Below are 144,179 nucleotides of genomic sequence, written 5' to 3'. Positions count from 1 at the left end.
CTGCCCTGTCCAATGGAGACCATCCCTAAAATGTCCTGGCAACATGTGAAAGTTTTAGTAGTAAATAGGGAACTGAAAACAAGGGATCAGAATGCAATTGTAAATACAGTGCTAAAATACATTCCCTACTCTATTTCTCCTCCCCTGTTTTTATTATTAGGTATAATACCTTTGCATGAAGAGGGTCTTAAGAGCTCTTCTGCCCTGATGATTATTAGAATGGATTCTCTTTCTACCATTACTGACAAATGATAGCCTTTCAGAAAACTCCTTTTCAAGTTGTTCCTCTTGTCCTACAATTTACCTTACTTCTGTCCCTCAAACTTAAATAAAACCCTTCTCAGTCTTACACATATTCTCCTCCATAGGGCCAAGCCTCAACATGTCTTCCTCTTAATTTTCCATCCCGCCACTCCATCAAATTCCATTTCACCTATACAGACAGGTGGCATGTCCATAATAGTTACACATCTGTCCACATTTTATTTTAACTTCTGGTTCCTACAGCACTGGGCCAGCCCATTGTTTTCATCTTTTCCATCCATTCTCACAGAGATGGGTAGCTCAGTCATCATTCAACTTCTCCAAAAGCATAGTCACTTACATCCTAATGTAGCTTAATTTTTCACCCTGGAAAAAGATGTACTGTTCCAGTACAAAAGGGGGGGGGGGAGGGATAGCTCAGTGGTTTGAGCATTGGCCTGCTAAACCCAGGGTTGTGAGTTCAATCCTTGAGGGGGCCACTTAGGGGTCTGGGGCAAAATCAGTACTTGGTCCTGCTAGTGAAGGCAGGGGGCTGGACTCAATGACCTTTCAAGGTCCTTTCCAGCTCTAGGAGATGGGATATCTCCTTAAATTAAATTTAATTCCATCTCCTTAACATTTTCATAAGCTACATTAGTCACATTGGGCCACATTTTGCCAGCCTTAGTACCTTACTCCTTGTATGGTACCATTGACTTCAATAAGGGCAGGACAAACTCCATGTTTTGCCTTATGAGTTTTAAGGAAATTGAACCAAGGGTAAATCTGGAATATAGGAATTTGTCTATTGAATGAGACCCATGGTCCATCAATCCTGTATCCTATCTCCACCAGTACTAGCTACTTTAGAGGAAGGTGCAAAACACCCTCCCATTAGAATAATCTGCCCATTGGGAAAATTACTTCTTAACCCCCATTAATTGGAGGTTGGTTCATGCCCTGAAGCATGAGTGTTTATATTTGTGTTGCATGGCTAGAAAGGGTTAAACATCCTGCAAAATAAATAACCTTCAAAAGACCTGGGGAGATCATGTTTGTGGTTTTGTGTGTTTACATATGTATGAATAAGGTGAACAATGTAATCAACAGTCCCTGTCTATACTGTATTCTGATAAGTCAGTGATCAAAAGAACATCTTAGCATTTAAATTAATTGTAAACACAGAATAGCTCTGTATGCCTCTCTCTTTTAAATGTATAGCAAATAACTGGTACATGGTGGAGGGACAAGCAAATTGCCTTATGTTAATTCTATAGCACCCGTGATGGACCTCCTTCAAAGTCATCCTAATTACCTTTTGTTCCCAGAGGAATACCCAACTTGTCAAAGAGGACATGCAATTGTATAAATGTTCATTGGGTCCTGATTCTGTCATCTCAGATCGGCTTAGGCTACATCAGGGGAAGTTTGTGTCACAAGACTGAGGGCCCAGTTATGCTGGTACGCCCTGAATATGAGATTTGGACATTGGAGTATAACCTATGAACTGTTTCTTAAAAGACCGCTTTGCAACTATAAAGCTCACCATCTCTGCTATGAATCTGAACCTCAGTTAATTGAACTCATGTCTGTATCTATATTGATCTTTTAACAAGTCTCTCTCTCGTTTTTTTTAATAGATTTTAGTTTAGTTCATAAAAATTGGCTGTTGCGTGTATTTGGGAAAGATCTGGAATATTCAATAACCTGGGAGGTAGTGTGTCCAATCCTTTGGGATTGGTAGAACCTTTGCTTTTATATGATGAGATAAGATTTTCGGAAATCATCATATTTGACTTAGGTACCTGGATGGAGGCCTGAGGCTGGATCACTTTAAGGGAACTGTGATGTTTGGACTTCTGAGTAACCAGTAAGGTAATAAAGAAGCTGTTTTATGCTTTCTTGGTAAATCTAAGTATTGGAATATCCACCAGCTTTTTGTGATTTGTCTGCCCCGTTCTTTGCAGTTCACTCTAATTGAGTGACCACAGCTGGCTTCCCACTAGGACCCTGGTCACAATATCCCTTCCGAAACTCTTGATTTTTCTTTTCTGTTGTTTCTGGGTTATTTTAATCTTTGCTAGTGTCACTCTGCAAGTTCTTGTTATGTATATAAATGCCCAATCCATTGTTGAATCCTCTTTGTTGCAAAGGTATCGCGTCACAGGTGAGTTCCACAGGCTAATTATGCAAAAAAGTTGTGGACCTTCTTCCTTTCTCTCCTCGCTGAGTGCGTAAGAAGGCAAAGGAACTACTTATATTAGTAAGTGCCCACCAATGTAAGTAAGATTTACGCACTCAGTCTTTCTATATACAAATAGAATATGTTGTTGCTGGAGTAGTCCCTTATTATGGTCTAAACTAATTTTCATATAGAATAATTTGTACTAGGACTTAGAATGTGTTTTTGAAAGTATGATCTTTATTTTCTTTGAATATATAATATTTCATACCGGCCAGAAACAGTAAAGAATTTTTTCCCCTTTAAGTTTATCTATTCTTGTCTGAGCACTATCCCAGGTTAGTTTTTCATAGACTAGTATTAACACTGACCATTTATTGATATTTCTCTGTAATTATCTTGTAACCCTCTCTCACTTTTGATATAATCACTCTTTATCGATTTCCCTGAATTATTTATTTTTGAAGCTCCGTTATAAACTTCCCAACAATTCGTTACTAATAATCTGAACAGACTTTTATCAAGCAAAACCCTAAATGTCTATTGCCAAGAGGCCTTTTCCTGACCCTCAAGAGCTGACATTTTTTGACAATTCATCTGAAGTCAATTGCTTTCTATTGACTTTTTCCAGTTTCTGCCGAAATGACGACGCTCTTTAGATCGGAAAATTAATCTGACTTGTTCTAGTCTCGCTCTACCCTACATAAATCTTGATTTAAAAATCCTGCATTTCTCAACAACATCCCTCCTAAAAATTTTCCATTGAAATCCTATATTTTCTGCAGGGCTTAAATTCTCAGATTATTTCCCAGAGTCCCCACACCCACCTCCATCCCGCTTGGGGCTTCAGCCCACAGGCGCTGGCATCCTCTGGGCCCCAGGAGAGCTCAACACCCCGACTGCTCTCCCTCTCACCCTACATCTTCTCCCAAGCCCCCGCTCCACCTCCATCCTGCCTCTTCCTGCCCAGTTCCACCTCCCACTTCAGCGCCCCCTGCACACCACAGAATAGCTGATTGTGGGAGGTGCTGGCAGGGACGGGGAGTAGCTGATCGATGAGGCTGCCAGCAGATGGGAGGCACTGGGCGGGAGTGGGGAGCTGGCTGCCGATGGGTGCTAAGCACCCACTAATTTTTGGAGCACCCATGGAGTCAGCACCTATGCTTCAGTCCCATGGTGGTGAGTGGGGGGCGTTTCAGACCTGTGGCAGGCGATAGGGCTCTGCTCCAGTGGGCTCTGGCTCAGTTTAAGCCCTGATTTTTCCTTTAATTCCTTTATATCTTTTGGGCTCCTTGCCACTGTCTTTTTTTTTTAAAGGCATTTACAAATGTCATTCTTTTTGAGTTCTGATCTGGTTTCTAGTTTTATTTTTTTCAGTGTTTCTAACTTTTAGACCTGAGTCCTCTGTTATATCCATCACCAACTTCGGAATCATGACATATTCACTTAGGAACTGATCCTGTAAGGTACTGAAATTCCCTTCTATGGTGCTGATCCTGACACCCATCAACTCCCACTGAGGTCAATGAAAAAGGAAAGTGTTCACCACCTCATAAGTGCCTTTAGTTCTCTTGGTTTAATTCCTTGGTTTTCTGTAGGCCTGACACTATTCTTAGGTCCTTATTTAGCAAAGTACTTAAGCACGTGCTTGAAATTAGCACATGCCTAAATCCATCCCTGTGCAGCAAAGTCAATGGGACAGAAGCACGTGTTGATGTGCATTGCTTAACTGGGACCTTGTCTTTGTTCCTCTTGAGTCATGTCTAGGCTTTGTTTCATTGGTTTCTGTTTTTTCCTCCACGTTTTTTCATACTTCACAAAAACTTGACCCAATGTCCCTATCTAATAAGCCATTTCAGGTTTTAGCCTACCCTTGCCAAGCCTATTTTGGTATGAAGGAAACAGAGGGAACAAACTAAAACCAGTTTTTTCATTTTCACTCATTCAGATATGATTAGATACTCAAACCTTGAGTTATTTTTTTTTCAAGTCTTCAGTTTTCTTCTCATTTCAGTCCCGTAACCTTTCTTGACTCTCTTCTGTTTCACATCCCTTCATTCCCAGCCTACTCTTAAGACTGCCTTCCCACGCACAGACACCATTAGGCCTTAGGACATCAAAACAGCTATGCTTTCCCCCTAATAACTCTGTCATAGCTACACACACATTCAACAGACACAGCTGGATTCTCTCCTGAGCCAGCGCTCCACTCAGTGGAGGAAGCTGGTCACAGCTCCATGATTCTGGCCCCAGCCTCAGTGTGACTGGTATGTCTTCACAGTCTTCATTTCCAGCTTACTTAGACATATCAGCACTATCTCTGATCGTGCAAGTGCACTAAAATAGAAGTGAAGCCATGGCGGGGCCAGCGCCGTATTATTGCCTAGGCCGACAAGGCCTAAGCCTAGGGCGGCAAATTTTCAGGGGTGGAAGCTCCCCTCCGCGCCCCGCCCCCCTGCTCCAGCTCACCTCCGCCTCCTCTGCAAGCATGCCGTGGCATCCTGTTTCTCTCCCCTCCCAGCGCTTGCGCCGCGAAACAGCTGTTTTGTGGGGCAGGGAGGGAGGGGGGATGAAGGGGAACGCTACGCGCTGGAGGAAGAAGCGGGACTGGGGTTGGGGATTTGGGGAAGGGATCCAATAGGGGAAGGGAGGGATGGAGTTGGGGCGGGGACTTTGGGGAGGGGGTTGGAATGGGGGCAGGGAAAGGGCCGAGTTGGGGCGGGGCCAGAGCAGCAATTATTTCCCGGCCTAGGGGGCAGCAAAATTATTAATCTGCCACTGGGCGGGGCAAGCAGTGGTGCAAGCCATTGGATGGGCTAGTCACCTGAATACGATCCCATCCAATACCCTATTTATGCAGTCGGGCAGCTAGACTCTCCTGCTGCTCGTGCTGCCGCAGTTACACTTCTATTTTTAGCACTCTAGCCCAAGCAGCTAGCGCAGGTATGTCTGCTTGATCTGGAAATTACATCTCCAGCTCCAGGGTAGACATACAGCACCTCACCACTCTCGGGGTAAGTGGCAGCTGCAGTGTAGTGTCCTTAATGGACCCTATCCCAGTGGAGGATTGGCTCAGCAGAGCTCCACTAAACTAGGTGTCCTTCTTGGCCCAAACATTGTGGCAAGGAAGGAAACGTACTGTAGGCCCCGGATGCAGCATACGTACACAAAGTAGGGCAATTCTCTGCTGGGTATTTGCATCCAGATTACAGCCCTTTTATGCAGCCTGAAAACAAGCTGTATCTGGGACGAGAAACGGAGCCAGAATGCCTGTTCCCCACTCAAGGGGTCACAAATACGTGTAGTCTCTTTTAGGCAGTTCTCTCATCTTTAAGTATCTTCTTCTCACACCACAGAAACCTTCATTTCCACTAGGGTTTCTCCCCCTGTTTAATCTGTGAATTAAAATAATCTGCCAAAGTAGAAAAACAGTGACATAGAAAACTCCTGCCAACCAAGCCAAACCTATTAACACCTTCAAGAGCCTACATATGAAGCAAGGAGGGAGGAGAAAATCCTTTGTAAGAATCACAACACACCTTGAGGGATGGAAGTTCACTGTTGCCATGTTCCCAATGGGGAAACTGAGGCAAAGAGCAGTGAAGTGTCCTGCACAGGATTACACAGGCAGAGCCAGGAATAGATTGTAGACCGGGGTCGGCAATGTTCGGCATGTGGCTCGCCAAGGTAAGTACCCTGGCGGGCTGGGCCAGTTTATTTACCTGCTGACGCGGCAGGTTCGGCCGATCGCGGCCCCCCCCCCGGGAACATCCCCCGCCCACGACGCTTCTCGCCGCCCACATTCGCCCGGGACGGCGAACTGCGGTGAGTGGGGGGGGGCTGTGATCAGCCGAACCTGCCGCGTCAGCAGGTAAATAAACTAGAAATATGAAATATAACACTTTTTACTTATTAATTAACCCAGAGTATGTATTAATACTTGGGGGAGCAAACAGCTGTGCATATCTCTCTATCAGTGTTATACAGGGCAAACAATTTATGAGTTTATCCTGTATATGCTTTATACAGGGTAAAACGGATTTATTTGGGGTTTAGGCCTCATTGGGAGTTGGGCATCTGAGTGTTAAAGACAGGAACACTTCTGGAAGTTGCTTTCAGTTAAGTCTGCAGCTTTGGGGAAGGTGGTTCAGACCCTGGGTCTGTGTTGGAGCAGATGGGTGTGTCTGGCTCAGCAAGACAGGGTCTGGCTCAAGCTGGCAGGGAAAATGGGCAGAACTAGTTGGCAGTTCCCAAGGGGTTTCTGTGATCCAACCCATCACACATTCTTTCCTAAAAGTGTGGTGCATGCAGTGCAACCCCACTATTTCCCAAGACCTGATGTCATCATTGAGTAGGGTGACCAGGTGTCCGGTTTGTGAATGGAACACCTGGTCGAAAAGGGACTCGGGTCAGCACCCCCAGCCGGGCTGTTAAAAGTCCGGTTAGCAGTGCTGCGGCACTAAGGTAGTCCCTACCTGTCCTGGCACTGCACTGCACCCTGGAAGCGGCCAGCAGGTCCAGCTCCTAGGCAGGGGGGCCTTGGGACTCTGCGTAGTGCTTGCAGGCGAGAGCAGCATGTGGAGCATGGGAGGCCTCCCACTGGCCTAGGCGCCGGACCTGCTGTCAGCTTCTGGGGTGCAGCCCAGACTCAGGACAGGCAGAAAGCCTGCTTTACCACGCCGCTGACTGGGAGCCATCTGAGGTATGCCCACACCCCAACCATGAGCCTCAACCCCCTGCCTGAGCCCAAAGCCCTCCAACCCAACCCCCCAGCTCCACCGCAGAGCCAGCACCCCCAGAGGAAGCCCTCATCCCCCCGCACCCCAACCCTCTGCCTCAACCCAGAGCCTCCTCCCATACCTTGAACTCCTCTGCCCTACCCCCCCCCCCAGCCCAGAGCCTGTGCCCCCTCCCACATTCCGAATCCCTTGGCCCCACCCTGCAGCCTGGAGCCCCCTCCTGCACCCCAAACCCCTCATTCCCAGCCCCACCTCAGAGCCCTCACCCCCTCCTGCACCAAACCCCAGCCCAGTGAGGGTGGGGAGAGCGAACCACTGAGGGAGGGGGAATGTAGTGAGCAGCAGGTGGTGCCTTGGGGAAGGGGCGGGGCTAGGGTGTTCGGTTTTGTGCGATTAGAAAGTTGGCAGCTCTATCATTGAGCGCACACAGTAACTCGCAGGTGTGGGGAGAAGAAAAAGTATTAAGGGAATCCATCAACCAGAGGGAGAAGGCTGACCCATACAGCTTCCTACAGTGCTGAAGAAGAGCTCGGTGCAGCTCAAAACCTTGTCTCTTTCACCAACAGAAGTTGGTCCAATAAAAGACATTACTTGTCTTGTTCCAATAGCCTGACCCCAGCATGACTATAACACTGTAAGCAATACAGCTTAATTCTTAACAGGCGTCTTTGCAGTCTTAAGGTAAAGTAGAGTGGGATACCTAGATAGGCAGACGCCTCCAGTCTAAGCCAGGCTAAAGCTCTACACTCATTCTTCCATGGAGGCCTAAACAGACGTCCAGTAGTAATAGGGGAGAGAGCAAGGTGACAGCCCTCTGCTGTTGGGATGGGACTAGAGCCAGGAAGTGAGAGTATTCCATAAGAAAGAGGTGTCTTTATACCCACTTAGCAAATATTCTTACCAATGAATAATCCCACTATCCACCCCTCTCTTCTTGGCCAGATGGGAGGTAGGCTTCCTTCTTGGCTGGGTTGGTCCCAATCTCTTACAACCCTGGAGGAAGCAGGTCAGGGCCAGCTCTAGGTTTTTTGCCGCCCCAAGCAAAAAACTAAAAAACCCCAAATAAAACAAAAAAAATTCCGAGCATGCAAGTCCCGCCCCTAGAATTGTGCCACCCCCTCAAGCACGTGTTTGGTTTGCTGGTGCCTAGAGATGGTCCCGAAGCAGGTATTGACTCAGGAATTTATTAGCATATACAGAACCCTAGTGTTATTGCAAAGAGCAGGCAACAGGAACATGGCACAAATCCCAGATGCCTAAAAGGAACTCTACATCCATCAGCCGCACAGCTGCTCAACTGCCTTCCCTGCCTCTCCCCGGTCACCTGGATTAAAGCCCTGCCTTTCTTTTGGGCTGTGGTTAATTCTTAGGTGTGATAGCGTTGACACGCACCACATTCCGGGTAGGTCACAGAGCCTGTCCCTCAGCCCCATGCTCTTAGTCAGCCCGGGAGCTGTCTTGCAGCCCACTAATCTATTATCAAATCACAGCCCCATCCTTCACGCAGCAGAGGTCAGCTGGCAGGAGGAAGAGTGATTTCTTGCCAGCTCTCTAGCCAACCGGGAGTCATGGAGGTGCGGCAAGGCCAGCTTGCCCTCCTTGCCTGTCCCATAGCCAGTCCGGGTTTCAAGGCTGGCTTTTACAGTCCTGCTGCTGATCTGTGGAAATTTTCCCAAAGACACCAATGAAACAAAATTGAAAACCCATTATTTGAACTGCAACGAAAACCAGAAATGGGATCTCTGAAATACCTAAATCCAATTGACATCTGAATTGTTTTTCAAAGAACAACACAGCTGAACGGAGACATTGGATTTATGGCTTATTACAACAAACTATGCCCCACTAAACCCTGCCCTGCCCCGCCCCCCCCCCCCCGCAAACTATTTTTCCACTTCTCCTTTCTGTCTGTGATTGGAGAAGTGTTAACTGGCTGCTTCACCTTGCATGGTCCCTTGAAATATAAGTTAACTACTTGGGCTTAACAAGCTGATCCGCCTTGTAGTTAGCTACGTTGCCCGTTACTTTGGGGTCTGCTCATTTATTAGGGTTACTCATCTGGGGGTGGAGGGAGGCTTGATACTTCTATCAATGTACTGCTTGTGTCACTTGTGTTCTTATACAGAGCGCTACTTCTCCCTGATGCAAGTTCCCTCCCAGTGGAGCTATCCTGCAGGACCTAGGTTCCCCAGGGCTGGGTTCTTCCAGTCCCAGAATCAGACTAACACACACACACATTAACAGAGCGCATCCGAGAGGACCGGGTTAATCGGCACTCCAAGCTGACCCCCACATATGTCCCTGGACTCAGTAGGCTGGGCTGAGCAGCATTTCCAAGCTGCCACCCTCATATGTCCCTGGTTCAGCACGTCTCTATCCCCACTTTCATTTTACAATTGTTCTGGGAGTAACCCACTTGATGAGCAAAACCCACAAGATTTTTGGGCACTGCAGGGATCTTTTAGCTTAGGTACGAACAGCATTGCTTCAGAGCAAATGAGGAAACAAAAACAAAAAACACCCACGAAGGAGACAGAGATGCAACCAGCTTAATTTTGAAAGTTGTTTATTGCCAGGTAACCATAAGAGAACCAAACAAACCAGTTATAATATTAAATCTAACTTGCATTTGATTCTAAAAGTCAGGTTTACAAAACTATAACTGATCACACAAGTCAGGGGCAGAAGGCTATACCTAGCGAGAGAGCGGGAGCTGGGTTCTCACCACTCCGTGAAGCTTGAAGCGATCAGGGGTCCTAGGCGGTGGTGGTAGCTGAGGGTCCAGAGTGCTGGAGTCAGGCAACACCCCCAGTACAGTCAGTCAGTCAGGAGAAGATGAAGGCCCAATGCAGACTTTGGACCCAGGCATCAGAACACTTACTTGAGCCTGGATAGGGGTTTTTGTAGAGAAACAACAATGGTTCAAGGGAGAACATGAGATTTGTTTATGGAGAATACCAAAGTAGTTTTATTCAGGCTAGACATGGGAGCTGATCATTCCTGGCTTTGGGCAGTGTTCCTTGGAGGGAGCTCACAATGCAATTAGGGAGCGTCACTATTTTGGATACCAACAAAGGATTTATTACTAGAATTGGTCTGATAACTACTGAGCTGGGTGTGTCCAGGCATGGGTTCATTAACATCTGGAGCAGAGATTTTCCCCCATCATGCAGTGCTTTTCTGGTCCCAGAGTTCTGTGTGGTTTTTGCCTTCGAATCTCTGGTCTCCATTCTGTATGCTAATGGAGATGCCGCCTTGTCCCATCTTCGATGCAACAGAGGCAAGGAGTTTCCTTAATCCTTTCCTCCTTATCCCAGGGGTTTAGGTGTGTCGCCCATGGCCTTTTCATTGCTTTCTGTAAATCTTTCATCTGATGCAGATTTGGTTCAAGCAGAGGCTGGGGTGGGGGAGGGGTTATTTTGTGAGTCAGACAGGCTGGGTACTGTGCCCTGTTGCCCCAAGAACACAGAGCTGCTAGGTAACAGCTGTGACACTCCAAGTACAATTCCCAACTCTGAATGAGAGCTGTGTGTAAAGTTGGGCCAATAAAAGCTAGTAACTCACCCACCTCATCTCATACGTACCTAGGGTTACCATACGTCTGGCTTTTCCCAGACATGTCTGGCTTTTTGGGCCTCAAATCCCCGTCCGGGCAGAAATCCCAAAAAGCCAGACATGTCCGGGAAAATAGGGAGGGAGGGTCCGGCGGTGCTCGGCCGGGCGGGAGACGCCGGGGCCAGAGCCTCTTGGCCTGGGCCGGCCGGCCACCAGAGGGAGCCACTCGGCCATGGGGGCTGGACTGGGCCGCACCTCACCCCCGCCCCAGCTTACCTGCTGCCTCCCTGTTTCAGGCTTCCCGCGAATATTTGATTCACGGGAAGCAGGGGAGGGGGCAGAGTTGGGGCAGGGATTTTGGGGAAGGGGCGGGGTTGGGGCAGGGCTGGGGCGGGGAAGGGGTGGAGTTGGGGCGGGACCGGGGCCCCGTGGAGTGTCCTCCTTTTTTAAAACTAAAATATGGTAACCCTAACATACACAGTCACTCGCAGCATTCAGGGCTAGTTCTGTGCTACCTCACAGGGCCTCTGCTTTCATGCGGCTACATTAGCTTTCCCAGCTCATTTTATTTTCACTGATAAAAATCTGATTCTTGCCCATAAAGAGGATTTACTCTGGCTTCCCAAACATACTGCTGTAAATAACCCTGCAAAGCTGTACTTTACCGAGAGACATGTTGCCTTCTTCTCATAATTGGACCCATTCTTTGTAGTTCTAATGGTTTGACTAACTGAATTCCACTGGCATGCAGCTTTTCACCATGATTAATATAGTAACAGCATTTAGGGTGATCAGAAAAATCGGGACCGGGGGGGGGGGGGGATAATAGGAGCCTCTCTAAGAAAAAGCCCCAAAAATCAGGACGGTCCCTATAAAATCGGGCCATCTGGTCACCCTAACAGCGTTTAAGGGCCATTTGAACTCCAGCAGTTTCCTTCCGTTCACACCTGCATAAATAAATAAAAGCTTGCTGCGGTCTCAAAAATCTTTGGATCCCACAAACGCTCATGTTCAAGTGCACTTGGAAAAGACATTTCAAGATGCGCATATAAAGAGCTGTTTTCTGAAGGCTGCCAATAACCTTGGACAAAAGGCTAGCTAGTGCAGAAAGGTGACTAACAGAAGCGGGGGGAGGGGGCACTCAGCCAGCACCGTGTGGGGCTTGGGCGAGTGGCTCGGCCAGCTCCGCATGGGAGAGTGAAGGGGGAATATCCTCACTCTATACAGACTCCATCTTCTGGCCTGGCCAGGGCCTCAGGGAAAAGAGGAGAGGAGCAGGGCCAAGAGGCCGAGGGTGGGGGAGGAGAGGAAGAGCAGTGGGTGGAGCCAGAATTCCCACTCCTTATTGGGACCCCCAAATTGGCCAGGATCCCTGAGCCTCTGCGCCCATGCAGTAATCCGCCACTGCTTGCATGGCTTTGTGGCGCACTGGTCACAGCCAGTGGAGTGGCTGGAGTTGCTGCCTGCTGTTTCCTGTTCTCTACAACCATGCAGATCCTGAGACAGCCAACCGAAGGGCCATCAGGAGACCCAAAGAGCAACTAAAGTCAGGAGGTCTTTCCTTTGTAACAGGCTAGTTTTCTGTTGTGCCTTTAATAGCGTCTCTTTGAGACACTAACAGCTTTCCTGAACTCCTTTTTCCCTTAGATATTTTTTTTTTGTCATATGGGACCTTACTTTCTCTGAGATTGTTCAAGTCTGCTTTTTTTGAAGGCTGTTGGGCTTAGTCTGCTGCGTTCACGCCTTTGAATCATGACCACTAACATTTCATGGTCACTTCCACCCAAATTGCCTTCAGTCTTCAGCTTTGCAACCAATTCTCCCTGTTAGTCAGAATCAAGTCTAAAATGGCTGGGGCCCCAGCTTACTTCCCTCACCTTGTGAAACAAGAAGTTGTCCCCATCACTTTTCAAGAACTTATTGGACATTTTGTGTTCTGCTATAGTAGCTGGGTCATCCAAGTGCCCCATCTTGTGTTTTGGCTATTTCTGTTATTTGTTCTAGAAAGACCTCATCTTCCTCCTCCCCATTTGGTGTTCTATAGTGGAAGTCTACCATGACATCGCCCATGGTTTTTTCCACCCCTTTTATCTTCACCCAGAAACTTTCATTTACCTCTCTCACTGCTTTTTTGGATTGCAGAATAACCATATTGATGTATAATGCAACACCTCCTTCCTTTTTTCCCTGGTTGTCCTTTCTGTACCCCTCCATACCAATATTTTTGTCACAAATTTCAGCCTACCACATCTCTGTCATGTCATAGTTTAGCTTATGTATTAACATTGCCGGTTCTTCCTGTTTATTCCTCATACTCCTTGCATTTGTGTATAGATATCTAAGCTGTTGACAAGCTGCCCCCACTGTTTTCCTCTTGTTGCTGCAATAACCCTACTGTAATTTTTCATCACCAACCCAACATTTATCCTCTGTTAATGTCACCTTGTTTTATGTACACCCACTTGTGGGCTGGTGTCACCTGCCCCTTTTGAACCTCGTTTAAAGCCCTTCTCACTAGAGTGATGAGTTGGTGTCCAAAGATGCTCTTCCCCTTCTTGGTCAAGTGGACTCCATATCTTTCCAGAAGTCCTTCTCAGAACAGCATCACATGGTTGAGGAAGCCAAAGCCTGCATGTCGTCACCATTGCAGGGGAGGGGGAGGTTGTCAGGTCACCTGTTTTCCTGCTTTTTGATGGTGCTGCTAGAATTATTAGAGGGAATTTTGGATTTTTGCAGTGTTGCCTGCAATATTTGAAATCTGGTTGTGGGATGTCATAGAGCTGGGGAAATACAATGCTTAATGGCTTTGCTAATTCCCACTAGTAACTGGGATTTTGTTGCAAATCACAGAATTTGGCAAATTAGTGATTAAATAAATAAGCAGTAACTTAACTTTATCTTTTTTATCACCAAATGTTCTTGAGAGGAGTCCTTTCATTCCAGTTCCTTATTAGTCAATTACTCGATTCTTGAAGATAGCAATGTAATTTTCTAGCTCATAGTGTAGGGTTGATTTTTTTTGTTTGTTTGTTTTTTGTTGGGGAGGAGGTCAGAAGTACCACTGACAACATGATGCCATTTTCATCATGAAAATAGCAACGTTACCCTCTTGCAAATCTGTGAGTGGCGTATAAGGAAATATCAACAATATAAGGAAAACGTTAGTAGGCTGCAAATTTGGCAGTATTGCTATGGGTCACGTTACATAGACTAATGGTATCTGACTGGCCTAACAGATACAATGCTTAATGGCTTTGTATTTCCCCAGCATAACCCAAGTAATGAAACACCTAATCTTAGATGACTTTGTGCTACTCCAACTAGAAAATATCAAAGATGTTGCTGCATGGATTTGAGAGGGAAACTCACAGGAGAACATGTTTAGCTTGGGGAAGCACCCACGGTGCAACAAAGGGCATAGACAACACACTGCAGCAGAGAAGCAGGTGAAAATGAGATTGAGCTGGAAGTGATGGTGCATTCTGCATTCATCATTTCAAAGTGCCCTTGTGAAACAGTTATATACTTGTTAGGTGTTATTTTGCTAATAATTGAAAGTGGTAGTCAAGCAAACAGGTATCCAGGAGCTAGCCATAAAGTGACTGCTGCAGGCACTGCTTCTAAATGGATGCAAAAATAGTGTTAGAACTGACATGGTCATCTCGCACTAGGCAAACAGGAAACCTTGCAACCCCGCCCCGGCAACCAGTGTGGCAAATTCTAGGACATGCTCGGGAGTGACAGATCTGCCAGATCTCATATTTACTCAAGTGCGAATACATTTGGGGTTAGTTCTGGGCTCATCCCTCTGTGTTAAAAGATTTTAAACCAAGCTGTAAGGACATGAAAAGTAGCAAGCAATGAGATGCTCTCACCATCAGCAAGCAAAAGTGAATGCTTCCTGCCATAAACCACTAATAAGTCTTTCCAAAGGTCACTCATACTTTCCTACGTACCTATCTCCTCAAAATAGTCAGCAAATATGGTAAGATACCCCGGGAACGTCCCAACTTCTCTAATTAGTGACACATTTTATATTTATCTTTCATATTGAAAAATACTTGCCACCTGATGCAGGGAGCATTCCCCCCATCTGTTTGTCAGTTTTAACCACTGGCACCAACACTCTTTCCTTCCCTTGGGCCCTGCTGAGAGCACTCTGCACATCCAGTGATATGAGAGTGGGGAGGAGGTGGTGAGCTGGGCGAAATGATCAAGAAGGAAATGTAATCCAGCCCTAACCCACTAGCAGGGATCCCCTTTAAGGAGAGTTTCCAGGGCAACTGCCAGTTGTGGGAAACCTGTCAATGGAGCCATGCTGCCATGGTGACAAGGCTTGTCCACCACCAAAACCCAAGAAGGATGCCTGGGGCTCAGGGGAACTGTGAGAGTTATGCGTGGGTCCCAAGGCCTGCATCATGGGGAGTAAACCCTGCCTTCAGAGAAGCATCTAGGGTGAAATCTCAGTGAGGAAACTTCCTGGAGATCTCCTCTTCCTTAGCCATGGCTTTTCCTACAGCAGGGAGCAAATGGGCCTGGAATAAAAAGGAGACATCCAAAAGTAAGAGAGAGACAAATTATTTTCCCTACTTTGAAGTTTATTTGTATTTTGCACTGCATGGCGCTTGTGAAATGAACAGAACAGGCAATCATCAAGTGATTCATTCCTTGTTGCCCATTCCCAGCTTCTGGCAAACGCGACATCTAGACCCGGAAACTACATCATGTTAATGAACTTGTGCTCTGACATGTTTTAACTTGCCTGCTTTTAAACACTAGTATAGACCGGATTCAACAACTTAAAATTGTTAGCTGATTGTGGGGATTCTAGGACTGATCGCAACTAGCTATCACATTTTAAAGGCATCAAATCCTGTCTCCCATAGTATAAAATTGGTAAGGTAACCAATTCTTAACGTGACATATTTTCCTAATCTGGATATGATCCTGTTCTGAAAATCTTCCACTGTAAACAGACAACAGCAACAACTGATGGAGAAAGGAAGTATTATTATCCCCATTTTAAGGGAAATGCCCAAAGTCACGCAGGAAGTCTGGAGCAAAGCTGGGAACTGTGCGCTGATCTCAGGAATCCAAGGCTTAGTTTTGTGGTTAAAACATCTTTCCTCACTCCAAGTCCCTGTATTTCAATGGATCAGTTAAAACACCCTTTATCATCTCTGACTTTTTTTTTGTTTTTATCATTCTGACACCAGTTTCAAAAGAACAAGTGTAAATTTAAACAGTTTTGTTTAGAAAAAGAAATTAAGAGATTAACCATCAACCTAATAAGAAAGATTAGACAGATTTACAGCGAAGGAAGAAAGAAACGAATTACCGATATTCAAAAAGATATGTAATGAACTCTATGTGTGAGATAAATGGAATGCAACATGTAATTTTTTCCACAGAACTACCAATGCATTTACTCTGTTTAAATATATATTAGTGAAAATTGCACTTTTCCCCCCCTCTAACTTAAGTATTATAACTACTTGAATTGAAATCGAACCCTTGGCTAATATGAATTAGTACTAGATTTTAATACTGCATACTAATAAGAAGCTTGTAAATATTTCAAACAGCTTTGGAAAGTTGTTCTCCTGTAGATTATATTACTAACACACAAAAATCTATCATTTCAAAGGGAATCTTCTGACCATTATCTGCTGCAGGAGTTGGAGACCCAGCTTTGCTAAGATAGACAACAGAGCAAAAATCAAACCATAGCCAGACAGAACTATCACTGATTCCTTAAGGTATTTCTTTAAGGGATTACCTTCTTGAGACTTTTTTTTAAAAAAGATAAAATATTAACTAGATATAATAATGGATAAAACATGGAAGGCTTTTATCGTTGAACCTTGGAGACCTCGCTGAGATTGCATGTGCAAGCAGCATGGTTTTATTAGTATAGTCCCAAAACAATCCTACTGTTCAGCCAAAAAGGAGAGGAAAAGACTGCAGACAGAATAGAACAGGAGCAGAACTTGTGCTCAGGGAAAGGGTCACAACTCTTGGAGAGAGGTACCATCAGGTCAGATGGTATTTGTATTACACTGGCCACAGGAAGCCTCAAGTGAGCCTGGAGCCCCGTTGTTCTAGGTGCTGTACAACCACACAGTAAGTCCCTGCCCCAAAGAGCTAACAGGCAGAGAGCTCAACACGACCGACAAATGGTAGTAGGGGAAAGAGATAAAATGACTTGCCCAAGGTCGTACAGTTTTGAAGACAGGTTCGGAACCCAAGTCTCCTGACTCTGATTCACTAACCACTTTCTATGTTTTATGTAAACAGAGAACTGAACCAGGACTGTGGATCCAAACCCACCCCCACCCATTGAGATTTGGGGAAATTTGAACTCTGATCCAGGTTGAAACTCCGTGACTTTAGCCAGGATGGGCAGGGATGGTGCCCCAGCCTCTGTTTGCGAGAAGCTGGGAATGGGCGACAGGGGATGAATCACTTGATGATTACCTGTTTTGTTCATTCCCTCTGGAGCACCTGGCATTGGCCATTGTCAGAAGACAGGATACTGGGCTAGATGGACCTTTGATCTGACTCAGTATGGCCGCTCCTTTGTTCTTATGACTTGGGCCCATCTCAAGAAAAAATAAACAACGGTTACAACCATCTGACTATTAAAGCCAGTCAAAAAATAGAATTCCATTGCTGTATAATGCTTTTGAAGAAACTACAATATTCTGTTTTGTTCCCAAATTTTCCATAAAGTTTTTAATGGAAAAAGTTTGAAATGAAGCAAACAAACATTTGTTTCAAACTGACATTTTTTCCAAGACTTTTTTTAAAGGATATGGGGGGGTTTAGTTGAAGTCCCATCCCCTCCTTGTTCCACTCCTCTGATACAGAGTGGTAAATGTAAAAAAGTGAGAGAAAGCAATTTTTTCAATTTTCTCCGGTTTTCCAGCAGGAGGGGTGAAAAGAGAGAACTTGGGGCAAAAGATGGAAAAGCCATTTTCTGTCATATACACTCTTCCCACTCTCCAAAAAACAAACTTTCCTGTAAAACCCTTTTTGAACCAGTTCTATTATTTACAAAATAGAGGCGAGGAAGCCTTGTGCCCCAAGGAGTTTACAAAACAAAGTGCCTGCTAAAACGCAAGAAATTGGACCTTGCATGTGAACGGTGTTTTTCTGAATGGGTGCCCAGATTTTCCACACTTCTAAACAAAAACCATTGCCCACATGTTGGGATGTGGGATAGCAGGTTCAACCAAATGTCTGCCATCTTTGGGTTCATGTAACAGAAATGCCAGCATTTCATATTGTTTGTATTTAGAGATAGCACATGCAGGGCCGGCTCCAGGCACCAGCGAAGAAAGCAGGTGCTTGGGGCGGCCAATGGAAGGGGGCGGCACGTTCAGGTCTTCGGCAGCGGGTCTCTCAGTCCCTCTCGGAGCAAAGGACTCTCCACCGAATTGCCGCCGAAGAATGAAGCGGTGCGGCTGCCGCCGAAGTGCTGCTGATTGCGGCTTTATCTCTTCTTCCCCCACCCCCCACTTCGCCGCTTGGGGCAGCAAGAAAGCTGGAGCTGGTCCTGAGCACATATCTGAGGGATGGTAAGCTGACCATCAGAGGTTGCAGTGCAGCCAACATAGGGAAGCTACTTAGGGCCCCAACAGGTTTATTGGTTTCTACGCTGTTCTGTTATTGCTTTTATTATCAGGCTAAGCAGAACATAATACTTGAATAACACTCTTTATTTGTCATGCGGTTTTATTTCCTCTGAGATTAGTGCTATGTTTGAGTTTCCCTAAACCCACCTAAAGAGATTAGATTGTTTAAGATGGCAAGGGTATTGTCTGGTTGCTATAGGAAATGCCTGCTCATGCAAGATCAGTTACAGTGGGGATGCCAGTGTTTGAACTGATATGGGGAATGCAGGGGATTTCTTGCTTCTGGTGGCATTCTTCCCCTCTGTGACCATGCAGAGGCTGATTTTCATCCCTGGATCAAAGCTAATTCCAAAGAGCAAATGGTTTTGCGTTCGGATTGCACCATATTGCAGCCAGAGAGCAGAGATGTCCCAATAAAAAAATTCCACAGGAAGGATTACCATGGGCTCTACACAAGGACTATATTCATTCCATCCCCTCACAAATACAACAAATGTAACCCCACTCTCCAACTGCCCCCTATTCTCCTTACAGATGCCTCTTCCCTCCACTTCTACAAATCACTCAAATAAAACACTGGGCAATACCATAATAAGTAATGACATAATATTTTATAAACTTTTCATCTTTACAAACATTACATCCTGGTTAGTTGCTCTATCATATTGATAAAAGCAAGTTACCTTTCTTAGTGTTCTCCAATTAAAGGTTTTTGCCTAGCACAATGTCTTTCACTCAGACTAGATGCAGCTAGACAATAATAAAGATTTGTACACATTTTCCATGAGGCTAACTCATAGAATATCAGGGTTGGAAGGGACCTCAGGAGGTCATCTAGTCCAATCCCCTGCTCAAAGCAGGACCAATCCCCAACTAAATCATCCCAGCCAGGGCTTTGTCAAGCCTGACCTTAAAAACCTCTAAGGAAGGAGATTCCACCACCTCCCTAGGTAACCCATTCCAGTGCTTCACCACCCTCCTAGTGAAAAAGTTTTTCTTAATATCCAACCTAAACCTCCCCCACTGCAACTTGAAACCATTACACCTTGTTCTGTCTGAGACCTGTCTTGTTCTGAGACCTGATAGAAAGTGGCCCAGACCAAAAGTCCAAGTGCAGCACGTTTCTTTCTCTGTGCCCTACCATCTTTAAAATGCCCCTTTGTACTATACCCTGCTAGCTCAAGCACAATATACTCCATGCCATATAAACTTTGAAGTACTCCTTCAGAAGCAAGGCTCTGTGTTAGTCATAGAAATTATGAGAGCTCTAACCAAGGTGATCACAAACGTGGCAGGGTCAGTTTCAGTGGAATGGTAAGTAAATGTCTTGTTTGTTATACCTATGTATTCCCCAGTTAAGAATCACTACAGTGTAGAATGGATAGCTAGGCTGTCAGCCCACAACGCTATATTGTCGCTAATGCTACACTGAGAAGCTGATTTATTAGTACATAACTTCAAAGGGGAACTTTTTTTTAAATGTTAGATAAAATTGTAAAGAAAAACAATGACATGTGCTGATGCTACACAGAAGAATCCAGGACCTGGTGAAGTAGCCATTTCAGGAATACTGAAGCATGCCCCATAGAAGGTGTCTTTTGTTTTTGGTAGGTTACACAACTACAAAGTTTCCTACAAGAAAGGTCCCTGTTGTGTTTCCCAACTTGTCGCCAGAGGCTAGAGTGACTTTAACCAATCAGGGTGAAGTTCAACCTGGTGAGGAGGAGGAGGGCCTTTACAACAACATTTAAGCACTGAAGTGGAGATGTGCATAAACCTAGATCCATTGCACTCTTTGGAAAATTCTGCCAAGCTGATGCAGAGGGTGGCAATTGAATACGGGAAGGGCAAGGGATAGGCCAGAGAGATATACAATTAGGCAAATCTAATAGCCCCAAAACCTCCAAGACGCCAGCTCAGAATACACCCCAGCAGAACTGGGATTGTCTGGCACAACTTGTGCATATCCTTCAGCCCAGGCTACCATCCCCTTTCACTCCCACCCACAGTGGAGTAATTCCACTGTATGCAAGTCTAGCTAGGAATTATCCATCAAAGTCCTACCCAGGCAGTAGCCGACTCATGTAGCAGTTCCTCCTTATGATCCTAGGATTTAATGATCAGTCTCTATCAACCAATATAGATTTTTTTTTAAATGGCACTTTCAGAGACACTAGTAAAGCTGAGGGTTATATATAGGGCCTATTCATTATTTATTCTTGGATGGTTTGAGGTGAGGGTCTGGCTGTGCTTTTTATAAACTCACACAGGCAGCTCATGCTCCGCCTTTGTAACAGTGCAGATTCTGTACATGACTGACAGAAAAAAACACCAAACATACAGAGATGTGTTCTGGCATTTAGATGAAGTTAGTGGCCACACACAAAACTGCCACCAGAATTCGAACACAGCAGGAGGAACAGCTAACGGGAAAGGTGTAAAGGAAATTGTCAGGATAAAGGAAAGCCTCAGAACAATTCGGATGGTGGCATCCTTGCTTGTGAACCATTAGAGTGTGGGCTTGAAGTCTGGCCACATAAGTATTCAGGAATCCGCCTCGTGCGGATAAAAGCCGGGTGCTGAACTGAGAGGGGCTATCTTTCAAAGCTGTCTTCATTCTATCCATTCTGATGCAAGTTAAAAGAATTATAACTGCACTTGATATTTTATTCAAAACTCCATTTAGCTCACCGTATTTCCTTCCCCAGCGTTGCTGATTGTGCGCCGCTGCCTCCTACTGCCTGATTCAAGCACTGTTGCTATTGCAGTAGCGCTTTGTAGAGCTATGCTAATCCATACTTTGCTAATCTGCAAACAGAAAACTGGTCACTCCCTCCCCATGTCCCAGACAAGATTGAAAGGTAGAATGCAGCTTTATAATACCAAGGAACACATTCTGCCACCCTTACTCATGTTATATATTCCAACAGAAGTAAATGGGACCACTCCAGGAGTAAAGTACTAATCCATATCAGTAAGGGTGATGGGATCTGGCCCCAAATATTTTATTGCTTTTACAAGATATACTATAACACACTTATGAATATAATGGATTACAAAGTACTGTCATGTAAAAGTTCAGCTAAAGTACACGTGTGGGCGGCATTATACTTGTTTTTTTATTCTGGCGATTTGCTTACCCATTATGCCAATTATTTTGTAAATTCTACCTTAGGCTTCTTGAGGCTCCAACTTTGGCAGGACTGGTTGCAGGAGCGGAAGGCAGGGGCGCAGGGGCTAGAGGAGAATATGCATTTGCTGACGATACACATACCACAACGTAGATAGGACTTTGGAGGACCTCTGTGAAACGGTGATACTAGCACTACAGGATAACTACATTAAAGACTGCGAGGCACTCCACTACTGGGGACCAGATATAGAGATGAAGTGGGTTAAATCTAAGCCTATATTATTATTATTGTCCTACTTTTCACTCTCTCGTGGCTTCCTCCTCTTTGATTAAGGCTGGCACGACTGTCTTCACAGTATCTGCCCACTCAGTATTTCACTTATTGTTTGTCAGGCACTTGGGGATACTGTGAATCTGAAAGACACAGTATAGCCCCGGATTCTACTCTGTTATTTTCATCTTGCAGATATAATGCCGACCCTGGTTAATTTCAATAAACCTCACAGTACCACGAGTCATTATTTCCTGTTGAAAAATTGGCTTCTAGCTCCAATAACATGCACTATACATGCAATCCCATGGTGGGATTGAAATTAACTCACCTCACCACTGTACCGCAGTAGTTTGTCTTGTGGAAATAATATACCAGGCTATTCACTTACATAGATGCACACAGAGGAATAATCATTAATGTTTACTGATGTAGAATGTACACACTACATTAGTCACAATCCTATAAATAAACATGCTTTTTATGCACACTACATTAATCTTGATCTGATAAACAAACAGCTAAAGCACAGTGATAGCTTTCTAAGATACCCCCTGCAGAGAGAGTTAGCATGCCAGAGGTTGCAAACAACAGTACCAAGCATCAGCTACTCAAGATAAAGCCATTTCTTCAACCATTATTTTATGAGGGGTGGTTTATTGAAGGGAAATGAGGATGGTTTTGTTTGCGGAGAATGGGTAAGTTTACATACTATGATATTGACATTTATTGTTGCATGTTTGATGGTTTGTACTGGTGCCTAAAAAATTCACTGTCCCAGGAGCAGCGTCTGAATGACTGTCGCACACCAAGACTTTTTTACAAGATGAAGAATAAATAGTATCATCTTGCATTCACATAGTAGTACATTTATTTTTATTTCATCCTGAAGGATCCCAAAGTGCTTTTCAAACAATTGCTTTGCGAGCCACTGAAATGTAGAGATCTCTGGAGTGAAGTGTGGCAGCTGATTAACAGTGTACAAACTGCACAACAGTTTGGGATCAGAAGTATATCGTATCTTAATAAAACCACAAGGAAATGTAGTGTGCGGCACATGATTACCCAAAGTGGAATTTAAAGAAAGCATGAGAGGTTATTAATGCCTACATGGAAACTGTGGAAAATACCTCCCAAGATCCAGCTAGTCCAAGGGAACAGAAAGATGTATTGGACACACTTATGGATGGCAGCTTGGCCCCAGCTGTAAGAAAAATCAAGCTTGTCCACAAAGAATTCTCCAACTCTCCAAGGAAGACAGATGATTCTTGTGGGGAATTTAATACTCAGAAAAATCAAATGAATGTTCTGCAAGAGACAGGCAGACACCGGACAATCTTCTGCCTTCCCAGAACCAAGACACAAGACATCACTCTAAGATTCGATAGGCTTTTGAACTTGACAGGAAAGCATCCATTGGTGATGGTTCATATCGGCACTAATAACATGGTATCGCAGGACATCTATCTGATAGTAGATGACTTCAGAGAACTCAGAAGCATGCTGAAGAAGAATGTCCAAGTGATCTTCTTGGAGATTCTGCCTGTCCCATAAGTGAAGACAGACAGAAGGCACAAGATTCTGGCTAGGTAAAAGGTCTGTGGTGGAGGGTTTTGGTTTTGTAAAACATTGCTCCACCTTCTATAGGAAGAAGGGGCTGGATAATTTGGATGGCCTCCAGGTCAGTAGGCTGGCTAGAGTAGTCAGGAGGGCATTAAACTAATAACAAAAAGGGGAGGGTAAAAAGAGGAAAAATGTGAGCACTCAGTTAGTACAAAATCAAGATGAGACCAAATTTTATCAAGGAACAAAAAAGGACATGAAGTGAACAAATTATTTAATTGCCTATACACCAATGTTAAGAACCTGGGCAACAAACAAGAGGAATTAGACTTGCTCATTTATAAGCATACATTTTATCTAGTTGGTGTTACTGAAACCTTATGGGATGGTTCCTATAACTGGAATGTTAAAATCAATGATTTATATCTATTTTGGAAGGACTGAGTGGGGAACGGGAGTGGCACTCTATGTCAAAAATGTCATTACCTGGTTCTGAGTCACTGATAACATAAAACAAAAATATCTTGAATGCTTCTGGATCAATGTTCTAGAAGATAAAACACAACATGGGGTGTTAGTTGCTGTCTGCTACAGACCATGAACTCACACCGGGGAACAGGATGGCCAGCTCCTTACACACCTATCCATAATGTGTAGGAAAAAAAGTTGTATGATCATGGGGAACTTCAATTTGAGTGACGTTTACTGGAGATCTCACACTGCCAGTACTAAAATATCCTTGAAATTTCTAAATATTATAGAGGACAATGGCATAGCTCAAAAAGTGCTGCATCCAACAGAGTGGAACTTGATTTTAGACCTCATCTTGAGGGATAAAGAGGAACTGATCACAGAACTAAAAATTAATAGTAACTTAGGTACAAGTGATCATGATTTGATTACATTTTAAATCAGCAGGCCTGTATAACTTGAATCCAAGAGTTTTAAAAGAGCTGGCTGAGGAGCTCGCTGGACCATTAATGGTGATTTTCAATATGAGTCTTGGAACACCAGAAAAGTTCCAGAAGACTGGAAGAAAGCTAACGCTGTGCCAATATTTTAAAAAAGTAAATACACCTCTACCCAATATAATGCGGTCCGATATAACGCGGTAAAGCAGCGCTCCGGGGGACGGGGCTGCTTTACCTCGTTATATCCGAATTCGTGTTACCACAAGCGGTTCCTCTGTGCTCACCCATTACTTGCTGCAGCCCTCCCGCCCCAGCTCACCTCCGCTCCGCCTCCTCCCACGAGCGCGCCGCAGCTCCGCTTCTCCTCCCTCCTAGGCTTGCCGCGCCAAACAGCTGATTGGCGTGGCAAGCCTGGAAGGGAGGGAGGGAGAAGTGGAGCGGCGGCGGCGTGCTCAGGGAGGAGGCGGAGGCGAGCTGGGGCGGGGAGCAGTTCCTCTCCCTACCAGATCCTCACCTATAACACGGTGAGATTTTTTGGCTCCTGAGAACCGTGTTATATGACTGGGATAATTATAGGCCTGTCAGTCTGACAACAATCCGGGGCAAAAAATGGAGTGGCTGATAAGGGACTCTATTAATAAAGAATTAAATGATGTTAATATAATTAATGTCAATCAACGGTTTATGGAAAATAGATCCTATCAAACTAACTCGATATCTTTTTGATGAGATTACAAGTTTGATTGAAAGGTAAGTGTTGATAACAGACTTCTGCAAGGCATTTAACTAGTACCTCATGACATTTTGATTAAAACTGGAAAGGTATAAAATTAACATGGTACACTTTAAATGGATTAAAATCTGGCTAATTGATAGGTCTCAAAATGTAACTGTAAATGGAGAATCATCATCAAATGAGTGTATTTCTAGTGATGTCCCTTAGGAATCGGTTCTTGGCCTTACACTATTTAACTTTTTTATTAATGACCTGGAGGAAAACAAAATCATCACTGATAAAGTTTGCAGATGACAAAAATTGGGGGAGTGGTAAATAATGAAGAGGACATGTCATTGATACAAAACGATATGGATTGCTTAGTCAACTGGGCTCAAGAAATGTGTTTTAATAAGGCTAAACGTAAATGGTGTACCTCTGGGAACAAAGAACATAGGACATACCTACACAAAGTCGGTGTCTATTCCAGGAAACAGTGAGCCTGAAAAAGATTTGGGGGTCTTAGTTGATAATCAGCTGAACAGAAGCTCATAGTGTGACACTGTGGCCAAAAGGGCTAATGGGATCTATGGATTCATAAACAGGGAAATCTCAAGTAAGAGTAAAGAGGTTATTTTACCTCTGTATTTGGCACTGGTGTGACTGCTGATGAAATATTGTGTCCAGTTCCAGTGTCCACAATTCAAGAAGGAATGTTGATAAATTGGAGAAGGTAAGAGAAGAGTGATAAAAGGATTAGAAAAACATGCCTTACAGTGATAGACTCAAGGAGCTCCCAGGAGCTCACAGATCATGGTGGATTCTTCATCACTGACAAATGTTGGGTGTTTGTCTAAAAGAAATGCTCTAGCAATTATTTTGGGGGAGTTCTGTGGCCCATGTTATACAAGAAATTAGACTAGATGATCACAATGATTTCTTCTGGCCTTGGAATCAATGAATTTATGAATACATGCAATTTGTGAAGGGTGAACATGTCCTTGATCAATTCACAGAGCACTGAACAGTTACGGAGAAATAGTGCAGTGATGACCCCAAAAAAATCTTTTCATTTTTTTTACATTAGAACTAAACTGAAATACTAGGAAAGAAGTAAATTACAAGCCTGTTAACCAAAAATAGGATAGCCTGGATCTCAGTCCCTGTGAGAGGGGTGGATGCAGGAAGAATCTCTGGAAGACACAAAAAAAAGAACAAAAAAGTGATTAAATTTTACTAGAATTGCCAAGCAAGTTGAAACTAGATAATTTTAGCTTTTGGCATTATTTGTCCAGAGACAAATCTATCAGATTGTCTTTTGTTCTCGCTAATGTTCTTTTTATAAGCAGAAAATATAAAGACAAATTTTATGCGCGCATAAATGCACATGCATATTTGTGCATATCCAAACTGAGGTATGCAAACTCCCCATTCATATACATGTCAGAGTCCACACACACACACACACACACACACACAACGCAGATGCACAAACCTCAAGTGGTGCCTGTGTAGGAGGTTATTTATGCACATAAGCTGGACCTCCTGGGTGTGGTGCTCTGTCCCCCTCTAGTGGCATCGAGACCATTTAGAAATTAATGAGTGTGCTACAACCTTAGCTAAGAGCCAGGGGGCTTAGCTCATGCAGTAGAGGCTCATACAGTTAGCTCCAGAGGTCGCAGGTTTAATCCCGCCCACTGACACCTGGGCTCTGTCAGCATTATTTGTATACTTACACAAAAACTGGCCAGTAGTGGGAGTATTTCATTGTAGTGCAGTAAATACTGCAAGTTTTCTCCTGCTCCCATATAAGTCAATGAGACTTTTGCCATTGATTTCAATAGGAACAGGACTGGGGTCAGGGTGTACATTTTTAATACAAATGGCCTCACTTGCAATATCTCATTAAGGCCCCCGATACTACAAAATACTGCATGCACTGAACTCCACCCAGGCGGACAGTCGTATTCCTAAATATGACTAACGACCTTAGCACTAACATCACCTTATAAATACCAATATCCATTTATGTCTGGGTCTGTACACAGGGCTGTCTATGACTAATGTGTTCAGAAGATCATAGGTCCCAGAAAGTTAAGCACAATTAATGGTAATGTGAGGCACCAGCCATCTGAATTAGACTTCCCACCGAGAGTGGACAGTTTAAATAAAACAGGGTAACCATGCCCAGCATTTAAAGACTTTAAAATATGAGACAACACGGCAACTGGCTACTGTAACTGCTGCTATCAGCAAAGGCTTGCATGGTTCTTGTATGCACAGTGAAGATAGGACCCATGGTACTGGCCAGGTGGCTGGTGGGTTCATAGCTCCAGTTGCCTGTGGACAGCAAGCACACGTGTGTGTCTGTGAATGTCTGCATGTGCGCACACAGGCATAATCGTGTTTCTTTACGTTTCCCATCTTACTCTTCAAAACTTAATTCAAATAATTTCAGTGCCTCTTTTTGTGCCATCTTGTCTTACTAATTGGCACTTAAACAACTTGGAATAAAGCAAGCCATTAATATTACTGATCCATTTTCCTCTTTCTTTACCTATCCTTCTTGGGAGGGTGTAATTAAGGCAAAATTAATTGTTCAAAAAAGGCAACATACTGTAACTTGAATCTGTAGTTCCCCTTTGAAAACCTTCCACTAGGTTTAGGATGGTTTGAGTGTGCGCTCTTTACATTTTTCATTAATCAACAGGACTTCTTGATTATAGGCTGGAACTGGTGGCAGTGAGCTACATTTAACATCAAGAGGCGTCTGTGTCCATTTTTAAAGAGACGCAGTTCATTAGAAATGGGCCCAGATGAATAAGCCAGTGGGCAAGGTATGTAGGCTTTTTATTTTACTTTATGTTAACGGTGGTGAAATGGAACAAGTGCACCTCGGGGATACATTTTCATAACCAGACAAGCAGACGGGTGAAGAAATTTGACTTGCTATAAAAAGCGCATAACTGCTGAACAATCTTAAAGTCTCAGTAGAAAGAGTTGTCTGCACTGCAGACTGTATTCCCCCTTCAAAGATTTCACATTATACATGGCAGTTTCTTTCTCCAGCATTTCATATCTTACAGGTGACAGGCCTGCTTTAAAACACAGCTGCTGGCAGGAGGCCAGGACAGCCTATTTCCCGACCATATTTCACTTAAAGACTCTCTGGTGCACAAAAGAGGATGGTTGGGGGTAACATGAATCATCAGTTCAATCTTTTGATTGGTACATGGAAAGAATAGGCCACCTTACTTCTATAAAGTATATTTAATCACTAAAGATGCTGTAGTTTAACTCCCCAAAACACACACACACGAAGTGCCTGTAAGTAGAAGGAAACAGCCCTTTTATACCAACTCCTGTTACATATATGGGCTGCCGACATTACAGCCACAACACATTCAAGAGATCCAGTGAAGACCTACTAGTGCCTTGCCCCGGTTACCACAACATTTAATTAGCAGCATAGATAAGACTTGACTATGTCCCTGAACCAGGTAACAGCCTTTACCACATCCAGGTACATCCAAGTTTTAGCCTGGTTATGGAACATAGCTAAGGTCCTGTCTGCACTACATACCGCAACTGTTCTGCCACTGGGCCAGGCAACAAGGAAATTTCTTAAACTAGTTAATATCAAGGGAGATGAAAGAAATTAAGCTTAATAAATTATAATTTATATAATTTATCTTTCTAGCTGGATTAGCTGATGAGTTCGGCTGAAGGAGAAGATCAATATTTTGAAACTTGGGTACCTAGAGTCAGGCACCTGACTACATATTTAGAACCCTAAACACGTGGCATGATTTTGACTTCAGTGAATTTTGGATGCTTGACACCTCTGAAAACAGGCCAATCTACCCATCTTGTGCTGTGTGGAAGCGGACATTAGCTTTCACTGCAATTGCACCAAAAGTTATCCTGAGTTAGTGAGACCTTTCTGCTTAGATACGAGAGTCACAGTTCATGGCAACTGCACCTGTAAACCCCCTCAGTGGTCCACTAAGGGTACCCACTATAGGCTCCAAGCTCTTTGGCTGTCACCTCTCTCCCCCTCCTGACCACGGCTACCAAGTTCATACCTATGTCAGATTCAAAACCAGCACAACCATAACTAGTTTAGTCTTTCCTTTATACAGCCTGGGCCTTTGACCTTGGTGTCATTTAATAGGGAATCAGCAGACCAGGGGCCACTCCTCAGGCTGGGGTTTTTGCATAACTGTGGGTAGGGAATATGCATTCAAGTGTCCCTAGAATTCCCCAGGGAACCTGCTTAATACTTGCTGTTCCAGGAGTCCATTCTTTTCTGGCACATTGTTCAATATAGTCCTTTGAACCATCACATCTGTCCAGATAGGGTTGGCAGGCATCTGGTTTTTGACCGGAACGCTTGGTTGAAAAGGTACCCTGGTGGCTCCAGTCAGCACCGTTAAAAGTCCAGTCATTGGTGCAGAGGGGCTAAGGCAGGCTCCTTGCCCGCCCTGGCTCTGCATAGCTCCTGGAAGCATGTGGCATATCCAGCTCCTAGGTTCAGGGGTGGCCATGGAGGCTTGAGTGCCAGCTCTGCAGATCACATTGGCCGGGAGCCACAGCCAATGGGAGCTGTGGAGGTGGCACCTGCAGAGGGGGGCAGCGTGTGGAGCCATCTGGCCATGCCTCCGCCTAGGAGCTGGAGAGGGAACATGCCGGCCACTTTTGGGAGCCGCCTGAGGTAAATGCTCCCCAGACCCTGCACCCCTCCTAAACCCCAACCCTCTGCCCCAATCCTGAGCCCCCTGCCACACCCAAACTCCCTGCCAGAGCCTGCACCCTGCACGTCAAACCCCTCAGCCCCAGCCCAGAGCCCCCTCCTGCACCCCAAATCCCTCAGCCGCACCCCAAATCCTGCACCCCCAGAACCCTCACCTCCCTGCATCCCAAACCTCTGCCCCATCCCTGAGTCCCCTCCCGCATCCTGAACCCCTCATTTCTAGCTCCATCCCAGAGCCTGCACCCCCAGCCAGAGCCCACACCCCTTCCCACACCCCAACTCCTTGCCCCAGCCCAGTGAAAATGAGCAAGAGTCGGGGAGAACAAGCGACAGAGGGAGGCGGGATGGAGTGAGCGGGGGTGGGGCCTCAGGGAAGGGGTGGGGCAGGGCAAAGGTGTTTGGTTTTCTGTAGTCAGAAAGTTGCCAACCCTATGCCCAAAGAGGTTACATACTATTCCGGCCTACGATAACAAATAAACCATTCATTCAATACAATGGACCCCAAAGATACTTCAATTTAATAAGGTCTCCCAGGGATAGGCAGGAAATTGCTATATCTGTCACAGTGAGCACCCAGTGGGGAAGTACTTTGAGAATTTCCAGTTTAGCAACTGTAGAATATCCCACATCACTGGCAAATGCCTCTCTCTTCTCCAACATAGGTTTTCTCCTGCACTTGGGATGCAAGACCATTGTTCCACCTTAGCCAGACAGAGAAATTCATATCCACTATTTTATCCATATTTTCTTGGGATTGAGCTTTCATATTTATTTCCCTTTGCTGGACCCTCTGGAAGCCTAGAGGAGAAGAAAAGTGAAGATCAAATTTTGATTCTTCAGTTAAATTGAGTTGCATAGCAGACATTTTGATAAGAATAAAGTAATGGCTCAATATAATTGAAAACAAAAGATACCCGCTAAGAAGAAACAGTGGCGATAATAAGTTGTGCAAAATCCACATCAGAAACAATATAATCTGACAAGCCTCTTCCAAAAACACTTCAGAAGCAGCATTCTCGCCTTTAGACGCCTACTGAATGTAACTGGTTAAAATCTACACACTTCATCTTTGCTAAACAAGCAGCTCAACGTTCTGCTCCTGTCAGGACTCCGCTTCTCAGATAGGAAGTGACAAGGCACAAGTCACAGTTATGATATGGGAACATACAGAATGCTCCGTCACTACTAATTAGGGATCGTTCAGATACAGAGAACTGCCTACTTCCCTTAGGTCAACGAGGGTCTGCATTGTTCTCTCGGTAACGTCAGGGGGAAAACATGTTCTGCCACTTTAAAATCTGACATCAGTGATCATTGGAATCCATAAATCTGAGTTTTCCAGGCCTGTGGGACTGCTCCAAGCTTAATTAGGTTTTGGTTCACAAAATGAATCAGCATCTGTTGCCTGTTCTGTGCACACTACAAACCCAAGGGGACCACCCCAGCCTCACTACATGTTCTGCTTTTACAAAACACAAAAACTTTATCAAGCCTACAGTGGCCCTGTTGGCTCAGAGGCCTCTGAGACTTGAGCTGCGTGGGGGGGACCAGCAGCAAATGCAAATACAGGAGGAAAAGCAGTTCACTGTGCTGAGGTAAGGGATAACTTCAGTGACCTGGCAGGAGGCCGAATAGCATTGGAGAGTTCATACAGCCACCTAGAATTTTTTTGGATCAAATTTTCAAACACAGTTTAGTGGATTAAGATCCCATGTACCATTTTCAAAAGTGACTCACTTTCAGATTTTTAAAAGTTAAAATAATTTTTAAAATATCAAGCAGTTATGATCATGCAATACAAGATTCTAATTTGAAGTAAAGAAACTCAACTGAGAAGAAGTAGTGGCACTTTCGGGATCTCTTGTCAGAGAGAAGTTAGGCACCTAAATCAATTAAATCACTGGGAACGAGGAGCCTAAATATCTTTGAGGATCTGAGTCTTAGTCTTGGTGCCTAATTCGCTTTTGAAAATGGGACTTAAGGGCTTTTGAAAATATTGCCCTTTGTCTATTAGTTTTATTTCATTTGACCTGTCTTAGGTTCATTTTAACACAGAATAAGGGAGAAATCCCAATAATAATCACTGAAAAATTGCTGAACGTTAAAAAAACTAACATTGAAGTCGAGACAAAAATATTTCCAAGCATCTATTAGCTCCTTGTTTAAATGACGTTCCAAAGGCAAGAGTAGTAAGAACCTTCATGACTAGTATCAAAAAGTCTTCCTGTTAGATCATGAAGTTTCTCTTCTTCATCATCAATTAACAGCCAAAAAATATAACCACAATTTCACATAATCAATATTGTCTTCTGCAAAATCAGGTGCTAGTGCAGTATTAATAGAGCGCAAGGTCTTTGTTCTTGCAGTATGGCCCCATGTGTGTAGTTTTACGTCCAATGAGCCTGGGTTAGTTTCCAGCATGATCTGAGTCTGAAGCAGGCACTCTGATCTCCGGAATAAAAAACAGCAAATTTTATTCCAGCCCAGGAAAGGTGCTTCAAGGTATGATAAGTCTCATGGCAAATACTGTGATAAAACTGCCTGTGTTAATCTTACATCTATCATCTTGTCCATGTTATGCTTCTCTAGTATAGCACTTCACACCACAGAACCTCTGACTATTGACCTCTAAAATGCAATTACTTCTCTGGTTGGTTGCTTTACTGCAGAAGATGATCACACAATTCAAGATTCTAATTTCAAGAACTATCTTCCTTTTAGAGATGGGCCAAACCAGAATCTTCCATCCAAATCCCTTTGAATTTCAGCAGCTTGGCCTCAGATCCCAATTTGCTTCCTCTGGCTAGTTTCAGATGAGATCCAAAAATGGTGTGGTGCCTACTTCTAGTTTAGTTATCTGACAGAGGGCATCTTATAATCATAGAATAGCAGGGTTGGAAGGGACCCCAGGAGGTCATCTAGTCCAACCCCCTGCTCAAAGCAAGACCAATCCCCAGACAGATTTTTGCCCCAGATCCCTAAATGGCTCCCTCAAGAACTGAACTCTCAATCCTGGGTTTAGCAGGCCAATGCTCAAACCACTAAGCTATCCTCCCCCTCATGCACCACAGACTCAGAACACAATGCCTAGCTTTGATTCACCATTAAATACAGATCCAAACACTGGCTCCTCATCTCACGTATCTCTGTTTCTTTTATGGAGCACTGCAGCGCTGTGTGCATATTTTTTCAGTTCAACAGCAACACTATCAACCTTGTTGTCCAGGCACACTTCTCGGCTGCTGTGCAGTCACATGTTCCTCCATAGGCCTTCTGTTAAGAGCCTATTCATTGCCATAGGCTTGGCTGATCAATCCTGCCTATACAATGCTTTCCACGCCCAAAGCAGAGTCACTACAAAGGGATCATTTCATGAGTTTGCTGGGTTCTAGAAAGTGCTCTCTGTAACTCCTGAGTACCACGTTCAGTCAGTTTTAATTTAAACAAAAGAGAGAGAGAGAGCGAGGAATAGTTTTAGCAAAATTTCTAGTAAAAAAACTGAACACTAAAAGAGGTTAGGACCAAAATCTATACACCATGAGCAAGCCTGATGACATTTTAGGAAGTTAATTCACAGAGAATGTTTCTAGATACATGGTGTTGTCATGTGGCAATATAGGTTCTGCACACAGGGCAAAATTATGCTCTGATTTACCCCCAGATGTGTATAAACTGTACTGTCAAATGGAGTACTGTACACCTGGAAAGATGTTCCAGGTAAGGACATACCGGCTGCTTCCTAACCTGACTAAGCAGGAGAGTTGTGTAGCTCTGTTCTGGAATTGGGTATGGAGCACAGATGTTTGGGCTCAAATCCCTAACCTTCACTAATTCCACTCATAAAAAAATAAAACATGAAGACATAAGAACGGACATATTGGATCAGACCAATGGTCGATCTAGGCCAGTATCCTGTCTTCCAACAGCTGCCAATGCCAGATGCTTCAAAGGGAATGAACAGAACAGGGGATCCATCAAGTGATCCATCCTCTGTCTTGCAGTCCCCAGCATCTAGCAGTCAGAGATTTAGGGACACCCTGACCATCTTAGCTAATAACCACTGATGGACCTATCCTCCATGAATAAATCTAATTCTTTTTTGAACCCAGTTATACTTTTGGCCTTCACAACATCCCCTGGCAAGGAGTTCCACAGGTTGACCGTGCATTGGTGAAGAAGTATGTTTGTTTTAAACCGGATGCCTTTTAATTTCAGTGGGTGACCCCTAGTTCTTGTGTTATGTAAAGGGATAAATAAAGCTTCCTTATTCAGTTTCTCCACACCATTCATAATTTTATAGACCTCTATCATATTCCCCCTTCATCTCTTTTGCAAGCTGAACCGTCCCAGTCTTTTTAATCTCTCCTCAAATGGAAGCTGTTCCATCCCCTTAATCATTTTTGTTGCCCTTCTATGTACCTTTTCCATTTCTAATGTATCTTTTATGATATGGGGTGACGAAAACTGCATGCAGTATTCAAGGTGTGGGCGTACCATGGATTTATATAGTGGCACTATGATATTTATGGTCTTATTAGCTATCCCGTTCCTAAGGTTGTTAGCTTTTTTTTTTTTTTGACTACCACTGCAGAATGAGCGGATGTTTTCAGAGAACTATCCACAATGACTCTAAGATCCCTTTCTTGAGTGGTAAAAGGTAATTTAGACCCCATCATTTTGTATGTATAATTGGGATTATGTTTTTCAATATGCCTCACTTTGCATTTATCTACATTGAATTTCTTCTGCCATTTTGTTGCCCTTTTCTGCATCTTTTCCATTTCAGAACAGATTTTTCTAAGATCACAAATTTTCTATATCCAAGAGAAACAATTGGATATGGGAAAAAAAAGTTGAGATATAAGTTGGCACAATCCGTCACTGTTGAAGAAAGCACGATGTTGCTTCCTTTCAATTCCAGCACTACTGTCCAAGATTTCAGCCGAGTTTCAATTGCTCACATTTTACGTTGCGCATTTGAAAAGATGACAGTACACAGTCCTGTGTTTTGATATTTCAGCAGTTAAAGCATGAATGTCCTTGGCTACTCAGAAGGCAGCCATTGTTTTCAAAATGGGAAGGAGTAATCTTGATTAAAAACAAGAAAGGATGGTGTTGAGGATAGTGGCACACTAATTGGAAGACGCTTTTGTTTTATGAAAAGAAGTTGCCATTAAAATAAAACAATCCTTTGTACTAAAACAAAATTATGCTGAAACATGCGGCATTCGCTACCAAAGTTCCAGGGCAGTACTTCTGCAAAAAATAAAGGAAAAACTGCCAGATTCCATGTTTAAAATAGATACAATACTGCCATGAATGCAAAGCAGTGGGAAATATTGCTATCCTATGGCAGGCTCTGGTGTCCTGCAGGTATTCTGTCAAAGGCTTTGATGTCTAAAAATCTTGGGTTTGCAATTATATCAACTTCTTTTTGATATTCACTATCTCCTTTCTTAAAAGGTAGAAGGAACAAATATGTACAATAAAAAGATTAAGGCTTGAAAAGAAAAAGGGCTTGAACTTGAAAGAGTAAAAGTGGTTAAGTGCACACAGAAGGGGTCAACTATCAGGACCTGGGAGGTTTGGAGAGATTACATAATGATTCGCTGTGTACAAATGATGAGAAAAGTTTAAGTGGAGAATGAAAGGTTAAGACAAATAATAGGATTGTTTTCGGTACATTTCAAACAAAAGAGTGGTAATAAGAGTTGTCGAGTCTCTCTGAGATCAAAGGAGAAACTCACTGACAGAAGAGGTATTGGTTAAAACTGTGACAGAGATGGCAATTTCCTGCAATATCTTCGGGAGCTCTTAGGGTATGAAGTTTGCCTATCATTACGGGCCAGGGATTGTATATAATTCCATGGGGGGAGGGTAATCACAGCCCTCCAGGAACTAAAAACAGTGGAGAGGGATTAGGCAAATTCACTCAGGTTGTAACACCTTCAGAGAGGTTCAACACCCTGGACAGTTCCTGGGGAGGCTCACCTATACTATTTCAAACTTGATTCTCCAGAGGCCGACCGACAACAAAAGGACTTTGGGATAAATAGTTTAAATTCAGGCTGTTGTGGGGCAAGTATACCCTGTCACCCCTTGGGGGAGAAGAGGGGAGTGTTATAGCCCCATGGCTGACTCCAAATAACCACCCTTTCCCTCATGGCAGTGTTATCTAACGGCCAGAGTCAATAAGACCACCCTTCAATGCAGGGCAGTATGGCTCAGTGGCCAGAATCAGTAGGGCTGCCCTTAGCTTGAGGGCAGTATGGCCTAGTGATCAATTACGTTGCCTTATATGCGGCCTAGCGGCCAGTTCAATAGGGTTGCCCTTATAAATGGGGGTCTAGTGGCCAAAGTCAGTGGGGTTGCCCCTATGTGTAGGGCAGTGTGGCTTAACAGCCTAAGGAGGGTGGGCTGGCAGGCCCGGGCCCTCCCTACTCCACCACGTTGCAGCCCAGGGCCCTATCAGTGGTGAGCGTACCCACCACCAAGTCAGTTCCTAGTTCCACAGATGAATCAATGTCTGGTTCCCCTGGGCTACTTCCTACCCTGTCTTCCCACGCTGTAGTCTGCAGGTCCTCTGGGTCTCCAGGGTAGTTGGCAGGTGAAGCTCCTGATGGCTCATCCTCCTCCCTGGTTTCCACAGCCAGCTGGGTACTTGCCTGGGTCTTGGCATGGTTGGCCTCCATGGTCTGGGGCTCCAACAGCTCCCAGCCAGGAGCTTGCAACACATATGTCCTCTCTCCTCCACAGTCAGAGCAGACTGCGCTGGGCAGCCTGGGCTACTCCCTTTAATACTGAGGTTACAGTCAGAGTATGCCCAACGGGGTGAGGGGTGTGGCTTCCTCAGCCCACAGTATGAGGTTAACCCTTTCCTGTCCAGCGTGTGGGGCAGGTATACCCCATCACACTGACTCAGGGCCATCTTTCTGATCCAGAAAATGGACAGAACCTTCAGGCCAAGTGAGGGGCACCAGTCTTTAGGGAAGGGTTGGAAGGCAGCCATGCCCCATTGTTCTCCAGAGACCTTGTGGAGATTGGGGTGAGAGGAGATGACATCTGGTAAGCTTATTAGCATGCATGTAGATTCTTTTATTGTTTTGGTTGTGTTTTTTGTGTAATACTTTCACCTTAGAGTAAATGTGCTTGTTTAGAAAGCGCTGTGTGTTAACTTAAAACAGTGGGCGATTACCCTGATCATAGCCTTCGAAGAGAAACCAAAGCAGACACGCTAGCCTGCTTAGGCAGTCTGGCTTGCTGGGATATCACAGTGTTGACAGGGAACTGGGCAGCCTGAAAATACCTCAGTCAGGTGGGAGAGAGAGATACATGTCTCTGTTCCAGAGAGATGATAGCTAGGGGAGCTGGATGCCTGAAGCAGGTGCCCTTGCTGGACCATGAAGGAGGAATACAGTTGCAGTTGCAACAAAAACAATTGAAGGAAATGCTCTTGTTCACAAGAGAAGGGACAGATGCCAGAAACAAACATCTTCCCAATAGGAAATGCTAAAGGCTCAAACCCAAAAGAGACCATGAAGGAAATAGAACATCCGCAGTTTGACAAAACTCCAACAGCAGACATCACCCAACCCAGAATTTTGCCGAAAAGGGAAAGTACATGGAAAAACTATCCAATGTTTCTAGAGGAATGGGGAAGAATGGTGTTAATACCCAGCCAGCAGCCATGCCCAATTGTTCTGTGTTCCTCCCAGATCTGCTAAACTAAGGCAGAGCTTGGATAACTTATTCTTAGATAGAGGGAGACTTCTAAGGAAAATCTACTGTAAGTACTGCTGGAAACAGATAGGAAAACCTTTATCTGAGAGATTCAAACCTCCTTTGAAGAAAAAGATGCCACATAATCACAACGGTCTTTGTGTGTTTTCCTGAGCTACACCCGTTAGTGCTAACGATTAGCAAGTAGAAATAGAAGTCTAGAAATAGAAGAAGAACTATCATAAAGGCCAAATTGATACAGGAAGCCATTCCTGACTCTGGGCATGAGCACATCTCCAGGTGTTCTCTTGCAGCCAGTAGGGAGTGGAGGGGGGAGGGGAAAACCGGAAAAGGAGGGAGTAAAGAAGAGCATAAGAGATAGAAAGGAGAGCTATGGAGAGAGAGACTTCACAGAACTAAACTTCCAGTTGTAACAGGTGAGGGGGCAGCTGCTATAAGAAAAAATGCTTCTGACTTCTAGGCATTGATTTCCCCCACTTCTTTGCCCATCTTCTTCCTCTTTTGCCTTCTTGTTTTCTTGACCCGTCTCCTTTCTCTGTCCATTTTCCTCTCCTTTCTCAGTCTCTCTGCCACTTTTCACCCCATCCTGACCCTGAGGTGGCGATAGTGGGAAGAGAAATTAACCCATTGCAAAGATTTTTGAAACAAAAGCTGCGATCTCATCCATCACATTAACATTCACAACTTATACAAATGCTGAAACTGAAAATACGGTGGTTGTTGAATTTTCTTACTTCAAAATGAAGTAAAATTATACCCCAGAATCAGTCTAATTAATTTTTTACAGTATCTGGCATAGTCGGTAAAAAGCATTGTTGGAATGGCTTGGGATATGGCCTTTCAATATTTGCATATCAGACCTTTTGTCCAGATCTGATCTCAGGTATGTGAAAATAAAACTGAAGACCTGTAGTTCTGACTTCAGTGATAAAAATAATGGGGTAAGAACCTAGAAAGCGACTGTTTAATTAGCCATGGTCATCATGTGGCTAAAGGACATCAGCCTCGTCTAGTGAACCTGATGGAATTTTTTGAAGGACTTTACAAAAAGATGCTTTGTCCCACAGTCAGTAAACAAAGTTGTGCTGGAGCAACTTGAATCAGAAACAAACTATGTAATAATAATAATAATAATAATACACAATAATTCTTACCTCTTCAAGGTCCTGATTCTACCCTCCCTTGCACCTTGTGTTGTCACTGACATCAACGCAAAGGGGGTTCAAAAACAGAGAGCCGCTAGTGTGAGTGAGTGGAGAATTCTGAATCGATAGCACTTTACACACAGTTGCATAATTTAATGTCTATACCAGGTGCAGGGCATTGGAGAATCGGGCTCCCCTTATGTAGTGCCTTTCATCCAAGGATCTCAGTGGGCTTTTGCAACTGTCAATTAAGCTTTCCAACAGAAGTTTTAATATACTCATTTTACAACTGGGAGAACTGAGACACTTGAAAGGGAAAGTGACTTGCTCAAGGCCACATTAGTGACAGACAGATTGTGTTGGGCCCTCCTGTAGGGGCACTGGAGAAAAAGCACAAAGTGGCTTACCACTGTGGTACAGAAGCACGGAGACTATGCCCCCCCCCCACAAGTCCGACAAGGGGCAGAGCATGGCATGGAGGAGACAAGACCATCACCCCAGTTCCCTCTACACTGGCCTGCAGAGGGGAACAGGTACACTTTTCAGAACAGGCTGCACCAATCCAAATTGTGGTCCAGTCTGCACCATGCCCCTGCAATGCAGGCTGCTCAGGAAATGTGCCGAGTCTGGCAAAATTCCTCCTCAATCATTCTGGGTCCATGCAGCTTCACACCACGCCCTCCTTGGGCAAAGGCCTATAAAGCACAGCTCCACAGAGAGCTAGTGACAGAACCAAGGTGTCCTACCCAACTTGCCCCCTACTTTAACCATTAAACCTTCCGCTGAGATCCAACCCCGAGTAACTCTAGTGCTTGCAATGCTCCAGATTTCCACCGGTGCATCCAAGGACAGAATTTGGGCCAGCTCTCCCTTGACATTCATATTGCTAGATGTTACTTGTGACAGCTGCAGTTTGGGCTGGAGGATAATGACTTGGAGAAAGTCACAAAGATCTCTATTAGGGCTGGTTTTATTCACGTTTTGTGTCAGTGGTCTGGAAAAAGAACAATGTAGCAAGGTGATAAAGAACAGATAATGACACAAACTGCAGAGGCAAATCATTGTCAACTTAAAAGGCAATGGCAACCGAATTTCAGAATGACTTGGACAGGGCAGGAGCGGGCCGATAAATGATTTATGGAGCTCACTGGGAAGAAATGGACGGCAATGAATTAGTGCTTTGACGGCTGTCATGGGACAGTTTAGCAAGAGTCTGGGGTTCAAAAGGGCAGAAGTCATGAGAGGCAATTTTCAAAAATAAAGTCAGGGTCACTGCTTTGTAGAGAAATAAAATTAGGGTTTACTCCACTCTTAGTGCAAACCAGTGACCACAAGGTGAAATTCACCCCCGCACAGAATCCACACAAAGCCCTATGCACCATTTAAGCCTTTAATGTGGGTTAATGCTGGTAGGCATAGTATAAATACACAGATTAGATGAAAGTACAGAAAGCCCTGAACCTCTGAACTGGAGAGATTCTCACCCCATAGTGAAGAGTTATGAACGTAATAGTTTCTGTGCTACAGCAGACCATTAGACCATCTAGTCTGATACTTCAGAGGAAGGCAGTGCCCTCCTGTAATTCACCTGCTCCGTTAGCAATGCAAGCAGGCTTAGAAGTTTAACAGAGTCTGTCTGGACAAAGTCACTGAGGAGGCAGGGTATGAATGTTATGAAGAGTGGGCATGTTTTGAAGAAGCCAGACTGAGCCCTGATCTAGATCTTTACATTTAAGAACAAAAAGTCTTTCCCTCCTTCCCCCCTCCCCATCTCTCTAATAGTATTGACTGCTGCAGTGGCTCATTAAGTCAAACAACGGGTTTTTTTTGTTTTTTGTTTTTTGTTTTTAAAGGGGCTAGATAATTTCCTGACTAATAATACCAGGTCCAATCCTGGAAGCCCTCGGTGCCTGAAACTCCCATTGACTTGAGTGGGAGTTCTTTGTGTGAAGAGCATGCAAGATCAGGCTCTACAGTTATGGTTATAACACCACTTAATGCTCTGGGGCATAAATTGATAGCTACAAAGGGGGGGCATGAAAGAACTTGCACGTTATTGGACAATTGGCTGGAGGGTCAGGATTGCTTTCCTCTGGGGGCAATATGCATTTACTATCGCTGAAGTCCAGATACTGTGCTTGATGGGAAGATTCACCGTCCCATGCTCCCAACCATTTATGCTATGCATAGAATGCCATTGATTTTTTTTTTTAAATCATGGATTCCATGACTCCCATGAAAACAGTGGGAGGAGTCCAGTAGCAGTGAGGTTAGGGACAACTGGCATGTAAAAGAATAGTCCTTTGGTGGCCATACATTAAAAAACACAGAACAAAAGAGGAACGTGTGGGTAATGCTTGATAAGGCTCTACATTCCTTGGCATGGTGTATAATCCTGTGATGCTAGGAGTTAAATTCTCCCAGCGTGACATTTTTGATAACTGGCAGCAGTCAAACTCACTTATGCCTAGGAGTTATGTGAAGCAAATCAGCAAACAAAACCTGAGGACATCAATTATTAACAGAAGCCAACATTTTAGCCCTACATATGGAAACAGACACATTTTGGAATATTGTACAACGCTTTAACCACCTAATAAAATATCATAGAAATAAGGTAACTGTGATGGGGCAACTGCCCCTCACTGGCAGAAAAGGGGTTAAAAGCAGCCTACGGAGGCTGCACAGGAGGCAGCCAATCAGAAAAGGGCTGAAGGGTGCAGCCAATCAAGGCCAAGCAGGCCCATATAAAAAGGGAACTGCAGGTCAGAGGAAGGCAATTCTTGCTGGGAGCCCAGGGAGGAAGGAGTGTGTCTTTGGATGGCTAGGAGAACTGCAAGCACCCTGGACAGGGCAGTGTTGCGAGCAGGAACCAGGCGAGCGAAACAGAGCTCCTGGCTGGTTTCTGGGGTTTGCAGGCTGAGGCCCTTAGGCAAGGCCAAAGATGATGCTGGGGCCACAAGGAAGTGGCCAGACAATTTGCTGGAGTAACCACTAAGGGAAGTGGCTGAACAGCAGACTGCAGGTCTCCCAGAAGGGTGAACACAGTGTGTGGCATGGCTGTGGCCCTTGGAGAGATGTGGGTCCTAGAGCAGGAATGATGGTGGAGAGGCGCCAGAGGGGTGAGCGCATTCTGTTGCAGTATTATACAGGATTTCAAGAATCTTCTTTATCCAAAAAGTTACAGGAGACATGTCTGTCTGCAGTCTCTGGGAAGAGGAGACGAAGAGGCATCTAGCATTCTGAAATTACTAGAAGATGCTACAAAAGAAACTGAATTCATGTCAGATCTAAGCAAGATAGGTACATTACTTAGATTAAATGAGTTACTAAAGGAATTGGGTGGGTTTTATTTTAAAGGAATTATTCTAGACAATATCAGGCCAAAAGGGAGTTTTACCTGATTAAGCGCAGAAAAAAAATATGTAAGGACTACAAGATTTTACTCATTGGGGATAAAATACCCAGGACTTCAATAACACCAATTAGAATAAAGATCTGTAGAAACAAATTAGAGAAGAATTAGAAGTATATGATATGCAAACGTTAGCTCATAGGAAAAGCAGTGGACCCATATAGACCCTTTCCTAGCCCTCTTGCAACCTAAAACTGTCCTTATCCCAAGTAGACAAAAAACTGACAATTAACATACAGGCAAAATTGTGTTCACTCAACTAGTATTGCAATCAGCAGCCATCCTCTACTAATTTGATAAGTGGTAATTTTATGCATTAAAAATAAGCTCATTGAGAATATCATTTTATAAGAGAAACGAGTGGCTAATGCCCATTTTGTACTCATTGGTTATTTTAAAAACAGTTTTTGTTTCACATTGATCCTCCTTTCCAACCTGGGGTTTTATTGGAATCCTTCCAGTTGATGCTGCTACTGCATACTGATGCCATCCTGTGGTGGAAAAGTTGAGGCATAAAGCAAATCAGTCTTTATAAAGAAATTAATCCTTTGACTGTGGCTTGACTAACCCTGAGTCAAGGAAGTCGGGCAGGATCATACTCCAAATTCATGTCTTTCTTTCATCCTCTCCTCAGCCTTCAGGGTTGTATTCCCACCAAATATTAAGTAGTTCTTCACAACCTTTGGAATTAGTAGAAGTGCAGTCTTTTGGAGACTGAAGCATGTGAAGATTTATTTCTTAATAGCTGATGAACCAAATACACCCAAATTATTTCCTTGAATGCCTCAGCAAGAATTCCAGGAACAGATGGACTTCTTCAATTACAAAGTCATCGTCTCCATTTTCAACACCATCTTCCCTGCTACAGACCTTGACTTTCCTCCCTCACTGAGCCTCACACCTACACACTAATTGCTTATCAGCATCCTTCAACTTCTTCCTTCAGCCCTCTCCCACTCCCTCATTACTTTTGCTCTTTTCCCAGGATCTCATCAACTTCAAGGGGAAACATGGCTTCTCTCCTCCACTGCCACCTCTCCTCCCTTCACTCTTTCCTCTTTTACACCAGTCACTGACCCTGAGATCTCTCTCCTGCTTCCAGCCACTCCACCTGTACCATCACTTCACAGCTGCTGACCTCATTCACTTCCTTCATGTTCAGCCTCTCCCCCTCTCCCCCCGCCCCCGGCCTCTTTGGCTGCTTCCCCACAGCATACAAATAAGTGCTAGTATCCCCATCCTCAAAAAAATGACCCAGTTTCTCCAGCTACTGTCTCATCCTCCTCCTTCCCTTCCCAACTCTATGCCCACTGAACAGACTTATCTACAGTTGCAGTCTTGGCTTCTAATTTATCCAGGATTCACTCCAGTCTAGCTTCTGTCCTTGCCCCACTAATGAAACCACTCTCGCCAAACGCTTCAGTGACTTCTTCCTGGCCCAAATTCAGGCCTGTGCTCCATCCTCAATGACCTTTCTATGGCCCATCTGTACCGTTGTCTTTCCTGATTCTCCTCCTAGGTTTTTGATCTCTCCTTTGCTGTCTCCTTTGACATTTTCTCCTGATGGCCTCTTCCCTTTCCTGTTGAAATCCCACAGGGATCTTTTTTTTGCCCCCCCTCCTCGCATAACCACATGCTCAATTAATCCAATTACATCTACCCTGATGACTCATGGATCTGCTTCTTCACACCTCACTCGTCTTCTTCAGTCTAGCCCCACATTTCAGACTGTCTCCACATGTCACTCTGGGTAGCTTGCCATCAATATGGCAGAGGAGATGCATGCATGTGGTTTTGGGGCCCCTGAAAGACTGGACCCTTACTATGTATGGCAATAGATACTGAATATTTCATCACAAAAGGCTGGACTTTGGCTTTTATGCTACTTTCATGAGTAGGAGTCATTGCAAAGCTGCATCAACCCCAAAGCAGCACTGGAGAGCCTGCTCTTTAGAGAGATACTACCTCTGCAGGAGCTGTCATCGGATCCATGATGCACCAACCCTGCACTGTTGGCCATTGTGGGCTTGGGAGAATGACCCTGTCCCTACCGCCTTTTTGTCATTATCTTGTTCTTCATGGGGGAGTTGAAGCAAGCTGTCCCCCACACAAGCGGCATGGATAGTGGACAATTGTCTCCGAGAACTCCCTGCCAGGAGATGTAACGGAGTATCAAGTCCGTCAAAAATATCACCCCCAAAGGTAAAGACAGAGTTAGATTATGGTGGCACTTCAGAGATTGAGATGGTTGGTACATGTAGTCCACTCTATGGCGCTTTTTCACTCCTATAGTCCTTCCCATCAGAACTATCCTCCCAATCCCTGCATATCACTGTTTAGAGCACTCCGGAAACCAAAAGCACTACCAACATCAACTGCTAACAACCACACCCAGAAATGACACTAGAAGAATGGGGACAGGAACCCAGATGCCGCTGGGAAGTTTCCTCACTATCTTCATATTTATGCTTAAAGGGACCTTCCAGGAAACCATCTGTGAACGTAAGAGTGTTATGTTTCTAGTGACGCTTTGCCTCTTCAAGAAGTCTTGGAATTATCTCTAGTGTAGCCTGAAATTTATGTTTAGTCCCTCGTAACAGGCCAAGTTAGCTATTTATCTGCCCTCTAATAACAGCAATGTAGTGCCAGGCACACAAGAGAAAGAAACCCCTGTGAATACATAAGCAAGCAATTCCACCTAATGATCTGACAGGTGATGGGACTTCAGTTTCAAGTCTTGCCTATTAATGAACTGCACCCAGGAGCAGTAGAGAGTGCAAAGAACAAAATGATGCTATCGCTGATTCACTGTCAGCGGAAACCTCCCTAGCTTGACTAAAATTTGCACATAGCTAATAACCATCAGCAGCATGGCATCTCCTATTTGGGCTCCTACCCAGCTCTTGCGACTGTTGCCTTGTTCACAGGGGAGGATGTGACAGAAATAAATGGCAAACGCCTCTGCTGTGGCGCACCTCTGAACTGCTGGCTGCTTCAACTTGCAAAAATGCCAGGCTTTGTGGAGAACAAACCCCAGGAATAGGATCTACCTGCTCTGAAAGAAAGAACGAACCCCATCGGATAATATTTTATTCATTGAGACTTAAATTGTGGTGTTTTAATAAAAGCTCTGGGAGGTGTTTTACAGCACGTAACGGTAAAAATATCATTGTGCAAATCTCAGTCTTACAGTTGTAGCCTCTAGAAATACTTCATAAGCCTCCAGGCATAGCACTCATCTCACTCACTTACACCTTCATTATCATATGACTCATTAATCTTCCCCTCTTCCTTGTTAAGACAGTGCTTGGCTAGCAGCAATATTTAGTAATATCAGAATGTTGGCAATCTCTGGCATGCTCTGTTTAAGAATTCGTATAATAATGTTCCACCAAAATTATCTAGAAATCAAAATAGAATTTTAACATTTTTTAAAACCATTGATGCATGATGGTAATTTTATGTGTTTCATTAAAATGTAATTCCTGTGTACTCTGAGCATTATAAATTGGAGTCATTAGTAAATCATTCAAAGACAAGAAGCAGGTTATTATACAAAAATGATACATTCTGAATTCATAATAAATGTTAAGAAGAATCTACAATAATATCACTCACCTGAGAACTTGCACTTGACAGATTTGCATTTAGGCAGACGCAAAATAATGGCAATTGTCAGACCATCCGAATATGTATTTTGGAATCTAGGCAAACAGTTATTTGGCATTTGGCATCCCACACCTTATTCGTATTCACTGAGTGGAATGACCTAAAGCTTGATTAGATGATGGATACAAATCATTGTACAGGTACAGTCTTTGCTTCAAGATGAAGGGAACGCCAGCAAAGTCATAAAATTCATGTTACCTTGGCTGCTGATCCTGCAGCAACACTAGGCTCATTCCAAGGACCCTGGAACCCTCTTATACAAAAATCATTTCTTCCACATTGCATTCTGAACCTAACTGGAACTGCAAGTTACACATTGCAGTACCCTGATGCCACCTTTCTGCTCCCCCAATCCTGGAGCCACTGAGGAACAAAACAGCTCCCAACCTAACTTTGAGCAGCCTAACAACTGCTCTAAATTACACTGGCTACAGTGATTTTGTGAGGAACTGCTCAGTTGGCCGCGCTTTCAAGCCACCTTGTAAATTCCTCAACTAAGCTGTGCTGTGAACTCCTTGGCTGCAGTGAAGGGTCTGGGCCAATATATTTATTAGTGTCTTGAAGAGGTTCAGGCCCTCTGTTGGTGCTTAGCAAAAAAATGGTTACCTACCTTTCGTAATTGTTCTTCAAGATGTGTTGCTCATATCCATTCCATTGTAGGTGTGTGTGCACCCATGTGGGCGGTCATCGGAGACTTTTGCCTTAGCGGTATCCGGAGGGACGGCCATGGCGCCCTCTGGAGTGCTGTGCTTATGGTGCGGTATATCAGGCACCACCGTCCCTATGCCCTCTCACTTCCTCCTTGCTGACAACTCCAACAGAGGAGCAGGATGGCGGGTAATGGAATGGACAGGAGCAACACATCTCGAAGAGCAACAGTTATGAAAGGTAGGTAACCGTTTTTTCTTCTTCAAGTGCTTGCTCACGTCGATTCCATTGTAGGTGACTCGCAAGCAGAATTCCAGGAGGTGCGCTCACAATTCACAGCTTTGCAGATTGGAGCAATGCTCTGCCGAAGCCAGTGTCATCTCAAGCTTTCTGGGTCAGTGCATAGTGTGCAGTGAACATGTGGACAGACAACCAGGCCGCAACCCGACACATTTCTTGGATCGGCACCTGAGCGCAGAAGGCTGCCAAGGAAGCCTGCGCCCTAGTTGAGTGAGCCATCACGACAGCTGGCGGGGACATCTTCGCCGGCTCGTAACAGTAGCAGATGCAGGCCGTGATCCAGGACAAGAGTGTCTGGGTGGACACCGCGCAACCTTTCATCCTGTCAGCAACAGCCACGAACAACTGCGTTAACTTACAGAACGGCTTTGTTCTATCAACGTAGAAGGCCTGCGTGCCTCATCCATTGCGTGAGGTTTTGGACAAAGGACCGGTAAGTAAATGTCCTGGCCCGTGTGTCACTGGGAAATGACCTTGGACAGACAGGCCGGGTGCGGCCGCAGTTGGACCTTGTCCTTATAGAATACTGTACAAGGCAGCTCCGATGTGAGCGCCCTGATCTCAGACACCCGACGGGCCGAAGGTATAGCGACCAAGAAGGAGACCTTCCAGAAGAGAAGCAGAAGGGAGCAGGACACCAAGGGCTCGAAGGGGGTACCCATGAGCTGTGACAGCACAAGATTCAGGTCCCAACGGGGGACCGGGCCCCTGACACGCGGGTAAAGACCTTTCAGGAAACATGCCGTCATGGGATGGGTGAAAACCAACCTGCCTTGAAATGGAGGGTGGAATGCGGAAATGGCCACCAGGTGTACCTTGACAGAGGACGACAAGCCCTGGAGCTTGAGGTGCAGCAGATAGTCCAGGATGTCCTGCAGTGAGGCCACCTCTGCATAAATGAGCCGATCCTTCGGGATTAGGAAATAACGGGAGTAGAAACCTCTTCCGTGCATGCCCCAAGGAACCTCCTCCACCGCCCCCCAAACACAGGAGTTTTTCAACCTCCTGAACGAGAAGTCGCTTGTAAGAGGGGTCCCTGAAGGAGGATGGGGAAAAGAGGGAGGGGCAGCTGCGAACTGTAAGATACTATATCCGGGACCCAGCAGTCTGAGGTTACCCTTGACTAGGCTGATCGGAAAGATCGAAGACTATCCAGGAAGGGGTGGGAGGGATTTGGAGAATTGACTGGGGTGTCGCTCCCGGGTGCATCCTCAAAATTCATGCTTCTGGCCCCCCGGGGTGTTTAGAGGGCCCAGGCTGTGCAGGTGAGTGGGAATAAGAGGGGCAACACCGGCTATTGTTGCTTCTTTGTGGCAGCCCCCTCAAGGTTCTGTAAGGTCTTGGAGGCGGGGATGGCTAAAAGGGCTTCCGAGCAGGTTGCAGCATATGTATGCCCAACAAACGAAGAGTGGCCTCTGTATCCTACACCCCATGCAGCCTGGCACCCGTCTGCTCAGAGAAGAGACCAACCCCATCGAATGGGAGGTCTTGGATTGAAGTCTGCATCTCTTGCGAGAGGCCCATCGTTTGTAGCCATGAGCTACGCCTCATGACCATAACGCAGACATGACTATCCAAGCCGCAGAGTCCACCGCATCCCAGGCCATTTGTAGGGAGCACCTGGCCCACCGCACTCAACCAGAGTGCCGAACTCCTGGGCTAACTCCATGGGAGGGACTCCTGGAACATGTGGAAGGTATCCCACAAATTATAGTTGTACCTGCTTAGGAGGCCCGGGTGGTTTGCCACCTGGAATTGTAGGCTGGGGATCAAATACATTTTTCTCCCAAAGAGATCCAGCCTTTTGGCCTCTTTATTCTTGGGAGTAGAGGAGGAATGGAGTTGTTGGTCCTTTTCGTTGGCCGCAGAGATGACCAACGAGCCCGCAAGTGGGTGGGTGTATAAATACTCAAACCCTTTAGCCAGGACGAAGTATTTTTTTCTCTGCCTTCTTGGAAGTGGGAGGAATAGACCAGGGAGTTTGCCACAGGGCCTTGGAAATCTTTAAGACCCCTTTGTGGGCTGGCAAACCAAGGAAAGCCGGGGTGGAAGCGGAGAGGACATTGAACAAAGTCAGTCTGTTCAGCCAGAGCAAAGCCTGATGCTCCTTGAAGTCATCGGGTGGGCTAGCTCTCGAAGGGTCCGCCACTGCCTTGTCTGGGGACGACGAGGACGACTGGGTTACTGGAGGAAGAGGTGTGGCTTCTTCCTCTCCGGGGAGGGAGGTTTAGGGGTGGGTATCACCGGTGCCACTGGTACGGCTGGTGCCACTGGCGCATCCAGTGCCATATGGGTTGCTGGTGCTGTCTGCTGTTCCTCCGGGGTGGCAGCCAAAGATCGCTGGGAAGGGGACATAACCATGACTGGCACTCCCCACGAGCCCCGGTAAGGCCACTGTCCTTGGTGCCACTGCTGCGATGTCACAGTCAATGCGGTGTTGGGACCCCAATAATGTCAGTGAGATGTGGGCAAGAGGCTAAACCAAGCCTCCGGGGATTTGTGATGCAGGGGTGGGGAGCGTTGTTTTGTCTCATAGGATTGACAGTGCTCTGCTACCTCCCCCTCTCCCCCCCCCCGAGGCCACAGCAGCTGGCTTGCTCTCCTGGGGAGTCTTTACTGCTTCCTCTTGCCTGCTGCGCCAGCGGAGGTCTCTGCTCCCTTCGCGCCGGGGAGGCCTGGGCATGTGCAGGTGCCGATGGGGGCTTTGGTCCCAAACTGCTCCCTTGACTCGGTGACTGATCTTTTGAGGGGCTCAGAGTTTCAGCTGGAGAAGCGCTCCCTCATGGCTTGGGGTGGCTGGGCAGGCCGAACTAGGTCCCTTGCCCAAAGGCCCTTGTTTTGTCTGGTGTTGGTGAGCCGTGCTTCTAGGCCTCCTTCTTAGGCACCGGGGAAATCGATCAGTGCCAGGTGGAGCCCAGTGCCAGGGGTGCACTACGCACCACTGCCAAGGTACTCACTGATTCCTGGCAGGAAGGCTTAGATGCTGGGTGAAGGGCTGACTCCATGAGAAGGGATCAGAGTCTGATATCCCGCTTCTTTCTGCGTTCGTGGCCCAAAGTTCTTATAGATACAGCACTTCTCCTTGATGTGCGACTCGCCCAAGCACTTGAGACAGCTGCCGTGGGGATCATTAACAGGCATCGCCCTGTTACAGTCCGTTCAAGGTTTGAACCAGGGGGACCTGGGCATGGCCTGCCTGGCACAAAGTCCCACTGGGGACTCTATTAACTAACTACAACTACCTACCTAGAAAAAACAATTAAAACTATTTACGAAGCCTTAAGGCTGAAGAGCTCTTAACGAGGCAGGAACAACCGCTAACCTCTTGCGAAGCAAGGGAGAGAGGCACTCCGACTAACCACCACAGGTGGTAAGAAGGAACTGAGAGAGCGTAGGGACAGCGGCGCCCAATATACCGCACCATGAGCGCAGAACTCCAGAGGGCTCCACAGCCGTCCCTACAGATACCGCTAAGGCAAAAGTCTCTGACAACCACACACGTGGGAGCTCACACACCTACAATGGAATCAACATTAGCAAGCACTCGAAGAAGAATACTTAATAACAAAAATTAGTTAATTATGATTAGCAACAAGACTAGCGGGACGTGATCTACAGACTTCTTCTGTATAATTACTTTTACAATTTTTTCTCTTATTGGGCCAGATTCTGATACGAGGGGTAGTACTTTACTCCTCCAGGAGTCCCACTGCTGTTCAACATGAACAAGGTGGGCAGAATCCAGCCATAAGGCCTCACAGCTGGGTCACTTTCTCAGAAAGCTGGAACTTGGTGGATATTTTTTCCTCATCACAGATGCTTTAACTGAATTCCTGCATGGCAAATCATGCACAGCTGACACCGACATTCAAAAATAATGAAAGCGGGGGAGGGAGCTAGTTTCTATATATTTTTTAATTTATCGAAAGAAACCTACAGAGTTTTAACCTTGGTCTGTGTATATTGTAAGGATTTGTAAAAGTGCCCAAAGACACAGGGGATAGGCAGGCCTACTCAACGCAATAATTCAATCAGTGGTTCTCAGCCTTTTCCATAGCACCACCTCCTTTTCCATGCTTTGAGAGACCACACTCCCATTTAGCAATATGGGAATATCAAGGTGGAAGTGACACCTGTTTGAAAACCCACTGGGGTTCTGACCGCCAGGCTCTGAATCCCAGAATTAAACTAACTAATGGTGGTCACATCACACTACATATCAGTCCCCAGCCCAAGCTGGGGCAGAGAATGATCAACCAGCAGACCGAATTGGGTGATGAATCCTGCTTATGCAATGTGCCTGAGGTGGCACATTGCATATATGCTAAGATTACATTGTGCCAATGTAGATAAGATAGTAGGGCTAGATGGACCATCGGTCTGATCTGGTTTTGCGATTCCTAAGGTATAAGCCACCTGAAGTTTAAATTCGAGACAGTATTCTCCTCAGTTCCTTCCCTGTACTATTATTTATGTGCATATACTGTTCCTGCCCTTTGTTCTCTGCTGTTGGAACCCAATCCAAATCCCCACTAAAGTTAATAGCAAGACTCCAGGAAATGTTAATGGCAGCTGAACTGTGGGGCCCCTAAATAGCTGCAATGTTCCATAGAAGATTGCATTTTGGTGGTGGTTGAAATGTTCCCTCTATAGGAGGATTTGTATACCAGTTTGTAAAGGCTTTGGGATCCATCATAATGAAAGGTGCTACATAAATGCAAAATATTAAATAATATCTGCATGTGTGTGTGTGTGTGTGTACAAAGGTGCTACATAAATGCAAAATATTAAATAATATCTGCATGTGTGTGTGTGTACACACACACACACACACACACTATATATATACATATATATAAAAATAATCTCACCTCAGCAGAACAATACATTAGAAAATATTCTAGCTGGAGGGGTAGCAACCGTTATACTAAGGTTGCTTAATGGTTTCCATTTTAAGCCCTCTGCTTTCAGTCATGCAGAACTTTCTGCCACTTGCACATTTTGGCTGATATTTTTAGGCCTGTATTCTGCCTGAAGGTGGATTTTGAGTGAAAAGAGTTCAGCTATTATGAATACAAAAAGAGTGATGCGGGAGGGGAATTTTCTTACTACAACAAAAAATCCTTAAGGCCTAGCCAGCTGAGAGCAGAAAGTAGACATCTGGCATAGAAACAGCACTCAAAGCATCTTTGAGTTTTCCTATGAAGTCGGATTTAGACTTGACTGACTTAGTGACCCTTTAAAAATAGCATGTTGTTCATGTCCTGTCTTTTTTGTTAAGTCCATCAAGTGCACATCTAAGGACGGTTGCACCACCCATACAGCAATGACCACTAATCTGTATAGCAAAACCGTACTGAAGAGTCTCACGGACTGGGGCAAGGGGTCTGTTGGTACCCGGGGCTCAATCCCTGCTGGTCTTTTAAAGCGTGAAAGGCAGCAGCTGGTGATACAACTGGGCTCCACTTTAAAGGAGGATTTTGTAAGACCCAATTAGTAAGACTGTTACTGAATTGGTTACATAAAACAGGTGGGGGTGAGGGGGCTAAGCAGTGAATAGCAAAAATTAATATTTGTTTTACATCACCAAGTTATTTTTAGGTAACAGATGCTACATTTAAGCTTGCTGATGAAGCAAATTTTAGTCAAGATGCAGAGACTGGTGTCACTTCACCTTGAGGTGAGATACTGCACTACAGGCTTGGCGTGAAAAAGCTGAAATATTCCCCCTGCCACACTATGGATACAACAAGCAAAGGAGAGGAATTAAATAAAGACATGCAGATACCACTTGGCCTATTTAATGGGGGCCCTGGAGCTCTGGGTTGCTAATGCCTGTATGGCTTATGCTCTGCACATCTTTTATGTACTTTCAAGCCCCAGACAGCTTCTTGCAACAGGATAAATTTCTCTTAAATTAGACTGGCAGACAGGATTATTTTTAAAGGTCATATCCTACTATTTCTGCCTGAGCGTTCTGGACATGACTGACAATTGCTTTTAAGTGGCAGCTAACAGACGTTGAACCGAAGATAAGTTAGTCTCTAAGGTGCCACAAGTACTCCTGTTCTTCTTTTTGCGGATACAGACTAACACGGCTGCTACTCTGAACCGAAGATGAGCATGATATTAGTGATGAGTGAACTGCCCCTATGGTTGCGGAAGAAACTGCTGAGTAAGTCTGTCCATGAGGTGATACCTCCATATTCAGCAACAGACAACTTCCTGCTCCCATCTTTAAAAATGCCATAGGTGCATGCAACGCTCATATAGACAGACAAGGTCCCTGACCCAAAGAGCTTACAGTCTAAAAGACCTGATCCAAAAGCCATTGAACTCAATTGGAGTCTCTCCATTGATTTTAATGAGCTTTGGATCAAGCTCTAAACCCTGACCTCAGACATAATTATTATTCTCATTGACTTTAATGGGAGTATCTGAGGTCAGAATTTGGCCCAACATGGGGCATTGAAGTCAGTGGGAGTTTTGCCATTGATTTCAGTGGGTGTAAGATCAGGCTCAAAGGGAACAATAGAGTGAAATTAAATATATTGAACTCTTTCTTTAGTGACCACTTGGGGGCCAGCAAGAACACGTCAGCTAATTAGAGACGGCCTCACTAACGGCTAAGGGGCTGATCCTCAGCTGTTCACGTCATACTGCCATTGAAATCCTAATTGGACTGGAAACTTCGGAAATTCTTTGAAGAGGTCACATAATACAAGGCATTACTTAGCAGGAGTGGTCATTAGTGCAGACTTGATTGTATTCTACATTGGCCTGTGCTTTATCAAAGAAGGTATCATGTTGCAAGTTTAACGGTAGTGAGCTCACTAAAGAGTCCAACACAAGGTGGGATTTTACCCAGATAGGTTTCCTCATCCATGGATGGGCAGGCTATGGTATCGTGAAAAATTACTTTTTTGCATGACTCATGTTCACAACAATAAAATTGAGATTTACCAGGAAGTCGCATAGATCGAGAATATTTTTTGTCAAAATATCCAAGCAGATCTTAAATGTGTACAACAAGCATGTTTCTGAACATAAAATGCATCCATTAAGGGTACTGACAAAATAAGCAAAAATGAAGATTGTCTAAAGTGGTAATGAAATACCATTATGAATCTAAATAACCAGTCAGACAAGAATCGTATTGAGGATTAGCTCCAAACATCTGGAAACACAATAAAACCGTTACTTTATTTTTGGACTTCGATTGAAACGAAAGGAAATTTTTTTAGTCTCTTTCTTTTAGATTCTGCCTTAATTTTTAGTTTTGAAAATGCAGAAATTGATCAGTTATGAAAATAAAGACTATATTGAATATATTAAAGTAAAATATTTGAATTATCAGACCCCAAAGAGTACCAAAAATACACAACATTTAAAGGGCCAGTGCCAAAAAGCTTAAGGTACTGCTTTTTTTCGGTTATTTATATATTTAGTTTCTGCTGGTCTTCCTCATGTTGGAATGAATCAGTCAACTCAAAGAGAAAGGTATTACACAACCAAGGAAAGAGTGGCAGAATCTGGTCCTGATTTGTTTATGTGACAGAGTTAAATGTTAACTGTAAAATAGGTAGACTGCCAAAAGACACGAAGTCCAGAACCAAAAGTTTCAAAATCTAAGAATGATCTGCTCCCGAAAAGCTACATTAAGATGTGATGCATGTGTCTCATCTCATACATCTTCTGAAAAGCTGTTTAAAAAAAAAACATGAGATGTGGTGTCAAGCTTTTGTGTAAGTCTGAATCTCATCTCCATAAGCTAACAGTAGCGTTTCTATTTCTTCTAAAGATCAAAAAGATTGGGACTGTTCGGCTTGGGAAAGAGGCAACTGAGGGGAGACACGATAGAGGTCTATAAAATCATGAATGGTGTGAGAACGTGAATAAGGTAGTGTTACTTACCCCTTCACAACACATGAACATGGGGTCATCCAATGAAATTAATAGGCAGCAGGTTTAAAACAAACACAAGGACATTCTGCGTTGTGTGAAGAAGTGTCAACCTGTGGAATTCGTTGCCAGGGTATGTTGTGAAGACCAAAAGTATAAACTGGGATCAAAAAATTAGATTTATTCATGGAGGATAGGTCCACCAATGGCTATTAGCCAAGATGAATACAACCCCATGCTCTGGGTGTCCCTAAAGCTCTGACTGCTAGAAGCTGGAACTAGACAACAGTTGATCACTTGTTAAAGTGCCCTGTTCTGTTCACTCCTTCTGAAGCACCTGGCACCAGCTACTGTCAAAAGACAGGATACTGGGCTAGACTGACCACTGCTCTGACCCAGTATGACCATTCTTATGTTCATAGGCAATCACCTTCTTCCTGGGATATGCCTGTTTCTATATTACATGGGTAGAATATCTGGATACTAACAACATTCTGAGCCTTCTTTCAGTACAGTATGTGTATTTCCAAAAGATCAAGCAAGGCTGGAGGTAGAATGAGGCAAATAAGTAGCTTAGCATGAGCTCCATCTGTGTTTATTTCTCTTTGATGAAACCAGAAATTAATTGGCACAGGACTACAGAATATACAGTATAAAACCACCACGTCCATTGTCCTTCTGCATTTCTAATGGTTAACTACATCGAATCACAGATCTCCCACCATCCGGTAATGCCAAAGTAATTTTAAAAACTGTTTCTATCAGATTCCAAGCTGCTGAACCATTTTTCCACATTCTAGAATCCACCACTTTACCTAATCCGCTTATAACACCATCTCCAAATCATCCTCGTTCTCTCTCCCCAAATCAGGCTAAAACAGTGGGGCTCAAACTTTTCTACTGGCGACCTCTTTCACATCGCAAGCCTTTGAGTGCGACCCCCCCTAATAAATTAAACACACTGTTGAATATATTCAACACCATTATAAATGCTGGAAGCAAGCAGGGTTTGGGGTGGAGGTTGACAGCTCGCGACCCCCCATGTAATGACCTCGTGACCCCCTGAGGGGCCCCAACCCCCAATTTGAGAACCCGTGCTAAAGCCTCCGTTTCTTCCAGTTTCTTGTAAAAATCAACATTTCTAAAGCAGTGTGTGTATTACCAGCAATATACAGCTTAACCAATGCCAATGGGCAAACGTGAACTTTTATTATAATAAAGGGAAACCTTAAGAGAGTATTGTAGCAGGAGACCAGCCAAAACCTCAGACTCAGATAACGCAGGGCGCAATGAATGAACAAAAGCAGAATCATTGGACTCAGTAGGATAGGCAATTATTTTTTTTTAAAATAAGACCCCCCCCCGCACCTGTGGTCTACAAGGTTATTATTATCACTCTAGTACAAGTCTGAGTTCCACCAATTACTTTATACCAGGCTCCCCCTCTCCGCTATTTTTTTTTTTATTGTTTCACACAAAGAAAAATTCTGTTTAGAAGACATCATGGCTTTATAAGTGAGGAGTATATTAAATTCATCTGTTGCTCATCACAAATTCATTCATGGTTGTTGACTGTATAATTTTTGTGCTAGCACACCAGGTCAATTACATGTTGTGTTTCTAACGGATTATGTTAATTTCCCTATAGTGGTAATAGGATGGCGCAGAGCTGCATGCCTCCAAGGAAGCCCCAGGTTTCTGAGTGACTGCTCTATTCAAGGTTCTTCCAGTCCCTTGTTCTGCCTGCATCAGACACCCCCTGAAGCAATTCTGCCCGTGCGAGGAGGAGGTCAGTTATGCTATATAATGCTCAGTACTTGCTGCAAGTCCTCCAGAGGCTTGATCCTGCAAGGGTCAATGGGACCTGTGGGCACTCAGCACCTGGAAGGATTGGGGCCTAATCATTTGTGGACGTCATCTTTTCTTAATTATTGGGGATTTTTTCATATCCAACCATTCAACCTTTAAATATCTATTCAGAAGATCAAAACAATTTAAAAAACAGTGATGAGCTCCTAAGCTACACTATTTGATGTTCATCCTCATTCAAAGTCGGGCAAAGAATATTATGCACTCTAGAGTACTTGAGAAGCTAAATGGCAACACTGAGGCATAATCTTGCTCCCAGCAACAGAGAATGTTTCTAAGAAATAAGGTTTGGAATAAAATGGTATGAAATAATGACTGCATTTGTTCTTATTCAATAGATCCAGGCAGGTTCTCAAGAGATCCAATTTCCAGTATCCTGGGAGAGAACCACCACCAAAACATAGGAAACTCAGATGTAAATGCTTTTAATGCAGCGCAAAGAGGAATGGATACTAAAATCAACTGTTGTCTCTTGCGTAACCATCAGTCTTTTGAGTGCCACCCCCCCAGGCACTTCCTGGGTCATGTCATTTATCAAGTCTATCATAATGCATGAACAGTTGGTTGAAAAGCATACAGTGCACCCGGAGGCCACAGGAGTGCTGCCTCCTTGGAGGTACTGGGGCATGGAAGGGGTCATGCAAACATTCAAACTAAAACATTTTGTTACATGTGGCTGAAGACTATTTATTCCAGTATTCAGGGCTGCCTGTAGCTCTGCTGTCAGAGTTTTCAATTCCTCACCATCTGTGCCTGAAGAACAATACTCTGGGCAACATTCAGCTCTGTGTGCTGGATGGGATGCAGGAGGCCGTGTTGTGGCTAGAATCCCAAAGACATAAATCAGCCAGAATTCCTCCTGGAGATTCTCTGGGTTTTCAGAGAGCAAGAGAGCGCACTTTAACCCTCTGGGTGGCTAAAACCATAGCCCCTCCAATAATTCACCCCACCAAACCCTTTTTTGGGACAAAATGGAGCAAAGACCATACTCCCAATGGGATGCTGTCCAACCTCCATTGCAGAGAATATCTTGCACCTTCCCAGCCTCCTTGCATGGTCACACAGGGTATGTCTAAATGCAGGGTTGAGTAGAACTCAAGTGAGCAGACCCTGGGTTTGTTAACCTAAGGCTTGAGCATCTACACTCATTCCTAACCCCAGATTAGGATTTTTGAACCCTGGGCCACAACCTGGGGCTCTAGTGTTTACACTGCATTATGCAGGCACAAGTCCAACCACATGTATCCCAGACTACTTAGTGCCCTCCCAAAATGAGGCCACCCTAGCCCTTTATGGTGCAGTGTGAGGAAACTTGACTGTCCACCAAACTTGCCTGTCCAGAGGACAAAAAAATTGACCCATAGGATTGTGGGACACTTTTGGTGGACTCCCAGAGCACAAGTCTAATGGGGCTGTGTCTATGCTACAGAGCAATAGGGCTGGAGTCCTGGATCCCAGCTTGACTCAGCTCAGACCGTCCTCGCCCTCAACATACTGGGACCGGAGGTCTGAGCCCTGGGTTAGTGCAATTTGACAGTAGACAGAAAGGGGGGCTAGGCATGAGTCTGAGTTCAAACCCTGGGTTTACACTGCAGTGTAGACATATCCCCAGAAACCAACCACAAGCTGACATCTTGTATTTAGGTCACTGAGCCCCTCAATCTATTTCTCATTAGAATCATAGAATATCAGGGTTGGAAGGGACCTCAGGAGGTCATCTAGTCCAACTCCCTGCTCAAAGCAGGACCAATCCCCAACTAAATCATCCCAGCCAGGGCTTTGTCAAGCCTGACCTTAAAAACCTCTAAGGAAGGAGATTCCACCATCTCCCTAGGTAACCCATTCCAGTGCTTCACCACCCTCCTAGTGAAAGTTTTTCCTAATACCCAACCTAAACCTCCCCCACTAAAACTTGAGACCAATTACTCCTTGTTCTGTCATCAGGTACCACTGAGAACAGTCTAGATCCATCCTCTTTAGAACCCCCTTTCAAGTAGTTGAAAGCAGCTATCAAATCCCCCCTCATTCTTCTCTTCTGCAGACTAAACAATCCCAGTTCCCTCAGCCTCTCCTCATGTCATGTGCTCCAGCCCCCTAAGCATTTTTGTTGCCCTCCGCTGGACTCTTTCCAATTTTTCCACATCCTTCTTGTAGTGTGGGGCCCAAAACCGGACACACTACTCCAGATGAGGCCTCACCAATGTCGAATAGAGGGGAATGATCACGTCCCTCGATCTGCTGGCAATGCCCCTACTTATACAGCCCAAAATGCCATTAGTCTTCTTGGCAACAAGGGCACACTGTCGACTCGTATCCAGCTTCTCGTCCACTGTAACCCCTAGGTCCATTTCTGCAGAACTGCTGCCTAGCCATTTGGTCCCTAGTCTGTAACAGTGAATGGGATTCTTCCGTCCTAGGTGCAGGACTCTGCTTTATATGCAAAAGATAGTGCTAATGCACACATTTATTATTTTCCTTTGCCACAAAGAGAAAAGCCAAGTCACAAGTCATATGTTTTCAAAGACTAGAGTAATATTTTGATGCTGACACATATTGCGGATGAATTTCACCAACCAGCTTTCATTTACTTGGCTGTGCTGACCTCCAGAGTCAGGCATTCTGCATGGCACATCCATCATCTTCGTCCCAAACTTTCGACCCACTGCTACTCATTCAAGCAAGATTTTCATTGGAGTGGTTGCTAAAGAGGTGTTGGAGTGACTGCTTTCGGACTTAGCGACATGGAGCACACGTTTATCCATTGTTGACTCAAACTGCTACATACTCAAGCAACTGCAGAATTAATTAGATAAGAAAAAAACTACCTGGGCATTGCAAAGAAAAGCATGTGTGGCAACACATGGGAAATCAGATTATAAAACCTAATCATATGCCCAACTGAGAATGTCGTGTGAATTAATACACACAACAAAAACTGTAGAGCCAAAGTTATCAGTCCCCCACATGGAGATGGAACGTGTGAAAACTGCGTTCCCAAGTCTAAAAGAATCATAGCTAGTCATGCGAACTGTGTGGGAGTGACAACCTTACCCACCTGTCTGTGCAGCAGGAAGGGAGTCACTACTATTGTTTTTCCTCTTAGATTTGCACACACAAAGGGTTTTCTATTCTCATGTTTCTGGATTGAGGTGTAGTTCGGCATAATACTGAGTGCATTATAAAAGATGCACCATAAAATATACAGACGTGCAATGCTGCTAAGTTAGTATTACTTTGGCGGGCAGGGTGTACACATCCACACACACCCTTCAGTGGGGTTAGAAAATGCATAGAGCTGGACTTTGACATTAGGCACAACTATGAGCAAGGGGTGGTGTGTAGGCCTGGATTAACCCACGTGCACTTGCCCAGGGCGTCCATCTCAGAGCGGCCCTGCTCACCGGCATTGCAATGGGACAAACGTGGGTGGAGCTGTGCCCCCCCCACGCTAGATTACATCACTCACTCACTCGGCCCTCGCTACGTGAGTGCAGGGCAGGTGAAGAGAGAGAGCACAGCCATTGGGTGGCTGGGATTGGGAGGAGTCACCCAAGCCTGGGACAGGAGCGCAGCGCTGACCGGGGGTTGCCCGCGAGGGATGGTGAGTGAGGGAAGGGGGGGCAAGTTATTGGTGGGCTCAGGGGTGAGCAATGTTGGAGGCTGCGGGGTGAGGGGTTGGGATGAGTGGGCAATGTTGGGGGTGGAGTGAGTTGTGGAGGGCTGTTGGGGGTAAATTGGAGTCAGTGACCAACAGGGCTGCAGCATGAGGGAAGGGTGGAACAGGATGGACATCAAGGCTGCTGGGATGTAGGGAAGGCTGTCAGGATAAGTGGAGGGTGGTGGAGAGTTGTTGGGGTTCTGTGGGGGGTGGGAGAGCTTTGTTGAGCAGCCCCTGTTCATGTCGTGTAGGGCTGGCAGCAGCTGGGACAGAGGCAGAGAACGGGCGCAGTGCTGCTCACATTTGGCCTGGACACCCCTCGGTCATGACAGAGAGGGCAGCAGGACCAAATTTGAGTGAAAGAAGCATGGGCAATTCCCATAGTGTACCAGGCCCCCAAATTATTTAATCCGGTTGTCATGGTACATAAACAGCACCAACCCAGGAAGCACTGTGGTTCAGAGACACATTCCCTTCCCTCCTTAATCTGGGGATGGCACTGAACTGCTGACCTCTATCAAAAACAAATTACAGACAAATTGTACTGGCTGACAATTGGGGAGGGAGGTGGAGCCAGTTCTTTGCCCTTTCATTCTCTCTCCCATTCACTCCCTACTTGCCTGCTCCTGGGAGGCGAGGGGATAGATAAACAGCCCTGCTTATTCCTACATGCTCGGTTACATGGTCCGCATGGCAGAGAGGTGTAGGGGGCTGCCGGAGAGTGATTCCCCCATCATCCCCTTGGGTTTGTCACTCCCACATGAAATGATACTAATTCATCACTTCAGTATTGCTAATCTCTGGGGACTGAAAACCTGTGTTATTTTCTCCACAACATTCACTCTTTTTCAATAGTCAAAATCAAATCCGATTGCCCAGGCGTCCTGTCACTTTTTATCTCATCAGGATATTCTAGCGCATTTCAACTGTTTTCACTTTTTAATCTCTCTCTCTCCACTCGACTAAACGCAGTACAAATCAGTGGGGGCGCGTTTATTATTTACTTACTTCCCCCTACGCCATTTTAAGCAAACTTAGGAAAAATCTAATTCTGAGTCTTTGTTCCAGGAGGACAATTTAAATATGGATCCCGAGCACAATAGATCATAAAAATAGCAATATCCAGACTTTCCTACCCACACGCCCTGTAATGTTAGTTCATATTTAAGGGTTTTTACTTTTTGTAAAACTAAAACAACTGAAAATGCCCATTAGCGTGTGTACACACACATGCATACACTCAATAGCTCTGGGGAAACACGACGGCACAGAGGATTGCCGCTGGGATATCCACTTTCATATCCAGGTGCCCTGCTGGGATCCTCTCTCCTCTTTCAGGCCCTGCTTTCACACCCCAATCTCTTTCCTCCACACCTCCCTTACCTTGTGCCATGCCACGTTGCCTCTTCCCCTTGCTCCCAATTCTTCTGTGGTGTTGGCCTCTCCCCAGTCTTCTCTCTCTGCCACATCTCTACTCTCCTGCTTCTCTTCTAGGCTCTCCCCTCCTCTCACGGAGGGCGCCTTTGCCTCCCTTGATGTCTCTCTCATTCCCCCATCTCGTGTGCGCTCTCACCCCTGGGGGGCATCCCCACCTTTCACTGTTCTCTCAGTCCTCCATTCCATCCCCTGGAGGCTTCATAATCTGATGGGCGGATGTAGTAGCTGACATTGCCAGCTAAGGGAACATGTGCCCACGCTGATCCTACCCCTCCCTGCTTGGCGGCACTATTATGACTCAGGCCTGTGGTGTTTCTGTCCATCACCCCTGCAGCTGGCCCTGGATATTCTGACCTCTAAAAAGCATCAGCCAGGAAATTCCCTAAAGATAGCTCCGATAGGCTCATCTTATATGCATAGCCTCTCTCTCAACAGGTGAGAGACCTACTCAAGACAGGAGCAGCAGATGCCTGTTGGGTGTTTGACACCTGCCACTATTAATCTTATTATTGAACTCTTCGCATGACAGATGAGAACATGCCGTAACAGCTGTGTAGCAGGTAGTGCAGTAGGTAGTGCAGTAACATGGACCACCCCCTCTTGAACACACTCCATGCTATACCTAAGATGTCACCTATTATCCTTGGCCCACCAAGTGGTTTTCCTCCAACAGTCGGTATGATCAGAGCGAAGCACACTGGGCCACTTTCATCCTGGGGGTCAGCCCACTCTAGCATGGAACATGTTCCCGATAGGTTTTTCGCATGGCTGCATCATCCAGCGCAGAACGATTGCCAGGGTGATGTTCTAATTTCTAAGGTCTATTTGTCATGCTAGGAAGCTGATACTAATGAGATAGATGAAGTCCGGTGGCAGTCACCTTCCTCAGAACACCAAGCAGGGGTCACTTTTCACTTCCTTCTGGCAGCATTCATATGTGAATGGTTTATGAATCACAGCCACCACAGATGTGAAGCATTAAATAAGCTTCCTGTATTATTCTCAATCATTATTATTCTTACAGCACCTTAATCAACTATTAGATGCGAGTTAACGAAGGGGTTCCCAGACAGCGGGAGGAAGGAGGAGGAGAGTTATAGCCATAGAATCACACGCTCACTTGGTTTAGGTAATTAGATGGTTAGACACACAAATACCCAGAGATCACAACTCAACAGTGCATGAAAAAAATACATGCACAGTTGTTGCAGGTTCCAATTATGACCACAAAAGGGAAGCTGCCTTCTTGAAAACTTATCCCCAAAAATGTCTCTAGGCTTCCAGAATATGGATCTTTTCTGATTTTTCTTATTTGACTGCAGTTTAAACATGGCCTGTGTTAAATATATTCTTCCAAAAAGTAATTCATAACGCGTTAATGGGAGATTCCAAGATGAGTTATTAAAGCTGTGACAGACAGTGCATTTCTAGGCAATTAGAGAGTCTCTCCCAGCAGGTATATTGAAACCGAGAGTTGCACAATAGAGTCAGACTGCATGACTTAGAACAGCCAGTGCTCCAGCACGTGAAACATTTAGTCACAGGAAAAGGCAGGTGTTCTCAGAGCCCAGAACACAGGAAGGGGGGCTCCACATTCGTCACTGTGAAAGGGAAGGTGTTTTATGTGTTGCTTAGGGAGAAAGGGATGGAGAGGTGATAACTGGGGGGAAGTGACAAGCAGGTTCACCTAAAACTCATTTCCTGCTACCAAACATTGCCTTGCATCCCTTCCAAAGCCCCCAGATACTAATCGCTTCACCCCACTGCCTCACCTCAGGACCCTCCACTCCACCCCTCAGCCTCACCTGCGGGACCCTCCCAACCCTCCTCGACAAGTCTCATCTAACCTTCATGGCCTATCACAATTAAAACCCTCCCCGCCACTTCTGTATTTCCCCTATTACACTGTTGAGAAAGGAGTCCTGATTTTTCTGTCCCTACCATCAGGCTAGTACCCTCTACTCCTTCAAAACACCTCTCAAAACCCACTGCTGCTGTGACGCCCCCAGATAACTAGCTATCATTTCAAGAGGTAGGCTGAGGGCAGACAGCTGAGGTACCTTATTACTTACTTACTGAGGTCTGTACAAACGTTTATTTTTATATATTTTAGGGCTATGTGTCTAGCAACATATGAATCACCACACTAGTTCAGGTTCCCTGTCCATCTAGTCCACTAGCCTGTCTCCATCCATGCCCAGCAAGAGGAGATTTAAACAACAGTGCACGAAAGCACTCAGTGGAAACCAATGGAATAATCTTTGCTCTGGGAAGGCCTCCTCCTAACAACCATTAATTAGAGCAGGGGTGGGCAAACTACATCCGGCCCCTCATGGCTTTGGATCTGGCCCGCGGGAATGCCCCCTGTGGCGCTGTGGGCCCCACGCCGCTCTGCAGAAGCGGCCCTCGGGTGGGGGGGACAGAGGGCTCTGTGCGTTGCCCTTGCCTCCAGGCACTGCCCCCCGCAGCTCCCATTGGCCGGGAACGGGGAACTGCGCCAATGGGAGCTTCGGGGGAGGTACCTGGAGGCGCAGTAAGGGCAGTGCCCGCAGAGCCCTGAGCCCCGCCCCCCCGGGGCCGCAGTGCTTCCTGGAGCTGCGCAGGGCTAGGGACAGGGCAGGCGTGCAGGGAGCCTAACCTGGCCCCGGTGCGCATTGCTGCCACCCCAGTGCCGCTTTAGGTAAGTGGTGCCAGGCCAGAGCTCAAACCCCTCCTGCACTCCACCCCCCAGCTCCCTGCCCTAAGCCTCCTGCCTGCACCTTGCACCCCTCCTGCACCCCAACCCCCTGCCATGAGCTCCCTCACACTCCACACACCTCCTGCGCCCCAACCCCCTGCCTTGAGCCCCATCCTGCACTCCACCCCCCCTTCCCTCCCACCGCACTCCCTCCTGCACCCCAACCCCTGCCCTGCATACTATTTCCCCAACCAGATGTGGCCCTCAGCCCAAAAAGTTTGCCCACCCCTGAGTTAGAGACTGGTGTAAGCCCTGAAGCATCAAGTTTTAAAACCCCTTCAAACTTTTTTTTCCGGCATTTACTGTTATAACTCTGGAAAGTCTTGTAATCCATATGCATGTGCACTCTGAATTTTGCAACGTTTTTCACCTCAACCACATCCTGAGGCAATGAGTTCCACTGTTCAGTTATGCAGTTTCCCTATCTGTGAAAATGGGGATAATGACACTAACCTCCTCTGTAAAGTGCTTTGAGATCTACAGCTAAAATATGCTATGTAAGAAATAGGTATTATTAATTGTTATCATATTGTGTGTGTGGGAATCTATAATTTACTTTATGTATAAGATCATATTATATCTATCTATATAGATATATCTGATTGTTTCCCACTCCCCTACCTTATATATTGCTTCTCTTCCTATAGTATAAGCTCATAGGGGCAAGGACCATGTCTATCTATAGCTGTGTACAGTGCCTAGCCCAATGGGGCTCTGGTCCTGATTTGGGCCCTCTGGGTGCCAGGACAGTACAAATAGTAGCAATAATGAGAGTGCAGCAGGTTAGTGTGGGATGCAGCTTCATAAAGGGTTTCTCAGTCCCTATGAGATACTGTGAAACTCTGAGGTGTAAAGTTGCCACAGAAAGGTGCTGACGCGACAGGCGTAGGAGGCTGACTCTGGCACTGGAAATTTTCTTAATGTTCAGAATAAAGGAACTAATTGTAGAGGAAGATAAAGGAACACACATCCCTACCCACTGTGGTTTACTGGGTAATTGCAGGTCTGGTGATTCTATTTGAGTGCTCAGGGTGTAATGCATTGTACAGTTCCATCACGGAATGCACCTGTGTTCGCAGTGCCCAGCGCTTGCGCTGCACGTAAAGGGACAATATATTACCTAGTTGCTCCACATAGGGACAACACTGCCTAGGAGCAGCCCAAAGAGCCAGGCTAGGCATCGAGAGGAGACATCCCAGGCCCAATGGCTAAACACAGGTCCTAGAGGTGGGGGAGGGGGAAAGGGAGTGCATTTTGGAGCACTTTCTCCAGTTCTACCCTGTCCACCCATGTTTCACCCCCGCTCATGCGCTGGCTGCTATCACCAGAGATCTCTCACACACAGCAGGCTCTGCATAATGCACAACACCTGCACACCCCCTGCCCCCAATACCTCCGTTTTACCAAGCTTCACTGCCAGGGGACCCCCTTAAGTACACAAACACGAGAAGCCACCTGACTAGAACTATACAGCCTGAGATAATCAGCCCCAAGATGATGATAGAACTAATCCACTGAACATCACTAACCCTGATCTCCCACCTTTAACCACCCCAACACACCCTTCACACCCACCCCCGTCTAAAAGCCCAAGACAAAAGATGAGATTTCCCCATCCTGGGCAGCTGTGGTAACTTCCACAGTGGTTCTCATGCCAGAAGACTACCCCCCTCTCAAACCACTCCCAGTGATATCAGCCACATCTACTTGGAAACACGAGGCATCGGTCCTGTATCTGGGCCAAAGGGGGTGTACCTTAGATTTAGCTGTAGTGACTTGAAAGAAACACCTTGCATTTCTAGAAAAGGCTTTCTCCCCCCTCCCTCCCCGGCTCTTTTTGGTCTCCGAGCCTGATGGAGACCCTTCTCTCTAATCTCCTCTTGAGCACAAGATCTTTTTGATATTAAAAGCTGTTTTCACCGTCTCTTATAAAAGGTCCATTTCAGGTTTTACATCATTCTTCTACTCCTTTGCCATGGTAAAATTAGAGCCAGGCTGATTTTTTGGGAAAGCTTGTAGAAAATGTGGGGGGTTTTTGGCCCAACCTTCCAAACTTAATGAATCCTTATTTTTATTACTATTATTGTGTGTATTCAGTAGCAACTAGGGTTTCCAACCCTGGGTCAGGACCTGACTGTGCTAGGCACAGAACAAAGAAGAGATCACAATCTAAGAAATAGTTAATCAATATTAGATTTATTAATTATTACAGATGGTCCCTGCCCTGAAGAGATTACAAACCAAATAATCTTTGTCCACCCTTATCATACAATAATGAGACTTAAAATAATTCTTTGGGATAAACCCAAAACCAAACTGACTTGTTTTACATAAAGACATATGTTCAGGAGGATCCGTAGGTCCCTCCAGGCCCCCTGCTGCAATGAACTCCAACTGTCCATTCTCATTAGCTTACAGTTTGCATTAATTTATAATTTCTAGCCACAACAAAATGGCTAGAAATATTCTTGTAAAAACATAATGAATGCTGAGACTCTCCTTTTCGGTTCTAGTTTCCCAAACCAAGGTGGGAGAGGAGTCACACACTTTACCTTTGCAGCCCAAGTATCATACTGAACAGCATTACCCAGACAGAGTTACATATGTTGGAATTTTTCAAGACATAAATGAAGCAATCACACCATCAAAGCAGGTGTGGTATCATGCGTTTCTACTGCAACTAAAATGAAGCCAAAATAAAGAGCCCCAGGCCAATGAAAAGTCCTCTTTGAAAGGTTTCCTGTGCATATTTTAAACACATTGGAAATATTTTCCAAAGGAAGTGGCTACCAATTCTCAAACAAAATGTGTGTGCAGGGCACCCAACAAGCAGCAAAATATTTCACGCTACTAAAGCAATTCGCAGGCAGAGCTGGATGATCTGAAGAGCCCCCAGATCCCCAAGTGACTAGCAGGTCTGAGCACCTCCTCCAGCTCAAGTGCAAGGAGCCCAGTTATTCTTCACTCATAATTCATCATTTCTTTGTAAAAAGACGACGTCCAACACACAGAAGAAGAGGCCAGTGGTTTCTGCAGGTGAGCGTGAGGCGAAGCCCAGCCCCTACTGTTGCTATGGTGCTGACTGGCGCCAACACAGCCTGGAGTGGCAGCTTCTTTCCCTCCTTGGCCCCTTCTCATGGGTCTCCCTACTGTACAGCCTGGGCAGCCTCGTCTACACTAAACTCTCTTGGAACATTTTATAGCAGTGGTAGCAATTGAGAGAGGCCTGGTGTAGAAGCAGCACCAGCGATTTTACCATCAGGTCATCTGAAACGGGTTAGACCAAATGGTGCTAAGAACTCCAGAGTCTTATCTAAGCTAGAGCTCCCGTTTTTGCGACTGCCAATGGAGCTGCACCCGGTGGCAGTGCAACAGTGGGAGACAGTTCACTGTGGCCATGTCCTCATCTGTGTGCTGGGATAAGGAGCGAGCCCTTTTTAAAGCACTTGTGAAATCTCCTGGGAGTCACATTTACAACCACAAAGATTTTTGTTCCTGGATTCGGTCTCTACATTGGCTCTTGAAATCACCATTAAAAACAATAGACGGAGAAAACGTAAAAATGGAGCTTGGTGCAAAACATCAGAAAAAGGATTGACTGAGTACTGCAAAAGTGCTGCAGTAGGAGAAAGAACATAGTTACAACTCCCAAACCTTTGAATAGCCGTGACTTGAATAAAGGAATCAGTAAGATGCATCCTTTATCCAATAGGGCACAGGGAAATGCAGAATGGACAGGGCATTGCATATGCTAAATGCTGAACAATTCTTGTTCGCTTACTATAAAAAAAGGTCCAGGGGATGGGAATCAGAACACTAAGGAGGCAAGGAACTCTGACTCCCCAAGGACCTGGTAGGGTCACAAAGTACAAAGGAAAAACCAAAAATGCCCCCAGCTCAAGCAGGATTCACGCTGGGAGAGGAGCAAAAAAACACGGCAACGCCATAGAGGGATTTCTTCTGATCTCCGCTGAAGGACGTCCTCAGAGCAGCCACTCACCTGGGAACCTGAGCATTGCCTAGCTCCCCCAGCTCTGCCTGTAAATGACTTTCCTGTCTGGAATATTTTGCCCATTGTTTAGGTGTGTGGTGGCCTCTGGTGGTGTAAGTATGAATTGAAAACCTCACACAAATCCACCCATGCTGACAATCGGCAGCAGTATCACGCAACAGCCGTTAAATCTCTAACAACTATAAGGCAGCACTACATCGCTCACAGGTGCTTTGCCTATGGAGAATCACATTTGCTCATCCCTCAGCTGCTGAGAGAGGTTCAATTTACCCTATCGCTGGAACCTCCTATGGGGCGATCTACAAAGTTTACTCCAATTTCAGCTGGGAATGGAATGCTCCCAGCAGGGGTATGTGCCGTAGTCTGTAGTATTACTAGAGAGGACTGGGTACAGGAAACAAGCCCCAGCTGTGTGTGTCTCAGTTCTTCATCACCCCTTGCATCTAGCAACTCCCACTTACCTTGGAACAGGGTCCCCAAAGTTAGGTGCGTCACTAAAGCCAGTGCTTAGATTCCTAGGATCCGTCCCTCGCTATTCAAAGGAAGGAAGGGGTATTAAACACACCTCCGCCAGAGGAATTTGATTTAAGCATGGACACGCCCTATGGATTTTGAAACTAAGTGAAAATCTGTTCTAGGTTTGGACAGCACCTAGCACAATGGGGTCCTGGTCCGTGCCTGGGGCTCCTAGGTGCTATTGCAATAGAAATCATTAATGAGTAACTGTCTGCACTCAACTGCTTGTCTAGGGTGTTTGTTCTATGCATGGGCACTGCCTCCAGCTTTAAAATGCTCCATGTCCTCTCTCTACTCACCCTCCCATTCCCACAGGGAAAAGGACATTTGTTCTGGCAGGAAAAGAAACAGGACCAACTACAACCTTTTTACTCCTAAGCCCTCCTCACTAGTCGCATCATATTTCAAATACGGGAGCCACCGAGGATTTGGTACCGGGGGGGGGTCAAACCCTAATTTAAAGTCTAATTAGTCTTGTCAGGCAAAACTCCCAGACTTTACTGAGGGCTAGTTGGAGGAAGGAGCTCAGCATTGGGTCCTTGGTTAGGGACAAGTGACAAAATGCTTTTCTTGATCACTGTAACTTTACCACATTCACAATCTCCTCCCCAAAATCCTACCTTCACATCTATCCTCTGGCACAGAGCAATGTTGCATCGACATCCTCCAGAAAACCATTTGCAGCCTGACAGGTCTGATTCTGGACAGACTGGTGCATCTGGTTAGACAGCAGTGTCTGTCAATGGCTTCCAGCAGAGAATTGCTCCGCCAAATCTACGGCAGACTGTAAGATTAGAGAATTAGAGAATGTCAATGAAGTGCCTATTTCCAGCATTGCAGCCCCACAGGAAGCATTAAGAGAACAGACGGCATACATGCGCGCATGCGGTCTATGTACCAAGGTCTCTATGGCATACCACAGGATCCAAGGACCTGTTTCAATTATGTCAAATCTCAACTCTCCGTTCCTTACCAGAAAACCATGGTGGAGTTTGGGGATGTCCTTGGGTACGCTTCTGTTCTGCACTGACCTACACATTCAATATTTACAGGAATCTTACTTCTAGCAAAGTATATCCAAATCAGTTGCCAAGAAGAGAATGCCTAGGAACAATCCGGGAGAAATTAAAGTCGGAGCCGATTATATTAAACACAAATCCTCTCTCGGAAAACTGCTATAAAGCACTAATTGTTTTTTGGGCTAATCCTCAGTCCAGTGTAAAACACATCGTTCAAAATAATTGATCACTAGCGTTTTTGCCTGGACCTGCCCCAGGGGTTGATGGTCAGTATTCGCTCAGTCTGACCCCACTCTAACAGGAGCTAGGTGGGATGTAGAGGTACAGTAACTAGAGAAAGGTATCAAACTTTGCCTCTCTACAAAGGAAAAAGGACACTAAACTATCTAAACTGCTACATGCCACAAGCAGCCACAACAGTAGTTCCCTTAACCCACCCAGCAATATTGTTAATCTTTCCAGCTATACTCTTAGCCCATCAGAAGAGTCTGTCCTATCTCGGGGCCTCTCCTTTTGTCCCTCCAGACCCATGAATATGATAAATTTGTTAGTCTCTAAGGTGCCACAAGTACTCCTGTTCTTTTTTTAGAGAAAGGTAGCACATTGAGCTTGGGCACTTCATGCTTCACAAAATCCTCTGGCCAGCCTAGGTGCCCAATAATAGGTTTCAAAGGGAAATCTCAGCCATGCCTCCTCAGTGGAAAGGCCAGTCACCATGATCTGGGGCCCTTAAGGAGAAGGAGAGGAAACTGGTGATGGAGGAAGTATCCTCCATAGAGAGCCCATGAAAATTGCATTAAAAAAACAGAAAAAAATTCAACACAGCCCTGCCTATGTACTTCAAAATCATGACCTAGAGAAACCAACCCCTATAATGTTCACCGTGATCACAAGACAGGCACATGACTCAAGGGTTGTGATGCAAATACAGTAAGAACATTTTTCTTTTATTAGGAAAAAGATGAGAGGGCGAGAGGGGACGGTAGAGGCAGGACAACTGTTAGGATGATGCTCAAACCTCTGCCTGAAAATAAGACAGACTGACCCCTGAACAGGTTGGCTAAGATTTTCTCAGTGCAGTTAAAGCCAAACCCTGGCACCAACACACCCAGCGCGAGAGGGCGACCTGTGCAGTTAGGATCATTGCAGGAGCCTACAAAGGAAGGGGTCCTTCCCCCGATGCGGCTGAACCACCCCCAGCATTGCCAGCTCTCCTGAGTGGTTGTGACCTCCACTCTGCACATGTATCTCAAGGAGCATGTCCCTCACCCTGTTGTAAGCGGACATAACGGAGAGTCTGAGAGCAACCTCTACGCCAACCAACTTGAGACACGGCGCCTTCAGGTCTGTAGCAGTGACCACTGACGAGGCAATGCTGCAAGCACCAGGTAGGTCACTCAGAACTTGTTACAGGTTTTCAAATTTTTCCTCATTCTTCTCAGTGGAGGATGCTTCCACATGTACCATGTAAAACAGGATAGAAAGAAGGTTCGTAAAATGATTTTTTTTTTTTTTTTAAATTCTGTGGACTGCAGAGGGAATTCTATGGGAGTCTACGTTCGATTTCCAGGACTCGTCAGTCGCCACAACAATTTAGTTTATTTATATCAAACTGTGGCCCTGATCCTGTAATGGGGCTCCAGGTGTAGCAAGAGTCCATTTGTGCAGATCAAGTTGCGAGATCCGAGCCTGTTTATGCTGCATTAAAAAAAATTAAAATCCCATCCCTGCACCTCAATACAGCTGAGCCTCAATGTCACAAATCAAATTGACCAGGAGGAATTTCATTAGTCAAGTTTTATTCAAATGAAAGCAAGTGTATTGGAAACTATAATGTAACTTCCTGTTAAAGTTCTAAGTGTTTCTACGAAAACCATTTCTCGAGTTGTTTGCCAAAATGGACAAGATATATGTCAAGTGAATCACTTCACAAGAGATTTGGTCCTTGACACCTATGCAAAAAAATGACAGGTTTAAGGAATCAACCAATTGACTGTCGTAGCATCAGCCATTATCCTGACAGTGTTTTACAAAAACAAAAAACTCTGCATCCAGGTAAACTCTTTCACGCTCTTCCATTATTTTAAAATTATTTTACACCTAAAACATACAAATTAAACCTTAACATTTCCTTTTTGCCACTGCAGAGGGACATAAAATAATTTATAATCTCATAACCAAAGATAAGAATAGAAAAAAGATTAATGAATTCATTTAGCTTACTTCCACACTAGAACACATAATATATCCCCAAACACTGTCGTTTGGAGCAACAGATTATCCTAACATGGATATTTAAGTGCCCATGCCATTTTGTGTGTCTCTGTTAAAATCAATGGTGTAAGTGCCTTGACATTAGATATGAATCCCCCCAAAGTTTTAAACCACAAAATGGTTGATCAGTAGGCACCACAGATTGCTGAATGGTTTACCTTGGTCTTCAAATAGCACAAACAAGAGAACAGTAGTCCGCTTTCATTGCCTTGTCACACAATGTTGCCAAGTGTCTTTATGGTAATTACAGAGCTTTACCACTATATATAGAAAAAGGATCTAGATAAAATAAACGAACAGAAAATTAGTTTTGATCACCCCAAATTACCTATTGGTCCCAAATGGAAAATGTGGAGCTGATTCAAAACTCACTTTAAAAAAACAACTAAAGACTTGAGGCAACCAATTATGTTGGAAGTGACTTTGCATTTGCACATAAGTTTTAGAAGTACAGTCCTGGGTAAACATCTTGACAGGCATTTGTCTGCAGGAAAAGCCGTTAGGCTCTGCGTATACATCCTAGATCCAAAGAAGGCTTCCTCACTCACCGGGGCCCCAACGAGCCACCCTCAAGGAATCCAAGGGTACGTCTAAACTACAAGCATTACAATGGCACAGCTACAAGCTTGCTGTCACTGTAGAAAATCCACCCCCTTGAGAGGCAGTAGCTAGGTTGACAGAAGAATTCTTCCACTGACCTAGCAGTGTCCACATCAGGGGTTAGGATGGCTTAACTACATTTCTCAGGGGTATGAATTCTTCACACCCCTGAGCAACACAGCTAGGTCGACCTAAGTTTTAGGTGTAGACCAGGCCTAAGGCCCTGACCCTGCAAAGGGATCAGCGCTCAGCTTGGAAAGAAATAAGAAGGGCCATGCAAAACCTCCTGCCATTATCAGATTTGCTTTCATAATTAGGTTTGGGCTCCAACACATCTCCCTACATTACAACCCAACCAACTGCAGCATTCTGTTCATAGGGGACAGACTGAAAATGAAACTGACTAGAGTCAGCCTGGTTTCCTTGTCTGAGCTGAGTGAACAGTAAAGATTAAACCCACAGCAGAAAAGGAGAAAGTTGAATTAGACGTTTAAAATTCTTTGTAGATTTAGATTTTTTTTTTAATGTTGTTCGTAGCAATTGAGGTAATGAAATCATTTTAAATTCATAATGTTGAACCCAACAATATCCATTTAATGGGTTAGAATTAACACGAGAGCAAAGAGAATTTATCCCACCTTCGTTACAACACTGAAATTTCTTGTGCAGAAAATGTTCAAATTCACACCCACAACTCAGCTGGCGAGAACTGCCTTAGAGTGTAAGAATTCGATACAGAATGGAACATAACGTCATCAAGGACAATAAAAAGTAATCCAAAAAGTCTTAAAAATTATCTTATAAAAATATTTACATTAAAATTTGTTAGCTCTAAAGCTACATTTTCAGTCCTAAAAAAAGGCAATATTTGAAACGATCTGGCTCAAGTGCTCAGAATTAATACAAACATTAGACCACACATCCAGTAAGACAACTTCAAAGCATGTTTAGGGGATCTTACAAGTGGCTTGTCACATGTTACAGACGTTAATATTGCATAGCTGAAAAACGAGGTCACTTGACTTGCATAATGCTGCAACGTTAGAGAAGGAAGGACAGAAGCATCATTTCCTATGGATAAGGAATAGCTTTGGAGACGAACACACAATTAGTGATCCCTGACCAACCAGCAGGGTCCTAGCCATGTCCAGTATGCACCTGGGGCTAGTGGTTTTCCTTAGGCCACGTGTATGTGTAAATGCCATTTTAGAGCAGCAATAAGACACCAACACCCACTGTTCCAAAAGAGGAGTGCACCTCTTCCGTAGTTAACGAGGCTCAACCTTTCATGTTGTGCATTATAACCCCAGGTGAGATGTTCTGGAACTACTCAAAAACGGACTGCCATGGGCTATGGAGTTAATTTAAGAATTACTTCCTCTTATGTAGTATTGGACAGAGCTGAAGTGTAACGGCCGGTGAGTAGCTATTTAGGGATGAATGCCGATGGGTCCGTCACGTGCGACAGGATCTCATTTGTCAGGGGTGAGGATGCGTCTTAGGGCCTGAGCCAAAGCCCGCTGAAGTCCATGGAACGACTCCCATCGATTTCAACGGCTTTTACATCAGACTCCTGGCGAGCAAGTTATGGAGCCAACACATAATAGTAAAGCATCAGGTGGCAGAACCATGATTTTTACTAATTTCACTGAGTTTGTTCAGATATACGGATGGTAGAGCGTGGAGCGAGGGGTGGAGGAGGGTTTATGGGACGCTCTGCTTTCTTGACTTATTTCCAGAACCCCCTCACCCGACCCACAACCCCCCAGCTGCCAGGATCAATATTGCATGCAGTGTAGTTGTAGTCGTTGGGAAGATGTGCTAACTACTGATGCTAAACAACCTGCTCCACCTTGCTTATCGCTCCGACACTCCGAGTACCTTTCCCAGAGCTCTGTGAGGCTCCAAAGCTTGTCTCTCTCACCAACAGAAGTTGGTCCAATAAATGGTATTACCACACCCACCTTGTCTCTCGAATACCAATGTCGTCATTCCAGTGGACAGTTCACTTTTAGCTTTACAACACAGAGTGAGTGGATGCTACTGACCTTTCCCTAGTGAGGATCAAATGCACCACTCATATGCCTACGCAGTGCTCCCATTGAAGTCAATGGGGCTAAGCCACAGGCATCCAGGTTAAAGGGACACTGTCCACTTGCATTTTAAAGACTACTTGGGCTTGTCTACATGGAGACTTAGTGCACAACAAGACAGGGTGTAAATCTACAGTGTACTAGCCTGCTGGGCACGCGGACCCTGCCCCATGCACTAGAAGTTCCTTAGTGCACTTTGATGTCACAGCCAGTGAGCGCATGGCAAACGAATGCAGTGTAGATTTATACCCCAGTTTGCCATGCACTAAGTCTCCATGTAGACGAGCCCTGCATTTTAAAATATTCCACTTCCTGATCAATCTCCCTTTAAAAATCAGCACATCATGACTTGTTTTTATATTCTTTAACAAACATTTTAAAGGGTTTTTCTACTCCCATGTTGATGTTTCTAAGAGCAAGGAAGATACTGAAAGCTTTTTGAGCAAGGAGATATTGAAGGCTTGTCTACATGGGAAAACTGACTGGCAGAATTATAGCGGTATAAGTATCCCGACATAGCTGTAGTGGTATAACTCCCGAAGTGAATACTGTAATGCAAGTAACTTCTTCAGTATTGCGTAAACGGCCTCTGAAGCAATATAAGCTACACTTAGAAAGAGTCACTTATTCTGGAATACAGTCTGTGGGGGGGTAAGGTTCTGTGGCCTGCAATGTGCAGGAGGTCAGACTAGATGATCATGATGGTCCTTTCTGACCTTCAAGTCTCTGAGGCTACGTCTACACTATGGGGGAGAAAAGGGGGGGATCGATTTCAGATACACAAATTCAGCTACGGGAATAGCATAGCTGAATTCGACGCATCTGATCTGACTTACCCGCTGTGAGGACGGCGGCAAATCGACCGCCGCAGCTCCCCCGTCGACGGCGCTTACTCTTACCTGGGCTGGTGGAGTACGCGCGTCAATTTCGGGGATCGATTATCGCATCCCGACGAGACGCGATAAATCGATCCCCGAGAGATTGATTTCTACCCGCCGATCCGGGCAGGTAGTGAAGACAAGCCCTGAGTCTATTTTGGGAGCTATACCATTATAGCTATGCCAGAATAATAATACAGCTGTAATTCTGCAGGTCTATTTCCCTGTATAGGAAAGCTCTGACTGGCTCTATAAGGGAAAACAGCGAAACTGACTCTACCAAAAGTCCTGTAAAATGCACAAAGTTATGTGAGATGGGGGAAGGGGGGAAAAACCTTTTATTTCACCCCCCCCCCAACCTCCAAACAACTTTCAGGGCCCTTTGGTGTTACTTTTAACTACAGCAGATACCCAGAAGTGTCTCACACACGATTTGCAAGCTGACTCCATCCTTTCAAAGGGAAAACAAACTAGCAGGACTTTGGTACAAGTGAGATTATCAAAAGTCACAGCAGAGCCCAGCTTTCACTATTTAAAATCCCTTTTTGGAAGGATCTTATAAAGGCTCCTGCTAACTACTTGGTATGGATGGAAGAAAGTATTTAACACAGAAAACACTTTAAAAAGGAGAACAAGGACACTGAAGAATACGATTTCCCTCTTCTGGAAGCGTTAAGACACTGTAGGCATTTTATCTTGGTCTTTAATCACTTCTTGGGTGAGGGGAGGATTATTTGGCTGGATACAGGTGAGACGTGTCAATGACTCAGTAAGACACACCCTTATGTTTAAATGCTCTGTTCCGAAATGGCCTTGAAATGCAGGACACAGAGGTATGACTTTCTTCCTTGGTTTTTAGTTCGAACAGTACATGTTTTATGGGAGCAATAAGGCCCTCCAGAGCAGCATGTTCCTGTGGGATTAACCACCTTTGGGGGGTGGGGTATTCACCTTTCTCTGGGCAAGCCATTGCCCAGCACATCCTATCCTGTATATAAAAGCAGCTATGTGACTAGCAAAACAATCATCCAATGTACATCTCCAATCATATCATAAGTGTGCTAGGGATACATACAGTTGTCCAGTGACATATATACATGTGACTGAGACAGAGTCAAACACAAGCCAGCACCCCGGTCCAGTATATTTCTGATGATTGGTGGTTAGAAGATTCCACTGTCAGTAGTAAGTTCCAGGAGCAGTGAGTAAATAGCTTAACTCAAGGTGTGTACAAAGTATCAGTAGTGAAGACATTCAGTATATTGGTTTTTACTCACATGCCCTACAGTAGCGTTTTGTTTCACACACGAAATTCAGTCTCTCCGGTATCAGTTTAAGCACAATGTTTATCCCAGGAAACTGGCTTATCAGAAAGAATTGATTGCACCAAGGACAACACAGTGTGATGCTGTTGCAAAAAAAGCAAACATGATTTTGGGATGTATTAACAGGTGTGTTGTGAGCAAGACACGAGAAGTCATTCTTCCGTTCTACTCTGCGCTGGTTAGGCCTCAACTGAACACCTTAGGATTGGCATGTCGCTGCACTATCCACGGAAGGGGAAGTTCTTAATGCAGCACTTGCCACGCTAGGAGTTCAACAGCAATAAGTTGGATTAAATCAGGTGTCAGGCCTCTCCTCGAGAACACCCACGGAGATTCACTTCACTGCTGCTCCTTGCATTAGCTGGAGTAGGTGTCACAATGGTTTATGAATCACAGCCACACCTGTTGAGAGAACGGACAAACAGACCTCACATAAGCTTTGGCGCAACTGCTGGGTTGTGCTGCAACAAGCACATGCTGCAAAGCCCAAGACCAGCAGTCAGAGTGTGCAAAGAAAGTTGGTGTCCCCAATTCTGTGAAGAAATCCTCTCCAATGGAAGCCCTGTGGGGCATCAAATGAAAAGACCAAGTGGCCAGGAGGCACAGTCCTCAGGTTAAGGAATAGACACTCCTTGACCTAGTAGGGGCAGCTGGGCACATATTTGGTAGCTGGCATGTCCCAAGTTCTGTTGCCACCTCTTCCCCTGACTATTTACCTGCATAACTTCTTCCAGTGCTCATATTTGTTGGCAGTAACGTCCATTTATCAGTGACAGGATTATAATACTCTACAGAGGCCAAATTGCAAGAACCATCATCTCCTCCAACCACATAGAGTAGCCCATTCACAGCACACACACCTACGAATAAAACGGACACACTGTTAAACTCTAGATACTATATCCTACTACACCCCTCACGCTCCATCTTTTCTTCATTAAAGGTGCTTGTACATCCAAAATCTTGCATTTTAACCGTGTGCACACAGTACCATTAAATACACTCACATGACCGAAGAAACAAATGAAAATACAGACAGAACACAAACAGTGGTTACCTGCATTTCTTCTACACATGTTCATATCTGCAACTTGTTTCCAGGTATTTGTTCCTGGATCATAAACCTCCACACTCTTCCTCACCAAGGGACCATCGTGCCCTCCAGTAGCATATAGCTGTCCACTCAGAACACCGACGCCTGCCAAGCAGAGAACAGAATTAGCCGGACCCGGACAGGACAGACATTTCACATCGTTAGCACCGTGAACGTAATAGGCCTGTCTCGTGTGCTGGGTTAGTCGTGTCCATACTGCGGACCAGTATGGAGAAAGAGCGCGAGAGGGTGGACACCTCCCTTCCCATTCCTGATTGTGGAACAGCATGACTGCAGCTACAGCAGTTCTGTATACGAGCAGTCACGGTGGGAAGGTATTTACTGCATATTTAGCTCTCCCCCTCATGTGCATTTGCCTTTTTGAAATACAGGTTAATCACATGGTCTATTTTTTGCTCTTCATTTCTTCCTCTCTCCCAGCTATTCTGTTCCCGCAGCTTCTTTGTCTGCTAGTCTCCATATACTTTGCACCGACCTTCTTGCACTTGATTCCCTTCTCCCTCTTCTTCTGGTCATGATGCCCCAGCTACTGAAACCTCTTCTCTCCCTCTTCCTCCTGTGCATACTGCCTGGATGCTACATTCTCTTCTCCCATGGCTCCTCTTTTAACCTTAACATAGCTGCAGCTGCCCTGAAGAGAGACAACTAAGCCGGCTCCTCCTTGTCCGCCACTGTGTTCGCAGGCCCTCAGGCCTTGACCCTGTAAGGGAAGCGGGTGAGCTGGCCTCATGTGATCAACCAGCTATAGACACTGTACCAGTGGCCACAGACTGAGGCCGGGAGTCACTGGTTTAGGTGCCTTTGACAATCCATGTGAATTAGCACATCCAGCAACTTCTTCTCAGCAGCAGCGTCAAGACCAGTCAAAATGAACCAGCCAGAATGTTAATAAAACCAAGACGGATCCAAAATGCACTAGCCAGAGGCTCCACTCCCCCATCTCGGCCCTCCTCCCATGCCCTAGCGGTCAACACATTCAGGTTGTTTGGGGCAAGAGAAGGAATTCTAAAGTCAAATGCCCCCCGGGTAGCTCCCTTGTAGCCAAACCCCATCTTTTAAGCCATGCAGGACCCTGCTCAAGTGCCTCTAGTGATTAGCAACTGTAGTACAGCGACATGGGGAGAGGAGCGGTTTTAGGCACGCAGGTCCCATGGTATTACAAAGCAAATCATCACCGTCTTAATCCAATCAGCAGCAAGTTCAGATCCTAGAACACGGCTGTAACGTGCACCTCCGCCAACGGCAGTTTCCAACGGAACGAAGCTGCAGCCGCCACCTTTACCTTAAACAAGGGGCCCACTGGTTTTTATTGTGTTCTTGTATTTCACCCAACAACTTGCTCAGTTAGGTGCCTGACCCATATCCCATAGATGTCAATGGGACTACACTGGCCATTGCATTAGATTTAGGATGTGCTGCAGTAACTGATGGAAAAAAGCTAACAGCAGGAGAGAAATTAACCAGACTGAACGTGAGTAACAAAAAGGCAGAGACAACCACCTCTACAGAGGTGGTAGCTGTGCTGTCCCTGACCTACCAACCTCATTTCTATCCTATCTGACCTCCGTTTTAGCCAAGCGGGCCTCATTCACAGGTATGCCCCAATCCCTACTACACACCTGGGATGGTTTGGACCACCTCCAGCTGAGTCAGAAGAAAGTAACACAGACGGTTGTCAGCAGCCAAACAAAACTACCCTAGCCCATAGCAACTCTCTATTACATTACTCTCTATTACTGTATTTAACCTTTGCTCGCCAGAGAAACAAACCTATCAGCAATATTAGGCCAAATTCCAGGTTCAGTGGAGTAACTCTGGATTTGACCCAGCGTGTGTGTTCTGATACTGTGATTATTGGGAGACCGTGGGAAATGGGCAGAATCATCACTAATGAGAAAACGTGTTACACTTGGAAATATTCACACTGGAACTGCAACACTTTCCAAATCATTTTTTTTAAATATTAAGTGCAACCAAATGTTAAAGAAGCTGGTTAAATTATTTTTCCTCTCCTAATCTAACAAAGTTAGAAATGTCCCATCCAGCCTAAAACTGCCTCTGCACCTGCAATGCCTGTAGGTTTCCATCTGCATCAATGCAGGGTATGTCAGATCCAGAGAGAGGACATCCCTTTCAGGAATGAATGGGATTCTTTACTGTTGACCTAGTACACAGAAAGAGGCCGGCTGATGCGCTGCCAGAATACATGTATTTTTTTAGTCTGTACGGGGCCTGCAACTAGCAATCAAAATTAAACTGCAACTATCCGGTATACAGGAGTACTTGTTTCCCAAAGAACACTAGATGGCAGCATTGAGCCAATGATGCTGGAGGCACTGAATGTGGTTTTATTTATTGGAGTAGTGTTCTACTGATAGTCACTTTTTATTGCTCTAAGTAGTGAATTCCATTACTGGCATTTTCCCCTGAGAAGAGGAAAATTCACTGCCTGTTTTGGTAACTGCCGTAATTTGCTGCACCTCATATCCAGTTGAGGAAAAGAAAATGAACAACAGTATTCGGCAGGAAATTGAGAGCCTGTTCAGAATATTAGAGACTGTATTCCTTCCTCTGGGTTTCGTTTTAGAAGTACGTTTAAAGCAGGATTCCCAGAACAGTCAGTTTAATAAGGAAACTTCACCAAAAGCAGAGATTCATGATAACCAGAATTGCTTTAAACAAGGAACGTCAACTGCACATTGCCATGGGCTGAAAATATGGGATATTCATTCTATTTCCCTGTAAGACAGGGTGGGGCAGGTTCAGTGGCCATGCATAGAGATGTAAAGCTCTTTTGCTGACTCCCCCTGATGTCAGACCAGGTGGGCAGAGAGAGGTCCTGCAGAGAAGAGTGCTACAACCAGTCAAGCAGAAAATTCTTACTGAGGCTTATGCACGGTTATTATTTCAGCTAGTAATAAAGGCAAGCCCCTAGGAAAGGGTTGACTTTGGGCCCTAGTCAGAAGATATTTCCAGTGCTAGGAGCAGGGTGGGAACTGCACCTTAAACATACATTTCACTATGTTCACATTCAGCAAAAGTGAGTTTCCACTGCACGTGTAACACCATAATGATAAAACTTCTATAGCATCTTTCATCCAGAGATACAAAATACTTACGCACTGTGGCTCAGCATTATCATCCCCATGCCAACAGACTAGGAAAAGGCCCTGAAGTTCAGTAGCAGTCAAGAATGGAAACAAATTCCTTGTTCCCTGTTCCACAATCCTCTGGCCTGTCCACTCACTAAAAACTGGGTCGAGATGGAGCGCTCATTAAGCTGAAATAAACTGCTTTAACTCGGTTTTTAGGTCACTCGCTGCCGGTGAATTTTGATCGATGAAACACCTACTATACAGTGACCTATGGAAATCAAGAGGAAGCCCACAGGACAAGAAATGAAGTGGTGGAAGGTGCAAGTGATGGTATAGTCAGAGCCTGGCTTTCTGGTCCCAGGGTGAGTTTGCAGGGCTGGCCATTAGAAAAACTGTCTTTTTTACCATACGGACAAGGCAAGTTTGATATGGAAGCTACTCAGAGACAATAGTCGTGATGCCATTTCTCAGTCAGAACTAGCAGCCCAAGAACGCACCTTCTTCACTTCCTCACCATGCAGTGACCGGGAATAAAAGCCAGATGTATGTGAATTAAATGCTGCCGAGAAGCGGGACACAGATTGATTGATTTATTTAAAGGTGTCTCAGAATCGATACCTGCACCGCTGCGCCGAGTGCTCATATCAGCAACGTAGGTCCATTCATTTGTAGCCGGATTATACTGTTCTACGGTACTAAGGCACTGACGTGATGCTCCATCATAACCCCCCACAGCATACAGCTTACCTGCAAGAAACAAACACGACACAGACTAATCAGAAAGAAATGGGTGCATTCAGTACCTGCTGATAATAGGGTACATCATCATCAATCATTTGTAGACTACCGTAGTGCCTAAAGAACCAATTGAGATTGGGGTGCCATTGGATAGGTCTCTCTTTTTGGGTGTGTGTGGGGGGGGGGGGGGGGGCACTAATACACAAGGTAGAGCATATTTACAATTGATGTGCCCATTTTTAAGTGGCTAACACTAACACTGTCTCCATAGGGAAATGCAGGAGGATGGGATCCCAGAAGGCTGGAGTTCTAATCCAGTTCTACCAAGTGATTCACTGCACCAGATTCAGAGGTAGGAAAACACAATCAGACCCTCAGACCTACTAAAACTCACTTTATGATGTGTAAGGGACTCTAAACTGCTCCAGCTGATACACCCAGGAACCCAGGGAGAAGGTGTCCATTTAAAGCAGGTTTTCACCTGCTTTAACCTTACACATCCTTATGTCCTCCCATTCAGTTGCTAGATTTTCTGTCTGTTACATACTTTATGCTGATGTATGCTCCCTTATATTCACTTAGCCAAATGCAGAGGTGATGCGTAAAGGCAATATACTGCAAGCTACATATTAGTAAGTGGGCATGAATCTAACTGATTCAGAGGGAGACTAAGTTAGTGTAACATGCACTGTAAAGGGGGCAGAACTATGTGGACGTGTCACCTATTTAGGACACTATCTCAACCATGAATTTGGCCGGTTATGTTGCCTTGGGAACAACATTCCAATTTCTCTGCTTTCGTAAAATGGAGCTAATATTTACCTCACAGTGGTCTTACATAGGAGCTAAATTACATTCACTTCAATAGCACCTTCTGGTTTGAAAACACAGTGCAATATTTAAGATGCCATGAAAGCAATAAACACAGAATAACCTACTCTCCTGCAACAGGCTATGGTTAAGAAACACTAAATCCCTATTTTGAAGAATCCTCGCCAGTCGAAAGTGAGCTGATGTTGTAACTGCAGCTCAAGGTTGTCTGCTCCTTTGGACTGAGCGTATAGCATCATGTTGTGCTGATGCATGCCAGGGCCATGTGTACGATTGGGACCCCCCAACAAACAAATGGGAAAAAAAAAAAGTGACCAGCATCTAGCGAGGCTGCATCCCGGAGCAGCATTGTCAACAAAATAATAGTTAAACTCTACCCTCAGTTTTTGCCTCAAACCCTCCTGAGGTGAACAGAATTACAGTACTTACATTCTGTGAGGTACAACATGAACCTAAATGGGTCGCTCACCCCTTTGCTCTGTGACCCTCCTGCTGTCCGTTTTTACAAATCAGTCTGGTCTTTTCCATCTTCTTTCCCTAATGGCTTTACAACTCTAAGAGGATGCAGGCTATTTTCCTTCTCACAGCGTTATCACACACAGCGGGGTCCCGGCCACAGATCCTTACATACAGCACCACTGACTGTGACCACGCACATGAGTAACTGCTGACTCGTACAAGGGAGAGGTTCACAAGAACCAGAACCAGCACCAGTCTTTTGTTCCTTCTATCCTGTTTCATACTAAGAAACACTGGAAACCTGTTTCCTTCCAGAGGGTAACTCTGGTAGTGACTTTGTTAGTGGGAATTATTACATCTTTCTCAATGCTGCTCCTGGGTAGTATCATCAGTGGGTAACTGCTGGAGTCTGGGGATTTATGGGTATTTTTAAGAGTGTGCCACAGGTGCTGAGAGCATGCCCTTTGGTTAGTGCACTATACATCTCAATAAATAGATACTGTCTAATTTCACTTTAAACACCCTCCAATAAGCCTTGCCACCTTTCTCCAATTTGCCATGTAAAGCATTTAATTCTCCTCTGTTTTAATCTCAACAGTACAGGGTATTGATCTCACCCATATCAGAGGGTCCCTGAAAAGCCCTTTGTACCAATGGAGTCTCAAATTAAGCACAACTGAAGTGTGGTGGGGGCCCATGCACCAGTCTGAACCTCGCCTAATATGAACGCTAATAAGCCTGTCTACACTCAGGTCCTGGAGGACACGCTGCCTTTCTTCCGACTGGTGAAGACTGGATTAAGTCAAAGTCAGTCCCATCACACTTCCCTGGCAAGATCAGTTTCCTACACTTCCATACGTGCATGGGTAATTGTTGCTGTCTCTTTAGACATTTCATACACTTATTTGTGCAGTTACGTCAACCCAGCTGGTGTTTTAGGTTAACACATCAAAGCAGGAAATATTTTGGTGCTGACTATGCTCTACCAAGGTAACATTTGTTGGTCTGCATCAACTATTAGTTATTGTCAATAACTGTAGGCACCAGGTCAATTTTCATCATATTCAGTCTCTGTTGCTAGAACTCTGGGGGTATTGTTTAACTCTGGACAGTGGCTTAAGCCCTATATCAAATTTGTTATTAGCTCCTGCTGATTTAAAAACTGTTCAACTCCAAGACACTTGGCTATTTTTGCTCCAGAGGGTCTACACATGCATTTGTTTTGCCTTGTTTAAAAGAAAAGTTACCATTGTATTTCTTAAATCTCTGTTAAGCACTTGAACTGAGTATGACCCACTTTGGCTTTTCATAAGTATCAGTTATCAGAGGAGTAGCCGTGTTAGTCTGAATCTGTAAAAAGTAACAGAGAGTCCTGTGGCACCTTTCAGACTAACAGAAGTATTGGGAGCATAAACTTTCATGGGTAAGAACCTCACTTCTTCAGATGCAAGTATCAGTGTTTACTAAGCACATCATAAGCATATGAATATGCCAATAATTAAGGAAATTATTATTAAACTCCACAAGCAGCTAAGCAGATTTTAGCCGCTCTATCACTACTTAAAGAGAAACTGACTTTGGTTCCTCTCCTTCTCCGCCTCCCATTTAAAAAAAAAAAAATTTCCAATCCCTTCCCGTTTACTGGCCAAACCAGCCATTTGCAATCCCAGGAACTGGAGTTTGTAACATACTGGGGCTAACTCCACCAACCAATCGCTACACACTGTACTAATGGGAGACAGCTACAACCCGCTGCAATTAGGGCTACATAATAAAAACATTGCCACGAAGTTCCACAGAATGGAAAGAAATTCATATTCTAAAGTGATTGTTCCCCTGGATTCTAAGCAAGGTAAAATGAAATCAACCCACTTGGCACCAGATCTCAGGACTTTCATACTTACATGTTCATGCTGATGGTTGTTTCAACAAATGCAACTGCCCCTTATCCTTCCCTGCCCCATTCCTGAGCTGGCATGGTACTGACATTTGTTACTGTAAATTCCCCATTTATGCACAACGCAGGATGGGCAATGCAACACGTGAGTCCGATGCAAACAACTGCAGAATCTTATGATTTTGTTGGCAGTCCGCCCCCCACCCCAACTAAGATGCCAAGATTTTAACTGCGCTTCAGCCTTCATTTTGGAGGGCAGATTTTTAAATGTCTTCTTGCGATTGCCATTGTCTATCACGATGCTTGCTGATGACCACAACAGAAACACCCTCACGGTGCCTTGTTTCACTGGCCAGAAGTGTCTCAGACGACGTTATTGTCCCACCAAAAAACTAAGAATGCCCCACGCAAAGCTGGGGACGTGGCCAGCTGCGGTTGGGCCCAGCATCAGTATCACGATCCCGTGCCATGTAGCATGGATGGCAAAACATACAATTTTCCCACACAACAGAGAGACTATTCAAAGCTGCAGCAATTCAGTCACATTAAAAAAAAATAATCTTTCCCAATGAACAAACCTCTAGAATGCAGCTTTTAGAAACTGGCCTGGCTTGTTCCTGTGCTCATCTGGCAGCAGGTTACCTCAGGGATTGTTTGGAGAACAGCTCCTGCCCCTTCGCTGCAGGAACTCAGACTTTAACCACTTGGGTTTTCGTTTTAAATAGTAGTATTCAAGTGACTGAAATGGCTGCTATTATTCTTACCCTCCACAACTCCAACTCCAACACTGCTTCTTCTTGTGTTCATGGGAGCCACAAAAAACCACTCATTGGTTTTATAGCTATAGGCCTCTACTGATGCCAGACCTAGTTAAAAAGGGGATACATAGGTTTTCTAATTAAAAAGATTAGCATTGTACTGTTCTCCCCCTTAGGAGACGCATTTCCCCTGTGACCTAGACTGAAGTTTCCCATGGTTATTAATTCCCTTCCCGCCCCCATGGCAGTTGCGTGGCCATTTTCCTGCTAGGCAAGGAAAAGCAGGTTGGTACTGGCCCATCAGTGCTGCTCCTTCTGCAGCCAGGAAGATTACGATTGAGCCTTGCCAGATGACTCCCCGTCCCAGGGCTGCTGCCACGGCTAACGTGCTGGAATAAGAGACTGGATCTGGGGCCTAGACCCCAAGCTCTTCAGCTGGGATAGTCCAACAGCAAAATGTCCTTTCAAGCAGCATTAAAATCAATCCAATGCAAAGATTTTAAAACTGCCCCTTTAAGTCCTCTGAGGTTTGCTCATCACAAGCTTGTAAAAGTAACTGGGAGCTTGTCTACATTGCAAAGTTATACCAGCACAAGCTAAGGTGTGAACTGAAACCATTATGCTTACATTGGGATAACAGCCAGGTGGGCATTCTTATTCCAATACAAGACAGCTTTGTTTTGGTTTGGCTTTTGTTACTTTGGCAAGGGTTTAAAAAGCCTCTCTTATTCCAGAATAAGTGTCCACACAGGGAGTTCCACCAATATAACTATATTACAGTAACTATGCCAGTATAACTGGTAAAACTCGCCTGTGTAGACAAGCCCTTCGGGAAAGGCAGAGTTAGTTTTGCACAAACACCCAAAATCTGGATGCTTATCTGAACTTTCTGAAGCGTGTGGGTCTCAGAAATACAGCTGGAAATACAGCAAAAGCAGTCTCCTGCAGTAACTTCAGCACTTTCCCTTCCAGTCCTGGGCAGAACCTGGAAGCACTGAAGTGTGCAAAATAGAAGGACAAGGAAGGGTGTGGGAGAAGTGACAAGCAAGTATTTCACCTTGACACAAGTTCAGAGAAGGCTTTTGTTTAATCCAAACCAGTTCACCCATCTCCATTTAAAACAGTATGAACCTATGGTCAATCTGGGGTTTGAACTAGAGCTGGTCAAATACTTCAGAACATTTTTGTATTAATGTTCATTCAAATTCTTAAATAAGGCTGCTCTGACTGCATTTGTGCTGCATGTTGTGATCACTTTCCATGTATGTTCTAAGCGAACCATTTACTGGAAAGAACATTTGCCTAAAAAAGGAAATTGTTAGTGTATACTAGAGAATAGTTACAGAGAGCTAATTCTGAGTATTTACACCAGAAAACTGATTCTAAAAGAGAAGTTTTAATCTAACCCAAACAGGAAAGAAAACAAGACCATATGACCTCTGGCAAAACCAAATTAACAAACACAGTTGAAAAATTCAGTATAAAATAATTGCATTGAACAGCTCACCTGCAAACTACAGCTCAAGAAATGTTTGCAGAGATCACGGTGGACAGAATTTCAGAACAATTAAGGTATTCAAGAAAGAGGCAGAGTTTTTAGAAATGAACTATTTGCTCAGCTCTAGTTTGAACCATTCAAGCACAACTGCAAAGCGAACGTAACTATTATTTCATAGCAAAAAAAGACCCCGCCAAGAATACCGATACTTTCCAACAGTGAGCTGCCTCTGAATCAAGCACTTTAAAATATCTCCATCATTCCCAATCCCATCTTCAGTAACTAGATCTACTAGCAAATCAGGATTTTTTGTAACTAGATCTACTAGCTGCTCCTGTGGATGGTCACTTAAAAAAGTGAATGTCAGTGAATCACTTGCCTTGCAATAGCAAGATCCCTACAAAAACCAAAGATGTTTGCTATGAAAACATTTCCTTTTAAAGCGTCAGATTCTTGTTGAATAAATTCGTACTTTCTAGAGGAAAAAAAAATAATAAGCACAAGACGTCAAAACACAATGCTAGAAACGTAGGTGTGGAGAACTGGTCGGAACTAACTGCTGTTTTCTACTGCGAGGGAATTTGCCATTCAATGACTGCACTTTCAGCAGGGCTCTGCATTCCCTGTGAGGGACCTGGAGAACACAGAACTAGTACAATATCCATTTCATTTGGCTGCCTGGCTTTTGTGCAGTAACATACCAGTGCTTCCATCAAATCCGCCCACAGCATACAGGAGTTCATTCAGCACAGCTGCCCCCAAAGTGCTTCGTCGTTCCTGCATGCTGGCAATTGACGTCCACTGATCCTTCACGCCATCATACACGTCTACAGTTCGCACTCTGAGAGAGCCGTTAAACCCCCCGACTGCATAAACGTTGCCTGCCATAAACACCACACCTGTTAGAAGGGGAGAGATACTTAAGTCTCCGAGTTAGGTTTAGAGATCAGACCGCAGCTACGGGTAGCTTGGAAAAGAGATGCCATCAGATGGCTTTGTTGGTATTTGTAACAGAGAAGGGATGAATAGGACATTTGCAAATGTTTAGCGTTTACTTGCTCTATATGACCATCAGATCTGAATAAGAGACCGTACAGATTGTAGGGAAAATAACGCACCACACACACACACACACACACACACACACACACACACACACACACACACACACACACACACACACACACACAAAACCAGGGGAAACCTGCTAATTCTGAGGTGGGTATGGGACCCAGCTAATTTCAAGGTGCCTCAGAGGGGGAGAAAAGTATGGACCCGGAGGGCACTTCTGGGTGCTGGATGGTAGGGTCAATCAGATCTCCAAGGAGGAACAAGTTTCAATCCCACATACCTCACCTCTGCTAGGAAAAATCCCTTCTCTTTCAAACTGCAAGTCCAGTGAATGACCTCTGACCCCAGCTCTTTACTGGAATGCCAGTAGGTAAAATTGGCTCCCACTCTGAAGCCAGGCCAGAGGAGATGGAAGGAATAGCAGAGGAAATAGTAGAGAGTGAGGTGGCTTTGTGCCCATTTGGGGGAGTGAAGCCTTCTCCTGGATCTTGGTGGGAGGCAGAGCTGTTGGTGGCTGGGAACAGAGAGGGGCTGAATACACTTCTGTCCCCTAAGGAATTTAGCAGGAAAATGATGGAGGCCACTGGACATGTTCCACTTACCTGCTCTGCATCTCCGGGAGGGAAGCTCAGCTATCTGCTCCCACCGATCCTCCTCAAAATCGTAACACTCCACACTCCGGATGGCTTTGGGCGCTTGCCCACCAACCACAATCATTACCTGGGAAGGAAAAACAAGAGAAGGGAACCCCTTAGGTCAAGGACCGTTTACACAGCGGGCTGCATCCTGCAAAATAAAAACCGCTACCAGAACCTAGTCAAAGTGAGCTATATTGACGGCTGAGAGGCTGTCTATGCGGGGAGGAGGGGAGATTTTTCAAAGGCATAAAAGGGTTGGTCCCTTTGGGAATCTGCCCCTAGAGAACCTATACGCCTGGGAATACAGCTTATTGCATACTGTTTAGGGGGAAAACCTACAAGGAAAGCAGACTTTTGTGCTTATGCTGACCTCAATAGACATCAAAAGATTTCCCCTCCCACAAGCTGGTCTGCAAGCAGTTTTTTGGCTTGCATCAGGGTGTTCCAGCCCACCAATTATCATTCCTCAAGCAACCCAACTGGGTCAGCAGAACTTCAACGGCCCCAAAGACTGCCCAAAGTTCTTTGCATTCTCTCCCTCTGGCAGATGGGATACTTCCCCCTTAGGAAATCTTGCTGTATGGTCAATCTCTATGGGGTTGCTGTGCCCTTTTCCTCACTCTAATGCAATCCCTACATTTTCAAATCCCCACTTATGGCTCTTACTCAGAGCCGCAAAGCACCAACGTGGTTCTTGAGGGACAGTTGGTGAGAGAGAGGTGCTCTCTTTTGGTTGGACTGGATCTCTGGGATCTATGCCCAGACGACAGGTTAAATACCACAATTAGTAGTATTGCAGAACTATGACTGAAATCAGCCTCTGTACCAGATGACTGGAAGGTAGCTAATGTAATACCGTTTTTTAAAAAGGGCTCCAGAGGCGATCCTGGCAATTACAGGCTAGTGAGCCTAGTGTCAGTGCCAGGCAAATTGGCAGAATGATAGTAAAGAAGAGAATGATCGGACACAGGTAAACACAATTTGGGGGGGGAGGGGAAGAGAGACAACACAGCTTGTGTAGAAGGAAGTCAGGCATCACCAATGTGTCTGAATTCTCAGAGAGTCAACAAGCATGGGAATAAGGGTGATCGAGTCAATATAGCGTATTTGGGTTTTCAGAGAGCATTGACAAAGTCCCACACCAAAGGCTCAAACTAAGTAACCATGGGATGAGAGGGAAGGTCCTCTCCTGGATCAGTAGCTGGTTGAAAGATGAGACAAAGGGTATGAACAAAAAAAAGGGACAGTTTTCACAATGGACAGAGGTGAACAGCAGGGTCCCCCAAGGATCTGTATGGAGACCTGGGCTGTTCAACATATTCATGAATGATCTGGAAAGGAGGTAAATAGAGAACTGGCAAAGTTTGCAAACAATACAAAACTATTCAAAATAATTAAGTTCAAAGCAGACTGTGAGGAGTTAGAGAGATTTCACAAAACTGGGTGACTGGGCAACAAAACGGTAGATGAAATTCAGCGTTGGTAAGGGCAAAGTAACGCATATTGGAAAACAATCCCAACTATCCATATATAATGATGAGTTCTAAACTAACTGCTGCAAAAGAAAGATATTGGAGTCACCATGGACAGTTCTGCTCAATGAGCAGCAACAGTCAAAAAGGTTAATAGTTCCTAATTTACTGTTAGGAAAGGTATTAAAAAAAGACAAAATATCTTACTGCAACTGTATAAATCCATGTTGCACTCACACCTTGAATACTAAGTCCAATTCTGGTCATCCCATCTCAAAAAGGATATAGTGGGACTGGAAAACATTCTGAGAAGGGCAACAAAGATGACCAATGGTGTGGAACAGCTTCCCTAAGAGGACAGACTAAAGAGTAGGCCTGTTCATTTTAGAAAAGAGACAACTAGGAGGATATGATAAAGGTCTATAAAAATCATGAATAGTGTTGGGGGCGGGAAATGAATAGAGAAGTGTTATTTACCTTTTCACACAATACACTAACCAGGGGTCACCAAATTAAATTAATAGGCAGCAGGTTTAATACAAACAAGAGGAAGAACTTTTTCCACACAACTAACCTGTGGAACTCATTGGCATGGGATGTTGTGAAGGCCAAAAGTATAACTGGGTTCAAAAAAGGAATTGGATAAATTCAGAGGATAGGTCCATCAATGGTTATTAGCCAAGATAGTTAGCGACTCAACCCCATGCTTGGGGCAACACTCAACTTCTGCCTACCAGAAGCTGGGAACAGAAGACGGATGGATCACACCATAACTACCCAGTTCTGTACCTTCCCTCTGAAGCTTTGATATGGCCTATTGTCCAAGACAGGATACTGGGCAAGATGGACCATGATCTGACCCAGTATGGCAGCTCATGTCCTTATGCAATCAGGATTTCCCCATGGACTCTCCCTCAAAACCTTTCCCACTGCAGCAGAAGAGTTGTAAAGAGACCTAGAGATTCAAGGAAATCCCCCATTCCCACCCTGCCAAGGAAAAGGAAACAAAGGGAATGGAAATCGTTGGCCTTTAAGGGAGGAAATACATATTTGAAGGCTAATCAGACATACTCCTGGCTGGACGTCCCATCTTCCAGGACTGTCTTAATAGAATTTTCTCAAATGACCTCTGAGGATTCTTTTTCTAAGTTTATCCCCCATTTTGTAACGTAGCCCCAGCCATGGCAGCCCTGCTTTATCCAGCAGCCCATCACCTTATTGATTTATTTATTGCCCATGTGCCTTGTCACATTTACCTTTGTCACGCATAAACCAACGCAGCATTTCTTATCCCACCACAGACATGCACAATGCACTGGTGCTCTAAGTGGAGAAGATCTCAGTGTCGTTTCAGTGGCCAGACCACCGCTTATTTGCGGTTTTCAGAGTTATGCTGACAAAAGTTGATGCTGATAAATAAGTGAAGCACTCCAGGTGGACCACTCCCCCAGAAAGCACCATGTCTGTGTAAGGGATTAGAGTATTACAGGGAATCTCAAACTTCATTGCACCGCGATCCCCTTCCGACACCAAAACTTACTACACGACCCCAGGAGTGGTGACCGAAGCCTGAGCCCGCCCGAGCCCCATGGCCCAGGATGGGGGGCCAAAGCCTGAGCCCCACCACCCTGTGCGAGGGAGGGGGCAAAACTGAAGCCCCAGGGCTTCAGCCCCAGCAGGGGGCCTGTAACCTAAGCTCTGCCACCCAGGGCTTCAGCCCCAGCAGGGGGCCTGTAACCTAAGCCCTGCCACCTCAGGATTCGGTCCCAGGGTGGTGGGTCTCAGGCTTCAGCTTTGGCCCTGGGCCTCAGCAAATCTAAGCCAGCCATGGCAACCGCACTAAAATGGGGTCCCGACCCCCAGTTTGAGAACCACTGGATTATTAGGTCTGTCTGTGGATTGCAGAGAGTGATCCTTGTTAGCTTCTTAAGATCTCTGGTGCAACATGTGCACGGATACAAATCCAGTGCATTTTAAGTCTAAATTGCGTAGATCTTAGTAAACTTTATATTGATCAACAGCAGGAAAAAAAAAAAAAAATCAAATCCCAATGCATTTTCTGAAGCCCCCGAACTACACATTTCTTGCACGTGACTGTTGTGTTTGGGAACACGGGAACATTCCCGATGAGAGCTCAGCAGTTGATGGCTGCCCATAGCAACCAAGCAGCAGCGGAACTCAGGCAGATTTTTGAAACAGTCACTGGCTCCTTCATTGAGAAAGCAGTTTGATTTGTGCATTGGTCTGAATACATTACTTCTTATTCTTTCCAGCTATTGAGAGTGAGATTTATTCCTCTTATCACAGCACAGCATGCCAGCAGGAGCAAGCATTACACAAGACAACCGTATTTTAAGAAGGCTGAGGAGTTGGCACCAAGATAATTAGCCTTGGAACAGACAAACAGCATGCCGGCGGAAAAAATAAAACCCGATCTCTTGTTTCTAAGAAAAAACTATGTAGCCTAGTATGTAAAGGTCCTGAGTTCAGGTCCCAGAGGGTCGGAGTGGAATGGGATGGTTAGATAACAGTCTAGAAGTATTACAGGGCATAAAAAACAAGGAAAGAGACCTTCTGTATAACTGTTTAATGTAGAAGCAATAGCATGAAATTGAGGTGACAAGGTAAAAAGTTATTAGGAAACATTTCCTAACAAGGGTGACCTACTAATTGTGGACTATACTCCCAAGGAAAAGGGTGGAAAGCTATGGAGCTTAGGACACTTAAAACGAGACGCTGACAAAGCAGTGGAGATTATACAGAAGGAAACAATCCCACATTGGTAGGGGCAATAGACAAGACCATATGTAGTTTCTCAATGAGGAAGGTCCAGCAGGATCACAACCTCCCTCCCTTTCTTTATGGCTAGATAGAAGGCAGAGGTGGGGGGCCCGGCTAGTAGGTTTTTCTTTCGTACTTTGGGGTCATGGTATAGAAAACCTTGAGAACCTCTGAACTTGCTGACCTCAAATCTTTTCCACCTCTCGTTTCTACAGTTCTATGATACAGGCGCATGGTCCGTAAAGGACAGTGACACATTCATCATGACAACCCAAAAGGTAGAGTCTGTAGATTAATTTCTATTAAGAACCACAATATGTAGGCAAATACAATGCGCACACTATAGAACTGCAAATTAACAGTATGCACAATCCAGCAAATCAATATCTGAATACTGCCTCCTGAGATAAAACTGGTACACAGTCTCACGAAATCTAGCGTCCTATGGTTTATATCTGGAGGAATAGGCACGTGATTTGACATCTTACAGTCTGAAATTCTCATTAATAACTTCAGTTTTCTGTGCAAGCTGCCTGTATGCTTTGGGGATAGGGTAGCATTTTTCTTCTCCATCTTTTTCTTACTAATGAACATGGATGCAGAGCAGCGCACAGCTCCCATATCAATACAGGGAATCCGTTATTTTTGCTTGTGCCGCATCTATTTTTAGTCGCTGCTCAGAATCTGCTATGAGCCAGTTTTGGGATAAGGTTTTTTTTTTTTTTTTGCTATATCAGGCTCTGCCTCCAACATGCAGATGAACTAATGAGAGCTAAAAGCACCATATCCCTCTCCAACTGCACAATATCCATGCTGTTTCACTCAGCAGAAATCTCAGCCAACACTCTGAGCACTGTAAACCCCTGCCTACCCCATGGACCTGCGGTTCTTAATTAGAGGCCACCAATAGCCCCCACAACACTTCTGGTGGTCTAGAATGAAATATTTTGAGAACCAAACAGTGGGAAATTGGAACATAGGAACTGCCATATTGGATCAGACCAGTCTACTCCAGTATCATGTCCCTGATACTACAGAGAGTACCACAGGAGGATGCAATAAAACCCTGTAGTAGACCACTATGGAATTACTTGCCCATAAAGGAAGTATCTTCATACCCCTCATCAGCTAGTGACTGGCTCATGCTCCAATGCAGAAGGTTTTCTAGCTTTTCTAAAAAACAGCTAGCCTATCTAATGGAACTGCTGCTGTTCTCGTTATGCATGAGAGTGTCGAACCCTATTTTTAAATGGTCATTTCAACTAGTTTCCCTCCTACGGAAATTAGGCTCGCTGGTCTGCAATTCCCAGGATAAATGCTAGCTATTTCTGAAAACAGGTAGAATATTTGCTACCCTCCACGCTTCCAGGATAGTAGCCAATTTTAAGGAGACTGCAAGGCAGATTCTTGTCCCTGTTCTGCTCAGGCAACACAAAAAGGATCGGAGACTAGCCACACATCCTCTGCTGGGCATTCCCCTGGCACGGGGAAATCTCCAGTACCCGTGCCATTGTCAGGGTGATGTCAGCAGGCTTTGGGTCATGCCCTATCAGAGCCACTGAAACGCAACAGAATTAGGAATCAATCAAATGAAATCTAGTAAGAGAACAAGCTCTAGCCATTCAAAGGTGAATGATGCCTCTAATGAGGCAATATCAAAACCAATACAAAAAAAAAAAAAAAAAAAAAAAGACCTACATTTCCCCTCCCAAGTTTCTCTATTTTGGAAGAGAATTTAGCTTACCTTTGGCAGGCTAACTGGAGTCCTTGGTTTTGTTCTAGGATTCTTTATCAATTGCCTTTGATCCAGAGGAAGCAAGTGATATTTCATGGCCTCAATAAGGAAGTCTTTACACGTGTTGTTATTCTTGATTAAAGCTTCTTCTTCAACTGTCTGGGAATGCCAATAAAGATTATTTGAATGGATGTATTTCACTAGGGAGTTTTCAGCGAAAATATAGGAAAGAGATTGGGATTTTTTTTGTAAAAGTACCGCAGTGAGAAAGATAGAATAGCAGCAACGTTAGTGGGCAGAATTCTGAGTCTTCAGTAAGAACCTGCTACGGCACACGATATTTACTTCCAAGTTTGCTCTCTTTCTTACCAGATCTTTAAAGATCTGTTTATGCAGGTCTATCTGTTCTGAAGTCATAACTGCATCCAAACAATGAGGGTTGCTTTCATCCTCATATTGGAAACTAAATCCTTTCAGCAGAAAGGCACTGATTTTCCTGAAAGGACAGGAATCACTTTGCACCCAGTTCAAACACAAGGATTGGCATTTTACACCAATAGTGCCGCTTCTATCTGGGGAGGATGGAGTCCTGCACCCTGACCATCACTTACATCACGCCCAAACAGTTGAGCTGTATACAGAGGGAGGCTTGGGGAATATTGGGGGTGGGGAGGCTTTAGCTGGTTTTATGTCGAAAGCCTAACATATAGCAACTACAACTTGCATTACTGTTGCTCCTTCTCCCAACACCTGTGTCCTGTTCTGACATCAGCCCTCCCTCTCTCCCAAGCAGAAGCAGACTTCTAGGGCCTTTCAGGTCAGCTTCTCAGTGAAGGAGAAATCAGTGGTGTAGAGTCTGTCTCTAGTCTAAGTTTAACTTATTTACACAGATACACCAGTCCTGGTACAGAGGTGGTCCAACAGCATGCAGGCTGATTTTTTTTTTTCTTCAGGAAATTCAGCCCAGCACCAGTGCCTAATAGCTCTGATCGAAGTAGCGTGCTAAAAATAGAGAAGAACCATGGTGACAAGAGGTGGTAAGTGCTAGCTGCCCTGAGTACGTGCCTATGGTGTCAGACAAGTACATACTTGGGGCAGCTAGCCCCTCCCACCTCTCATGCCACCATGGCTAAACTATTTTTAGCATGCTAACTCCATCAGAACAACCGTGGCTATGTCTCCTCAAGCTGGGAATCACATCCACAGCTTGAAGTGCAAATATAACCTAAAAAAAAAAATACTTTGAAGTGCAAAGGTGACATTAACAACAGCATTTTTGGATTCTGTATGGTCTTGAAGCATATATATTCCCAAAAGCCTCCATCTGGAGTCTGCAGGAATCCCATGTGCATAGCTCTACTTCAGAATCAGACCCTTAATTTAACCAGCTATAAAAACAGGTAAGTGGATGCCTTTTTAAAAAAAATAAATACATATTTCCACATTTGTGGCAGTTTTAAGGTGCACTGCCCAGTAGAATACAGAAAACATTCAGGGAGAAAAAGGGTTTTCAGTGCTTGAATTATCTTTAGGTCCCACTCAGATTGAAGGCACGCTGTAAAGTATTGACTCTGGTCTTCCGCCCACAGACACAGATAAATGCCAAACCACCCACAACAGAAGCGCTCAAACAATGGAGTGCACAACTAAGGAACTACTCTCCGTTTTAATGTGAGGATTTTTTTTCCTTTAAATGCACTGACCTGTACAAGATAATCTCTGGGCAAAAGGGGCAGACGAACATGCTCCATCAGTTTAGCCATGTGTTCTAAGCGAGACTCTTTCTCATAATTTATCCAAGATATAACAGCTTCAAAGACCTATGCAGAGAGAGTACAATTAATCATAGAAAAGAGAACGTGCCTTCTCAGTAATTATCAAAGCCAGAGGCTTAGTGGTCTAAGCATCAGGTTTGCAGTGTCTAAAGAAAGAGAAAAGATGCACCAGGGATAAGAGTTCTAGCAGGTAATAATGCAGAAAGAGAAAGCGGCACAATGCTGCATATATGCAGAGCACAAACATTTCCCCAAGCACTGATCATGTGTGCCAAGAGAACAGGGCTGCACACTTTGATAAACCCCGTTTCATCATTAGATGATCAATGACATTCTCAAAGCGAAGCAGGTTCATCCAGACCAGTACACACCTCTGTTATGTTAGGTATTGGAATGAAGACAAAGCCAATTAGTCCTTCAGCATTTATGCCAGGCATTATTCGTAAAAACAACACAAGGATTTATTATTTGTAATACAGGAAAGATCAGCTTCACATATGTTTTGGGACCACATGCTAATTCAGTGCTTAAGATCAGATTTAAATCCCTTCATCACCGCCTTCCAAAACCTAAAAACAACCATGGAACATGCTCACAACATGTGCAATGAAATCCCTATTATTTTGACTGTTCTAGTTCTTAAATTTCACCCTCCTCTGATAGCTGAAACAAGGCAGCGCAGCTAAATAGATCCAAACACCACACACAAAAAACCTGTGCTTCCGAGAGGGAAAGAAGGGGGGTGTTGGAAATTTGGTGAGGAAACCTGGTCCGAGCAGAATTCCGGCTTTATTTCCGGATCAAACAGGTTCAGATAAGCGGCCAAACTTAAGGCCAAGAACAAACTGTAAATAGACAGACACTTTGTACAGCAGTAGCTGCAGCGGAGAGTACGCTGTAGAACAAACAAACAACACAGAATCCTGGCAGAATATGCATGGTGTGATGTACTAAAAAAAAATTAAAATAAAAACCTCAACCGCTGGGTAGAGAGTGGTGTTTGGTGGAGTATCTAACAGCATTTCATTCTGCCTATACTGTTCAACATTTGGTTAAAGATCAGTTAGTAAAGGCCCTTCCACAAAGGAGTTGAAACCACAACAGCTACAACCCTAGTGTAGACAGGGACTAAAAACCTATCCGAAACATAAAAGGCATTCCAGAGAAAACCTGCAGAGTAGGGAAAGGGGGCAGGGCAGTTGGAGATATTATGTACTATAATCCAGATCCTTGCAACAGGATGACTGACGGACAATTCCCATGTTCCCACTGAGCCAGAATTGTGAAATTTGGCACTTATTCACTGTGGGCCTCTAAATACATGTGAAATATCCCAGTGCTGACCTTTGCCCTTCCCATCAATGGTTACCAAAATATCCTCCCTCTCTCCTAAGAGATTTCAAGTGTATCCCTTACATCCAGAATCTTGGAATCTGGCATACTCATTCAGAGTAATGAGTACATGCCTTCCAGGCAGTCACAAATGATCAATCCCACAATTTACAAGTATCTTAATTTCTTCTGGGAGGCAGCCATATTTGGAGAAATTAAGGTCATGTGAGGGCACCAATTCTACTGGTCAGAATTTAGTCAAAAAGAGTTGATGGCTATCTCGAGTCATCCAAAATAAGATTGAAGAACACTGCTGGTATAGTGTGAAGGAAGCTTATACTGATGCTACCCATGCTGTACCTACTCTGTGGATAAATGGGAAAATCCAGACTCACAAGGTGTACCTCTGGCACCTCCCAACAGCACTTAATTCAATTTTTAAGAGAGGAAAAAATCTTAGTCCAAAATCCCAACTTCTTTTATTTCAAAAGTGGTCAGTTTCCACGTTTCCACTGTTCTGCAGAATTATAATTGTTACCAGGTTCCGACCAGTTTTTGTATTTCAGTGCACGACTCTACTCGTCATCCAGAGCATTTCACAGCCGGCCCAACAGAATCTGAATGGCCATGACCCTTCCATTGTTTGCAAAACCCCTGTGACTTTGAGACAGAGCTCTTCAGCTACACATCACAGAGAACCTGGATGTGAGAAAGCCAATCTCTCTGAATTGGGGCAATTCCTTCCATTCGGTTCAATGAGAGCCACCTACCCAAACCAAGGTGCAGCCCTCGAGTTTAGGAGGAGGGGAGCTCTGACTTGCTGAGTAACGAACAAAGTGTAGGAAGAGACTGGGACCTGCCCGAAAAGCTTTTATACGAGGTTGGAATATCACCTCTGTGCACACTACCTGAGAGAAGACAGAGTGAGCCTTGGCGTTTTCCCATACAGAAATCTCTGATGACCCCAGATTCTGAGGGGAAGTTCTACACCAGCTTCCGTAGCTTGGCATGGGGTGCATGTCCATAGGGGATTGGGCTCACAGCCTCGGTTATATTATATTAGGTTTAAGTGATGGATCAATAAGCAAATTTTAGCCCAAGACAAGGAGACGTGGGTTCAAATCACCTGTTCTGCCACAGACTCCCTGTGGGTCCGGCGACAGAACTTCAGAGTGAGTGAGCGAGCAAGCTTCCCAGCCCAGGTCTAGGGATGGAAGCAGGCTTCAGGACCCAAGCGCTTCAGGATCCAAGAGCTACAACATCAAAGCCCTGTCCATACAGCTATTTTTAGAGCACTGGCGCAAGCCCTGCTAACTCGAGTCCGTCAACCCAGGCTGGGAGACATGCTCCCGCTTGTTCCAAAATGCTGTGTAGACGTACCCTGTGTGACCTTAATCTCTGCCTCAATCATCCCACTCTGTAAATTGGGGAGAACAGCACTTCCTTATCTCACATGGGTGTTTGAGGATCAATACATTAAACATTGTGAGGCGCACAGTAATGGGGGCTGGGTTACCACTTCTGCAGGTTACTGCAAAGTCCCAGTTTCATGCACTGTTAGCGCCTAGTTTTTAGATGTCTGAACAAACTTGATTTTGTAAAAAAAAAAAAAAAAATAAGGTCCCTCTTTCTATGTCTGATGTCTGCAGTTAAAGACGCAATGAAGTAAGGAGGGAGAGATGCACCAAGGTACAGCAGAGGTACTAAGAGGACAACCCTTCAGGCTGACCAAATGTATACAAACAAGACAGATTACTTTAGTGACAGGAATATTCTAAAAGCAGTGCCTCCCAATGCCCTGTTACAGTTTGGGCCTACAGGTATCTGACTAGAACACGTCCATCTATTCTGGAAGATGGAATTTGCTGGTTCATTAGTTCCATTATACACAGAAGACACATCAAGAATAGGCATTTCAACTTATTTCTTTACCCATGAAGAGTTTAACCTACTTTAGAAGTGACCGCTTCTCATAAAATCTGGTTATGACAATTTAGCCCTATGCCCTTTTAAACATTTGTCTACTTACTGCATCAAATGATTTAAAAAATAATCTGCTACATGAGAACATTGGAAGAGATGAATATGCAAGATCAGAGAAATGTTACTGCCTACAATACTGAAGTTTACACTAGCTAATGGACTACTGTGTCAATAAAACCTGAATTTCTGGAATTTTCTTTGGATGCCAGAACATATCCTGTGTGTCTACATTAATCCCATTCTTTTTGCATGTCTAACCTGTTATTAATTTCTATTTTGAATGTGCAGCTTCAGCTTACGTTTTCTTTTACAGTCTTGCATGCTGAACTTCAAAACCTACAACCAAATTATGTTTTCAACTGTATGAAGTCCAGAAGAGACGAGTGAAAGGCTGGCTTTCCAAACTGTGGGAACACGGACGGTAAAGGCTATTTATTAACACAGCGGTGGGAAGAGCTAGTAAAACCCTGTGCAAGCTGCTCAGTACAAGCAGAGCAAATCTGTCAAAATCATACGTACAGGATGACAGTTTGTTCTTCCCTTTTAGTTTCCTGATGACAAATTCATTACACATCTATAGCTCAGTTTTTGCATGTGAGTGACCAGGTGTCCGGTTTTCGACCGGAACACCCGGTAAAAGAGGGACTCTGGCAGCTCCGATCAGCATCGCCGACCGGGCCATTAAAGATCCGGTTGGCAGTGTCCCTACGTGTCCTGGCACCATGCTGCGCCCCAGAAGTAGCCAGCAGGTCCAGCTCCTAGGTGGGGGGAGCCACAGGGCTCTGCGCGCTGCCCCCGCCCTGAGCACCAGCTCCGCACTCCCATTGGCCGGGAACCTCCTGCCCCCACTGCCTAATAGTGTCGGATCTGCTGGCCACTTCCGGGGTGCGCGCAACTCTGTGTCAGGACAGGCAGGCAGCCTGCCTTAGCCCCGCTGTGCTGCTGACCGGGAGCCACTCGAGGTAAGCCTGTGCCCCAACCCCCTGCGCTAGCCCTGAGACACCCCCAAACCCAGAGCACCCTCCTGCACCCCAAAGCCCTCATCCCTGACCCCACCCCAGAACCCATACCCCCAGCCCTGACCCCCTCCTGCACCCTAACCCCCTGCCTCAAGCCTGAGTCCCCCTCCCCAAACCTGGAGCCTCATTGTGCACCCCAAAGCCCTCATCCCCAGACCTGAGCCCCCTCCCACATCCTGAACCCCTCATCCCCGGCCCCACCCCAGAATCCTCACCCCCTACCTCAACCGGCAGCCCTCTCCCACACTCCGAATCCCTTGGCCTCACCCCACAGCCTGGAGCCCCCTACTGCACTCCAAACCCCTCATCCCCAACCCCACCCCTGAGCCTGCACCCCCAGCTGCAGCCCTCACCCCATCCCGCACCCCAAGCCCCAGCCCAGTGAAAGTGAGTGAGGGTGGGGGAAAGCAAGCCACCGAGGGAGGGAGAAAGTAGTGAGTGGGGGCGGGGCCTCAGGGAAGGGACAGGGCTAGGGTGTTCCATTTTGTGCCATTAGAAAGTTGGAAACCCTGGAGTGAGCTGGTCATGTCAGTGTGATGGATCAATCGTCACCGGAACGTGATTGTAGTTTATCATTTTCGGTGCTTAACTGACCTCCATTTCCATAAAATCTGAGCACCTCACAATCGGATATATTCATCCCCACAACACCCCTGTGAGGCAGGGCAGTGCTATTCTCCTCACAGTACACATGTGGAACGGAGGCACACAGGCTACGAGACTTGCTCAAAGTGAGACAGGAAAGCTTGCAGGGGAGGGTGTAATTGAATCCACTTCTCCTAAATCCCAGGCTAACTACTTGGCCATCCTTCCCTCCAGCTATTTCATCTGCACTTGACCAACAGGTAGGGCCCTACCAAATTCACAGCCATGAAAAATGCATCCCGGACTGTGAAATCTGGTCTCCCCCTGTGAAGTTTGGTCTTTTGTGTGCTTTTACCCTATACTATACAGATTTCACAGGGGAGATCAGCGTTTCTCAAATTGGGGGTCCTGACCCAAAAGGGAGTTGCAGGGGGGTCACAAGGTTATTTTAGGGGTTTGCAGTATTGCCGCCCTTACTGCTGCGCTGTCTTCAGAGCTGGGAGTCCGGAGAGCGGTGGCCGGTGGCCAGGCACCCAGCTCCAAAGGCAGCGCCCAACCAGCAGCAGCGCAGAAGTAAGGGTGGCAATACCATACCAAGCCAGCCTTACTTCTGCGCTGCTGCTGCTGCCCCCCAGCTCTGAAGGAGCAGTACAGCAACCCCCGCTACAATTACTTTGCAACCCCTCCCCCCACAACTTCTGTTTGGGTCAGGACCCCTACAATTACAGCACTGTGAAATTTCAGATTGAAATAGCTGAAATCATGACATTTTTAAAATCCTAACTGTGAAATTGACCAAAATGGACAATGAATTTGGTAGGGCCTTACCAACAGGGTATGGTGCCTGACATTCCAAACAGCACCAGCCACCATTATTTTTTCTTAAAAAAAAAAAAAAATTACACGCTGCCAGAGAAAAGTGTTTCCTTATTTCCTCCTAATCGTGGACCTCTCCTCCTCCCTGAATTACCCAGTTCTGAATTGCAGAACATCCTGGACCAGTGAAAGGCCTAAGGTTGGCTCTCTTGTGATGCTTTGGGTCTAGAAGAGGAGCTTTATACCTGTGGAAGAGAGATTCCTGTTTTCCAAAGAGAAACAGAATTTCCTTCTTACCCTGGGAGGAGCTGGACAAAACACTGGATTTTACAGTCAAGACTTTATGTAGAGAAAATTGTGGTAAAACATGTTGATGGAGTTCTAGAATTCTTATTGGTTATAAATTTCCTCTCCTTTTGAGATGTGGTGCACGGCTGGAAAAAGGACTCTAAGAGAGCATAACCAGTTGCCAATAAAATGACTAAACTCAAAACATGCCTGAACAGATTCTCTATTACTACATAACTTACTGTACCTTTTCTTCTGAAGACACAGTGAGCTTGTCACTTGATATTAAACTGCAAACCTGGTCCAGACTAAGGCTAAGGAATTCTTCCCCTAGCATCACCTCGGGAAAGTGCTGCTCTGTTCAAAAAAATCAAAGGTTGGAAAGGAAAATTATAATGAAATCCATGCTTTCAGTCAACAGGAGGACTACAGTGTTCAGAGAATTGTTATTCTTACAGCAACGGCCCCCCCAAGACAAATATGATTACACTGGAATCAAAATGCTGAATAGACTAAAAATATTCTTAGTGCAGGTTAAAGCAACCTGATGTTATTTGAAATACTATTTATGCCGCCCCAGAGACTCATTCACTAATTGCAATAAATCATAAAATGGCACAAATAAAACTCTGTAGTGTTGCTACCTATTTTTCCTCCAACGACAGGTATAATTACTAACGGCAATTCAGAAAGAAGAGCTCCTTTCTAGACCAATAGATAACCTGCAATCGTGCCACCTCTGGATGTGATCCTGGTCTGCTCTCACAAGCTAAGCAGCATTAGATTTGTTCTGTACTTGGATGAGAGACCCCCCAAAAAGAAAACCACACGGTGAGGCAGGAAGTGGTGTTGGCGAGTCAGTAGGCAGCACTCTTCTAAAGAATGCTGTGATGTAGAACGGAGGCTCTGAACATTGCCAGTTATTAAACAAAAAAAACTAACACTGACTTGAATCATTTCAACAAGACTGGCACTGTGTGTAACCCAGCGGCTGTCTGACAGCCACACAGGAAGTGAAGAATTACACAGTATCCTGCTGAAATTTCAGGCAGCTTGGGACGATTAAATAGAGCATGGAAAATCATCAGCCTCCCGTCTCCACTCCTAGGCCTTCCATAACCTCCAACCCATCAACAACCCAGGCATCTCAACAGCTGTCAGCCACACTCGACCCTGACCCCTCTTGTGCCACCCTATCTGTTCCACTAACTTCTCACTCCCCTTCCATCCTGGCTGACACCCAATACTTACATCTTCCTCTCCTGCTCCAGTAAGCCAAATGCCCAGGGTCAAAATCACTATTAACAGTAACTCCAGTCTGTAGGCTGGTCTCTACCTCCACTACCTTTCCTGACCACTGACCTCCCCTGCCCCTGCTCACACCCTCATCACTCTCTTCCACCTACTCAACCTTTTACTGTCCTCAGGCTCCATCACCACTATGTACAAACCTAGTCTCCCCCATCCTCATAATTCAGACTACAGACCCCACCAACTACCTATCCATCTACCTACCCCACCCTTTCCGCTAAACTCATAGGATCCAACCTGGCCTGAGTCCCTTTCCACCATCCCAGCCCCCTCCATTCTGACTGAGAGGCACTGTATAAAAACCCTACAATATTTGTGTGTCACAAATAATCAGACAGGGAGCAATCTCCCCGGCTGCTACACAGTTCTGAAAGAGCTCTTCAGGTCCGACCATGCTTTCCGTTACATATTAAAGCTTAACGAAGGGCACAGGTCCATATAATTAAAGAATTGGACATCTGTTTAAAAAGGCTGAGATCTGTTTGCAGACAATTTTATTGCTGGACAAATATCCATACTACTGCAAGCTGGCTCTCTTTTATACAGCCCAATCCATTATTATAATGTTTCGCGGGAGAGTTGGTGCTTTTTGTTATTATGTAAATCGATAGATACATACACAAATCCTATCTATCTCGCATCATGCATGTGGTACTCTAAAGGCGAGAACAGGCAGCCCCTGCCCCGAGGCGCTTACAGTCTCACCCATCGCTTGTACAGCCCCCATTTATCTTTTAGCTGAAATATGGCAACATGAATCTTTACTGCTGGGGATTCTCTTTAGAGCAGCGACTTTCAAGCACTGAGAAATCCAGCCATGAGCACCGACATGAGGGCCGCAGCTCGTGTTCTGTTCTGTACTGTACTCGTGGTGCCACGTGGGTTAAACAGCAGCAAACAGGTGGCAATGCCTTCCCTTACATTCCTCCCTTTCCGCTCGCTCTGCTCTTGCTGTCCTCTAGGAAATGGTCATCACAAAAGACTATTACTCCAGCTAACGGGGAAAACTCTCTGGCTGAACTCAGACATTAACAGGCCTGATTCTCACTGACACTTTATAGAACACTGACTGCCTAAGGGTGGGTGTACATTACAATCGGCACCTGCTTTAGGGCACCTTCACACGAATGGCTTTGGTGTGAATGAGAATCAGGCCCTGACGTGTTGTGCCTATGCCAACGGACAGTACAAGACTCCATGCAGCACAATGCACGTGCTGTGGATAATGCAATCTACATTTCAGCCAAGACAGAATAGGGATTGGGCAGTTGACAATTTCATTCCTTGCTATTTGTTACAAGGATATAAAATATGTTCTGATTTTACACATTTAACAGCATCTGCCCTCTCATATAAAGAAGACAACTTCACCTGCCTAAGTTATCCATGGTTTAAAATTAAGCTTTTAAACTAGGCATTTTCGAGTACTCGAGTAACTGAGCTCACAAAATCCTTGGGGTCTCTGATTTCTGGCTCGGCTTAATGCTGTTACATAAACAACAAAGAATTTTAATGGCATTTTTATTAATGGAGTTTCATTAACATTATATAGGCTATTGTATTAACAGGGACTCGTGAAGGCCAATAAAGCAACAAAAGCAGGCCTTCTAATTGCCAAACAACCAAATAAATATATACAGAATGCACTGCTTGTTCGGTTAAAGATTAAACAGGGTCCTGGAAGCAAGGATAATGAGGTATTACAAGCAAACCCTTACACAATGAACCATTCCTTTCAGAGTACGTTTTTCTTCAGGGGATAATGGAACAAGAGCGGCTGAAAGGTTGTGTCTGGATTTGAGGGAGAACGCAGGAGAATTTGGTGGCCACCCTATTTTTTTTGTTTGTTTGTTATGGAAGAGCCTACTCACCATATGATTAAAACCCATAAATGCCAGGCAAAATGTCGCAGAGGAGAGGAAGCGTGAGAGCGGAGCCTGATTGGGGAAGGACTTGGAGAATAACACTGCTGTGCCTACACAAAGCACAGCACAACTGGCAAACGCTCAAAGGCAAATCTGCTAGAGAACGGAGGGCACGGGGGAGTTAAGAGCACGGGGAATTCTCACTCGGGTCCACTTGGGTTTCTGCCTTGGGCACCAGATACAGATACAGGAACAAATCTCCTGGACGACGCAGGCAGAAAAGCAAGCAGCGAGTCTAAACCCACGTCATCGAGAAATCGGTGTTATGCGATAGGGTAGTATCCAATTAAGTCAGCCATTAAACTGAAGAGGCATTTCCTCCACGGGTGTCAGTTGTCATACTTCTTTCCAAGTCAATGGAACGATGACAATGTACACCAGCTCAGGATTTGTCCCTAAGCCTGTTTGCCTAGACAACTGCTCCCAGAATGCACATCAAACCAGTGCAGGTTTGTTATTGGCTACCAGCTGCCAAACAAGGAATACAGACTGCTCCAACATGGCTGACACTGCTCAGTAACTAGCCAAAGGGCCTTGACAGCGCAAGGCAGCTAGCATTCCTCATCCAAAGGCCATCAAAACAGCATTTGGTGTGTACTGGGACCATTTAAGTTGAATTTAGCGGAGGTGGAGCAGAATGACAGTGTGCTTGGGACACACAGAACCTGACACGCTTTGAACGATACGTCTGTAGCAGTTGGCATGGCTGCTAATAGTGGCAACCATTCTATCCAAGCTTGGCATTAATCTCCAAGACTTGTAGTCATTAGGTGTTACCCAGAGCATGGACGTTAACTTCTGATACGACTTGGTATATCGGAACTCGCCAAAGTCAGGGAGGCTTTGACCGGGATTGGGTGCCCTATGGTGCAGCTGCAAACTATAACAGCAGCTTTGTAACTGGACTGACTCCCATTTAAGTAGAAAATGTTCTCAGTGATTGAGCACCTTGCATTAGGGTTTGGCTTTTAGCTGTCCAGATACTCAGCCTTCTCTTGGCTCGTTTAGATTAAAAAGAGTTCTTGGTAGATAACATAATGCCCAATACAACTAGACAGATTTGGGCTCATGCGGTCTGTAAGAGAACTGTTGCAAGTAATATCAAGAAATAAAGTAAATTCACAGTTGCCCATTGGGACCAATGAATGGTTACTGCCTAAGGTTGCTTCCGAGTATAAAACAAGAACAACCTCTCCCTGCACCCACTCCCCCCAAATTCTCATCTTAAGTGTAAAATGTATCTATAGAATATAGATCAAATGTATTAAGAGACTGAACTAAGAATTGTGTTCTCTATTACACACACTGCAGTGTATGAGGTCCGGTACAGAGAGATAGAAAGACAAGATACTGGCACATCTAAGATGAACAGACATGCTTTTCAGTTAGCTTATGGATAAATATTTGAGAAAAGTGAGAGAGAAACTTCCCCCTCGTCCGTCATAGTAACGTAAATCCTCAAAGGATCAGTCAGAGGAGCCCACTACAAGGCGCTTTGAAAGGCTGAGCTCACAGAAGAGGAGCAGGGGAGAAAGAAACTTGATAAGACAAATAGACAAGATATTCAGCCTCTGTTCTATACAGTGTTTTTTTCCAGAAGAAGCAGCTGTATTTCTACTACTGATTTAGGAACACAAAGGACATAATTCACCTGACACCTGCCTGCATTTTCCATAACAAATTAAACTAAAGTCCTTCATTTCACCTCCAAAGCTTCCATTATTCTGAAGGGCCTCCGTCTTTTGCAGGACCGTCACATGTCAGAGCCCTGCAAAGGCCAATAGAGAAGCCCACTGCATGTTCTTTGGAAACATTAAAAGTACGAGTTGGTAATGGCTCCAGCCCCAAGTATCCTTTATACTTGGGACCAAACTCTAAGTGGCTGGGATAAGCCAGGATGTTTTGCTCACCTGCATAGGCATTTGCCTGCTGCAGAAGTTCAGTGCAGGTGTGCACATCTGCAAAGGCTCGAATTCCAAGGCAATTTGTGGGGTGCAGCTGGGACTGGAGAAAATCACAGCAGTTTTGTCTAACATCCATTAATTGCAATAAGCTGGCAGCTGGCAACAAAACCTGAGAGTGGGGAGGAAGGGGGAGAGGAAGGAGAGAGAGAAACCAGAGTTAGCACCAGAGGCACCAGTTTGATTCCTGGCATAAACTCACCAATTATTACTACCCTTCAAAACAAGGACAGGTTTCTTGGGGTTCTTGGGGGGGGGGGGTGGCACAAGAGGTACTAAAGTTTTAGGAGCATCTATGGACAGAGGTTCCTTCCCTCATGTGGTGACTGGCAAAAGCAGCAACATCTCGGGGCACCCAACAGTGAAGGTCCCCTCCTCACTTCTTCCCCACTGAAGAAGTCGCACAGGCAGGCAGGCAGAGCAGAGACAGCACAATGGGCATGCTACAGCCAACCACCTAAAATCCTCAATTGGTTGACAGTAGGTCCCTTGTGCAGCCTTCGTTCTGGAGAGCATTATATTATTTGCAGGCGTGGGATGGAACTCACACCCCACACAAGCACACACAAACATTCTATTATGCTTGGGATCCCAACCACCTGGAATCTGAGTTCCCAACCAAAAAAAAAAAATCTCTTTATTTGCAGGCAGGTGCTCTGTACCGGCAAGGAGCTGTTAATGTGCTCCACAGCCCCTTTTCAATTTAAAAGGTTTTCAGGTACAGAACTATTCTCTTGGGGGGCAGCCCTAATACTCAAACAATGGTCACATCTTTGCACCCACAAAACTGCAGATGCCCCTTATAGGATTTAGATGTTGAAATACTCGACTGCACCCACAAATGAAGTACTTAAGTGTCCAGGCGCTGGAAATCGCACCCAAAGAATTATGAGTGCAAAAGTGGAGGCAAGGATAAAGCCAGGACAAGAGCTCAGCCTACAGCATTGAGCATTGTTCATCTGCAAAAGAAAATGCCTTCAGACTCCCTAGACAGGAAGTCAGAGATAAAGTCAGGCTGGATACTGCAGCCGTCACATCAGCTCCTTATGTTTCTTTTCCCTTGTCTTTTGCCAATGCGCTGCGATCCGGTTTTGAGTCCATGTTTTCATAACTCTGGCTGGTGCCGAGAACTCTCTTTTAATGGGAATGCCAGCCACACATTAATGGGGTTTCAAAACATGTCATCCACTTCTAAATTATTTCTGATCAAGGGAAACAGAAGCCTCTTAAAAAAAGCTCACCTTTGTCCAGCTCAGTGTTGGTGAGAAGCAAAAATGTTTTTTCCCCAAGCCTTCCCCTCCCCCATACATCTCAGCAGAATAGCAGTAAACCAGCAACCTGCCCTTAGGTACATTCTAAGCCACTGATCCATTCCAAGGAAAAAAAATCTAATCCAATTGGATTACATGTTAATATTACCAAGCAGTAACTTTCACAGACAGCTACAACCCCAACAGGCAACAATAAAACAAAGAAATCAATTAACCCATGGGGCTGTTTTGTCCAAACACTTCGATCCCAGGAACAGATTAGTTTGTCTGGTTGATTAAGTTAAAAAGGAAAGAGTGGTATTATCTTAACATCTAGCTATGAACAACTCTCTCATTATTCTACTAAAACCACCTCCTTACATCAACGTGGGGGTGTGCACGCACTTACATAACCATCCCAAGGAGAGAGATCCCCCCAGCTTACATAACCATCCCAAGGAGAGAGATCCCCCCAGGTTCACTACAAGCGGAGGTTACTCCATCTGTAGCAACACATCACAGCTTCCTAAGGTACTGTCCTTAGCAAGCCGAGTGAGAGGATTTCCTTGTGTGTTTTGGGATAAAATCTGCATGAAAGAGGCCATCCATAATAAAGCTGTACTGTTCTGGGTTACAAATGCACAACAAAAGCCACAAACTTCCCGGAAACCCTCCTATTAGAGCACTGGGCATGTAAGAGATGAAGGGTACTTTACTCTGAGTAGTGGAACAATTCCCCAGGACATAAGCATTTGGCCTGCTGCATGGAAAAGAGCCATCATTACCTAATGCTTAAAGAGAGAGAGCGAGAGCACGAGAGAGCATATCAACAGATAAGTGGGTTGTCGCTCTCTCTTTTCTCAGCTATGTGCCTCTCCACCAGTCTTGTTTTTACCATAGAACATGAAAACCCAGCTAAGGATATCCGTTAGCACTGTGTATGTTTCCTTTAGAAATAACAGGAGGAAATGCCCTGCCTAATCACATACCCTGGCTAAATCTCAATTCCACTATAATCCATGCAAGTTTTTGCCACGTATTTCAACTGCATCAGAATTTGGCTCTTACTGCTTGAATTCCAGTTGCTGGATGCAATGTAGAGACAGCAAATGCTGATCATCTGGTTTCTCACCTTAAAACTTGTGTCTTCCTTTGAAAGTTGCATCAAAATCTGCGCTACATTCACTACTGAAATTCTCTATTGGGATGACTTATATCTGGAATCTGACACACGGTTATAAGCTGCAATATCCAGATCTCAGCAGCAGCTGTAGCTGGCTCTCAGATTCTTGTTTTGCTGAACACGATTTACATGGGATTGTATTTTTCTAAATGTTTGGCTGAGGTCACTGAGCTGCCACAGACCTCCTGTGTGATCTCAGGAAAGTCAATGAGGCACAGAGACAGTTTATCCTCAGTCATACGGGGATAGTAGCACTGTGCTGCCACACAAGGGTGTTGGGAGCTTAAATACATTAAATATTGGGAGTAACTCAGATGCTACAGTAATGAGGGCCAGATAAATATGACCGAAGCAAACTAGGCAGACGTAGACAGCCCATTCAGGTTGAGGGGGCGGGTCTGAATCAAAGATTTAGATCTGGCATTGTAACCCACCCACCCCCGACAAACCACACAGCCTCATTAACGAAAGGTACTCTGCACATCAGCAGAGGACTGAAGGCTGCTTCCCGAACCGATGTCCTGAAAAGCTGCTGTTTCCTTACAGCCTCTTCCTGGAAAGTGCTCTACATAGTTTGAGACACAGAAGCACACGGGATCCTCCATGTGGAAGGCAGATGAAAACGCTGTGCTGTTAGATGAGCAGCTGCAAACGGCAGGTAGGACTGAGAGGAAGCTACATTCAGCTTCCTTTGATTTGTCTAAGAGAATTTGCCTTATTGCCCCGCTCTCCAAATGATATCCAACCGGCACTAGCAGCTGGGAATGAAGAGTAGCTCCTGCATTTACATAAGAATGGCCGTACTGGGTCAGACCAAAGGTCCATCTAGCCCAGTATCCTGTCTACCGACAGTGGCCAGTGCCAGGTGCCCCAGAGGGAGTGAACCTAACAGGTAATGATCAAGTGATCTCTCTCCTGCCATCCATCTCCACCCTCTGACAAACAGAGGCTAGGGACACCATTCCTTACCCATTGTGGCTAATAGCCATTAATGGACTTAACCTCCATGAATTTATCCAGTTCTCTTTTAAATGCTGTTATAGTCCTAGCCTTCACAACTTCCTCAGGTAAGGAGTTCCACAAGTTGACTGTGCGCTGTGTGAAGAACTTCTTCCTTTTATTTGTTTTAAATCTGCTGTCTATTAATTTCATTTGGTGACCCCTAGTTCTTGTATTATGGGAATAAGTAAATAACTCTTCCTTATCTACTTTCTCCACATCACTCATAATTTTATATACCTCTATCATATCCCCCCTTAGTCTCCTCTCTTCCAAGCTGAAAAGTCCTAGTCTCTTTAATCTCTCCTCATATGGGACCCTTTCCAAACCTCTAATCATTTTAAGTTGCCGTTCTCTGAACCTTTTCTAGTGACAGTATATCTTTTTTGAGATGAGGAGACCACATCTGTACGCAGTATTCAAGATGTGGGCCTACCATCGATTTATGTAAGGGCAATAATATATTCTCCGTCTTATTCTGTAACCCCTTTTTAATGATGCCTAACATCCGGTTTGTTTTTTTGACCGCCTCTGCACACTGCGTGGACATCTTCAGAGAACTATCCACGATGACTCCAAGATCTTTTTCCTGATTTGTTTTAACTAAATTAGCCCCCATCATATTGTATGTATAGTTGGGGTTATTTTTATGTGCATTACTTCACATTTATCCACATTAAATTGCATTTGCCATTTTGTTGCCCAATCATTTAGTTTTGTGAGATCTTTTTGAAGTTCTTCACAGTCTGCTTTGGTCTTAACGATCTTGAGCAGTTTAGGGTCATCTGCAAACTTTGCCACCTCACTTTTTACCCCTTTCTCCTGATCATTTATGAATAAGTTGAATAGGATTGGTCCTAGGACTGACCCTTGGAGAACACCACTAGTTACCCCTCTCCAGTCTGAGAATTTACTATTACATGCGTTCCCTGGGGGAAATACTACAGCGGCACTGCAGGTGAAATACTTCCATATGGGTGTGCATGGGACGAACCAAACAGACAGACATGTGGTAACATCTCCGTGTGGAGAAACAAGGAGAGGACCAGCCAGAGAAAAGAAGAGAAAAAACAGATGGACATGAAATGAAAGGTGTGGGGGAGGCAACTCCAGCTGCTCACTCCCCCAAAATATTCCTTCCTGAACTTTATAATGTAAAATGGCTAAATGTGTCTGTTGGCAAATGACTGGGAGAGCGTGCAACAACTCAGCCTATTCCCGCATCAGTCTGACTGCAAAACCCACGCTATGGTTTTTAGGTGCTATGAGTTTCCGTTCCTTGTCCATCTTCCATCAGACGATACTGGCCTCTAATTCTTTTTAAGGGATTGGGGGGCGGGGTGGGGAACCAGTTTGGGTCCTGTTAAAACTGAACAGCCACAGCAGAGGGATATTAAGGCAGTCTCTCTGGTACTCCATTAGAAACAGATGCAGGACAAGAATATCTCCTGTAGCAAGGAGAACACAGATTTTAATCAGGCTTCCCTAACACTATGCTGAAGGACTCTCACGTCCTCATTCATGGCTTTCCCGAATGCCCAGGTTGTTTTTAAACAACAACAGTTTCCAGTGTTGCCAGACATGTGCTGGATAAAAGGGTGCAACCCCTGAAGGCTGCAGAGTTTACGGGAGGGTTTTAATGACATTTTACAGACCACATTTATCTGTAATCGTTTTTAAAAACCAGCAGAGGCTCCAGCTATTTCCCCTCATGCCTTGGATTCTCGGACATTTTTCATTCTACAAATATCATACGCACACGCGTTCCTCATGCAATGAGTGCACAGGGAAGCACTCAAACACAGCATCCTGCACCTAACTGGGAAGGGTTTAATTGTGGAATCAGCTTAATCAGCCAATTCCCAGGGAACCCGTTTATCCTAATGATACTCATTGACAATGACTTGCTCAATTAGGATGGTAATTTCTTGGATGCATGCAGGTAATTAAGCAGCTCTGTTAAGGATCTCTGCCCAGTGACGTGCTGTAGGGGGCCTCGGAGGGATCCTGCATTAACATTCCACAACCAAATGGAAAGGAAGATTTTTGGAGTAATATCCCTGCGTCTGATGGAGTCACCTTCTCTGGGCACTGCCAAAGCCCTATCCTTGGAGCTCACAGAGACACTTGAAGAGCAACATTTATTTGAGCGGGGAGGTTTTGGTGAAGTCCAGATTGCTCCAGGAATGAGGTATTTTCAGAAGAGTTTCCGTGGGGAGGAGAATCCACGCCCACCCAAGGTTACACAAGCTGGTCACTGTGCCACAAATACAGGACAGACATTTCCAGAACACGCGCCCAATATAATGTTGCACTGCACCCCTCCCTGGTTCTGGGGCAGAGAATGCGGTTTTGTTTAAACACGAACCCAATCATGTCCCTTCTTCTGTCCCTCGCCCTCCTCTCTGCAACATACGCACCCCAAGGCCAAGGCACTTATCACAGACTGAGGGACAATTTTTGTGGAAGCCCCATGCTAATGGCACCTCACTGGTCCGGCCCTCATGAGGCTGACAGAGCTGCGTCTCCCTCCAAGTATCTGCACTACCATAGGAGTTGGAACCAGGGTGCGGCCACGGCTTGAAGTAGTAACAACCACCCAAATACATGGTTTCCGCCTTCTGCGCCTCCACTACAAAAATGGTTCCAGCACCACAGTGAACTAGTGTTGTCTCAGCATAGCAGAACTGCTCTAATTCCCCTTCCTGGGCCCTTTTATGTTCAAGTGAACTCTCATCAAGCTCACAGCATTACAAGGTTCTTCAGAAACCTGGTGGAACTTTAATTCTCTACCTTGACTTTATCTCCACTCGGGGGAAGTGGCTTTGATCCTTTGTCAGCGGCTGGCCTTTGTTCCCTGTAACTCTTTAGTGAGCCAGCAGCTTTGACAAGAGCTAAGGAAAGCCACTGGAGACATTAATTTCAGCTACAATTTGAAGTCTTCTCAACTGGGAAATCCACATAATTGGCACGATAACAGCCTGCTGGAACAGCCCGATTTACAGGGTTTTACCAAGCCACGTAACTAGAATACACTGGGCCGCAGGCTCTACTCAGAGGCACAGCTGCAGCTTCCAATGAAGCCAAAAGGAGATGTATGCAAGCATCCATGGACAGAACTGGACCCACAATAATCACATGTTCCTGCAAATTCCTTAGGGCCAGCTTTTACAAACACACACAATAAGGGGGGGGGGGGGGAAGAGAGCGGGAAGAGAAGAACAAAAACTCACACCACATTACAGCAAGAGGCAGCAGGGAGGAAACCCCATGTGAGGATTTCCTCAGATTGCTGCATGGCAGACGGGGATTTCCCCCCTTATCCATTCTCTGTAATGAGCATTCCACACCAGATCATGTGTTCTGAGAGGATGTACCAGAGACAAAATGTCATCCAACACAGAGGCCCAGGGCCTGTCCACCATCTCAGGACCACCAGCTCCATGGAGACCTGCTCTGAGAGAGTCTGCTGCCTGAGACTGCCCCGCAACACCTCCCCGAAGATGCAATTCCAAGGCACAAAGGGAGTCTAGCTCCTGCCAGGGTAACTCACACCCAAGTATTCTCTATAGAGCCAGGGAAGAGAAAGATGCGTGACTCCCTGGCCTCCCTCTCTACTCCCCATAGGGGGGGGATCTGGATCCCTGTGACAAGGAGAACTTCATGAACCCTCACACTAATTACCATGCAGAAAACAGCAACAGAGGGTCCTGTGGCACCTTTGAGACTAACAGAAGTATTGGGAGCATAAGCTTTCGTGGGTAAGAACCTCACTTCTTCAGATGCAAGTAATGGAAATCTCCAGAGGCAGGTATAAATCAGTATGGAGATAACGAGGTTAGTGCAATCAGGGAGCGTGAGGGAAAGGAAGATGATATCTGTCTGTATTTGTGCAAGTTTCTTCATGAGGTTGATAGATTTCCATTCCATACGGCTAAATGCAGTGCCTTGCATGGTGTCAAGTATCAGAGGGGTAGCCGTGTTAGTCTGAATCTGTAAAAAGCAACAGAGGGTCCTGTGGCACCTTTGAGACTAACAGAAATATTGGGAGCATAAGCCAGAGAAGATTTACCTATCCTTGGAGCTCACAGAGACACTTGAAGAGCACCAAAACCTCCCCGCTCAAATAAATGTTATTTTCGAATAAAGGCAATTTAAACACACACTGTAGTATTTCCCAGAGCACTCTCTCATGCTCATTTTTCACTCCATCCTGTTGAGATGCACTGCGTGTGCCTTGTCCAATATCAAAATCATTCATAAAAGGAAGATGGTTGAAACTAAGACTAGGTCTACACTGCAGCTTATGCTGGCCTAATTTATGTCGCCCAGGGGAGTGAATAAACCACCCCTCTGAGCAACATACGTTACACTGACGTAAGCGTCGTGTGCACAGCGCTTCTCCCACTGACATCACTACTGCCACTCGTGGGGGCTGGAGGAGTTAAGCCGACAGAAGAGCTCTCCCCCCCATCGGCTTAGAGTGGCTACATCAGAGAGCTTACAGCGGCACAGTTATACCACTGTAAACTCTCTAGTCTAGCTGTGCCCTAAGTCTACCATTTTCAAACAAGCAGCAATAACAATTGAAACCAAACCTGTCAGATCTCAAAACCCCTTCTAGAATTCAATGACCCATCTCCCACCAGCTGCTCTTTTGCCATAAATACAAATGTAGGCATTGGACACCTTCACTATCTTCCACGCAGACACAGACACAGGAGAAAAGTAAAAATACCCGCTCCTTAGCATCATGCGTTACCTACAGACTATACTAGTCTACTGCACCCTGTCAATGACTCTTCCCCCTGCTGCCAAATAGTTTTTGCTTTCCTTGTATTCAGTAACTTCCTTTCTACTCTTGATGGTCCCTTGCCTATTTCCCACTCCACACGATCACCTCTATCAATCTGTGACTCTTCTCTCCACAAGTAGCTCCCAAAAATAGGACTTGATAACCAAAATTGAATCATATTTGTAATTCTTATTTTGTATTGGCAGGTTCCATAAAAGATAGCGGAGATGGGTGGAGGAGAGGGTTAACTAGTATTCTTTATTATCTGTATAGCACCAACAGGGTACTAAGTGCTTTACAGACTGGTACAAAGGAGCCCAAATCTGCTCCCCCACACAATTAACACTGACATAAATGCTTTCGAGATACGCCTGATTTATACCAGTGGGAGAGTAGAACCAGACCCAAACAACTTCAAGTCTACACAGGACTACAAAGGAAGGAAAGAGGAACTGGAAGGGTCAAGGCAAGCTCTAATTTTAGCTGTAAATTTGCATTCTACACAAAACTTCACACAACCCAAACGACTACCCTTAAGAACTAAAAACTAACCACCACAGGAGTTTTCTATGGGCAACGTAAGAACCACCATCCCACTTACGCTTGTTTTCGTGTATCCTGACCGATAGACTGCCCCGACAAGTTAGCACGGCTTCTTGGAAGGCAAATGCCTAGTTTTATTATATGCAGTGGTGTTGTAGCCATATCGGTTCCAGGATATTAGAGAGATAAGGTGGGTGGGTAATCTCTGGACCCGCTTCTGTTGGTGAGAGAGTCAAGCATGTAAACTCATAAGCTTCTCTCTGACCAACAGAAGTGGGTCCAGTAAAAGAGATTACCTCACCCACCTTGTCTCTCTAGTCTTATAACAGGAACATGAAATGAAGACTAAATGTAACGTGACTTATGTGCAGGGAAAAAAGCAGTACAGTGCCTCAAAACAATACAGAAAAGAAAGGTAGCATGCGTCACACTCTGCCCTTCATTTAGTGTAGCCTGCAGGCATCAGTTACGCTGATGGTTCCTCGGTCTGTGATTTAAGCCATGAAGGTTTTTTCCCCCCTTCAGTTTCGAAGAAGTATTGAGCCCAGCTTACCTGCACGTTCTCTTCCGTGACCTCTATTTCAGCTGTGTAGATGTAATCAATCAGCTTACTCAGTGTTTGCCCATCAACGTCTTTTATTTCAATCTTCTTTGCTTTACTTTCAGTCATGTCTCCTGAAATTCAGTTCAAATCGGCATTCAATGTTTGTTTGCTTTTCTCCTCCCCTCCACTTCGATTCCCCGTATGCTCAGTGGAAACTCTCCCTCCACCCCCAATTAAAAAACATATTGAAAGCCCTGAACCCAAAATCACTATCCCTGCAGGTCCAGGATGACTAGAAGGTGGCACTAATGGACTTCTGCCAAACATCAGAGGGTGATATCATGAGGCAACGAGAGAGACTCAGGGTGTGTGCGCAGTTTCACAGCCTAAGAACTGCAATGGGGGAGATGTACCCCAAGAATAGCATGCCTAGAACGGGGTAGTCTTCTAGCAGCCTCTTCTCCTGAGGCTTCCAGCACAGTTCTGCAGACTGAAGAGATTGGCCTGGTTCAAATACATTTCCCCATGAGCTGGGTGCTTGAAGAGAACTTCCTGAGATTCACCCAAGCTCAAATGTATATGAGAAAACAATAGGACATGATTAACTGCTCTCATATAGGGCCAAGCACAGAAGGTGACAAAGAAGTTTTCCTTTGCTAGGCTATAAGAACTAATTATGGGTGAATCTCCTGACGGTCTCTTCCCACAAACTGGGAAACTATGAAAAATCTCTGCAGAAACCACCACTCCTTCGCTAGCATTTTTTTTTTTTTTTTTTTTTTTTGGCCAAGGGACAGTCATATCTGGATGGACAGGCCAAAGGAAATCTAAGGTTAACTTTAAAAAAAAAAAAAAAAAAAAAAGTGGCAAACAACAAGAGACTCCATTGGAGGTAAACCAAACCTGTATCTGCTCAACAGCCTACGCGTGCATACCCCAGTGTAGCTGACTTTGAGCTTGATTAGAAACTGTGTGTGTGTGTGTGTGTGTGTGTGTGTGTGTGTGTGTGTGTGTGTGTGGTGTTTCAGTAACAAAAGAATACTGTGCGTGTTGCAAGAAAGGATCCCTGAGGCCACCTTTAAGGATCAGTTACAGAAAGGGACATTACACCTCCACGTTTTAGCATCAATATTTTGAGAAGCCAGGGAAGAAAAGCAAATTCCAGCTGCAGAAGTAAAACAATAGAAGAAAACAATTAAGTTAGGAGAAATTGAACAAAATGTCAAATCTTGTGCCGGGATACGAATAATCACTACACTGAGAAATTCAGTCACTCAGTGCTGCTGCTGTGGGATTCCGAGGACTAGTTCTAGACTCATCCTCTGTGGAAAAACAGTTACAGGCTGCATGTAAAGGAAATGTTCAAGTCATCTTTGACATGACATGACAGAGCTCCATATGCTAAGAGCACAGCACGTGGCATGGGATGAGAGACACAGAAAGACAACCAAGTTTCAACAAAGTCCTGACACTGGGAACTACACCTAGCTCTGGCCTTATTCACACAAGTGACATGAACTACACTGTGTGTGAGTAAGATGAGCAGGACCTGGTCCCTAAGTAAAACCCATAAAATCTTGCGTTGAACTGAATGAATTAAAAAAAAAAAAAAAGCAATAATAAAAGTCATGTAAAGGAACCCAAGACATCTTTACAAGCAAAAGACCCACATCTGTGAAGTCAAATCAAATCCGTGGTGGTATTCAAAACAGGTGGGATTAAAAAAAAAAATTCTCCCCAGCTGAAGGAAGGGTCCTGAACAAAGGATATTACAGAATGGTCCATAAAAGTCTCCGAGGTGCTATGGTAACACCCTTTATCTGTGCTTCAGAGCAAGCAAAAGACTCAGTACAGACACGGATGTTTTTATTGGAAAAAAAAAGGGGGGGGTAGAGGACAGAGTCAGAGGCACTTATGCAGAGATCAATACACGAATAGCTCAGAGAGACGGATCGGAGAACATCATCTCCCTTTGTGGCACTCATAGGACACAGACAACAAAAATAAATGCCGTGTGGGCTCACACGCCCACCCACAAGCTGCTACCTCTGCAGTTTGCATTCTGCTAGATCTCTAGATTGTTATGCTCAGCTCCATAGCCCGGGCAAGTAGAGCTGCAGTGATACCATCTACCACCCTTCCCCCCCCCCCTCCACACTCCAGTAGGTCACTCCAACCTGTTCCACTGGTCAGAAGGCACCACTTTTCACATGCCTTTTATTCTTCCCAGCCAGGAAGCACATGACACTATGAGCTGAAAGGGATTCAAGGGAAGGAGGGAGGGAAGTTAGCAAGATAATAGGAGTGGGTGATAAATGCTTCCATCCAATCCCAAGCATGCATATTCAGGACAAATATAGCATCTCCTAAGGCATCTTTGGAGGTGTTGGAATGACTGGATGAATTAATTCAACTCATCCCATACACCCTTTCAAAAAACCTAAGGTCTTTGACAAACCAGAATCAAGCCTTGCTTGCGTCACGTCTTAATTTAAAGCACTGTTATTAATTATTTGTATTAGCACTATATCTACAGACAACAACGGATAGCAGGGCCCCCCTGTGCTAGCCAGTGTGCACATTAGCCAAGCCCTGCTCCAAAGAATTGAAATAGACAAGACAAAGGTAGGAGGGGAAACAGTCAGAAAGTGACTTGCCTATGGTCACGCAACAGGTCAGGGTCAAAGCCAGGAGACCTGGGTTGTGTTCCTGACTCCCAGTCCTGTGCTCTACCCACTGGACCATGCTGCCTTTTGCTGCTGATTAGACTTTGCAACCACTGCTCTCACATCTGCAAGCACTTCATATGTATACCTCGCATACTGCCTCAATACCCATTACTGTGTCTATATACTGCGATGCCATTGCTCTTTCTAGCCTGCATTAACTCAGGGGGCTAGTCAGTTCTTCTCTCCCGTCTTTGATATTGCCTTGTTCATAGAGCACTGCAGGCCGCCCTGCACCGTATTTCTTGTGCTCCACACGGACACTGTCTGGTTCATAGCTCTTTTTTGTTGTTTTTTTAAACCAAGGATCTGTTCAAATTGCCTGTGAGGAGAATACACAAGCATGTCAGAGAACACAACAGCAGCCCTTTCACACACACAAGAGGAGAGCAGATTCTGAAGTGATGCCGAAGATCTGGATTGCTGCTGGCTGCTTCTGTGCTTCCAAAAACACACAATCCCTCTACAGTAACGGTCCCAACCATTCCAATCACATCACTGCAGCTTTTGCAGTCATTATTGGAGTGGATCTGGTTTTGTTTTATTTCAAAATGTTGTACATTATAATGACCATCCTTGCAGCACAAAACAAAACCATCAAACCTCCATGGGAAGTGCTTTTAAAAAATAATGAAGGGAAAGCAATCAGTTTAGGAACACTGCTCCAAATTCAGATCTGGAGTTAGCAAGGGTAAGTCCCATGACCTTCAGTGGGCGATGTGCCTGCTTATTCCAGAGCTTCAAAGTCTTGGTTTTAAACAATACGTAACTAGAAGAGATCAGCTGGCTAAAGGCACTGGCATAGGGAGTCCTTCATCTCAAGGTCATTGGTTCAAATCCAGTACAGGTCTACACGGATTGAGAGTTGCTGAACAGCAATGGGATGACAGCACATAGGTAATGAATGGCTGGTCTACGTTTGGATCCTGCTTGTCCAGTGTCGTCTTTTCTACCAGCTAACCCAATGAGCACCTTCCTCATGGGCACGGCCATAAGATTTTTCTCCTTGAGTGAACTTTCTCTGCCCCGGAAGAGGTCCCTTTCAGGCCAAGCATGACACATACTAGAGGCTTTCACAAACAGCTCACTACTGCTGCGTGGGTCCTGTGGATAAATACAAGAACTCTGTTTCCCCACGGCTGTCAAGTTTCATCTCTGAGCAGTAACACAAAGAACATGAAGACTATTCAGCTTATTACTGTAAAGGGTCACGCTCCACAAAGTGAAACAATGTGGAGGTACAGAGAAGTACTTCTGACCTTGCAATAGGGAGCCTCAGAACTTAAATATGGGATCAGCCAGACCTAAACTGAACCCAGGAGAGGCCTGATAGTGACCTAGCGCTCAACTTGTTTTACAACCAGAGCAGCAGCAAATAGTAATCGTTATAACTATAGCCAAAGGTAGTTTACAAAAAAAAAGTCACATGATTGTGGTTAGATGGTTACTGTTTAACTTTCAGATCTGAGCATTACTGGGCCCCACAGAATTCCAGTACAGGAACAGCAACAGTGTCTACCTGCCTTTATTAATGCCCGTTAATCATGATGGCTGGTTTCAGGCAGACATGACCTCTAAGGATCAGAGGCTCCTCCGGGGCTGTGCTCTTGTTGACTGGGGTAGTAACTACCACAGACAGTAACAAATATTCTCAGTACCAACCTCGGAGCAGCGCACTCTTTCTTGCTTTGCTCCTTACACGTAGCGGCATTATTATTACCGCTAACATCCCATCCCAAGATACCGTCTCAGCTCTCTAGCTTCTTAACAGCTTAGATTTCTCAGCCTTACAAAGAAAAAACTTCCTGGCAAACAAAGTACCTATCAACGCACTCCTGCTTATACAGATGTACATCCCACAACGTCAACCATCAATTTTATTTTTTAAGCGAATGCACCTTCTATTTCCCACACCCCAAAAGCCACTAATGCATGCAATCCCAGCAGAACACCAAGCGCAACACATGAACTCACATTTGCATCTCCCCCTTTCCCATTCAGTTAGGACCATATTCTTTCTGGCACAAACTTTGCCTGGCTCTGCTATAGCTTTTAAGTCACGACAAAGAAAACACCTTTCGCAGATGATTAGCAAGGAGTTCAACTCTTCCAATAAAGCTGACAGAAAGAGGCCCAATTTAAGCCCCTTTTAAAGGGGGGAGCATCCATGTAGAGACACAAAACAGTAGCTCCCAGCTCTCTTTGATCCTCCAACGCTTTGGTGACCACAAATCAAGGAGCATCACAGAATGTTCCCAAAACTGGGTTTCCCAAATAATGCATTGGGCTGAAGTCAAGCTATCACAAAACTCGTTCAGAGGACCTTAAAATCCAATTTGTTTGATTACTGGGTATTGGGGATTGTTGGTTCTTTTTCAGGAAGGGAAGGCGAGTGAGGGAACAATGTGGCCTCCTGGTAGCTGCTCCTTTAAGAAGAGGAGCAAAGAGCAGATGGCCCAGGTGGAGGGGGAAGTCAAAGGTCTCCTATGTACTCAGGACAGCAACAGGAGGAGAGTTAGCAGCTACAGAGCCCTGCAAAGAGGTAGAGTTGGGTGGGGTGGCAGTACTGATTGGAATTATTTGAAAAGGGGAAGAATTGTTTGGGATATAACTGATCTGTTGGAGGCACAGAGATGATTTGTCAGGTGGGAACAAAGATTTGCCTATGGAAATTCAATATGCATGGCCAAGGGGCTTGGGAACAGAGAGGGAACTGCAGAGCAGGTGTCTTCCAGCTGAGCTAACAGGCTGAGTCTTCAGTTGAGTTAGGTGTTGTGGAAATATTCCATCCCTGTCCTCAGACTTTTTCCGCTCTTGACCTTTTTGCCTTAACACAAGACCTAATCTTGCCAATGCTGAAGCGTGCATGTAATTTTGCTTACATAGAATCATAGAACTGGAAGGGACCTGAAAAGGTCATCTAGTCCAGTCCCCTGCACTCGTGGCAGGACTAAGTATTATCTAAACCATCCCTGATAGGTGTTTGCCCAACCTACTCTTAAAAATCTCCAGTGATAGAGATTCCACAACCTCCCTAGGAAATTTATTCCAGTGCTTAACCACCCTGACAGTTAGGAAGTTTTTCCTAACGTCCAACCTAAACCTCCCTTGCTGCAATTTAAGCCCATTGCTTCTTGTCCTATCCTCAGAGATTAACGAGAACAATTGTTCACCCTCCTTGTAACATCCCTTTGCGTACTTGAAAACTGTTACTATGTCCCCTCTCAGACTCCTCTTCTCCAAACTAAGCAAACCCAATTTTTCAATCTTCCCTCACAGGTCATGTTTTTTAGACCTTTAATCATTTTTGTTGCTCTTCTCTGGACTTCCTCCAATTTGTCCACATCCTTCCTGAAATATGGCACCCAGAACTGGACACAATGCTCCAGCTGAGGCCTAATCAGCACGGAGTAGAGCAGAAGAATTACTTCTCATGTTTTGCTTACAACACTCCTGCTAATACATCCCAGAATGACGTTGGCTTTTTTTGCAACAGTGTTACACTGTTGACTTATATTTAGCTTGTGGTCCACAATGACACCCCAGATCCCTTTCTGCAGTACTCCCTCCTAGGCAGTCATTTCCCATTTTGTATGTGTGCGCAACTGATTGTTCCTTCCTAAGTGGAGTACTTTGCATTTGTCCTTATTGAATTTCATCTTAGTTACTTCAGACCATTTCTCTAGTTTGATGATCACTTTGAATTATAATCCAGAGCAGAATTAAACCAATGCCGAACACTTCGGAACATCTCCATCTCTTGTGTTCAAGTGTTTGTAGGACAAGGCCTTTGGACTGTAAGCTCCGAGACAGGGATTTTTGTGGGAGGACGTGCGTGCGATGTACCATGCAAATTTACAGCACTGTATAAATGTTTGATATAAATAAATAAAAAAAACATACTTTAACACCCCAAATTCTGGTCTAGAAAAGTCAAACATCTCACTTCAAAAGTGATCTGCCAACCTACATACAATTCCTTCTGTGTCCCACACTGCACAGATCTCCAACCTGAGGGACACACACGGTAGCATCCAATTTTTACCAAGTGCTGCCAGTGTCCTCAAACCTGCACAAGACATGGTCCCCTGTCCAAGGGGGATTTAGCCAAGAGATTTTTCAAGCACATTCATTGGTATAAGCAGCTAGGGACTTCACTACATTTCTTCTCTTCCAGGAAAAGACCTCCATACAGCCCCGAGCCCACCCCATCTGCAGCAGGTCTATCGTGAAGACATGACAGTGTGTGTCTTGGAATCTGCAGGGCACACTCAAGCACAGAACTTTGTTTGGAGACAGAAAAGTACCTGTAAACATTGCACAAAAATAGGGGCTGCAGGCTGCTAGGACAACGCGATGGGCTTCCATCTCAATGGCTTCGGCAACAATCACCACGTCACAGAGGAGCCGCTTGCTGGAAAACACCAGAGAAGACAACATGGTTTCAGAACATCTGGCCATGCAAAGGGACCTTTGTAAATACCCTTGGGGAAAATGAGCAGAGTTCCTACGTCACAAACAAGTGACCTGAATCATCCAGCAAGACCTGACAACTGCTGGAGTCTCAGTGGAAGGTTGAAACACAAAGAGAATCAGCCTCTGTCAACTTTTCTTTATGGAGCATATCCTGCTCCCATCCAAAGCTGCAGAGATCCCTGCCTGAAATAGAACTGGACACATTCTGTTCCACAAAAGGAAGGATTTGGGATGCTGGCCACAGGGTTCTGAACCCCAAAGTTCAGATTGCCTCCATCTCCCCCCATAGAATGGCCTAGGAAAGGGCCAAAGGAGCCACCTAGCAGCTCTGCCACTACATCGATCTGCCACCCACTTTTCCCCATAAAGCAAGGACGTAGCACCAGTAGGGGATGCTGCAGCTTTAATCTCTTCACAGCCTTGGGAGGGAGGTGGAATAAAAAGGGAGAGAGTTCCTTCCTTTCCCACATGACACAACAGGGCTGGTAGAAAGAGAAGGTTTGATGCTACACACATGAACAACAAAGCGGGTTCCTCAGGTCTGAATAGTACACAAAGGGTTCCTCACGTCATTCTCACGAGCATCACCACAAAGGGCACTCATTCACTGGAGTCTGCTATTCACCTTGACTGAGTTTAACGCATAAGTCAGCATGGGGTTGGGAGTCCAAAAATTTCCAGGTTCTAGCCCCAGTTCTGCCACTCACTCACTGTGTGGCTTTGGGTAAGTTTTTCATGAATCTGTGCCCATTTTTATCTCCACCATAGTTCTCTCCTTCGAGGATTTGTTAATTGAGGTTTGTATATTGCAAGTGCTCAGTATTATCATAAAATACCTGGTCCCTACTTGAGCATCTAAACGCAGAATAAGGGTGCTCATTGAAGGGGGTCACACTAGGAAAAAAGATCGGTCTACAAATCCAAATGTCACTCTCTCTTCTATACAGCTTATTGTGCTTTTGCTTTAGAAAACCCCATATCAAACAAAAAAAACACACTTAGCCTTCTAACAGACTAGGTACGTCCCCTGCATTTTGTGATACTTAATAAAGTGACTCTCAAAACACTGAAGATTGAGCTGGAAACATGCAGGAAAGACAACACCTAGAAACAGATAAGAGACTGCGTGTTCCATATTTATGCCAGCTTTGATGGAATGGTGATGGTAACGGGAGCTTTTATGTGAGCAATACATAATGCAGGCTTTGGAGATCATTCACTTCAGTCTATCAGGAAGGAACCCAGTTTAGTCCCTCTCTGGGATCCTATCATCTAAAAAATGCATTTCATGCAAACGAGATTTCCATTTCCATTTAGAAGATGGATGTGCCAAGCAACTAACCTGTAGCAAATAGGTTAGAGGTCTCACTACCCCTCAGAGAGTTTAAATCTAGACTTTCTGTAAGGGATTACTAGATAAATAGGAATTAAATCACTGTTATTCAAGGTAGCCATTTCCACAGGCTGTCTGACAGTATTACGGAGTGCTGGTTCAAAGCAGGGCACCATACAAACATCAGGATTGCAGACTCCAGAACAGCAGCAAGAGCTGAGAGAAAGCAATGCTAAGGAGCATGCAAAGATGCAGTCTGAAAAGCAGGTGCTTCAGGGCAGATCTAACCTTCTACAGTCAGCTGAGTAACATACAGGATCTAGCAAAACCCAAGGAACCCAAGAGAGCAGCACTGCTAGGGCCTCCAGCACACTTCAATTAAAGGAATACAATACTGGATTTTCAACATAACCGCGGCAGCCTGGTGCTCTGCTGCACAAGCACCTGCATTCAGGTCTCCTGATCCCTGTGCCAGCAGAGGGAGACTGAAAAGGAAACACACTCAGCATCACAGAATTGAGAGACGGGAAGGATACTTCATATATATATATTTTTATAACACAGAGAAATCTGGAGATATACCTATCTCATAGAACTAGAAGGGACCCTGAAAGGTCATCGAGTCCAGCCCCCTGCCTTCACTAGCAGGACCAAGTGCTGATTTTGCCCCAGATCCCTAAGTGACCCCCTCAAGGATTGAACTCTCAACCCTGGGTTTAGCAGGCCAATGCTCAAACCACTGAGCTATCCCCCAGCCCAAGCATAGTGGTATCTGCCACAGAGGGAGAGGATTCCAGTCCTTCTCCTTATTGGAGAATGCATATTTTAGAAGTGTCAACCTATTCAACCCCTCAAAGGGAGGGGCAGAGGGGAGGGAAGAGAGAGTATGTGTGTTATATACACATTTTTCACATTAAATAAATAAAACAATAATAGTGTCACAAACCAAAGATACCGTTTGGCAGGCTAAGGACTCAAATAAGTCGCATATAAATGAAAGTCAAATGCTCACTGAATTTCAACCTGCTTCAAGGGAAGATGGCAGACTCCAGAAACAAGCTGAATGTCATCCACTGCCACTAAATGGCTGACACACCTATAGGCATCTTTTAAAGAACTAGATTTTATTTTATTTTTTTTAAGTCCATTTAAAGTAACAATTCTCCTCTCCCCCACACATACACACACTTGATTGAAGACGTGCTGGAGTTCTTTGAGCAGTGTGAAGTTTTTAAATTGGCTTGTGGGTGGTGTGATTTTTTTTTTTTTTTTTTTAGCTTTGCAGTGCAAAGCTGAGATTGAGTGACAGTGAGTCAAAGAGAATGAGAATTCTACTTTAGCAATCCTTGCTCTGTAATTACGTGTAGGTGTCCTCGTATCTGTAATGTTCTATTATTGGTCTTCAAGCCGTTTGCACTGTTGAAAATATAGTTTGTGTGTGGATTTGCTGTAAGTAGCAGGAAACTTTAAACCAATTATTGTTTGTAAATGGCAGATATGGCTCTGAAAATGTTTTTTGAGACACAGCCCGCTTCTTTTTGACAAAGAGGTAGACAGGTGTGTGGGTGGGAATAGCAGTGCTCTATAGTGTCTACACTTCAGCTGCCTCTTCCTACTGTTTTGCTAACACCCTGTTGCGGGACCTCCTTTTGTGTGGAAGCAAATACACAGAATATTATTTTTTAAAGTGCCCCAAATGACCTTCTGTTCTGATCAGCATGTGTCTGATAAACCAAAGATGATGCATGTTACGTGGAAAAAGTACCTCCGTAATTCATTCATGACCTTGAATGCCTTTCCCATGTGAGAAGGATTGACTGTTACCGTGCGCTGGTCCTTCTCCTTATCTTCAGCTTCATCAGGTGACTGGGAACTCTGTTTGATGCTGAAAATGAGGATAAGAGGGAAAGGAAAGTTTATGCTTTTTCGGTGTTGTTGAATCAAGCATAATTGAATTTAAAGATAGCAATAATTTATGTTACTATAGCTAGCTCTGTCCTGAAGGATCCCCAATGCTTTACCGATTACGGCCCAGCTCCTGGAAACACTTCCGCATGCAAGTAGCACGAACAGGACAACTCACATGTGTAGAGTCACAGACACTCATCCTGGTTTCTAGGATCAGTGTCCGTATACGGAAAGGATCGCTGAAATGCAGCTCCGCTGATTGGCTGCGGCCATCTAACCAACCAGACAAGAGTGGGAAGGGGAAGAAATGTGAACCAAGCACATGAGGACAAATTCAAGTCTAAGGATATATTTAAACGTCAAGCTGGGGGTGTGATTCCCCACTTGAGGAGATATGCCCACACGAGCTCTGACCAAGCTAGCGCATTAAAAATAGAGTGTAGTCGCAGCAGTGCAAGTGGCAAGAAAGGCTAGCTGTCGTGAGTACATGCCTACAGCCTCGGACGAAAACATGCTTCGGGTGGCTAGCCCCTTGCGCTGCCCACGCCCGCATGACTACGCGGTCTTTTTAGCATGCTAGCTCAAACAGAGCAAGTGCAGGTATGTTGAGTTGGGAATCAACCCCCAGCTCGAAGTGTGGACATACCCTGAGGGTGTGCTTTCACAGCCCGGTTAATCTGAGTTATCACTCACGTGTTAAACCAAACACAACACGTGCCCACAAAAATCTCTAACCCGAGTTAAGTGCTGCTTAAAGGTCGAGGGCTGGCCCGTCGGAGGCTGGGGACCGTGGCTTGAAGCTCGAGTGATGCTGGTGCTCGAGCTGGTAATTCAGTGGGGCGGCAACAGCTAATCCAAATCATTCTGTAACTCCAGGGTTGCTTTGCAGCGTGGCTGCTCTCACTAGAGCTGGGCTAGCTCACATGCAGTAACGAGGCTTACCACCTGTCCAGGTTTTCCCAGGATCATCGCTTTTTGAGGCAGCAGTCCCAGGAAATCTGCAAGTCTTCTCAGGATATTCAAACTCCCAGGTTGTGGGTGTTTAAACAGCTGTACAATAATACACCACTCTGAGCCTGCTCAGAGACGGGGGCCACACCTGCGCTACAGACAGATGGCACAGCGCACCAATGAGGGGTGGCTCCGGGGGCAGACTAGCAGGCTGAGCGAGTGATGGTGGCCGCAGCAGGAAACCTGGGGTGCTGCAGCGTCGGCCTGCCCCTGGGCCGGCCTGCCTCTGCCGACCAGCAACGAGAGCTGGAGCTTGGGAGCCCAGCTTGTGGGGAAGTGAGGGGCTTGGCTTTGGGACCCACTTTCCCTCCCCCAGCGCTGGGTTGCAGGGGCAGACCCTGCAGGCTTGTCCTGTGCCCTGGCATAATGGTGGGGAAGTCAGATCTCTGGCATTAAGTAATAGGTATGTCCTGGGTTTGTGTATCTCAGAGGTGGCATCCCTAGCAATAACACAAGTGTACTAACTCCAGCTAACTACTACAGCGAAGACAAGCCCTGACAGGCTCTGATTCACCAAAGCACTTGATCTTAAAGTTAAGCAGGTGCTTAACTGCCTTGCAGTAGATATAGACTTAAGCACAAGCTGGCCAGTGTCCAACTCAGAGCAGGATTGTGGTTTTTCCATCTCTCATCTGAAAGACACACGCTTACAGTAGATTGCAGGGAATGCACTCTACAGCGATAAGCCAGAAAATGGGAATCAAAATTATTTGTACAACGTCTATGTATTAGCTTAGAGGCCATACCTCATTCTGTGTTAAGTTTAGAAAACACGGTGTAGTGCAGGTGAGGCATAAAGGAAAGATTATTAAACCAGAACCTCCTTTCAGGACAGCAAGCTATCCAAGCAGCAGCAGATTAGCCCAATGTATTCTGTCTAACAAGGATCACCCTAATCTGGAAGTTTAAGGCACATCAGTGTCCTCATTACCTTGTTCAGAGCGTTGCCTCTTCTGTGCACGACTGACACAAGGTCAACACCAGCCTCTATGATTTAGACATGTGTAAAATTACTCTGAGTTCAATGTTTCTAGCATTGAAAAAAAATAGAATGAGACACTGTCACTCTATTTAAATCCATAGCCCTTTCTCCAGGCTTTTCAGCAGCCAAACCTTCCCCTCCAATACATGAAACCCAATAATGAAGAACCCAAAAGTGCAACTGATTTAACTGATTTTCACTTCCAAAGCTGGGATAAATGTAGGAAGTAAATGAACCCCACTGGGGTTCATAGCTAAACTCCCATTGACATTACCAGGGCCTAGATTAAACCCAGAACAGTACAAGTGGATTTTTAACATTAACATTGTTAATATTTTAATGTGATAATATTGCTAAAAGCATTGATTTGCTTACAACACTTCCGTAATGTGGATAGTGTCACTATCGTAAATAGACACTGTCCATAAAAAACAATTGTCTGATTTATTTTAAAAAATCCTATTATGGTTACAAGTAATCTCCAAGATTATTACTGTATAATTATAGGGAAAAATATTTTTCTGTTTCTAGTTTGCTTACTTTATGTATTTAACACCACTCTGCATAAAATCAATTCCACTGTTTCCCCTGTGCCAGCTCATTTCACCTGATGTCGGTCTGGGATTTACACCCAACCACATGAGAGGAAAGCGCCTATACTTAAAACAAAACAAAAAAAACCACAACTGGGATGGGGCATTCTAGAGCAGCCAGAGTACTTGAAACATCTCTAAAACATCACACCGTCAGAAGAAAGCTTTGATTGTCAATCTTGTACCTATATTACCTGCAAAAGTCCTCTGAATGAGGTTGGGGGGGGGGAGAATAGGTCTCCCCTCCTCCCCCAGTTTGTTTACTTAGTTCATTTGACAGCACGAAGCTAGATAGAGGTCACTGACTATACACCCCACCCCAGGCCCTGAAAGAGCATTTAGCAGCAGCAGAGCGGAGAGTGAAACGGAGAACGAACAGGCTGCAAGCACATGCCTAGATGCACACAGAGAAAGGAGCAGGACTCGGAGCAGTAGGGTGGCTTAGTGGCATTGCTTGTGAGTGTGCCCAAAGACCCTTCTTATAGTATTGCCAAGCCCAAGCATTCAAAATTCCTGAGACTGGTTTAAAAATCATGAGATTTTAAAACGACTACATTCAGGTTCTTTTTATTTGCCTTCTGGTACTGGAGCCTTTAAATTTCACATTTTCCAAGCTTTTCTCCACCCCCATGAGAGCTAGCAGCTGGAGGGAAGGAGGGGGCGAGGTTATTTAACATGAAAGCTGATATTCTCATATAATTAACTGACTCCAGGAGTTGGGGCTTTAAGAAAGCCATCCAATATCCTGAGGCTCACCATAAAATCGTGAGAGTTAGCTGAAAAACTTACTGTTGCCAACACGTTTAATAATTTTTTAAATCAAGACATCCCAGGGTCTCTCTCTCTCTCTCTATGATTTTTTTTTAACAAGTCAGTTTTTAAAGAAGATTCAAGTTGACAAGAGCCTTTAACACATCTGTGAAAATGACAAGATTTCCAGTTGATCTCATTCTTTAACATAGTGAGGAGGCTTAGCTATGGAATGAAGATTTCTGATGAACATTTAAGGATGATGTGTGAACTAAAGTGCATGTGGCCATGTGCAACAACTCAAAAAGTAAGCAAGATCGGCAGCCGAGAATTCCCCTGGTTTAGACAAATCCCCAAGAGGCATAAAGCCAATGTAGCCAACTCTATGCCACCTGCATCCTAGCTACCCTTAGCCAATAGAGCAGTCCCTAGAGGTTGTTAGCCTGCTCTAAAAATTCCCCTTGGTGCCACATTGTTTCCCATCTCAGGGGAAGGAGAGTTTGATCACAACCCCTCTTCAATTTGAGGGGCTGCTACCTGCTATCTACATATTCTCCCAGCCTCTCTGCAGCTCTACCCCTCAAGCAGCCTCCAATTTTTGAAGACTCCTCTTCTGTGAGCCGCCTCAGTTCCTACCTCCAGTGCCACTCAGAATTTTCCCAAGCAGAAGCAGCCCTGACCTCAGAGTTTCCCCAAACAGCAGCAGTGAAATTAACTGAAGATGCTGCTCCGGTCCAAGCAGCAACAGGTACACTACCAAGGTCTATTTGCAGGCTCAGATGAGATCATGGCATTGCTTCACCTTTTGCAACCAGATTGGCTCACACATCATATTTCAACTACCAAACAAAAAAACCACACCCAACTTTGATTTCTGCAGAAATCGGCCTCAGCCCCTTCCTCTCCTCTCCATTCATTAAGTAAAATTCCCCAATTACCAATGGGATTTTCAAGCCATACTCTATTAAATGTGGTCCACTAGAACACAGAAAACGCTGATCCTCTACCCTACCCATAAATACCCAAACAACATGGCCCTTTTCCCTCTCAATAGCTTCTTACTTGTCGACCAGCAGCAACAACGAGGCCAAAACCTGCATTCCTCTCACACCCAAAACTCCCAGCAAATTCAATGGAGGCGGCCACAGGTGTATACAGAATGCAGAATCAAGGCCATCAACTCTTCTGGACAGAGTTTGATCATCTAGGGCAAGGCAGATGCAATCCATTCCGGCAGGAACAGCATGCATATTTACAGCAGAGTAGGGGATGGGGTGGGATAAAGCTTTTACTGGCATAACTTTGGAATAGCTGCTCTAGCCACAAGCTAGTAATGCAGCTCATCCGGTGCAAGCCCCAATAAAACTTTATCACGCTTCTAACCAATCACGCGAAAGGTATTAAAGATAAATTTTACAAATCTCAGAACTTTACCAGTGCTGTGTGTGCGCATCTGACTATAGAACTGGGCTGCGTTAGTTACCAGCAGTAACTACATCAGAGGGTCTCTGTAGGCAAAAGGAAGGAAAATCAAAATATTGCAAATACACAAACTTCCTAAGAGTTAAACTGTCCCCTTGGCACACACACGAGGCTGAAAAACACAAAGGGTGAAACCCTGTTTCCGTTGAAGTTGGTAGGAGTTTTGCAATGGACTTCACTCCATGAGTTTGGACTTCCGAAGTTTTCAGCTGATCCTTCCTTAGAGGGGGGAAGGGAATGTTTCCACATGCACATTCCACAGAATGGTCAAGAGGTTCAGCCCACTGAACCACTCAGCTTCCCAAGGTTCATGCAGACACCAGGGGATATGGCCCTGGTTTCTATGCACGAACAGCTACTGTACTGCGTCCTGCTCCTCCACGCAGGATCTGCAACAGAACAGCTCCAGCAGGGATCAAGAAGCCACCGTGTCCCTGTTAGATGCTGCTGCTGGCAAAACAACCCCACCCACAGAAGGGGATTTTACGAAGTGGAGGTAGAGAACAGTCAGTCAATGATGGGACAAGGAATCCCCATACATCTCCTGGAGAGGGAGAAAAGAATGATGCCACTGAAAGAAGTTGGGAACCTGCACTGCCTCTGATCTGCCATCTCCCTAACCACAGAGGGATTTCCATGATGTCAGGGAAGGCACCATACAATCATCTTCTTCAGCCGAGACTGATGAATAGTGTTTCTGCTACTGTGCCAAGAATTCCATGAAGAGCTGCCCTCCTTCAAAATGGCTGCCATGCCCCATTGTTCTTAATGAGACTGAAGCTAAAATCACCTACTTTCAAACAGCAGTGGAGCCAAGCTGCCCTCAGGGAAGATGGTGGCCCTGAACACATAGATGGCCAGCAGGCCTACAGACACTTATGTACTCATCATAATTTTATGGTTGTGGCACAATGTTACTACAGAGAGCAGAGTTAAGGTTGTTTGGGACCTTAACTGTGCATTTCCATTCCTTGACAGGTCAGCTTTTTAAAAATTAACCTTAACTCTGAATTTCTTGGATTTGTAGTGCCTATTTATGAGATAATTACAGCATCCTTGTAATTATTTTTACCCATAAGTTGCTGGTAGGCACTCAGCCTTTACTCCAATCTAATATAGCTTGATCCAGGAACTAAACAGATATTTAAAATTGCAGTCACCTGACTTATAAAGCTAAGAAAGAATCCGTTTATCAAGATAGAACTGCTATCCCTATTGACAGAGCTGTCTTCCTTATTTTTAATTTGAGACGAAAGGAAGTTTTTTATTAGGATAAATAGACGATCTAGCCGAAAAATAAGTTTTTTGGACTTTAATTTTAACTGAAGGAAACAAAGCAAGTAGAAAATAAAAAGAGCAGCAATATTTTACATCTAGAATGAGTGGCAAGAAATATATGGAAGCAAATATATTTATTATTATACCTAATATTTCCACCTCAGAGACTTGCTAACACCCACTCTACTATCAGATGTCAATGCTACAGAACATATAGAAGAGATTGATGTAGCTAGCTATATGAGAGAGAGAGAAAACATGAACACAAGAGCGAGCACTAGCTAATGTTTATTTTTGTAAGGCCACATGCAAATAAAATAATTTTAAAGACTATGGGCTAGGATTGTCAAAGGAGCTTAGAGGAATTAACTTGCCAAATATCCCCAGTACTCAATAGGAGTTTGCCATCTAACTCGCTTTGGCTTCTTTGAAAATGCCAGCCTTGATTTTTTTGGGGAGGTGGGGTGGGGGGATTTTGCAGAGGATCTGAAAATAATGAAGGAGAACTGGCTAGTTCTGCTCCTCTCCCCCATTTAAAAAAAAAAAAATCAATATAAGGAAAGGATTTTTTTGGTTTTGAGATAAGTAATATTTCCCCTATTTTGTTAAGGCATTTTTGGCATTGCCTATTACTACAAAATGGATACACAAAATTTGGTAACGTGCAATTGGAGTATACTGCAGATATGAGCACTAGAACCCAAAAGAACATTATTTTCAGGAAAGTGAACTTGATAAAAATCACAAAGATAAAGAGTTCCACAACGTAGGATAACAAATTTAACCCTAAGTTAATTATTCAAATTCAACACCAATATCAGTTGCTTTGTGATACAAATATTAAACTTCTCAGAAAAATACTAGGCAGACGTCACCATATTTATGCAAAATCATCCAAAACCATTATTTTAAATTACAATATTGGAAAATTTAGGTTTTCAATAATTCTGTTTTGTTTTTTTGGGGGGGGGGAGGTTGACCTATAAATTGTGTCTAATTTCATCAGAGGTAAAGAACACACATTTTTGATCATACAGCTGTGTAGTTTTGCCAGACAAAGAATGGCCATACCAGCACTGACAAAAAGAACCGTGATTTCAAAGTAAGCAATTTAGATTGCCACACATGACCGGCTTAGACAAAATCACCTGCTCTGCAAACATTTAGGCACATGAGAAACTTTATACGTGCAAGCAGCCGCACTGAACAGCTCACAAGTGTAAACGTTTCTCAAGAATACAAGAGTTGGCAGGTTTAGGAACTACATATGACATGACCTGATAATAAAGTACTTTTTTTTAAATTTGACTGAGTCGGAGAGAAATTAAAATCCAGAGAAGAAAATTAAAGTAGGTCAAACTATCTTTATGCAAGTTTATAAAATGTTCCCATCAAAATTCTAAGCACATGTACAAATATTAAAACAAAGCCACCGCAAAAAAAAAACACACAGAGAAAGTACTTGATAGAGTTCTTTTTAAAGAGCTATTCATTCCACTTTTCAGAGTGTAGGATGTAGCTTTTTTGGGGTTCAACAAGACATGCACTTCTAGAACGTGAGAACCTAACATCTCAACTGTCTCTTCGGAGGGGACATAAATCCAAGATCCTCACAGCCTGGGTTCATGGAAGAGCCTTCCCTCCCTACCCTGAGAGCAATAGTGTGGTAAGCCATAGTTTGGATAATTATATTCAAACCAACAAAATCCCTCAGTGGGATTTTTTACTTTCAAAGACTGAGGGGATATGGAGATTGAGATACTTTTCATTCCCTCAGAACAATCAGTCTAAAACAAAATTGAGCCAAACTGGTTGCTATAGGGACATGTATGTTTGTACAGTGCCCAGAATGATCAGGCCCGGTCCATATTTGGGCTTTTGGGCACTACCATAATAGAAGTGATTAACAAGGAGGATAATGAATTGCCACTCTCCATTGGGATGAGCACATGGCCTCAGCTTCCTCTCCTGTCAACTCTCAGACACTAGCTTCACTTTAAAAACTGCAAGAATTGGACACAAGTTATATGGGCAAGTATCTAAAATACCTCAGATTTAAATATACTAATGATTAATCTCCACAGCTAGCCATTTAAACTAACAGTAGATCTATTCTAGAATATATTTAACGGCAAGAGAAATCACAGGCTGACAGTTTTGTTTTGAACATTAAATATACAAACAACTATTGAGACTCTTGATTCATCTAAGGATAGAATCCCGCCCCTTGCTACTTGGACAAAACTCCCTTTGGCTGCAATGAGAATTTTGCTCAAGTAAGGACTGCAGCCAGGTTTTGTTTTAGGTACAGTATGTTGGAGAAGCAAAGTTTTCCTCACATCCCAAAAGGCAGCAGTTCCACCAATATTATTCAGTGAAAACTTTCCCCCTACATAAAGGTCACCAGCACAACTTGGAAAGGGAGCACTCCGCGGATTTTTAGCTTCTAGAAGTTTAAGTTTCTGGCTTCAGAAAGCGTCAGGGGCATTCAAAGAAGAACGCCTACATGGGGAATATAAAATATTTACCTCTTCTCTAGGGCATTCCCATGCAACAATCACAAGATGCAATCTCATTATTTGCACTATGTTCAGTGGCCATTCCGAGCTTAGCTTTTTCTTAGAAAACTACAGCAACCAAGGTATCACAGACAAAAACAAGACAGGTTTCAGAGTAGCAGCCGTGTTAGTCTGTATCCGCAAAAAGAACAGGAGAACTTGTGGCACCTTTGTTAGTCTCTAAGGTGCCACAGGTACTCCTGTTCTTTTTTTAAAAAAAAGATTGCACAGGAAATAGTTAATGGCCCATCTACCCTATGAGCAGCTATATAGCTCGGTCCTGCTGTCTCCCTCTACCTGTCATAAAATACAGGTCGCTGGTTTTGGCTTACAAAGGATATGTAAATATACTCAGTATATCTGCAAAATTCATAAACGTTTGTTAACTACAAAAAGTACTAAATGGGTGCCCCTGGGTACAAGTCAAGATTTACAGAACTGAAATCAACTAACAAATTAGAAAGTGAGGCGAACACTAAATCAGAGTTTAAAATTTTACTGGTAGGCTGCACTACATCAACCCACATTAAATTTCTACACCTCACAGCCACATGTTCCTTAAATGCCAGTGTCAATACGACAAAAATGCATTCCAACATCTCAAAAAAAAATTATGGAAAGTTTTGCATGGAAATAAATTCCCTTCACACTGAGCAGAAGTAACCGTCCCCTATGACATTGCAATGTCTAGTAATTAGAAGATAAAACAGATATTTTGTGCAGAGGATTAGGAAAAAGGGCCTTGCGGGAACAGGAGCCTGACATGCTCCAGAACTAAGGTGAATTTTCACAGGATCATTGAGAATCTGTTAGTCTTTAAGGTGCCACCGGACTCGTTGTTGTTTTTGTGGATACAGCCCAACAGGGCTACCCCCAATACTTGACAGTCCTTTACTTAATCACTGCTTCTTGCATGCCAATGAGTGCCACTGGCTAAAGTGATCTGGTTCTTCCAAGTCACACATCTCACATTCTTGCTGATAAGCTTATGCAACTATAAGTAAGCTTAATTTCAAGTTAAGTTAAAAGGCAGTTCCCATGAGAACGTCTCCCCTTAGACTGCCTTTAAAAAAAAAAAAAAGCAGAGATTTTGTATTGCACAGCTCCAAGGTCCACCAGTTCAGGGGGATTTTAAACCTTGAAAGCACACACACACACTCCACTCAGATAGTTAACCTAGGACAATTTGTACGAGGAAGCGCTGGGGGGGGGGAAGGGGGGGTGGAAAAGTGCCTGGGGGTGATGACTGTCTCAGTGAAACACAATGCAAACATCCTTCCTCACAAGGGAGCGCTTTGAAAATTCACCTCCGCCCAGCCCCCGTGCAGCAGGGCTGTGACACTGCCGAAGAAGTGCCTGGCTCCACGGCGTCTCCTGCGGGGGGGCTCGCAATGCCCTGCCAGCCCCAATGCAAACACAAAGGCGTCTGCCCTGCCCAGCCCAGCCCATACCTTTCATCCTCCATTGTGCGCAGCCGGACTGGAGCCTGAACTCTGCATGCACTCCAGCCCTCTCGCAATCCTGCGGCCGCGGGCAGGCAGCGGGCTGGAGGGATTAATCAGCGCCGGTGATTCAGCACGGCTGCCTCTCACTCGCTCCCAAAGCAGCAGCAGCTAATGCAGCAGCCCCAGCACTCCTTACCCAGAGCTCCCTGCAGCTGCCGCTACTGCTGCGGCAGCAGCCCACTCCCTCCTCCTCTTCCTCCTCCTTCCCTCCCCTTTCCCTCCAAGCTTGCTACTCGGTCTCCTGGCAACAGCAACTGCGGGAGCGGTGTGAAGTTTACACCTCTCCAGCGGCTGCAGCTGCACAATGCATCCTCCAGTCTCTTTAGCACCAGCCAGAGATTTTGTCAAGGGCGGGGGGACAGGGAATTCTTGCCACATGCCTATACCCTCCAGCTGCAGGGAACCTATTTCCCCAACCACACACTCCCCTCCACTACTACACTTCAAAAAGGTGCTCGTTACCCCCACCCTCACCTCTAAGACCTTTGCATGGCTTGTCCTACCCTAGGCATTGCCCAGCCAAACGGGGAGAATGGTCCCCCCACTTCCCACTCAGATCTGCAGCTGTCCCTTTTAAAGGCTGTAATTCACACAGTAGAAATCATTGCAAATGTAAGAGAACCAGTCAACCGATCATGGACCAGATCTGAGTCTAATGGCTATTAAACTAGTAAATTTAATTGCTTTGGAGCAAATCCATGTAGGACCCCGGACAGTGACATTCCTGCTTGAGGAGCAACTGTGTTTGTCACAGATTTCTAGGCCAGAAGGGATCCTCTAGTCTGATCTCCTGTACAGCACAGACCACAGAACTTCCCCAGAATCATTCCCAGAGCAGCTCTTTTAGAAAAAAACATCCAGTCTTGATTTAAAAATCTCCAATGAGGATGAATCCACCAAGACCCTTGGTAAATTGTTCCCATGGTTAATTACTCTCACTGAATTTAGATCTGTGACATCCGCTGAAGCAGATCTATATATGCTCTCTCTTCTATCTTCCCCATCTCCTCAGAATCTGAACCCCTAGCCTCCCGGGGAGGAGACAGGTCAGGAGCTTGACTAGTTATGGGCCCCATAACTACACACATCCCTGGTATAAGAGCAGGAGCAGCAGATGTGGTGCATTGTACCAGTGGTGCCCTTCCCCCGAGCTACACTACAACTCTCACGTGGTGCCCCCATTCACACTCACTTGACAGGGAGCAGGGGCTTTGCCTCTAGCTTCTATTTTTATAAAAATACTGCAGAAAAGGCCCTAAATACTGCCGTAAAATGACTAAACTACAGTGATTTGGACCACTATTGTCAAATACTGTCACATTTGACTAAGGATGTTTCCTTTTTCAAATGCTTTTCCCTATTGTTTCTCTTTTAAAAAGAGCTCTGCCCTGTAGGTCCATCTTTGCCAAATACCCACCAACATGCCATCTGGGGTAAAATTAGGATGCATACACCAAAAATAACCTGCAACCCAACTGGACACTGACCTTGTAGTACTAAACAGCACAGGAACCACTGTCAGTGTATTATATAAGCTTATTACAGTATATTTGGCTATAATGCAGAATACTGTATGATTTCTTAACAAAACAGACTAATGGAATATTTAGCCCTCCCCTACAGATGTACAGTATGCATATTATACAAGGCCAACTGTAACCCACTCTTTGATAGAGAAAATGCTTCTTCTGGACTTCAGGTGCAAGTCAGTTCATGCCCTGAAGCATGTGATTCAGTAACTCTTGCTAGGTTTACCCCCAGTTAATATAACTGCAGATGCTACACCTCATTTTAATCATTTATTAATTTTATTAAGTTTTTTTCCTCCACCATACTCTCTGGCAGTTAGTTCCAGAAACTAAAGTATTTACTTTCTTCATTGCTTTTTCATTTCATCTAATGTTCTTATACTATGGAAAGAGATAGTTTTATATGGCACAGCGATAGCACTTACTATCTTCTAAACGGTCTCCTTTCTAAATGAAATAATCCTAGTCTTTAAAATTTCTCATACAGTTGCATTATCCTTGCCCTTTTTGTTCCCCATCTTGGTTCCATGTCTTTTAAAATGTGTTGGTAATGGCAAGTTAATAATTTACACTTCTACAGAGCCTTTTAACAGAAGCTCTTTGCAAATATTAAATATCGAACCAAGGTTCTAGCATCCCCATTTTACAGCTGAGAAAACTTAGGACATATTGGTTACATGACTTGGCTAAAGTCACACAAAGATGCAGCGTTCAGAATAGAATCAAGGTCTCCCACCATCCAGTCCTACAGTTTAAACGAGTTCAGCTGTCTCCCCATAGATAGAGAAAACAGAGCATAAAGCAGAGTTGCACACAGGATTCAGAAGAACACTGAGGATGTTTTCCCTTTGAAAATACCCTTTAACTGAGTGAAAAGATCCTCACCAAGACCCTAATGTACATTCCAAGTGCCCATTCAATCACAGACTCACGGCATGTGGTATACAAGGTAGTGAAAGCATCAGAGTTCAAGGCACATGGCAAACACTAAAAGGAAATAATTTATTTAGTAACGAAGGGTCCAGGCCTGCTCCCATGGAAGTCAATGGCAAAACTTCCAACTGATTTCTAGACAAGCAAGAGCAGGCCCTGCCATTGGTGCCCAATGCCAACCCCCTGAGCAGCGTATGTTTATCAAACAAAGAGCTATCATAACAAAACATCAGCCTTTCAGCCAAAGACCAACAACAGAACATCCCACCTCAACCAGCCTAGTACCTATGACTGAACGAAACCAACAACCCTTTAAATGCTCTGTTAAACAGGTATATTTAATACTGAACCTTGAATTCCCTCCAATGGGAATGGCTTCTCAGAGCTATGAAGTGTTAAATCCCAAACAGAGACTACAGCTAATCAGTGGGTAGTAAGTAACTCCTGGGATGGGACAGAGGCAAGTTCTAGTAATGAGTGATTGTCTTTACAGCAGCCTTGCAAAATAGTCTTGACCGCTTTACGCAAGGCACATAATTGCTTGCTTACCATTTACTGCAAGGACTGATGGTCATGAAAATGTGGATATTTTACTCTGCCAAAAAAGTTACTCAGGGTGAATGGAATTTTTCATGGCTGATTTACAGTGCTCCTAGTAAAACTGGAACTGGGTGTGTAATACTGGTACCTTCCTACTTGGCATGTGTGGTTGTGTTTCCAAATCTGCATCTTGACAAACAGTCTGGTCTACTTTTTTTTTTTTTTTAAATTTAGAAAAAAAAAAAAAAACATTTCGAGTCCATAATCCCAGTCTGTAAAAAAAAACACAAGGCACACTAAACACGGATATTGAGCTGAACTGAGATCATAAACTCTTCAGGGCCCGGACCATCAGCTGAATGCAACTGCTAAAATGGGATGCCATGCCTCCATTTTTGGGTGCCCAACCTGAGACATCTTGGGCCTGGTTTTCAGAGGCTCTCTCTCACACAGTACAAATTGACTTCAAGAGAAGTAGGAGTGCTGAACACTTCTGAAAATATGGCCTAATTATCTCACTTTGGACCCCCAGCACTGCCATCATTAAAAACCAAAACCAGTTGGGGGGGTGGGGAGGGAAATTGTCCTGTGTCTTCACTCATTTTAAGAGGTGCTTAGCACATCTTTGGCATCTGAAAAAATAATATTCAAACTTGACAGAACTCAAAGAATGCAGCCAATCTTTGTCCTCTCTCCTGAGACAAACAAAAGTAAAATGACGACCAAAACATCTAACATTTGAATATGACGACATCATAAGGCCCCAAGTCATCGGAATACTCGAGAGAAAGGTCTGGGAAGGGCTCAAGATAAGGATTTTTTCAGATCAGCCAATTAACGGGTTTCGGCAGCGAAAGCATAGGAGGTAGAAATATTGGCATCACCTTTGCTTTAAGCTTTTGCCTTCCATGATACATTGTCTTCACCAAAGCCTTTTTCAACGTGCCAGTATTCTTTCTACACAAGCAACTAACGTGAAGCTTGAGCACTGGGCCCCAGACTGAGATGCAAAAGAATCTTTTTATGGAATGTTTATTTTTTTAAACTGTGACTGTTGCCCTCTAGTGGTGGATGTATATTTTTACACTAATCCTATTTTCCACTAGTTCACAAAGCCACACTTGTTTAAAAAATATATATATATTTTTCTAGTATCAGGGGGGTAGCCGTGTTAATCTGTATCCACAAAAACAACAAGGAGTCCGGTGGCACCTTAAAGACTGCATCTGAAGAAGTGAGGTTTTTTACCCACGAAAGCTTATGCCCAAATAAATCTGTTAGTCTTTAAGGTGCCACTGGACTCATTTTTGAACATTTTTCTAGTCTGTGGCACGCAAGAACATTCCTTTATTTTTAATTTTAAATGATCCGTGACTTATGCCGATCATTCCCCCTTACATTTAGGATTTAAAGATAAGTGGCCAAGATTACAACCTAGCTATGAATTTTGGGTGAGGTAATAGCTTGTATTGGACCATCTTCTGTCGGTAAGAAAAACTTTGGAGCTACACAGATCTTTTCTTCAGGTTAGGAAATGTAATCAGCATGACACAACTAAATACAAAGTGGAACATATTGTTACGCATCAGGAGTTAACACATGTCACAAGAGACCTGTCCTAAGTGCAGGACTCTGCACTTGAATGAAGAATCCCATGCACTGCTACAAATTAGAGACCAAATGGCTAGGCAGCAGTTCTGCAGAAAAGGACCTAGGGGTTACAGTGGACAAGAAGCTGGATACGAGTCGACAGTGTGCCCTTGTTGCCAAGAAGGCTAATGGCATTTTGGGCTGTATAAGTAGGGGCATTGCCAGCAGATCGAGGGACGTGATCATTCCCCTCTGTTCGACAATGGTGAGGTCTCATCTGGAGTACTGTGTCCAGTTTTGGGCCCCACACTACAAGAAGGATGTGGAAAAACTGGAAAGAGTCCAGCAGATGGCTACAAAAATGATTAGGGGGCTGGAGCATGTGACTTATGAGGAGAGGCAGAGGGAACTGGGATTGTTTAGGCTGCAGAAGAGAAGAATGAGGGGGGATTTGATAGCTGCTTTCAACTACCTGAAAGGGGGTTCTAAAGAGGATGGTTCTAGACTCTTGTCAGTGGTACCAGATGACAGAACAAGGAGTAATGGTCTCAAGTTGCAGTGGGGGAGGTTTAGGTTGGATATTAGGAAAATCTTTTTCACTAGGAGAGTGGTGAAGCACTGGAATGGGCTAACCTAGGGAGATGGTGGAATCTCCTTCCTTAGAAGTTTTTAAGGTCAGGCTTGACAAAGCCCTGGCTGGGATGATTTAGTTGGGGATTGGTCCTGCTTTGAGCACGGGGTTGGACTAGATGACCTCTGAGGTCCCTTCCTACCCTGATACTCTATGATTCTAAGTGGACAGGATCACAGGACAAGTTGACAACACACACACACACACACACTACCAAGATATGTCAACACCTGAACAAAGGTAAAAGATTTCTCTATCTGGCAGACAGAGATAGGGGCCCAGGGTCTTGTAAATGGTTAGAAGAAAAACAGAGACAAATTACAATACAACATTACAAACATTCTAATTTATTAACTGTAAACTATTTAAACATTTGTACATTTGCCCATACACAAAAAAAAATCAAGTATTTCTATTTTATTTTCCAGTTAGCGAAGGGTGTGTGGTGTAGTGGCTAGGGCAGTCGTGGGATTCAGAACTCCAGGGTTCTAGTTCGAGGCACGTCAGTGACTCTTTGCCAAGTCACTTAGGGGTAGATTTTCAATGGCACTGAGGTTGGAGTTAAGTACCATTTGAGTTTTTGAAAAGCTACCTTTAATTCTTCCATTTCCACCCTCTGTAAAATGGAAAAACTACTTACACAATTCACAAGCATATTGCGAGACTTAATATTTGTGAAGTGTAACTGAGATACTGACAAATGGTTCTATACAAGGGCAAATTACCACCCCCATTCCAAGCCAAATCTATTAGCCCTGTATGTCCTTTACCTCTCATTTCTTTTTAATTAAAATATATATATTTATATTTTACCTCCAATTTTTGTTCTTTGCAGCAGTCCAGTAAACATAGTCACATTGCTTTGCCTAATATTCTCATAAGCATATTGTTTGTTTAATCAGCAAAGAGACTCAGAGAGCCTGTCTATTGACATCTAAATAACGGCTTGTCCCTCATGAACCAGTTTGATACCTCTTTAGACAAATCATTGTTCAGTCTATAGACTCAGCTACACACGT

General features: G+C 44.7%; 1 protein-coding gene across 6 annotated transcripts; it reads right to left on the bottom strand.

Annotated features, from left to right (window-relative positions):
* Window positions 1–77,138: 77,138 nt before the first annotated feature.
* Window positions 77,139–138,095, bottom strand: KLHL3 (kelch like family member 3). Of its 6 annotated transcripts, XM_034779835.1 has the most exons (16): window positions 137,884–138,095; window positions 132,549–132,622; window positions 127,695–127,755; window positions 124,369–124,475; window positions 117,345–117,466; window positions 107,971–108,133; window positions 103,072–103,181; window positions 96,730–96,846; window positions 95,036–95,185; window positions 89,003–89,120; window positions 88,031–88,228; window positions 85,838–85,939; window positions 81,767–81,895; window positions 77,997–78,137; window positions 77,656–77,799; window positions 77,139–77,341 (listed from the first exon to the last, which is right to left on the bottom strand). In XM_034779835.1, exons 2-16 carry the CDS (start codon window positions 132,565–132,567, stop codon window positions 77,313–77,315), a joined length of 1,710 nt encoding a protein of 569 aa, XP_034635726.1. In that variant the 5' UTR covers window positions 132,568–132,622; window positions 137,884–138,095; the 3' UTR covers window positions 77,139–77,312. The 6 variants fall into 6 exon arrangements, with proteins under 6 accessions (XP_034635726.1, XP_034635725.1, XP_034635727.1 ...); XM_034779834.1 differs by lacking the exon at window positions 132,549–132,622 and having other exon boundaries at window positions 127,636–127,755; XM_034779836.1 differs by lacking the exon at window positions 132,549–132,622.
* Between the last annotated feature and the right edge of the window lie 6,084 nt (window positions 138,096–144,179).

The sequence above is a fragment of the Trachemys scripta genome, chromosome 8 (genome assembly GCF_013100865.1).
Source record: "Trachemys scripta elegans isolate TJP31775 chromosome 8, CAS_Tse_1.0, whole genome shotgun sequence".
Taxonomy (NCBI): Eukaryota; Metazoa; Chordata; order Testudines; family Emydidae; genus Trachemys; species Trachemys scripta.
The sequence above is the reverse complement of the archived record's forward strand: the minus strand, read 5'-3'. Positions and strand labels throughout refer to the sequence as shown.

Bases quoted from the DNA above. Each gene is read 5' to 3' on its own strand.
- KLHL3 (XM_034779834.1), bottom strand. The intron at 117,467-124,368 runs GTACTTTTCTGT...ACTGAATTTCAG, and splicing joins TTTTTGTGCAATGTTTACAG to GAGACATGACTGAAAGTAAA. The intron at 81,896-85,837 runs GTAAGAATAATA...TGTTTCTTGCAG, and splicing joins TGGAGTTGGAGTTGTGGAGG to GTAAGCTGTATGCTGTGGGG.